At 37.2% G+C, this 144,179-nt stretch overlaps 4 protein-coding genes and 3 long non-coding RNA genes across 7 annotated transcripts; 3 read left to right on the plus strand and 4 right to left on the minus strand.

Annotated features, from left to right (window-relative positions):
- The first annotated feature begins 20,790 nt into the window (after positions 1 to 20,790).
- On the plus strand, positions 20,791 to 36,122 carry LOC105439472 (fibropellin-1-like). Its single transcript, XM_030985234.1, has 4 exons — positions 20,791 to 20,941; positions 31,492 to 31,632; positions 34,774 to 35,142; positions 35,934 to 36,122. Exons 1-4 carry the CDS (start codon positions 20,791 to 20,793, stop codon positions 36,053 to 36,055), a joined length of 783 nt encoding a protein of 260 aa, XP_030841094.1. The 3' UTR covers positions 36,056 to 36,122.
- Positions 36,123 to 47,579: 11,457 nt separating this feature from the next.
- Positions 47,580 to 51,534, plus strand: LOC115923650. Its single transcript, XR_004064031.1, has 2 exons — positions 47,580 to 47,720; positions 50,884 to 51,534. It is a non-coding gene; the product is annotated as an uncharacterized LOC115923650 (long non-coding RNA).
- A 903-nt stretch (positions 51,535 to 52,437) lies between these two features.
- On the plus strand, positions 52,438 to 65,215 carry LOC105439471 (adhesion G-protein coupled receptor G2-like). The gene is made up of 8 exons (XM_030984784.1): positions 52,438 to 52,782; positions 53,351 to 53,533; positions 54,579 to 55,079; positions 58,619 to 58,777; positions 60,622 to 60,737; positions 61,968 to 62,251; positions 63,030 to 63,096; positions 63,393 to 65,215. Exons 1-8 carry the CDS (start codon positions 52,624 to 52,626, stop codon positions 63,907 to 63,909), a joined length of 1,986 nt encoding a protein of 661 aa, XP_030840644.1. The 5' UTR covers positions 52,438 to 52,623; the 3' UTR covers positions 63,910 to 65,215.
- Positions 65,216 to 68,497: 3,282 nt separating this feature from the next.
- On the minus strand, positions 68,498 to 70,053 carry LOC115923651. The gene is made up of 3 exons (XR_004064032.1): positions 69,800 to 70,053; positions 69,077 to 69,159; positions 68,498 to 68,541 (listed from the first exon to the last, which is right to left on the minus strand). It is a non-coding gene; the product is annotated as an uncharacterized LOC115923651 (long non-coding RNA).
- Positions 70,054 to 76,077: 6,024 nt separating this feature from the next.
- Positions 76,078 to 82,385, minus strand: LOC105439470 (fibropellin-1). Its single transcript, XM_030985236.1, has 6 exons — positions 82,184 to 82,385; positions 80,574 to 80,687; positions 79,894 to 80,010; positions 78,252 to 78,365; positions 77,764 to 77,877; positions 76,078 to 76,244 (listed from the first exon to the last, which is right to left on the minus strand). The coding sequence occupies exons 1-6, from the start codon at positions 82,383 to 82,385 to the stop codon at positions 76,078 to 76,080; spliced, it is 828 nt and encodes a 275-aa protein (XP_030841096.1).
- Positions 82,386 to 107,876: 25,491 nt separating this feature from the next.
- Positions 107,877 to 110,476, minus strand: LOC105439469. Its single transcript, XR_971301.2, has 3 exons — positions 110,315 to 110,476; positions 108,472 to 108,550; positions 107,877 to 107,950 (listed from the first exon to the last, which is right to left on the minus strand). It is a non-coding gene; the product is annotated as an uncharacterized LOC105439469 (long non-coding RNA).
- A 2,775-nt stretch (positions 110,477 to 113,251) lies between these two features.
- Positions 113,252 to 129,360, minus strand: LOC752347 (fibropellin-1). The gene is made up of 10 exons (XM_030985237.1): positions 129,252 to 129,360; positions 128,483 to 128,620; positions 126,492 to 126,863; positions 125,612 to 125,725; positions 122,311 to 122,424; positions 121,129 to 121,242; positions 118,930 to 119,043; positions 117,653 to 117,766; positions 115,510 to 115,650; positions 113,252 to 113,949 (listed from the first exon to the last, which is right to left on the minus strand). The coding sequence occupies exons 1-10, from the start codon at positions 129,358 to 129,360 to the stop codon at positions 113,831 to 113,833; spliced, it is 1,449 nt and encodes a 482-aa protein (XP_030841097.1). The 3' UTR covers positions 113,252 to 113,830.
- Positions 129,361 to 144,179: the final 14,819 nt, after the last annotated feature.

A 144,179-nucleotide genomic window follows, 5' to 3' on the forward strand; every position in this document is an offset into this window, starting at 1 on the left:
CCAGTAGATCCAGGGAGAGGAAGACAGAGAGACATAGAGAGAGAGAGAGAGAGAGAGAGAGAGAGAGATATTTTGAATAGATAGACATATACAATACATGTGACCGAAATTGACACAGCTAACCAACGAAGCGCTACACCAGTTATATCAGTCAAGGCCATTCCCATTCATTCCCATTCATGGGCAAAAGTGGGTTTTTAGTCAACGAATTATTGTGGTTATCATCGGTCGGTGATTGGATGAATGCATGGGAGGGAATGGGAAGGACACTATAACCATGACAGATAGTCAAACCATTAGATCGTGGGAGTGCTCTTCTTAAGCTCCTCATTGATTTCATCCTCACACTCAGTCACAACAATAAAACTGCCCCTAAAATAAAAAAATACAATTTTACAATTGCATACAGGGATGGAAAAAGCAAGAAGCTTGTGATGGGGCGCCATAACGAAATACGCATACATAAAACGTTACATAATAATTACAGTTAATATAAAATATCGATAAAAAGAAAGAAAGAGAGAGAGAGAGAGAGAGATAGAGAGAGAAGGAAGAAGAACAAGAACGAGAACAGGAGGGAAAATAATATGAAGAAGAAGATGAAGAAGTTGTCTGAATATTCAGCCCATTACATGTACAATAAATATCATTGTATTATATATGGCTTTGTTTTCGTGTGATACGAGAATACATTGCTCTCGCAATGACAAAATTGGATTCGTCTCTGACTCGTTCAATATTGTCATAGCTCGAGCACTATATTCTTGTATCACACTCTAAGGCATCCAATATTATATTTATATTATTAATCATTTCTGGGTGCATACAGGTGTTCATTTGCTTTAGCGTTGTTAATTCCGGTTCGGTTAACATGAGAATGCTATAAACCCTGATAATAGCAATACTGGAATATTAGAATATACATAAGTACCTGTGGTATGTAAACTTGTAATATGATTGTCTTGTGTTTGATTCGCAAATAATTTGTTTCTAAACCGTTGCGAATGCTACTTTATTTACTTTGTTTCGGTTACTTTAGCTTTGGTTTGATTGTTGTTTGATAATTTAATTGACTCGATGAAACATACCAACAATATCTTTAAACAATTAAGGGTTTTGACTGTATATGAATTAGGTAGATTACAACTGGGAGAATTTATGTACAGGTCTGAAAAGGGACTATTAGCAAACTCTCTTCAAAACTGGTTTAGATGCAACAATGATGTACATTGTTATAACACCCGAAACTCCAAGAATTTGCATAGCATTTATTACAGAACTGCTACTGGCCAAAGAAGTGTTAAGTACCAGGGTTACCTTACATGGTCTGCTTTAGATGACAGTCTCAAACAATCCGCATCATTACGACAATTTTAATTTAAATATAAAAAATACCTCTGCAATTCTAAATAGTCATATCAATCTAAAAAAAATAATTATTATTATGTTTCAAATCGCAATTATGTTTTCATCGGGTCAATTTAATCTAATTATAAAACCAGACATTTGAAGGGAGAGTCCATCCTGAGGATGGGTTTACTCCGCCTTTACTAGGCCATACACATTCTCAGGGTGGACTTCCCCTTCATTGCAACCGGGGCTAGACTCGATAAGCTTCGCTTTTTCTAGCCCCATCTACATTACTCACCTTTTTATGTTTTAATGTTGATGTTTGTTAACTGATGTAGATTTTCATTGTTCTTTTATGCTTATGTATCTGTTTTTCATTTGCTCTATGTGTCAAATGTATAAAATGTATTTTCTTACCTTGTATATTCTTCTGGTTTTTAATGTGGAAAATAAATGAAAATTAAAACATTCCGTTCTGCCCCGTGACCATTGTGTGCTCATCTTATTTGTATTCGTTGTAGCATGTCCCGTGTTACCGGAAACATGCAAGACACAACTTCAGGGCAAGTTCCACATTCAGGCTATACCATTTCTTGCTAGTACCACATCCAATCGGGCAGCTACCCCGGACAACTACCCCGTGCATCTCCCCCTGGACACTCCACATGGATAACTACTACATCCAGGCTACTGCCCCGTACCTCTAAGCGTCTACCCTGGGCAGCTACTCCCGTACACCTAACCCGCACAGCTCCCCCTTGACAAACTAGCCCCATACACCTTAACTTTGGCAGCTACCCCCGGACAACTACTCCTAGATAATTACCCATGGACAACTACGCTTAAACAACTACCCCTGAACGACTATATCCCTGGACAACTACCCACCCTGAACAACTACCGCAGCACAACTACCCAGGACTACTACCCCTGGACGACTATCCCCGGACAAATCCAACGGGACGACAACATCATGGGACAACTATCTGCCACATCCAGGTTACACAACTTCAGACTACCCTTTATCCAGGCACCTAACCTAAACGATTAACCCCTATGGCTATCATCACCATGCCCATATAAACTCAATGCTGTCTATACATTTTGGATAGAATTCTCTCTATTATGGTCTATTATAGTCTTAAATCCTAGCCATTTTTTAAAATACATTTTCTCACAAAATGTGCATCTTACATCTGGGTTCAGAAACTTCAGATGATTCTATTGTTACCCATCCATTAGCTATATCACCGACATGTATAATGGATAGGGTTTTCAAGGAACGGTGATAAGTCATTGATATTCCTTTGAAATTAAGACTGGTATTACAAATGGAGGGTACAGATTGTAATTCGTTTTCTTTTTTTTCTTTTTTTTATTGTTATTCTCTTTTATATGTTAGTGGAAATGAAAAGAAATGCAAATGAAAATGAAAACAAGCCTAACATGGGTTGTTCACTTATTATTGAGCACCGCATGAGGCATGACGATTTCTTTAACTTTGTACAAAATACTGAGATTGTGGAACAATATAAACGATTAAGTCATGTAATTTCATGATTTCATGAGTTTGGGTTCAGTAACAGCCTTTTAAGTTAGGAGATGAAAGGGATTGATAATTAACAATTCATGTATATCTAGTCTATATACACGATGTAGTCGATGTTTTTGTTCTCTCTCTCTCTCTCGCTTTCTCTCTTTTCTCTCCCTCTCTTCCTCTCTCCCACTCTCTCTGAAACCCCTCATCATCTACCAGTGGCGTACGCAGGATTTTTTCAAGGGGGGGGGGGGGGGGGGGGTTTAAAATCGAGTCCAAAATTTCGCAACGACTCAGGGTACGCGCCTGTCATCTACTCCTTCTCCAATCTATACATGGTCAGCCCAATAGTAGGTCCATGGTCAGCCTCACTCAGCCCACGGTCAGTGTGTGACGTATGAGATTATGAAGCGAAAGGGCGGAGGTGTACGATATGCAGGTGCCCCAAATCCATAATAAATAGCGAAAATGAAATAAAGATTCTATAGAATATTTGTAATCAAATCATCTATGATATCAATATAAAAGCAAAATAATTATTGTGCTAACGTAATTCAGCCAGAAAAATACGTTATTCCGTTCCACCACCCTGTTCCCACACTCTCTGGCAGACAAATCAAGTAATGAAACAGCGCCCTCGTGAGGTGAATGGTTTCTCCTGTGCATCGATGCCCCAAAGATTGGATTTTAACAAGCCAGTATCCCAACTCGTTTGATCATGTCGCAGTGTTTGAATGTCTAAATAAAGACACTTTATCAATGTTGCTCCTTTCGGATAAGTGTATGCATTTCATTTTATTAACTACCCGTGTATGACTAGGATTTGTGTAGTATTTTCATTTCATTTGCCAGATGTAACCCGAAACAATAATGTCTTGAAAAATGAGATTATCCATGCCGAAAAGGGCGTCTTTCCACTTTACCTGAAGAAGCGTTCAGACACTCGTCTTTGACAATGCAATCCCCTGGCCATAAAGCAAATCTAATCTCTAGTATAATCCTTTTATATTCTCATTTTTAACAGCATACAGTACATTCCATTCTAGGTCTCTGGTAAACACTCATAACTCTAATAATATTTATATTCTACGAACGCAGCGAACGGTTCCGCTGCACTCCGTAGTATTACTCCTATTTCTATCACTTTGCAATAATGACTTTGTATTGCTACTAATTGTTAGTAATTTTAAATAAAACAAATCAAACCAACTGATGAGTCTTAGAGGAACCTCCCAGTAAAAAAAAATGACGATTGCTCGTAGGTCAATCCATACAAATTCCTATATCAAATGTTAAACCCAAGTCTATACCAAATCCCAATCCTAAACTTAATCTAAAATCCAATCGCATTCCTAATCCTCATAGGCGGCGAATCGCCTTCAAAAGTGTGTGTATGTGGGGGGGGGGGGGAGAGGTGGGTGGGGGGACGGGGGGACGGGCACCCACAAAGGTAAATCTCAAAGCGATAATATACAGTTTTTAGACACTGTTATACACCCCAACATTCACATTAGTGATTATATTATCAGGAATGATATTTTTTCTCTTCATGGTCCAAGCTACAATGTACTGCTTTAGCATCATACTTTGCAGGTGGGTGCGATGGTCTGAATATTCCTTTTTTAAAAGATCTTAAAATGTGTGAGGTCGCCGTTTGAAAAAAAAATGCATTACAGAGGAAAACAAAACACAATCCTAATGGGGCTTTGTGCACAATCTAATAATGAAATACTGCAAAGACATTTTAATAAGAGATATATTTATATCAACTATCAATGCGAGCGAGCGTAGCTTTGGGGGAAATTAAATAAAAAAATTGCTGTTAATCGCTTTAAATTAGGGGCACGTTTTATGGTGAAAAAAAAAACAAGCGCTTTATATCAAAAGGGAAAAGCACATTATTAGAAAAGAAAATGAGGATGTGTCAAAGTAAAAAGGGCAATTATGATAAGAGGTGGAATGGGGGCACTCACCGGAGATGAAAAAAAGCACCTATAAAGGGAAAGTGGCGTTAGTTGAATGAAAAAGAGGCGCCTATTAGATTTTAATAGAATGGGGCACCCCCACCCTACGGGCACTGCCTCTGCTAACCCATGTCCAGAAATAGAAGGATGTTATTTTATTTCGCGATCCGTCCCATTCCCTACCTGCGACAAGCCGAATATGGTGTGATCCACGAATCTGTACCACACTCAATCTTCGGCTTGCAAAAAGCTGGGGACATCGCGTTACGTAATCTGGCCGGCCGCTTCTTCATATAATACTCCTTACAATTGATTCAAGCCGCCGAAAATGGCATTATCAACGAACTCGTATGATACGCTCACCAGCCCAGCTAATTTTTTTTTCCAAACAGGTTTGCCAATGCTAATATTTCCGGTCATCTGATTGGCTGGTATGTTACTTTATTAGCAATGACGTAACCGTTAGGGTGAGTGATAGGGTTATAGAAATCATGCAGAATCACTTTTCATCAACTCATCGCCTCATTTGCCTTTTATAAATAGTGAGGCAAGGCTATACAAAATCAAAGTCTAATTGTTTGTGACCTCTTTCCAAGCTGCTAATGACGTAGAACGTATCAGCCATTGAGAAGAACGGAAATATAAGAAATTGCAAACCTGTTTGGGAATAAAAATTTCGCCGCCAGGCGTCCTAATTTAATGATCACGCCATCTTCGGCTGGCAGCAAGTAAGTAGGGGGAGGTCGCGTTGATGAGGTGGAGATAAATTTTTAAATAGGCCAGATTCTGGACTACGCGTCACGGTGATGGCGATTATTACAATTAAGTTGGCCAGATTCTAGACTACCCTACCTTAACTTTTTCACATTTGACGTATTGAGACACGGAGCTAAACAAAAGAAAAGGATCGTTGTCGAATATGCCCGTCATATGACCATATCTAGTAAGTTGTCATATAAGCAACAGTCCACGAGACCGACCATATCAGTCTCTCTAGGCTCTCTTATACAATTAGACCGACAGCCCCAACATTTCTTTTTAATGCCGGTTTCATGGCTTTTCTGACAAATTTTCGAGAGTTCACATGACTGACAACCCACAAAACCGATAGCTCAATGGCTCAGCAATATCGGTCTCGCTATCCAACCGTTTACTTATGCATTTCTTTTTTTCGGGTTGTCCGTCCGTCCGTCCGTACGTCTGTACGTACGTACGTACGTCCCGTTCTCGTGATCGCGTTATCTGAAGAACCAATTGATGGATTCCTGCCAAACTTTGGTCATGTATGTATCTTGCAGAGCCGATGAACTGATTAGATTTTGGGGTCACGATGTCAAGTGTCAAAGGTCACAGGGCTCATTATGTATGCAAAAACAGCTCGTGATCGCTTTATCTCAAGAACCGATTGATGGATTCCTGCCAAACTTAGGTCATGTATGTTACTTGCAGAGCCAATGAACTGATTGGATTTTGGGGTCACGAGGTCAAAGGTCACAGCGCACATTGTGTATGCAAAAACAGCTTGTGATCGCGTTATCTCAAGAACCGATTGATCGATACCTGCCAAACTTACTTGTATTTTACTTGCAGAGCTGAAGAACTGATTAGATCTTGGGGTCATGACATCAAGGTCAAAGGTCATGCGGCTCATTATGTATGCAAAAATAGCTTGTGATCGAACAGATTGATGGATTTCTGCCAAACTCAGATCATTTGTGTATCTTGCAGAGCCAATGAACTGAGTATATTCTTGGTTCATAAGGTCAAGGGTCATGGGCTCATTATGTATGCAAAAATAGCTTTTGAACGCATTCTCATTAGTACTGACAGATGAATTACTATTTAACTCAGGACATCTTGCAGAGCCAATGAACTGAGTAGATTTTAGGGTCATGAGGTCAAAGATCAAAGTGTCATATATATGTATATTAGAAATTGCTTGTAATCACGATATTCTGAGAACCTGTTAATGGATTACAATTGAACTTGAATTTGAAAAATTTCTTCTGTTTTGGTTTGTAAAATCATTTTCGACTGCGCGCAGTCGAAGTTCCATCTAGTTTGTATATAGGTCTCGTGGACCTATTGGAACATTCTACTTTTTTTGTATTTTCATAGGCTTTTATAGGTCTATTGCTATGTTGTTTCGTTCTAGGGGACAGTCATAGGGTGTCGCGCTGCTGAGCTAACCCTCGTCGTTTCACAACGCCACCAACGATAAATGTCGTTTAGCCTTTTGGCATCAATTAAACATGTCAAGTTTCACGCTCTAATTATCAGGGTCGCACACAATACAACAATAGTGTGTTCGAATTCCACCTTTCAAGCGCAAGCACTTTAACCCAAAAGTCCGTTAAGGTATTTCTTTTATTATTGAATATTGAAATGATTTTTAAAACACACAACATTTATGTTAAGTTTCGCTTTTTAAATAGACCAAAACAAAAGCAGCGTCCATGTCACCATTCTCCTTTTTAAATTTTGTTAAATTTCATTTGTCAAACTATAGTAGGTTTTACATGAGTTCAATTATATGCTCTAATTATCAGGGTCACACACAATATAACAATAATTGGTTTAAATTACACCTTACAAGCGCAAGTACTTAAACCCACTGAAGAGTCCGCGAAGGTAATTCCTTTATTATTGTATATTGAAATGATTTTCAAAACACACATTATTTATGTTGAATCCGCTTCTTAATGATACTATGTCCCATTTGCAGGCCCCAAAAAATGAAAAGGTCAAACTCCAACGGCATTTGAAAGACAATACTAATCGAGAACTTCCCTAAAAAAGATGGGGCTTAGTTGAAAATGTCTTCAAGTGGGAAAATAACGAATATAAGTTGTCAAATCGACTTAGGGCTATAGAGCCTAAAAGTAATAATCTTGATTTTCAGACAATTGTACCGAGTGGTCATACGTTTTATGCTGCGCAAAGATTCAATCGGTTTAATCTTGGCCATCACAAGAAGTGGGTTATTAATGTAGACAAATGCTCATGTACCCTTTACAACTCTTTTCATGTATGTTATTACCAAAGAAGAAAAAAGCCAGTCAGTCAATCAATAGTGTCTGACAGTGAAGTCTAGCAAGTAAACGGGTTTCCTTGCATAATTTGAATATGAGGACACTGCTAACTTTTAAATTTCACAGATAGGACATACATGACATATTCATAATTCCTGCAAATTTCTCCAGAATTTGAGGTTGGCTGCAAAAGGGTCATAGTACCTTTAAGATGCTTCTATCTATCTCATAATTCTCTTCATATTTTCACGTCTACTCATTTTGTCTCTTCCTCTCTTTCTCTCAAAATATTGAATGCTCTCCTTGTCAGCCTTCCAGACTATTATATATCGCTCTCATCCTAAATTATCCCCAATTTTCATATCCTTTTCATCCTTTCTTGTATCACCATTTCTCACGTGATGACATCAGGGCGTATTCTCTATTTAGTCGCCATCAAAATGATTCACCTGTCATCCCTTTAAGTGCATACCGCATGAGATAATTATTTACTAGAAGCTAATAATAGCTGTATTTATTTTTAAAGTCAGATGTTGGTTACAAGATGTAACAGGTACCACATTTTGTGACAATAGAAGTTCCGCATATCGATCGCGACAAACTTGAACCATATTTTCGTAACTGGGAAGAATATAGATACCGCAATAGAGGAAGCGTATCGAGAAGAAAAATCAAATGTGAATTGTCAAGCATGACAGATGACCTGGGGGAAGGATACTCTCACCCTCCCCCCTCCTCATGATTATTGGGAGATTTCCTTGGTACATAGTATGGCCTTAAGTTGGGAACACTTAATTCCAGATACATTTAGAGTAAAATCTATCTCCTCTTCTGCCTTTTTTTTCCAAATCTGGTATCCATAAAAAAATATTTACCCCGTGAAAATGCAAAGAATTCAAGCCATGTTGATTTTTTTTCACAAGCATTCCCTCCTGCAGCGAAAAGGGAACTTCTCTAATATGAAGTAAAACTTTGAAAGGCTCGAGCTTTCTCCTAATACAACAAACCTTATCCAGTACTTCTCTCGACAACGTAACAAACTAAATAACAACAAATTAAATTGCATTCTTTATTAGCTCACAGTTTAATTTGAGTCTTGAATTATTTGGAACGATAACCATTTGATTCGATTTTAATTGCACTAAAAAATCTATGTAGTAACATCAAATCTATTTACTAATAGGTCCTAATAATTTCCCAGCAAGGGTAGTTTTGACAATCTATATTCTGAATTTCACTACGGCCTGTAGTAAATACAGTCGAATACAATACTCATGTACTGGCAAAGCACAAATTCAGATTTTAAGCTGATCAGTATCCATCTTGTCACGACTATATTGAGCTTTTTTTTTTTTTTTTACAAATTCTGGAATTTCAACCCCAATAAAAATAAATGAGAACCCAATTACCACAAACATTGGTGTTCACAGGTAGACGAAATCAGGACATGCGCCCACGAGTCAGAGTATTTTGGGCGACCCATCACGGTGTTTCAGGTCCATTGACTCCAACTTGAAAAAAGGGTCTAAGCTGGGCGGATTCACACCATTTTTACGTTTGGCTGCCGAGCAAAGAGGACGGTGTTACCGTATTTCCTTCTGGTACCGAGGAAGGCTCATTCAAGAGATATATTTATTCATTTTTGAAGAACCTAAACAAAGTGACCTTTCCCTTGTCTCAGACGAAAGTTGATTAAGAACACCTCTCATGATGATGTCGTCCTGGAAAATTGTCGTCATTCTCTTGACGACACTTGCATCATCTGGCTTTTGTCAAGGCAAGTATTACCACAATGTTTCCTGTAACTTATCACTCAATGTAGGGAAAACTAATTTCATGCTCTTTAGTAATACAGTTTCCCAATTACCTGGCGATATCCTTTTCAATAATACACAATTAGTTTGTGTTGATAGCACGAAATTTCTTGGGCTATCCATAGATAATAAATTACCATGGAAAAAAATATTGATCATAGGCCTATGTGTAAACTTTTTTGTCGAAACATAGGGGTGATCAACAAAAAAAAATTATGCTTGCCTTCCCGTATTTTATTGACTCTACCCTCACTCTTCCCTATCTAAACTATGGTACTCTTGCGTGGGGAAACGCACGAAAAATCCACACTAACATAATTTTCTTGTTAAAAAATCGCGCAGTGAGAATAATAAATAATGAAAGATTCTTTTCCCATACGGAACATTTATTTGTTGAAAATAAAATCCTTAACGTACACGATTTGTTTTCATTCCACCTAGGAATATTCATGTTTGAACTAACATCCAAATAGGTACCAAGCGCTCTTACAAATGATTTACAACTAATTAACACTAACACTAATTAACTAACTAACACATACACCCATGCCATACTCTACTATACGTCGAAACCAATATCATCTTCCTTTAACCCAAACAGTCTTCTCACAAAGAAACTATGGTATATAGCTGTACCAATGTACTGGAATACGCTTGATGCCCCTTAAAACAACACTCAAGTATCTTTTGTTTCAAGAAATACCTTTAGCTCACTCTTTTGAAGTCACATTCAGCTCCAGTTATGCAACCTTAAGTCGTCAGCCCTGCGCAAAATAAATTAAATATGCAAAAACAAACTTTATTACGCAAATGTATCACGAAGCACGGATTTGCTTTCTTACTCTATTTGGTCTTCTTTGTTTCCTCTCTAAGGAATTACAAAAAGACTATTACGTGGCACTACTCCTGCTTTCTCAACTTATTTAAAATGTTTTCATCACATGCATTTTTACTTTTCTTTTATTATCATCTGTTTTTGTTTTTCTATCGCTCATAATGATATACGCTTGTATAAAATTACATTAACCATTTTCAGCGTGTTTGCTGGTTGTGCGTGTTTGTTCCTGGAGAGCCTTCGGACGCGCGGGTTCGGTCGCTTATGCCGGTCTTTGGGTTTCTTTTGTCGGGGCTTGTTCGGTGTACACTAGTTTTTGTTGCTGGTTGCTAGGTCGGACAAACATTTGATTTGATTTGATTTGATTTTTTTCTGCATTCATGTAAATAAATAATATAAGTACATAAATATATTTCTGACAATGAATCATAAAATAGCAAATATATATATATTAACTATTAATTTCAAAAACGAAATGAAAAACTGTCATAAATACTGAATAACCTCAAACAATAGAAATTATTTACGGAAGAAGGACTGTCATTGTCAGCAGATTGCTTGATAATACGACAGTCCCAGACAAAACTCTTGAAATAGATTAACACATATATTAGGCAGACCGGATAGGTAATTGAAAATACAAATGTTACTGGTGGTGATATTGACAACGCAGATGAGGATGATGATGAAGATGATGATGAAGAAGATGATGATGATGATGATGATGATGATGATGACGATGATAATGATAATGATTCGAATGAAAGAAGAGATGACATTATGATACAAAGTGAAAAGTTGACACTAAAATTTCACCTTGAATATTCTGATAATGACATCGTTTTAACTTTGTCCTTAAATGAATAGAGGGAGCAACATAATAGATTCTGGGAGAGAGTTACATAGGTCTGGACCATGGTGTCTTATGGATCTGTGGGGAATAAGTAATTTCGGGTTTACTAGATGAACATTTGAGGAATTACGGTCGAGTAGGAGTGAATGGTTTTATTTATAGTGTAAAAGTTTGAAATGAAAGAGGGAGCATATTATTTAAATCCTTAAACATGATCAGTCAGGCGCGTACGGAAGGGGGGGGGGGATTTGCGGGTTGAACCCCCTTTGGTATTTTTTATGCGTGTATTTTTGAGGAAAAAAAACCTTTTTTTAAATAATAATAAAAAAAAATTATACCAATGGCTGACCTAGAAAAGTTGACCTTACCCCCTCCCCCCCAACGGAGCAAAATGCCAGATTTTCAAATTTCGAGACCAAAAAAACTATTAAAAAAAAGTGTCCTCTTACCACCCCCCCCCCCTTCTTCAGTCTTCAGACTTTATAACTGTATCATCTATTGATAAATTATCATTAGGCAATTTTGTAAATGTTCATTGACATAAAATGCGACACCCCTACTTGTATTTCTTCGCGATCTAGTCTGATCAATGTGTAAGTTTGTAAGTTACAAACATTAGGCGAAGTGTTATGAAGCCACATTTAAGTGACACCAATAATAGAAAGAAGAACATTATTTAGATTAAGCAGCAATTTTTTCTACAGAGAATCAAAATTTTGCTCAAACTCCTAGCATTACGTGAAATAAACTAAATTCATGTTATGTTTTTTGAAAACTAGAATTCAAACTCAAATTCATCAGTTGAGTAATAATTACTATCGGAGGATACCTTGTTTGTATTGAAAATGGATAACAGGTCTTAACCATTATCAATGAATATTGATTATTATTAACAATTTATTTTGATTAAAGGTATAGTAAATGGTGTGCATTTAAAGTTTATGTGTCGTACTATATAGTATTATGGTGGTAGTGATCATGAGATGAAAAGACAATGGAATGAAAAGATAATGATAAGTTAACATGAAATGCATAAAATAAGAATGAATGATGATGAGATCCTAAAGTGTTTACTAAACGATTTACTTTCAAAACGATAATTTCACCAATTTTTGAGCATCTAAATCATGTAGTACATTTAAAATTACGCAACCTTTGATGAAACACTTTGTTCCGACACCACTACACTACATGACAACGTATTTGATGTCCTAATAATAAGTTATATTGTAAGTAATATTATATTCATTTTCTCATGAATTAATATACTCGCAACTCTACTCCACATTTAAACTCTAATGATCCAAATATGAAGCAGAATTGAAAGAGAATTTCCTCATGAGATAGAGCAGCGCCGGGACACAGGTTTTTACATATTTACATAGAGAATAATTATGAACTACAGATGCAATAAACAGGGACGTCATATTTGTACGCCTAGCATTTACTAGATCCATTTTATTGCATATCTTCATGGTGGACGGTGAATCTAACCTCATATACTTTTGTGCAACACTGGTTTTGAGTAGCCATACTCTGTGTCAGCCATTACCTGCTTGTCTCCGTTATACATTATGTGGTGGTTCACTTATTACCTTCATTGTGAGAAGGATCATGTTTTGTTGGTCCTATTATAACTGAGAAATACAATGGATATCCAAAGGAATCCCTCTTTGTGTTTCCATTGTATGGGTCTTCTCATTGGCTTTGACTTTTGCCTGTAGATGTACTGGGATACAACCAGTATCTGTGATATACAACATGGCCACCAATATACATAATCACATAGTGTATAAATAGAGATCTTCTTTTTAATCTGGATCCACAGAAGAAAGACTTACAACCCTTACTGGAAACACCGATTGATTTCATCTGTAATTCTTGCTTACGACACAGCAAGAGACAGAGAGTACATATAGGAAAACGAGGAGGAAGGAGGAAACAAAGACAGATTAAAGTCATTGTGACAGAACGTAAACAATTGTGTCGTTGCACCCCAGGACGGTAGGACCAGATGTCTGAAATCTGTTAAAACATTGTTAAAACCTTCAAATTCTTTTCTTTCCACCTCCTGTGAAACAGTACTAGGAAAAGTAATATACTGAGGATACATTTTGAATTCAGACAGAATAAATAACATAAAAACAATATCAATTTTACATAATTATATAGATATACGAATAGTAAATGTCTGTGTGATGGACCTTGACTCGCTGAATGGGAAATGTATCATCAATAGCACGGTTGAGCGTATCTTGCTAATAGGGACGTTTAGATTTGCGTGGACTGAAACGTGTGACTTCCATTTAAGGCAGTGCATTAAAAGGACGTAGATCGTAGCATAGACCTATTGTCTTCGTGCGAATCTAAAAGTCCCTATTAGGGACTTTTAGATTTGCGTGTACTGATATATGTGACGTCCATTCAAGGCAGTGCATTAAAAGGACGTTGACCGTAGCAATCCACATTGTCTTCGTGCGAATCTAAAAGTCCCTAATCACGATCCGCTCCGCGGTCGTGACGAAACAACAAAGCACGAACAAAGAGTCATCGATTGTTGTTTTCAAGCGCGTCATTCACAGTAATAGGTCAACAACAACAAAAATGAAGAAAAAGATTGTTGGAGACGCCCGGACTCGAACCAGGGATCTCGAGGTCGGAAGTCAAGTGCGATTATACCAAAACATTTCCAATAGCGATTATACGTAAACGGAAAATGGAATTTTCAAATCCCATTTTGCAAGTGAAATATGACCATGATCCCGGCATCTGATCAAAAAATAAAGAGTATATTTGTGATAGCTTATTGTCTCAGCTACAACATACTCGAAGCTCAGCGAAAACAAAGCTAAAACAAAGGAGATATTGCTCGCGTAACAGATGGGAATGTAGAATCCACTTTTGAGCAAAAGTCATGTCCCGTAGAGTCTGAAGAGTTACAATGAATTTTTTATAGGCCTGATTTTTCCCGGTTTTTTTTTTCCCCACGTATGTGGATAAAGATAACACAGGTCCGGGCGTGCTTTGACGTCAACTTTGACGGACGCTCATTGCGTTATTAATGGTCAGGAATAGGTGAACAAGGTGTCAAAATGCTTGGAAAAATGTGTTAAATATGATGACAGAGAAAATTTGACGATTCTATTTTGCAAAATGCCAGTACGCGTGAAACTCACGCGCATGCGCGTGTGCGCGTTTTTTTTTTTTTTGTTGTTGCGAAATGCTTGTAATGGCCTGAAACGTATGCAAAATGAATTGGAGTCGATTTAGAGCATTTTAAAATTTTGTCGCGCGTACACGCGCGTTTATTGACCTGAATTTGAACGGACGGATCTTGACCTTGATAATGATAAATATATTTACCAACCTTACTCAATCCAAACGTACGAGCGGAACAATTTGTAATGATGTAACAGATTTTATTTCCCCTTTTTTATATTATGAAAGACATAGGAAAACACTTCAATCTTATACTCAGACATTTTCGAATGAAAATATTTCAGCATTATTAGGTGAATTGTATAGAATAAATTGGACTTTTTTAAACAGCCTTCAGGATATAGAACAGATGTATGATACATTTATATCGGTGATAACCATTGCATACAACAAATGTTTACCTTTGGTACCAAATAAGTCGCAACGATTGAAAATCAGAAAGCCTTGGATAAATAAAAGTATGATACGGTGTATTCAAAAGAAAAATAAACTTGATGCACAATTTATTCACAAAAGTTCTGTTGTAAATGAAAATAAATTCAAATCTTATAGGAATAAAGTTAATAATCTATTAAGAAAGGCAAAGAAACATTATTTTTATTTAAAATTTGGAAATTCAAAAAATGATATCAAAGGGTTATAGAAAATATCAATACCCTTTTAAATAAATCAAAACCCTAATTACCCACTTATTTTATGAAGGATGGTAAAATGGTTGAAAATATTGCAGATGAATTTAATTCGTATTTTATTTCCTCATGTTCTGAGTTTGGTGCAAAAATTCACCTACCTCAAGTTAATACTATTTCTCATACAGATTACCTACATGTCCCAACTTCTTCTTCATTATTTTTGAAGCCTTTATCACAAAATGAATTGATCTTGACAGGCTGGGGTGGGGCCTGCCAAGAATACTCCCCACGTATCCTCGGCGTGTCGTAAAAGGCCACTAAAAGGGGACCATTCAGCATCAGGGTGCTGGTGGTGGTACTGGGTGGCAACAGTAGGACCAATAAAAACTTGTATATCTCCTAAGACGTTAAATTGGGAAGGCGAGTTTAGGCCGCCTTTAAATAAACCTAGCTTGCTCTGCATTGGGCAGCAGCGATGCAGTAGAAGTGTTTCGGCGGAAGATCCTTTTAGGACAACGGTAAACCTATGATAATGACTGGCGTGCTGGATAATCCCAGATACGGCTAACTACTGCGGTGAAGAAGGCAACGGAAAACCACTTCACTGTTATTCCAAGAACAATCATGATGAACCACAATTCTAAAGCAAAAGACAAAGGCGTGAAGAGGGCTCGTCTACCTCAAGGGACAAGCACCTCGCCCGGTAGGGTGTCCCATGGGCGACAAATGGGCCCCGACCGTCAGTCAGCTACTGTTCGCAATGGGAATACCATCAGAGTTGGAACATGGAATGTGAGAACACTGTATCAGAGCGGCAAGCTGGAAAATGTTAAACAAGAGATGATAAGGCTAAATGTCAACATATTGGGACTAAATGAAACAAGATGGCTGAATAACGGCGAGTTTGTGATAGATGAGTACAGATCAATTTATCCAGGAGGCGAAAAGCATGAAAGAGTTGCGGGGTTACTGCTGGATCCAGATATCTCAAAGAGTGTGTTGGGACACTGGTGTGTAAGTGATAGGGTGCTCCCAGTGAAAATACAGAGACACCCTTTTAACATCTCAATCAGAGTGCTTTATGCATCGACGGCAGACAAAGTTATTGACAAATTTTACGATTCCTTAGATAAAGCTAAATCTCAGTGCAAATCAAATGAAATTGTCATTGTCCTGGGAGGCCTGAGCGCTAAAGTCGGTCAAGGTACAGAGGACAAAGCAGTAGGTACGCATGGAAATGGTGAAAGGAATACACGAGGGGACAGATGGGTTCAGTGGTGTGAGGGGGAGAACATGGTCATCACTAATACTTGGTTCAAAGAACACCCTAGACGAGTATACACTTGGAAGAGTCCTGGCGACATCGTCAGAAACCAGATGGACTACATTGCCATAAATAGTAGATTTAAAAGAGCAGTGAAACAATCAAAAACATATCCAGGGGCTGACTGCGGCAGTGATCATGCGCGCTGATATGTACACTTCAGTGCAAATTAAAGAAACTCAAGAGACCAAAAATTGTGAAAATATTTGATTTTAAACAGTTGAGTAAACCGGACATACGTCAAGAATTTACTGTACAAATAAAGAATAGGTTTGAGTTGCTCATAGATGAAGGTGAAGAAAACACGTGGTAGACGATGAGAAATATTCTGGTACAAACAGCGGAAGAGTATGTGCCGATAAAAGAGAGAAAAAGAAGGAACAAATGGATGACAGAGGAAATTCTTTTAATGATGAAAGACTGGAAAAAGACAATTCAAGAAATATAGGGACCGAGACAAACAAATTAGGCAAACGTGTAATGAGACAAAAGAGAGCTGGCTACACGAACAATGTGCAGAAATTGAAAATCTATTCGATAAGAAAAGTAATGTTTACCAAAGAATAAATGGAATTTCAGGTAAAAAGTCTGGTTGTTCAAACCCTGGCTGTATCAAAGGAAAAGGTGGGACAATCTTGTTTGAAATGAAGGACAAAATGAGTAGATGGACGCAATACATTAGGGACTTTTAGATTTGCACGTTGACAGCTTTGACTGCAACGTGTGACGTCATTTTAAGGCACTGCGCATGCGTCACGTGGTCTCAGTCGGCGATCGAGAATGCGTCAACCTTGATTTTCCTAAATCTAGTACGGTACTAGTATATGCCGCGTGCGCATAAAACATACTGTTCCTCAGGTAGACAAAGGAACATCCCTACCCTGCTATTATGTAAAAATGTGTAGAACAGGTGTCACATGCATATTCACCTGTTCTACACATTTTTACATAATAGCAGTGAAGGGATGTTCTACCACAGCAATTGTTGAGGTAGAATGAGGAACTGTATATTTTGTCCTCTTTCTTTGTCTGTCATGTTCATAGTTTTATACTTCCTGCATGCATGTATATCGTATAAAAGATTTCTAATTGTAGTCAACATGGGCAGTTGAATACGTTGATCAGTCGGCGTTCGTCTTGTTCTCGTCCACTCAATCTAAAAGTCCCTATTGGCGAACTTTTTGAAGATAGTAGGCAAGCCGAGTTTTGAAGATGAAGTCAAAGGGGAGAAAAGTCTTAAATCTGAAGTCCGTTTGGGAAATGTCAAAGATGAAGAAGAACAAAGCAGCTGGACCAGATGGTGTGGTCACTGAAATGTTTGAAGCATTAGAGGAATATGGTGTTGATAGATTAACGGAATTTATCTACAAAATATATAATGACGGAACATTTCCAGATGAATTACTCTCCCAAAGAAACCGGGAGACGTGGATTGTAAGCAATATAGAACAATCAGCCTTATCTGCCATATCACTAAGATTATTTTGAGGATTTTGCTTTTGAGAGCAAGAAGTAGAATAACCCCATGGTTGTCGATCCCGGGGGGATGGGGGAGGGGGGGATATATCCCCCCCAATATTTCAGGTGGGGGGATGGCCTGTACAATCATCCCCCCAATAATTCACCATCACAAAAAAAAAAAAAATTGAAGAGAAAAATTAATGATGAGAGCCCGATGAGAGTAGTTAATGGTTATTACTCGCAAGATGAGCATCCATATACACATTTTGCTATCTCATTGTCATAATACATACATATATCAATAGAAAACGAAGTAAATGAGACATCCGTATATGAAACAAGAATAAATTGAATTCTCGTTCATACAATTTATTCAATTTATTCAATCAACAGCATCATAAAAATGCAGTGCGCCAAATGCAAAGCCGAAGCGTTAAAAAGCAACGAGCTAAATGTTAAGCGCGAAGCGCAAAAAAGAAGTAGAGAGTGGAAGAAAGAGATAATGAGGGACAGAGATGATACAGGCGCGTAGCCAGGGGGCGGAGGAGGTCGCCCCCCCCCAAAAAAAAAACCGCCGACCCCCAAAAGAGAGAGAGAGAGAGAGAGAGAGAGAGAGAGAAAGAAGAAAGGAAGAGGACGTAGGAAGAAAAAGGATCAAGAGTCGAGAACAGTACAACGAATCGTCTTCTTACTTTAATAACTTAATGAAAAGCTTCCGCACTTCGCGCGGGAGGGGGGGGGGGAGTGAATTCAGACAAGGATAAAGACGCGAGAATGGTACAACGAATCGTCTTCTTTCTCTAATATTTTAATGAAAAGTCAAAGGAAGGGGGGGGGGAGGGGCTTGATTCAGACAAGGATTAAGAGTCGAGAATCGTCTTTTTTCTCTAATAATTTAATTAAACGTCAAAGCTTCCGCGCTTCGCGGGGGGAATGAATTCAGACAAGGATTAAGGTCGAGAATGGTACAACGAATCGTCTTTTTTCTTTAATAATTTAATTAAATATCAGAGCTTCCGCGCTTCGCGGGGGGAGATGAATTCAGACAAGGATTAAGAGTCGAGAATGGTACAACGAATCGTCTTCTTTCATTAATAATTTAATGAAACGTCAAAGCTTCCGCGCTTCGCGGGGGGGGGGATGAATTCAGACAAGGATTAAGAGTCGAGAATGGTACAACGAATCGTCTTCTTTCATTAATAATTTAATGAAACGTCAAAGCTTCCGCGCTTCGCGGGGGGGGGGGGAATGAATTCAGACAAGGATTAAGAGTCGAGAATGGTACAACGAATCGTCTTCTTTCATTAATAATTTAATGAAACGTCAAAGCTTCCGCGCTTCGCGGGGGGGGGGAATGAATTCAGACAAGGATTAAGAGTCGAGAATGGTACAACGAATCGTCTTCTTTCATTAATAATTTAATGAAAAGCTTCCGCGCTTCGCGCGGGAGGGGAAGGGGGGGGGGAAAAACTGAATGCAGACAAGGATTAAGACGCGAGAATGGTACAACGAATCGTCTTCTTTCTTTAATAATTTAATGAACTGAATGCAGACAAGGATTAAGACGCGAGAATGGTACAACGAATCGTCTTCTTTCTCTAATAATTTAATGAAACGTCAAAGGTGAGGGGGCTTGATTCAGACAAGGATTAAGAGTCGAGAATCGTCTTTTTTCTCTAATAATTTAATTAAACGTCAAAGCTTCCGCGCTTCGCGGGGGGAATGAATTCAGACAAGGATTAAGAGTCGAGAATGGTACAACGAAGCGTCTTTTTTCATTAATAATTTAATGAAAAGCTTCCGCGCTTCACGCGGGAGGGGAGGGGGGGGGGGGCAAACTGAATGCAGACAAGGATTAAGACGCGAGAATGGTACAATGAATCGTCTTCTTTCTTTAACAATTTAATGAACTGAATGCAGACAAGGATTAAGACGCTTCGCGCGAGAAGGGGGAAACTCCCCTCCCTGCACCCACCCACCCCCCCCCCCCTAGTGAGCGCGCTTCGTGCGCTCTGTAAGTGATTCGCACTTGAGAGGATATTTATCCAGATAGCAAGCCCATGTGGGACCCACATGGGTCCCATATTCTCTGAAATGTTATCTTTATTGAGGGTGACTTGAAAAAGTTAATAACTTGGAAGGGAGAGGTGCAACCTTCCACACGCTTCTACCTCTTAGTTGCTTTGATCCATTGCCGAAAATATTTTGGCACCTATCATCCCCCCCCCCCCCAACCACGGATACAAATCGACACCCCTGAATAACCCCCATGGTCGGAAGGGAACAATTTGGTTTTTTTTAAAGGAGGCGGGCACAAGAAATGCAATATTTGTGGTTAGAAATATAACGGAGAGAGCAGTCGAAATGCAAAAGGATATGTACATGTGTTTTATTGATTATTCAAAGGCTTTTGATAAAGTAAACCATTTAGAACTTTTTGAAGAGCTGAAAAAGCTTGATATATATAGGAAATATCTAAGACTGCTACAAAGTCTATATTGGAATCAGTTTGCATGCATCAGGGTAGAAGGAGAGTGTAGTGAATATATTAACATCAGACGGGGAGTCAGACATGGTTGTGTTATGTCGCCGGACCTGTTCAATATGTATAGTGAAATCATTCTAAGAGAATTGGAGGATGAAAATGGGATACAAGTGGGTGGCCATTCAATCACAAATATTAGATATGCTGATGACACTGTTTTATTTTCTGAATCAGAGAAAGATCTCCAGAGACTCCTGAATGTAGTTGTAAAAGAAAGTTAGAGAATGGGACTAGAGATCAACTATACCATGACCAAGTGCATGGTGGTATCCAAGAAGAGCAGTCCAAAATGTAACTTGAAACTGAATGAACAGATTATTATACAAGTCTCCTCATTTAACTACCTCAGCAGCATGATCACCGAGGATGCCAGATGTGAGACAGAGCTCAAGAGAAGGATAGCTCTCGCTAAATCTGCATTTTCAAAGTTAGGCAAAATTCTGACAAATCTAACAATGAGTATGAGGACCAGAATATTTAAAGAGTATTGAATAGTTACATCTACCCATGTATGGTAGTGAAACATGGACTTTAGCCTCTGATACTAAAAAGCGTTTGGAAAGTTGCGAAATGTGGTTTTTAAGAAGAATGATGGAAATCCCCTTGACTGACAAAGTAAGTAATGAGGAAATTCTTACACGAGCTGGGGTGCAAAGGAAATTGATACGTGAGATGTTGATTAGGCAGTTGAAGTTCATGGGTCACATTACACGTAAAGAAGGCCTAGAGAATCTTGCTTTGACAAGGAAAATTGTGGGCAGAAGGAGTAGGGGAAGAAAGAGGATACTTTGGATGGACAGTCTGCAGAAATTGCGATCCCCCTATTATTAATACCCTCTTACAAAAGAAGGCCCTACGTATTTGTACAGGTAGTGATTATTATGCCCATTCTGCTCCTGTATTTCCTAGTTTAAAAACCCTAAACATGTTTTTGATTTGTTCAAATATCATACTGCACTAATTGGTTTTCATTTTTTTTCAAAATATACTTCCAAAAGAATATCATCCATATTTTCGATCAATAACCAAATTCATTTTCACAATACTCGGCTTTTTAACACGTTTCATTTATGGAAAGTAAAAAGTTCATTCTCTAAAAAAATATGTAAGAAATACTTTGCCAAACATATGGAACACTCTACTTCAAGTCATTCGCCTATTTAAAAACAGTCCAATGTTTGAAAAACAAATGAAACTGACCTTTTTTTCTGAGTACCGTTAAATTTACGTTCTAAACCTTTTTGCCCCCCTCCAATTTTAAATTATTTCATACATGTTTTTTTTTTTTTTTTTTTTTTTATATTGTGTTTACTGCTGTATTTTGTGATGTCTTTAACTAATATATGCTCAGTAATATAAATAATATAAATTCGGGGAACTTTTTATACAAGGCCACCATGGGCTTTTCCTTTCTTCTCCCATTCCATTTGAAACTATTGTATTAACTGAACATTCTTTGTATGTATATATACTTGTATGTTTATTTGCATTTGCTGTGTTTTTTTATGAAAAAGACATGAATAAACGAACTTGAACTTGAACTTGAACAAATGCTGGATGACAACAGACATCAAAACAATGTTTTGCCAGAGACAAATAGCATCCAACCGTGGCAAGGAAGCCAGTGTTTACAAACATTACCTAAACAAGATCCCGAATTCTACCAGTAGTGCAAAGAAAAATGTCCGTCTGGCTATTTTTGTTCAAAACACTATTTTAGGCAGTGTTGTAAAGATTGTCTGATGTTCAGTCATGCATGCAGAGATTCAAATGGAAATGGGACCTATTTTACTGGCAGGATAACTCTATCAAGACATATCATTAAAACCCATGATTAAATATTCATACTTCAAACAATACAACTGTTAAAAAGTGGGACATTTTTTCTGACTCTGTACTACTGAGCCAACAACATGAATCTAAGGTAACCCGACACATGCTCCGGCGACGATTATTCCGGTGACGAATGCTCCGAAAAAAGCGACAATTGCTCCGTGACATTTGCTCCGCCGACAATTGCTCCACCGACATCTGCTCCGACGACATTTGCTCCGCCGAAATTTGCTCCGCCGACAATTACTCCGCCGACAATTGCTCCGCTGACATTTGCTCCGCCGACAATTGCTCCGGCAACAATCGCTCCGCCGACATTTGCTCCGCCGATAGTATTTCTTTCATTTTGTGTGATTTGTTTTGTTGATGTTATTCAGGGCCGTAGCCAGCATTTTGGGAAGCGTTTTAATTCCCCGATCCGAAGACACTGATTGACAAAAAAAAGGTGATAAACCTTTGCGAAAGAGGCAATTCTTTTTTGTTTGTTTAGGAGGGGGAGGGGGGCAGGTGCAGAAGCTTTTAAGTTACAGAATAACTTTTCTGAACCTTGAGTCGACCTTCTTTCAACAAATAGTGATTTTTTTTCCTAGGCACAACATTATGTAAGGTAATATTTATTTCCTTTTGGTAAGCGATGGTATATAGCGAGAGAGAGAGAGAGCTAAAAATGAACATGTTTATACCATAAACTGGCGAGCGAGCGTTTTAAACCAAAGAATTATCAAAACAGAGAGTTTCCTTGCTGCAGGACGGGTCGGGCACATTGATAGTGAAGGCGATGTCAATTTCATTTTTAGCGAGCGGGCGGATTTAAGCTTATTCATATTGAATAGCATCTACCGGCCTTCCTACCTTCTTCGTCTGACGTTTAGGAGCTGCACATTCGTCAGATGAATATGTTTAAAATTATAATCGCGAGTTAGCGTAAAAAGACAGTGAGCGATTTTTTTGCACTTCTCTTTTTATAATAATTATAGGGATATTTTTTTCTCATAAAAGTAACTGTGTCTGCTAGTTCCGTGAAAGGGAGGGCACAATCGCACAAACACATTTAAGGGGACGTTTTTTTGTATTTAATTTGTTTAATTGGCGAACAAGGAAGGTAAAAGGAAAAGTAATAGTATAGGTTATAATCTTGAATAGAATCTGTCTACATTACGCCCTTTTTTAATCAAACGGGCAAGTATTATTTCAGGATTATTGTTCATTCCTTGTTGGCGAGCGAGCTTAGCGACTAGTCGAAATTCTTTGGCTTGCCATTTCATATTGAAAAGCATTTGCGTGCCTAGCATCGCTTTTTAATCACTGACAGTGGTGGATCCAGTTAATATTTACCTTTTTTGGAGATGGGCGCCCTCCCCTTGCACCCAAGGGGGTGCGATTTTTCAAAAATTGCTGATTATTCCCCCCCCCCCCCGCACTGAGCGAGTTATCGGCCGGCTGTTTCGCCGCTAAATATTTTCTCAAGAATTCGGCCCCCTCTATAGCGTAGCGAGCAAGCAAATGTTCTTCCTTTTCATATAATAACTGAAAGAAAATTTGCCTGCCTACCACCCCTTTTTTAATCGATGATGATTTCACGAATGTGTGAGCTTTTATTTCATACTCCATTTTATTTCTCATTTTCCCTGACGTGTCGCGACGTATAAATGACACATAGACAGGAAATCAATTAATTGTAATAATGTGCTGCCTTTTAGTGCAATATTCTATATTGATCAAAATAATGGTTTTAAGAATTTGGATTGAGTTTTATCATTTGGGTTTTAAAAATTGCTTGGATATTTGAAAACCTTTTATAACGTGTGTTTATCTGTGTATACAAATAATAAGTCACTGCATATACATGTAAAACAGCGGTGCTTCCATGCTCTGTTAGATAATTTGGTATTATAACTCAATTTTGACATAGAAGTCTATTTTGAAGATAAAATAAATAACGCATGAAAAGATGCAATATCTTTAAGACTAAGTAAACTGATTGTTGTAATATTTTGCTGCCTATTAGTGCAATATTCTTTGGGTGAATTATTGAAAGACTCGATTGAATATTCGGAAAGGTTTTGATTAGTTTTTGATAAGTTCTGATTACCTTTGACAGGAATGGATGAAATAGAAAATGGCTACTGGATCACTTGATAAAAAAGAACGGACGCCGCTTTGTATTGGATAACTGTTTTTATTCAATCTGCAATCAAAGAGAAAAGGCAGATAGAAAATCAGATGTTTAGTATTTAGAAGAATACTTATTCGTAGAGTTACACACAAGATATTTCATTGAATGGTTCACTGTATTTCTTGCCAAAAATCCAACCAAAAAGTAAGTTCATGATGTTCAGAGCACAAGCCTGTGCACATACATGTATCGCCTTAATCCAATAACTTGTCACATACACCTGTCAAAGTGACTTTCACAACTGACTTGAATAATTATGCGCAGAAGCAAATTTGACTTATTTTGCATTCAATCTACCTTGGTAAATAACTGTTGCTGTTTTTCAACTCAGCCAAAATGAGAATTTATCAAACTTGTAAATCTCCTTTCTTTTGATACAACTAAAGAAATGACCGAAATATTCTTTAGGAATTCGATACAATTTATGCACACTGATTAACTGCTTTCTTTTTTGTACAAATAGCATGGCATTCTTTAATTTGCCAAGACTAAACCTTTTAATTGATACAATTGCATAAATTGCCTTTTATACGTACATGTTTACGTTCTCAAAATAAACCGATTTCTGTGTTCATAAGAGCAACCAAAATTCAATATGCATGCAGTACAGTTTTAAAAACCAAATATCAGGTCCTCAAGACACTTCATTTTGTGAATGACCCTAATAGCAGTGACCTGCTTTTAGCAAACCAGATTTCATGGATGGTGAAATTAATTCTTACTCTTAAAACCAATCTTGGTTTCCTTGATTTTTAAGTAAATAAGCTATAATCAAATATCTCAATCCAATGGGTGGCGTTAAACTTAACGTAAAGGGACAAATTTGTGGACTTTCCGTCCAATCGGAATACTCCTACTCTGATTTTCTCTGGAGCGTTATGTGTCTACAAAAAAAAATATGTTACTGTGTCTTCAAGTTTAAAACAACATTTAAAGAAAAGATCTTAACAAATGATTAAAGAAATGTGGTTTCAATGAAACAGCTACTCTCTACCACCTCATCCTCCCCTTCTTCTTATCTCTCTCTTACTCTCTTGCATTCTCCTCTTCAATAATTCTTTCTCTGATTAGGATCTCTATGAGTAATCAATCTATTTCCTTACTCACCACTCTTCTGAGCACAAGTCGATTCCTCTCAGTCTGATTATAACCATCCCTCACTACCACATCACTAACACTCCTCTTTCACTCTCTCTTTCCCTCTCTCTCAGTGTCGGTACTAGAAGTTTGTCATGTTTCTGGATAATGTGACATATTACAGGTTACATCTAAAAGTATTCAACAAATGCCCTAATTCAACCAGTCCATCTTTTATTCTTGAGTTTACTAAAGATACAATTAAACATTAAATTTACAAGAGGAATGAATAATTTAGTTGTTAACTGTCCATGACTGCATAATTATTATGGTATCCTTAAACTTTAAAGGTAATATGGTCAAGCGATTGCATTGTGAAAGAAACGTTGTGGAATCGATCAGAAAAGGTTGATCATCTAGCATCTACAAGGTTCTGGAATCATCAAAATGATAAGAAATTTGGTCCATTCTTCGTAAAGTTAAAAGCACTATACACAGAAAGATGTATATGGGACTACCCTATATCTCTCACAAACCATGAGAGAAACAAATTTACCAAATATATGAATTCGTAGGCGGTTTCCCGGTAATTTTTTTTATCATCATGTATTAGTCAAAACATATTCTTTCACATGATTGGTAATGAGAGCTTCCATTTTATTTTTTGAAATTGGGGCGTTTCCATTACTGGTATTTACCTTTAAAGTTTGTATATGTGCTGTATATGTAGTAATACCCTTTCCTCATTTAAATGCAAAGTGAAGTACAGCTTGCTAGTTCACTAGCTAAATATAATCATTACATTACTGTAATTGTTTGCGATGTTACCCCTTTGCCCCTTCCACCGCGTGACTGTATGTGTGATTTCTCATTGTGCGTTTTGTGCCTGTGCATTTGTAGTGGTATATTTTAAATAATTTTTTGTAACATATTTTCTCATGTTAACTGATATGTACTCTAAAGGAGCTGCACCGGCTTGCAAAGAACAGTCACGTATCACGTATCACGTTCACGTATTGCGCCCTGTCGTGAAACAGGTCATCCAAATCTACAAAGTGTTGAGTTACGTGACCCAACAATTTGTTGATTTGATATATGCAATCTACGAAAGGTCACGTAAACTGACTCTGGAATTTAAAAAATAATGCAAATTGTCATTGAGAAGAGACTAATAGCAAAAAAGCTGCTTCAGTTCAGAATCTGTTGTGTAAATCTCTGGTTTATTTTGCGTATATGTATGCTCGACTTATTCATTAAATGGATGAAACAAATACTACTAACATTACTTCTTGTACTAAAATAAAATGTAAAACAAATGTAATCATAATAATAATGACAATTAATTTTTATATAGCGCTTAATACAAATGTCTCTAAGCGCTTTACAAATATGCAATAAAATATAGAATAAATATCTTGTACGGTGCATTGACCGACGTGGCGTTCGAGGCTAGCAGGCGGATCCAGGGGGGGGGGGGGGGGGGGGGGGGACGAGCGGGCCTTGCCCCCCCTCCCCGCAAAAAAAGAAAGAAAGCATATATAGCAGACGACAATCGGCGGATTAGATGACACTTGGTAGTGAATTTGTATGTGAAATTGCTTTGCTAAATATAAAATACAAGAACATTTTCTATATCCTTAAACTATCATTGATACATGTATCTGATAATTAAACAGTTATTAAAATAAACATACCAAAGTACATAATACACTGACATACATGACTTAAAGTAGGGTAGTTTGATGTGGTGCAACTGCACCCCTCTGTAAATAATCGAATAGTCCATGGCGATCATGAATATTCATGTTTTTGCTTACCTCGGCAAAATGTTTGCTTATCTTCAATGGAAAAATTACGGTGGGGGGGGGGGGGGGGGTTGGATGAAATGGACATATTGAACCGATCAGAACTGATCTATTATAATTCATGCTTCTTATCCTTCGTGTGCTTGACCTAAAACTTTACATTCGCTTGGCAAACTGAGTTGACTTGTTTCCCATGTGTTATAAAGGCAATGGCGAGCTTGCAACTTATTTTGATCAAATTACGGTGGGTGAACTTTCAAAAGTCAATGAAACATGAGGGTTCCAATGAAAGAGGTTGTGATAACTTACGTCGGGGTGAACGTACTTTTCGTTTAAAAAAAAAAAAAAAAGAATTTTTAACGATTTTTTTTTTGTTGAAAATTCCAAAGGCTTACATGTTGGTTGGTTCTTCGTTTAGATGGCGCTCTTCAATCTCAAAGATTATTTGCGCCAGTCAATTTCGTGTATAGCTTTGGCGTGGGCTTCGGAAATCAAGCCCACGAGCGACTTTCCTTGGTGAAATGAAATTAATAGTGTTATGGTTTAAAAAAAAAAAAAAAAAAAAAAAAAAAAAAAAAAAAAAAAGCTGCAATATTAAAATTGCATAAAATGCACATAAAAGGCGAGATGGGAGTTAGTTGCAATTGTTCATGGAAAAACCGCAAATACTTCATTTTATATATTATTACAGGATCGACATAAGTTAAGGGGATCCCTGATAGCTTTAAAAGCTATCTAAAACGATTAGTATCGTATATGTAACCCAATAATTCACGAGTAAAAATTGGGTTAGACATCAATAATTGTTTCAGATTGGGGTTGTTCAATTTAATCCTTTCTTTTAAGAGACGTCTATCTTTGTCGTATTTTGTACAATAGAAAATAAAATGTTTAATTGTTTCATCTTCTTGACAAACTTCACAAAGACCAGTATCGTGTTGGTTAATTTGAAAAAGGTAATAATTTAAACTACAGTTACCTACTCTTAGTTGTTGTATCAAGCATTCTTCTCTGCGAGATAGGCCTTGTCTATGTATGGGCTTTGAAACGTCGCTATGCAAAGCATATAAAAATCTACCGTGTTCTGCATTGTCCCATTCTGCTTGCCATAATTTGTTATAATGGATCAAACGAGAGGCTGCCAATTCACTTCTTGTATTTGGTATAACTATGTCTATACACCTTTTCATGGCTCCTTTTTTGGCAGCCCGATCTACGATCTCATTGCCCCTAATATCGCAATGTGACGGAATCCATTCAAAAGCAACACAAACATCCTTAAACTGCAAAATATTAATTATGGATAAAATTTCATTTACAATAGCACATCTAATAAAGTATGAATCGATCATTTGTAAAGCTGACAAAGCGTCGCTAAAAATTACCACCGAAGAGGATTCAATAAATGTATTAATCCACTCTAGTGCCATTAGTATGGCCACTAGTTCTGCTCTCATAATACAGACATGGGATAATCTAAAAAAATTCACCACATTATAATGAGACACATAAAATGCGGCTCCTGTCTTCCCATCCTCGAGTTTAGAACCATCTGTATATATATGTAAAAACCCATTCCATGAATTTCCAATGCTATCTAGAACAATCGATTTTATTTCAAATGGAGGCATTTCCTTTTTTTGCACTTTGCCATGGTGTTCGAAAGACACTTGTGGTCGTGCTAACCGCCATTCTGGGATTTTCGGCAATAAGTTGGTTTGCCCTTCCACCACTACTTCATCTCTAAAGGATCGCAGTTTAAAAGGTCCTTCTCCTATCTTCCATTCTAAGTTATTTAAATCATAGTCATCACCCAATACTTCTTTTGTTGGGTGGTTTAAAGTACTAGACAGTAAATAAACTCGAAAGTTATCATTTAACAACCTTCTACGATATCTCAGAGGCAGCTCCCCGGTCAAAACTTGTAAAGCCTCCAAGGACACATTGTGTATTGTGCCTGTAATAATTTTTAAGGCTCTGTATTGGATAGAGTCAAGTTTTTTTGTTAAAGATATACAAGCAGAATCATACATTTCACTCCCATAGTCCAAAATGGATAGGATAAGTCCTTTATAAATCATCATCAAAATCTCATACTTACTTCCCCAGGGGGTGCCGGAGACACAACTTAGCAAGTTTATTCTTTTCTTACATTTATCAATGATAGAATCTATATGGACAGACCAAGTTAAATTGGAGTCAAACCTCACACCAAGGAACTTATACTGCTCGCATATAGGCAGATTATGTCCTTTTATTTGTAGAAGAATATCTTTCTTTTGTTTGTTGGTAAAGACTAATACTGCAGATTTGGTAGGGGAAACGTTTAACTTCCACGTCCAACACCATATCTCAAGCTCATGCAGGGCCTCTTGTAATTTCCTGCGGGCCAGCTCTAAATCCTTATTTGAACACCAGATTGCAATGTCATCAGCATAGCAAGATAATTTAACATCACTTACATTTATCTTGAGATCATTTAACATTAAAGTAAATAATAAAGGACTTAATGAACTTCCTTGCGGGATTCCATTTTCTAACGTGTAGTGGCGAGACATATAGTTATTTATCCTCACATTAGAAATCCTACTCAATAGAAATGCTTTAATAAAAAGTAACATTTTTCCACCAATGCCTAAGATAGATAATTTTCTTAGTAGACCTGTTTTCCATAGCGAATCATATGCTTTTTCTAAATCAAGAAAGACCGCTACGGTATATTTTTTACTTTTCAAGGATATATGTATGTCCGTCTCCAATCTCACTAAGTGATCTTTGACATTCCTATATTTGCGGAAGCCAGATTGAATAAGATTTAATAGTTTGTTTTTTTCTAGAAACCACGTCAGGCGATTTTTTATCATTTTTCCATAATTTTAGAGAATGTTGATATCAACGAAATCGGCCTATAAGAGGTCACTTGAGTCGGATCTTTTCCGGATTTCAAGATTGGTATTTGAATAACCTCATACCACTGATGTGGAAAAAGTGAGATTTTCCAAATGTCATTATACAAGTTTAATAAATACACGAGTGCCTTGTTCGGCAAATTCTTAATCATAATTAAATAAATATCATCCTTACCGGATGAGGAGTTTTTCATCTCCTTTAAAACATTCCCCATTTCACTCATGTTAAAGTCATCATTGATACAATCATCATCATTTGTTGAAGAATTATTGTACAAGATATTTTCGTTTTCATTTTTAGTTACGGAAAGTGATTCATCAACCGATTTAAAATAGGTTGCCATTGCATTTGCTTTTTCCTCAGATTCTTTCAAGATATTTCCGTCTACAAATAGATTGTGAAAGATGTGCTTGTTCATTGTACTGTCCCGCATTCTTTTAACCTGTTCCCAGACTTTCCCAATGTCTGTAAATCTATTCATTCTACGGCAGTACTCTAACCAATAATCATATTGAGCTCTCCTGATTACCTTCTGAGCGACAGCTTTCTTCTTTAAGTATTTCTTAACATCATTTAGATCATAATACCTTCTTAACCTGTTTTTAAGACGATTTCTCTCTTGCACCGCCTTCTTGCAGGCATTGTTCCACCAGGGATTTACTTTTCTTCTCTTGGCAATCTGCACACGCGGAATGCACTTGTTCAACGTTTCCTTGATCACCTTAACAATCACATTGTATCTGCCTTGAATGTTTAGTTCTGCACCAAGATTTTCATATCCTTCTTTTCTCAATGCCTCTTCAATTTCTTCTCTATACTCTTCCCAATTAACCTTTCTAAAAGACCATCTCTGTCCCATATTCTCACCCCCTGGTCTATTGTACACATGTTTAAAATTGGGGATCCGTTGGTTTTCCCACTATTTTGCACCCCCTGATTGTTTCGGACCTATTCTATTGTGGCATATTCATCCTGTTTTCAAAGTTCACATTTGTATTTTTGCTCATATGATTGGTCAATTCCATGTTTGTTATTTATTTAATCCAGTTTAACATATCCATATTTCTTCAAAACTATTTACAAAACATACATATATTTAAAGACCCTTTATTTTGCATTCACAGACTGTTCCTCGGATCCTTGTCTAGAGAATGCTCCTTGTGTCAATGCTACTTTGGGATACTACTGTCAATGTCCAGTTGTTCCTGTTTCAACATCAGCTGAAACTGTTTACTCTGGACAGAACTGTGATGAATCCTATATTGGTAAGAAAAGACTCAGAAATACGTAAGGCGGGTCATTAGGTTTCTTGCGATATCTGTAGCCAGCACACTTCCTTGATATTTACAACTTACGGTCAAACCTAAGAGTAGTAATGTGTTGCTAAACATCGATTGATTATATTACTTGAAACAGGGTGGCCCACGTGAAGATTGTCATCTCCCACCCCGAGCATGATAAGACTGCACACAATCAAGAGGAAGTGTAGATACAAAGGTTAAGAAACTTAAGAACTTATTAACTGCCAAATACTTGATCTATTTTTAACACATTGCATTTTTGAAGTAGTCCGATGATGATGAAAGCTTTTAACAGAGATAGCGTGCGTCACCATCTACTTGTATATATTTAAAAAAAAATTGTATTACCCCCCCCCCCCCACAGTAGGGCGTTTTATTAAATAATAAAGCAGTATACATTTTTCTTCATAACAACAGCTATTGAGTGATGACAACATTGACTGGATACAACATTGAACACGTAATAATAAGACACATAAAAGATTGTAAGAGGACCTAAGGTTAGATGCCAATAATGTGCATCACAATGCGAGCCAGCACCCACCGACCACACTCCAAACACCCAACAAGCCAGAACAATATATCTGGTCCAGATGTTCTGGCTCGGGAACTCCACTGCTCCCGCCCGCCGAGCGCAATAGTGCAGCCAATGAATGCCGACCGCCATCGCATAACATACCATTGATTAAACACATTATCAGCATTAATCAAAAAGACCGTTGAAACCTGACCAACATCTTTCAAATGAATCTTGCTTCATATTTTCACAAAATAGAGTTTTTTCAAAGCCAAAATAAATCTTTACCTCGTTTAAAACTTTTTGTGGTAAAAGGCGAATTCCAGCCAATTTGTTTTTATAAATTACCCATTTAAACCAAATAATAAGTGAATCTAAAGCTTTATTAAATTTATTGGGTGTGATTCCAAAAAGAACAATTTCAACACAAGTTTACATCTTTCGTACAATTTCTTTTCGAAATATTCCCATACCTTCTTCACTATGTGACATTTGAAAAATAGGTTTTCAATGGTTTATTCATGCAATAAACAGAATGTACATGTGCTGCTTGATTTAACCTGTATTTTACACAAATAAGAGTTTGTGGGAGTAATGCAATTAATCAAGCAATATTGGAACCATCTGAGTGTAACGTCTTGTATTGTTTGGTATGGAATAGAATTAAAACAACGCAATTTCTTTAAAGAGATTTGTTGTCGAATTTTCTCTTTCCATCTTTCTTTCCTTTTTACATTAGCTGATACCCTTCCTTTTACCATTGAAACGTAAATATGTTTACATCCTTTTCTTTGCTTCATCAAAATACTAAGAATATATGGTCTAAGTGGGTTCGTCAACTTCATAAACGCATTGATAGGTTGTGAAAAAATTTCCAACTTTTCATCAATCTCTCTTTTTATAATGAAATATGTTAGGTAGTCAATAAAAATATTGTAAGTTTCAATAATTTGTTGTCTGCTTAAAACCTGACCATCTGCTCCAATTAAATCATTTACAAATCTTAGACCCTTCTGGTTCCATTGTCTAAAATTAACAATGCCTTTATTGTGGCAAAGGAATTCAGAGCAAAACTCTTCATTGCTGGAGCATCTATTTGCTCTTCCAAAAACACACCACGAAGAAACTACATCCTTCCAAAAAGGATTCGTTATCAAATCAATATACTTTTCTAAATAACTGTAACAGTAAAGTAAACAATTACAATCTGAGAATGGAACAGAGCTCAGAAGAGTTAAAACACATATTTTCAATAAATCCATTACATATTCTTCGTATCCTAGTTATGTTTAGCGAAGTAAAGAAACATTCCGTATTAACCATCTGTACACCTCTATCCATATATGAGTTACACATCTGACCTATTTTGATACGATCAGGGTTACCTCTCCACAAAAAAAGGAATAAGGGTTTGTCAAGCTCTTTAATGAACAATGGTGACGCGTTTGGCAAAGATAGAATTAGATAGTTAAATTGTGAAAGAAAAAGTGTCTCAACAAGAGTTACTTTACCTAATGGGGTTATGTTCCTATTTGACCAAACTTGGATTAGTTGTTTCACTTTATTCAAAAGTGGCATATAATTTAAAGATTGTATATTACTCTCACACTATGTTCTACATTAGTATGCAAACAAAGGCGATTGGTACAGTGTACATGTACGATCAGGGTTATGTGTGTAAAGCGCCATGAGCGTCAGAATCTGACGGATACCGGCGCTATATAAATAACCATATTATTTGTATTTACTTGTATGTACACGATTACACTCATTATCACATTATATGTATACAGTGTGTATCAAAAAAGTTATACCCAACTTTAGCAGATTCCCATTTAAATGTGATATCCTGTGTGACCTTGAATTATATAATACATATATATGTATATACATATATACAGTGCGTATACAAAGAAGTATACCCACCTTTGGCAGATTCCCAATCCAAAATTAATTGATATTCTCTCTAATGATACCTTATTCACAACTCTGCTGCGTTGTCGGTGTTCCTTACTAGGTGTCGACGTTCGGAGAACGTTTGGATATTAATCGGCGACTGATCGCATATCATTTGTTGATCAGCTTTAACGTTCTTTTCTCAGCCAAACACCGCCCGGAAATATTCGTCATGCAATGAAGATCACCTTGCGATCAGTCACCGGTCAATCTAAGATATGTTGTCTACTCTTGGAAAAGCTAAGAAAAACCTTTCACGACCAGTATGGTCGTCAAAAATATTCGATGCAGTAGCGTAAACTTCCAGCCGATCAAAATGGTCCGGAAACCGCTGGCAACCTTTAATAGAACACAAAAACTGTGGTTGCCGGGAACGGCGACCGGTTTGGTGTATTGTGACTTAGCCTTAAAAAGATTGATTAGCAATCGATATTAAACAAATCTTTAAGCAATTGATATCATTTATGATTCATTTATTTGGTATGTTTTGTCGGCTGATGTCGTCAATGTTTGCAAGTTTTTTTTCGTCGATTGTCGTCACTCTGTTGTGACATAGGGTTACATCGGAATAGAAAAGTTCAATCTATAAAATAATATCCCTTTTTAAAATATTTCGTTTAAATTCTTTGCAGGGAGCGCTGGATGCAATATGAATTACTACGACAGTGAAGGGAATATCACGAGTCCCGGTTACCCTAATGATTACCCGAATCGTCAGGATTGCTACTCTCATCTGAAAATCGAAGATGCAACGCAAATCACGCTCATCCTAGAGGAATTCATTTTAGAACAACCGCAGGACACCCTTCTTTTTGGAAAAGGTCCCAAAATCTATGAAATCGATCCCATGCAACCGGACATTTATGAACTTAGTGGAGACCTCACAAGCTTACCTCTGAGCGAAAGGATATATGTATTTAACGACACAAACCAAATCTTCTTCTACTTCTACTCGGACAAAAACGTAGTCTATCCGGGTTATCGCATTTCCTATACGGCTGGTAAGAAAAACTTCTCGTTATTTTTTTTCCGCATTAATTTTTGTAAACGATTTGTATTTATAGTTTTTATCCTTATCGGTTAAATGAGACTGGTCCTTTGATCCATACAGGGCCCATGAATTTATTTCCCAACTTTAATATAATTAATAATGTTAATTTATTTTGATAATTGGCGTCTCAGGTAAATTCACGTTATGTTAAACAATACGAATTGCTCTGTCTTTTTTATCTTAAATGTACAGAAATGTTACTTAGTATTTTTTACAAATTTATATCAATAACTGTACAGGAACAACATTCAGAATTATATCTGCCTAATAATATTCTTTGTGGTTGATGTAAGATGAAGTATTGTTTACTTTCATTGCCTAAAAAACTGAAGGATGATAGCGGTTTTGTCAGGGTAATTAATTCCATCTTACAGCCAGTATGGTTGTAAATGCAAATAGGTAGGCAACTAGGAAATCTGCAGTCCCTTCAGAGGTATCCGCAGTTCTCCTAATGGACCATCACACATCCTTTAGGTGTTGACAATCATTACATCGTCCACTTGTAAAGTATTTTTTTTTTACAGACGAAATGTATCTTTCCTGAATATTTAACACAACACGATTAAATCGATGAAATAAAATTAACAGATGGATAAATATATAAATGAATTAATTAATAAGTTAATGTATAACAGAAAAATATTAAATATGTAGCTGTCCAGTTTGTCAAAGCATACAACTTCTAATGATTTGATAATACACATTAAAAAATCTTATTCTTCCTCCATATTTTCACTCAAGATATTGATTCCTGTGTGTCGGGACCGTGTCTTAATAGCGCAACGTGTGTGGATGAATCCTATAACTACTCATGTATGTGTGCGCCTGGGTATACCGGTCGAAACTGTCGAGACGGTAAGTAGATTAAAACAGTTATTCGCATCTGCCTGAGAAATGTATACCTAAAATTATATTTATGATGGCTACATGATACTATACAAGGTATGGAGGATCAAATATGGCAAGTTCGAGGTCTTTTTCTTTTTCCTGTCACAGTGGCGTGAAAACTATCTTGCATGTTTATTCGGCACAATTTTATTGAATTTGGAGTAGTTTTGATCTAATTTGGATACACTTTATCCAATACTGAGTGAATTTTACCCAACAAATATGCACGTTCCTTTCGACCAATATTAGGTAATACAACTGTTTTTAGATCGGAAAGCAAAATGAATGATCTAAATACCGCTATTTGTCCTGTTGTAAGTAGGCTTGTACTGTCAGATGACACGTCCATGACGTCCAAGGTCACGTTCAAAGTTTATATCAGCGAAGGGGGAAATATAACAAGTGCCGCTATAGGATAATAATAATAATAATAATAATAATAATAATAATAATAATAATAATAATAATAATAACAATAATAATAATAATAATAATAACACTATTAATAATAATAATAACAATAATAATGATAATAATATTAATAATCATAATAATAATGATAATAGTCATGATAACGATGGTAGTAGTAGTAATAATGATAATAATAATCATAGAAATAGTACTAATAGTAATAATAACATTATTATTATGCATACTAATAAACCGTTCTTGTATAGCGCATATAACATTAAGATACAATGGTCCTATGCACTTCCTCATCATTTTGGAAATGATTACCCTTGCTTCAGCTCTGGCAGTCGTATGAAGCGCACTATGCCTTTCAAGGAATAAATTCTGCCAGGCGCCCTTTTAACACCTGGTGGAGATTGATAAATGTATGGATTGAAAAAAGACGTGAGAGCCGAGCTGGGATTCGAACCCTCAACCCTCGGATTGAGAGTCAAGTGAATGAACCACCAATGAACTAAAACACCCCCACGAGTAGATAGGAAGACTATCCCTTGTCAAGTGACCTCTTATAGACCAGTTGTGTTGCATGATCCTCTGTATGCGGGGAAAACGCTTACCCTTTTCAAGTGATGTATAATTTGGATAAAGTAAAACATTAATCACGCATGTTTTATTCCTAGATTTCAATGAATGTGGCTAAAGACATAACTAAAAGCAAACCTATATCAGATTGCTTGCGATTAGTTACTGCTTTTTATGTCTTTCGCAGTTAGAATCGTGAACATACATTTTCGGTAGTTTGTTCAGTCTCATCAGCGCCTTTGATTTAGGCAACTAGATATCGGCGCTTTATAAATTTCTGGATTGGATTGGGATTTGCATAGATCTAGTTAATGGAAATTTCGTCCAATGCCCTATGTGGTTCAGCGGTGATTTCCGTGAAATTAGTAAGTACACCATATTCGTTGCTCAGTGGGACTCTCAAGTAGTCCCACAGGGATTGTTTGACATAAGCCCCAGTGACAATTGCTCTACATTTAATTTCGTCCACTCGTCAATCACCCAAGTTCAAATTTGGACCCAACCATAACTTATCTTAACTAAAACCCTAATTTCAAATCTCTCTAAGGGATTATTCGCTTTTAGCTAAGTAATGCTGTTTATTCATTTATCTTGTGATTGAACATAGTAATAACATACGATGTTACCTTTTATGTTAAGCATGTTAATGTATTGTCATAACAGATGAAAATTTAGACAAGTCATCAGTTAATGTCTGGCATTGCTGGCAGCGTTGTCGTGAAGTTAGTGTTAAAAGACATCTTCCGAAGCACTAATGAGAGGTTTTAATTTCGCCCAATTTACGACAATTCATGTAAATTTACACAACTCTTCCTAACATAAAGATGACATCTTTTACAAAATACGGCCATTGTCAAGCTTTTATAAATTTAAAGGAAATACACTTAATAGACTTATAACATTTTGGTCTCAAGTGCCAAGTAAATGTCGACCCTTTAACTGTGGAACTAGAAAATCTGGACTTATTCAGGGAAAGGCACTAATTCTTTTGGTAGCATTTTTAGATCAGTCTCTTGATAAAGGACATTTGGACTTAAGACACGAACACAAATTATTAACATCAATAAGCACCCCGTGGAGTAATAATTTATTATCATTATTAATATTTTTTGATAAAAACCCACTCAAATATACAGAATGACATACATTATTATTGGGAAGCGTACGTATCGTGGTTCCAAAACAGTGCGTGATTATAAGTAAAAGAACGCGTACGAACGTAAAATAGTCAATCAATATTTGTGTGTATTAGTTTGTCATTTTCTTCTGTAAATTCAACCTTCAACCCTTTTCTCTTTGCATATATCACTAGCTCTGCATCCCAATTTGTTTGTCATCTATCATGGTATCTTTATATCTGCCCCTCCCCCTCCCCATACACTCATTCCCGCTCTTACCATGGTGTTAGTTTTGTTTTGGCAAACAGATGACGGTGGCTGTACGCCTATTAAACTGTGTATGAATGGATATATATATATATATATATATATGTTTTTTTTTAATTATTATTATTATTATTATTTTTTATTTTTATTTATTTATTCATTTATTTTTATTTTTTTGGGGGGTGGGGGTTCAGTTGATACTGTATTGGAACAGAAATTAGTTGGAGTGATGGGCAACGTAATTCACATCTTTAGCAGTGATCTCAGTCATTTGCCTCTTACCAACTTGTTTTAAAATGTTAATTTAAATGATGATTCCTGATAGCAACTTTCTGGCTTTTGCCGAAGGAAAATTGATTGGATCATGTGGGTAGAAGTGACAACGTAACAAACAATTTACTTTATTAGTTCAAGTTTCACATTTAAGCGCCATCCTAATCATATTTTTGATATTTTGATTTACTGTTGAACAATGTCGGCATAAATGGGTTATTTGATATTCAGGTTGCGTTAGAAAGGAAATAAAAAAGACAAGGACATAATCTTTATTTTATTGGACTATATAACATTATTTTGTATATACCGGGATGAAATAAATATTATGATAATAATACTGAAAAGTTGACATTATAAGAAATTACGGTTGTTATTTACAGCAAATTAATTTTGAAACTAAATTTGGAGCATTATATTTAAATATTTTAACATAAACAGTAAACGATGTAGTGAACCTTTACGCAGACTGTTAGGGATTTAATATTATGTACTTTTGTGCGAAATATATGTTTTTATGACGACTAATTGCCAAGTGCATCATGATACATTGGTTATTCGTCCGTAAGTAAAGTTAGAGTAATTATATGAAGAAAATAAAAGATTTTCCTTTTTAAAGATAGCAACGAGTGTGCTTCCAATCCCGTGTCAAGATGAAGAAATATTCCTATATGTAGCTTAATTACTTAACAGCTTAAAACTCTGATAAAGCTATGAATACACTCTGTAAAATAAAGAATAAAGATATGTACGTTCCTGAATTTTGTAAACACTCCCACCCTCCCTTCTCTCTCTATTGATATATTCTTTTTTATACTTCAGAGCTCACGTTCTGGATTGATGTATAGATATATAGACGAAATTGTATATTGTAGCTGATCATATGTTTAATTTCTTTGCTCCAATTTTTCAATTTTTTCTTTGCCTTTTTTAAAAGATATCAACGTGTGTAGTAGTTCTGACCCGTGTCTAAATAATGCCTTTTGCATCACCGGGGTTAAATATTTTGTAACAACAAAGAATAAAGAAAATGGCGTGGAGAACGTACTTCATACAGTGCGTGTAAAAAAGCATACCAAAATTTGGTAGAATATGATTTAATAAAGTCAAAACCAATGTGACCTTCAAATCTTTTTCATAATAAAGAATAACTGGATTATAATGATACCCTATTCATTATTTTGTCCTGCCACGGTAGACTAAGCACCAGGGTTTTAAAAAAGAGTCGTTAATATTTTTATGAGCCAAGTTTGCGTTGATGCACCGAATGTGGGTCAGGCAATATGCATGTGAAACTTTGGTTTTAAATGTTCTTAAAAATTAAATTCTGCTTCTTACCTCAATGCCTCATCACTTGAAGTGATATAATGTTTCTAAGCTTTAACAAGAAATTGTTGTAATCTACAAGATGACCTTAAATTGTTTTAAAGAGTCCACTAATTTCTTTTCTCATGATCTGCTCTTCGTCCAGAGTAGCATTTCACATGCATAAGGTATGTAAAGTGCATAAGGTAGCTATTTTGCTCGACCAGCACAAGACATCTCTGAGGTTTACTAATCCCAAAGACTTAGTAAATGCAAGAAAGAAGACATGGTGATAACTACCAAAGATATTGAGAGCAGACTATTATGATAAAAGATTGCATCCCAAATGAACTGTGTCCATTTTGAATGATTTAATGACAAGGCTTACCTTAAACAGCGGATGTCAGAGAACCTAGATTGTGTCATCACGACGCCGAGAATATCAAGAATTTTGCTTATAAATTAACCTGTTCTTGAGTCTGAGTTGACACTCTCACTCTTTTTTTTATTCAAATGCACAAAAGCATTACTAATATGAATTTATCAATCGTTTTCAGACTGAAATACAAATGCGCAAGGGCTTTTGACCTACATTTATTTTTTTCAGCCCGGACTTGGTACAAGAGGATTTTGACAACAGTTCTTTTCAAAGATTGCTGGTCAGTCATCGGTGGAAGAACAATAATGAATAAGGACTCATTATGCATAACATTAGTAGCTCTTTAGAATAAAATTTAATTAAATGTCACACCGATTATGAATTTTAAATACGGTTCTACCAAAGTTGTGTATAATTTTTTAACGCAACGGTTTAACGCTGCTTTCACCCCTATTTAATATAACCTAATCGATTATATTAATTAGATTGTATTGTTGATAATTTCATTATAATTATTCATGTATTGAACATTAATGCATTTAATTCACTAGGTGACAGATAAGATTAATTAATTTTAACCCATTCATTCAACGAAATGAACTATCAGGAATATGTGAGAGCAATTTCATATAAATAACTTAAAAACTTCATGTTGAATTGAAAGATTTATAAAATAAGTCACATTTGCATTAAAACTGTGAATATGTAGGATTTTGCTGTTTGAAGTAGTAAATTTATACCCTTATTGTGCATACCGGAATTAAAAATTTCACTGAGGTATTCCTTTATGTATTACCTTCAACTGGGCAAGAAAAAAATTGGGAAAAAAATCACCCAAACTTAGTTTTGGCGCACTTTGGTTCCTCCCTGGCCCACTGTGCGACGCTAGAAGATTTTTGCAGCGACTGCCGAATAACGTCAGGCTTATTCTAGCCTCGTCATCCGACTCTGTCCCAATCGAACAGTTGGCGGAGTTGGCGGGTAGGATATTGGAGATTTCTTTTCGATTTTCTGTTTCTGCTGTAGATTTCACGCCTCAGATTTCAAGGGGGGGGGGGTTAACATCTTTAAATCGGGCCGAAAATTTCGCAGCGACTCAGCCAGCCGCTAAATAAGCGGGGGGGGGGGGGGCACTCTTTTTTTGTGGTCTCGAAATTTGAAACTTTGACATTTGGCTCCGTTGGGGGGGGGGGGTAAGGTCACCTTTTTTTAGGTCAGCCATTGATATAATTATTATTATTTTTTTTTAATAAAAAAAAAATAATTACCAGAGGGGGGGGGGGGAGGGTGGGTGTTATTATTCACACATACAAAATACCAAGGGGGGTTAACACCCCAACCACCCCCCCCCCCCCTGCGTACGCGCCTGACTAGTACCGAGGGTGCTGTTTCTTCATCACCTCCACATGTCGCTGCGGAAGTTCAACAGCTTTTCAGGCAAGTGACACAGCTCACAGCACAGGTGCAGGCTTTGACTTCTTCTCTGCAAGAAGATCGTCCTAAGTCATCTAATCTAAGTAATCATCATAAGTCAGCATCGAGGTGCATCTCATCCAACTCGACGTCCGTCTTGCTCTAAGAGTCCACGGAGACAACAACGCCACCAAGGAGGTGAGTTTTGGTATCACTGGACTTATGATGACAGAGCTCGCGAGTGTTTGAGCCCGTGCTCATCCAGTCGCCGACATTCGACATCGCATTCGTACCCCAAGGGAAACGATCTAGCCAAGGAATAGCGGCGACAAGTTTCCTTGGCAACAAACTTCATAGTCGTCTTTTCTACATTCTCGATAATAACTTTGGCAAGCGTTTCCTGGTCGATACAGGAGCCGAAGTGAGTATTTCCCCCCATTCAATGTTGGAGAAATCTCAATTTTCATCAGTCGAAGCGTTCGAAGACCCAACTTCTATCCGTCAATCATTCGCCGATTAACACTTTCGGTGAGCGATCTTTTGCTTTGGATTTTGGACTGCGACGAGTGTTTCGCTGGATATTCATTGTCACAGATTTGAAGTCGCCTGTATAAGAAGCAGATTTTCTTATTAACTTTGGTTTATTCGTGGACGTGAAACAGCTAGGTTCATCGACACTAAAACCAATCTTATTGTGTGTGGATTCGGCGCCTACACGGGCAATATCAGTCCCACATATGTGGAAGGGGTTTCTGATGACCGTTTTCACGTTCTCCTTATCAGCTACCAGGACATTACTCGCCCGGTATACAAGCACGACGATGTGAAGGATGAAACTACCCATCACCCGGGCCCATCACATCCAGACAAGAGGTACCCCTGTTGCAGCTCGCCCTCGGCGTCTAGCTCCTGATCGTCTTGCAGTAGCTAAGGATGAGTTCGACCACATGTTAGACCTAGGCATTATTCGTCAATGAGACAGTAATCGGGCATCTCCGCTACATATGGTCCCAAATAAGACCCCAGGGGACTGGCGTCCTTGTGGTGATTACCGCGCCCTCAACTCTCGGACGAATCCTGACTGTTACCCTATACCTCACCTACAGGACTTGTCACCCTGCCTCAGTGGTAAGACGATTTTCTCTTAAGATTGATTAAATTCGTGCCTATCACCAGATCCCGGTAGAGCCGCGTGATATTCCAAAGACTGCGATAACCACTCCATTCAGAATTTTCGAGTTGGTCCGCATGCGACTTCGAAACGATGCTCAGTCCTTCCAAAGGCTGATGGATGAAGTAGTTCGTGGTCTTCCTTTCGTCTTTGTGTACCTCGATAACCTGCTCGTTGCAAGTACTACATATGACGAACATGAGGCACACCTCTGCCTACTTTTTGATCGACTTCGTGAAAATGGCATCGTCATCAACACTTCCAAGTGTCAGTTTGGTGTATCGGCATTGACCTTCTTAGGCCATCACGTAGATCTGCGCGGTATCCACCTCCTCATCGACAAGGTAGAACACATCCGGAAGTCCCCTGCTCCTACCCAAATCAGGACATCGAGAGAATTGCTTGGTCTCATCAAATTTTACAGACGTTTTATTCCTCACCGTGCTGATGTGCTCCAGCCTTTGACGGATCGACTGACTGGCAGGAAGAAGGAGTCTATCACGCTCAATGGCCCGAATTCACAAAGGAAATTGATCGACAAATCTTGGTTTTCGTACGTCATATGACGCGTTTTTACGCGTTTCTTACAAACCTGGTTTGTAAGGAACAAAAGGGGGTTTGGCGAAACAAAAGGAGGTTTGTCGACAAACCTCCTTTGTGAATTCGGGCCAATGAGGCTGAGCCCTTAGCTATTAAATCGAGCTTAACAGGACTTGGCTGACACTTCTATCCTTGTCCACTCTCAATCTGGAGTTCCTCTCTGTTTCCTCGTCGATTCATCAGACTATGGTATGGTGGATTGCTTCAACAGTTAGTGGACAACACTTGACAGCCACTCGCTTTCTTTTCCAAGCGATTTCAGCTGGCAGAGACTCGGTACAGCACATTTTCACTGACCACAAGCCTCTCATCTACGCCTTGCAGGCGGCCCGAGCAGACACTCACCCTGAGAGATTAGACACCTAGATCTCCTCTCGCAGTTTTCCTCAGATATACGTCATATCAGGGGTAAGCATAACACTGCAGCTGACGCCCTCTCTCGTCTACCTATCAGTGCCGTCGACTCAACTTCCATCGTCGATTTTGCTGCTTTAGCTCGATCGCAGAAGGATGGCGAGGAGTTAGCCGACTTCTCAGATACTTTGCTCAAGCTTGATTCGATACCAATTCCAGGCACACCCACTACTTTGCTTTGTGACATTTTCACAGAAAGTGCCAGGCCTCTAGTGCCAGTTTCGCATAGGAGAACGATTTCAATTCACTCCACGGATTATCACATCCTGGTGCTAGAGCAACACAAAAGGTGATACCAGAGCGTTTTGTTCGGCTGGGAATCAAGCGTAATATCAAGAACTGGACGCGTACCTGTTTTGAGTGTTAGAAGTGTAAAGTTCATCGACACACCAGAGTCCCTATGGGCTCGTTCACATCCCGAGATGCTCGATTCTCAGATGTGCATATAGACCTCGTGGGTCCACTTTCTCCTTTTGAAGGTAATAGCTATCTTTTGACTTGTGTAGATGGCTTTGCCAGATGGCCAGTAGCTATTCCGATCCTGGACATTACTGCCAAGACGGTAGCACGGACTTTTGTGGCCAGATGGGTGGCGAATTTTGGCACACCAGCAACCATCACTACAGACAGGGGAAGACAGTTCGAGTCTGCACTTTTCCTTGCCCTCACCAATCTACTAGGCACAACTCGTATTCGGACGACTTCATATCATCATGCCTCAAATTGGATAGTTGAACGTCCACACCGCCAGCTCAAAGCTTCGATCACGACTTTCAACACTGTACGCTGGACTGAAGTGTTGCCCCTTGTACTTTTGGGGATACGCACAGCTGTCAAGTCCGCCATTGGATGCTCTTCAGACGAATTGGTGTTTGCGACAAGCATTATATTGCCTGCTCAATTCGTAGAACCAATGAGGCCAGACACAGACATTGATCCATCGAATTATGTACATATACTGGAAGAGCTGATGAGTAAGCTACGCCCCACCCTTCCTCGCAGACAACAACATGCTGGTACCCAGATTCATCCTGACCTTCATTCTGCTAGCCATGTCTTTATACGCCAAGATGTGGTCAGGAAGCCCCTCGAACCGCCCTACAGAGGCCCCTTTCCAGTTCTCTACCGTACTGACAAGTTTTTCTCCATTGACATTAATGGTAAACGTGAAAACGTCAATGTGGAACGTTTAAAGCCTGCACTCTTACAGGATTGCGCAACTCCGGAGATTGCACCTCCACACGACAATGCCCCGTCATCATCGACCACGGTTCAACCCTCCACGCAAAGTTCCCCCGTCATCGTTGAACCCCGATCGACTGCCCAGCTCTGCATCTACCCGTTTTTATTTATACCCTTAGTGTGCATACTGGAATTATTACTGAAATATTTTACTGAGGTATTCTTCAATGTCTTATCTTTCAACTGGGCAAGAAGAAAACAAAATCAAAAAACAAAATTTAAAAAAATAGTTTGGGTGCACTTTTGTTCCTACCTGACCCACTGTGCGACGGTCCGCGAGACTGACGGTTTCCGTATATTCCGTTAAGTATTCTCTTGTTTTGCTAGTCTCAAGGAATGTCGGTCTAGTGGACTATAAAGTGGAAGTTTGATCGGGAATTCACTGTAAATCAAAACAAACGCGATTTTAGAAAGTCACATTTGGTTATAAAACAATTAGTATATGTCTGTTTCGAGTTTGTGTACATATTCCTCGGATAATCTATTCCTATTTTTGAAAAGCCTCATGTTCATTATAGCAAGTAGTGGGCAAATAAATTACTTAACAAATAATAACACATACCTTGACATATATTTGTAATCTTCTCATTAGTTATTCGAGCTCAGTGTGGAAATTACCGCTGCATTCACGGTGATTGTGTTGAGAACTTCATCTATCTGTGTAATTTTATTTCATTTTCGATGCTATTAAAGATAAAGGTGAGTTCTGGTAATAAAAAAATGAATTCTCACATAATGTCATTTGCAAAACAATTGGGTGAGTAATGAGCATAGAACGATTAGGAAATTAAGGTTAGTAGCCCCGACACCATTTGTCTAGTCCCATATACATCTTAATGTTTACAGTGCTTGTTACTTTACCAAGACTGGGCCAAGTTTATTATTATTTTGATGACTCCAGAACTTTGCAGTACACACCAAGACTTACATGCTACATGATCAACTTTTTCTGATCCATTCCACACCTTTTCTTTCACAATGCAATCGGATGACCAGAACTCACCTTTATCTTTAATGTCTAACAGTTGGAAATTGCATATTTTATATTCCGTGCAAACCGTGTCTCTGTTGTCACAAAATATTATCCAATTTTTTGTTTAAAGAAAAAGACCGTAATATATCGTGCATATGCTATAAATAATACATTCTACAGACTTTTTTTTAGTATCATAGGTAATTCTTATCGTAGTATAACAGAAAGAAAAATAATAATAATGATTATAATAATAAAAATAATAATACAAATAATGGGTTTATGAAGCTCTTAATACATCAACAATTGAAGTTAAAGTATTTCGATACTGTTGGTATACTTTTTTCCTGTGTGCAGAAGGGTTCTTCAAATACTTTTTGTATAGCTCTATCTTTTTCTTACATGATTTCAATATTGCTATTGTAATCCATGGTTTAGATTCCCCTTTTCGGCAACGCTTTTCTTTCAAAGGAAAACAAGAATTATGTATGATATTAAATTCACTGAGAAATACTTCATAAGCTCTGTCACATGACTCTTCATGCATCACATATTCCCAAGAATGTTCAGTCAGGGCGACCCTAAATGTTTAAAAGTTTGAGCGAGACATGTCTCTTGTATAATTTTTATTACATTGATCGCGCTTAAGCCATTCACTATGTTTTGACCGATTGAATACAAAAATTGGAAGGTAGTCTGAAATGTCTGCCATTAAAATACCGCTTTTTAACTCTAGACTTGTGTCATTGACAAAAGTATTAGGGACTTTTAGATTGAGTGGACGAGAACACAACGAACGCCGACTGATCATGCGTGTTGACGTACTCAGCTGCCCATGTTGACTACAATTAGAAATCTTTTAGATTGCTTTCGACGATATACATGCATGTAGGAAGTAACACTATGAACATGACAGACAAAGAAAGAGGACAAAATATACAGTTCCTCATTCTATCCTCAACAATAGGCCATTTTCGTAATGTAACCAAATTTAATGCATAGGTCTTTGTGAAGTGCACAATACAAATTATTTCATTCACCTGATAGGAATAATAGTACTTCAATAGTCAGAATGCAACTGCATATATTAAGTGGTGCTAGGTAGGTCAAGCCATAATGATCGAGAATGCGTCAACCTTGATTTTCCTAAATCTAGTACGGTACTATATGCCGCGTGCGCATAAAATATACAGTTCCTCAGGTAGACAAAGGAACATCCCTTCCCTGTTCTACACATTTTACATAATAGCAGTGAAGGGATGTTCTACCACAGCAATATGCCATTTTCGTAATGTACCCAAATTATCAACCTGTTCATGAGATTCACAATCTCCACTCCCAAAAAGTAACCGCATTTCTCTGTTACATTAATTAGAACGCACATGTTCGAACGTCACGATGGACACTAAATTCGGACAGGCCAGACTTCCGATGACTAAAGTTGGAATCATTATCGACTCGGAGGAATTGTGCCCAGAGGAAGATTCTGAAGGTAGGGTAATAATGTGTAGTGGCATATTTTCAATATTTCCGGGAGTGGGGTAGGGCGACTATTTTAATGGACTATTAATTTATGATTTCTTCGAAAATGTGTGAATACCAAAAAGTATTTCAAAACCTTTTAATTTGACAATTATAGGTAGTTTATTCAAGAATTTACTGACCATTAAAAAAACAACATCCGGAAGACATAATTGCGTACCCTCTTATCTGTCTCTTTTTCGTGCGGAGTAGTAATATGCACTATAATGTCACAGAAGTCTAATCTTAAAACAAATACGAGGAAAATGTTTATTAAACGGATCAAACATGAAAGTATAAATTGATAAATCATGCAGATTATGCACTGTTAGGATTCGCAAGCTTTTAAATATATACGTGAGTTCTCCTCTCACTAAATTTTATAGCACAAACTGCCATTTTCAGTAAATACGATATGCCTCTGATAGCCTAGCCTTATAGGGGCTTCCCCGGCCCACAACTATATTCCGTAAGTAATATGTGGTTGTTTAACACAATTTTGCAATCTAGATAACACTTGAACTTTTATTCTAGTACACTGATTTACAATCTAATATCCCAGACAGATGGGGTGATGGGCAACGAAGTACGAGTTGTACCAGTAAATTAAACATTTTCCCTGTGAATTTCATTACAGGATCATGACACACACGCTCTCTGACATAAGCATGTATCATCAATTCCTACTCCCAATACCATGCATTTCGTTTCCTTTGATTGATCTCATGTATATATGCTTTTTAGTAATACATTAAAAATACTTCCTAATCATGTCAATGTTAACAATACCGAACTAGAACAAGTCGACTGCCCTAAATTTCTGGGACCTTATATTGATAGTGATTTATCTTGGAAATCCCACATTACTAATTTGAGTAAGGTCCTCTCAAGAAATACTGGTATACTTTAATAGACTTAAACACTTTTTTCCCAGTAAAATTGTATTATCAGTTTATTCTGCTATAATGACTCCATACCTCACCTATGGAATTCTCGCATGGGGTAACGCTAGTGGAAATCTAATAAATATGCTTTTTCGCATTCAAAAACGCGCTATTAGAAATATTAATCATGTAGGATACTTTTTTCACACCAACAACCTGTTCAATGAAAACAGAATCGTAAAATTATCAGACTTATTCTATTGCAATGTTGGTATATTCATGTACAATTTATCTACTAATAACCTACCTGAAATATATGTACAAATGTTCCGGAAAAATAGATCCCTACATGATTATCCCACACGTCAGAGCGACGCATACCACCTTCCACGTACCCGAACTGTTTTTGCCCCAAAAACGATTATGTTTACAGGACCCAGTTACTGGAATGCCCTCCAGTTAGAGTTAATTGAAAGTCCTTCCTTATATACTTTTAAACGTAAACTGAAGGAACTGCTTTTCAAAGCATATCTTGATGTCAATATATGACCTTTGCGTGCAAGCACGTTGTGTCTTGTTGTCGTGCTTTCGGAAATACGTATTTAAAAAAAAACAACAACAATAAAACATCTTTACTTCTATATCCGAGAGTGCGACGGCTGACTCAGTGTGCTTGCTTGCTTCGTTATTCTATTTAAATGTATGCAATATACAAATGTATTCATTTTACTATTATCTGTAATGTTCGTTTACCAGCTGAGCACCCATTGCATGATAATTTAAGTACGTGTACTTTTATCTACACTGTAAGAAAGGAAGGGACAATATAAACAGCACCACCACAAGTTTATTATTATTTCCTTTTTACTTTTGAATCATTTAGACTGGTCACTATTTACATTTATATCCGTCCTCCATTTATCACCACAATTACTTTACTGGGGCCTACAGCCTTACAAGCTTGCTTTCATGTAGGTCCCATCATATTTCTCTTAGTTAAATCACAAATTCATATTGACCACTTATCTTTGTTATTATTATGTGTTATTGAAGAAAAAAAATTGTACTTCATTTAAAATATATGTATGTTTATGAGAAATATGAAAATAAATGAAAATAAATGAAATGTATTTAATCAGTTAAAGAGAAGGTTGAGTTCTGGGAAGAGGTAAAAAAATAATTTGTGAGCGTTATCATTCTTATTATGCAAGTGTGGAAGAACATCAGATAAGACACGTTCCCTGAAAAGCATGGCTCTTCAATTGCCTTCATATTCTAAATATGTCATGTAGCATCGTACAAAATCCGGGTAGGATTTTTACCCCATGTGTTCGTGTATTCCCATATACATCTTTCTGTGTGTAGTGTTTGTAACTTTACCAAGACTTGGCCAAATTTCTTATCCTTTTGATGATTCTAGAACCTTGCAATACACACAAATTATTATATGCTAGATGATCACCCTTTTCTGGTCGATTCCATACACTTTCTTTCACAATGCAATCGCATGACCAGAACTCAACTTCATCTTTTAGTCCTTCGGATAAATAATGAGGCATTGATATTGACTTTAATCGATTTTAGGCTGTGTTGGGTTACAGAGAAATACAACTAACCAATATCAGTTCAGAGGTGTAAATGAATCAGCTTTCTCTCCTCAAATTGGCATCCACCATTCAAATGAACGTAGAATAAACCAGTGTGTATAAAACAAATTACTTTAAAAGAAAAAGAAATCAGAAAGAAATTGAAAACACAACTTGTACAAATAGTAATTATAAATTTGTATTCGAATTACCAATTTGGAAACGTCAATGATCTTTTTCGATTATATCACTTTCATGTATGAACGACGCAATGTAATGCACGGAAATGGACTCAAAAGGGGGTTCAAGAATCAATCGATAGTACCTAACCGGAGAAACAGTTTATTTCTAAAAATGGATTATTGGTCAATTTTAATGTTGAAAGGCGAGGGATTTCATAATATCAACTTTTGTATGCAAATGGTGGCATTCAAACTTATTTTTTCAGTGTTTATTTGCCGATACAGTTCATTCACAACGCACCATTTGCTTGTCTGATTTCGTTTACTAACTTATTATGTTAACAATTTTTCACAAGGAAAAATACGAATTTCATGCTTTATCAGCATGATCAGTAGCAGAGATAGCAAAACGTATTCAAATGATGCTTAATCACTTTCTTTTTTTTCGTTCTTTTTTATATATAATGTTTTCTTTTTTCTAGGCCCTGCGGCATCAATTATTAGAGCTGTTTGCCATGTTTCTAGTAACGGCACAACTTATTGGAACGCCAGTATTAGATGTCAAGATGATATCACTCGACAATTAATGGAAATATTGATGGCAAGTTACACCATGATTACTTTAGATGCTTTTACAGATATGAAGAGGTAGACCGCGGCGGTTTGTATTAACGTGTGAATGAATGGCAACTACGCGCAACAGAGGTTCTATGGCTTTCTCAGTTCTTCACGTCTTCTGGTCACACGAACTCTCAGAATGGTCTGGTTTAATGATTGTGTAGGAAAAAAAATATCGTCCTTGTCTAGTTTAACCGACACTTTTGACTTTTTTTTAACCTGTTTGAAATACGAGATAAATAATCACAAGAGAGTTCGGAAGAAGCCCAGCGATCGACGTTTAGTCATTGTCTGATCGTATTGGCATATTTTTCACAGAAATGTACATGTAAACATATAAGCCTTAACTCTAGAACAATATTTAAAAACGTTGTGATTATTTTCATTCAGTTTACCCGACCTTTCGTGAATAAAGGGGCATGTTTTCACAAAATATTGTTTAACCCCAAAAACCGACTCGACGGGAAGATCCGATTGAACAAAATGAGCCTACGCCTATTTAACTTTACGTCATCATTAACAGAAAGAAACGCCGCTGGTTACCGCCTCATATTTAAATGGGGCTTATTAAATACAGTTTAAGAGGGCAGAATAATAATTATGATACAAAAGTGATGATGTATTAATCGTCTTCCATCCGCTATTATGTTGTCAATGTCATGAATGTAAAATGAATAGTACGATTGTTATACGAAACTATTAATTCCGTTATAAAATATTCATTTCAATTAAAGCTTCTTGGGTGAAATCTAATTATTTTCTATTTCATGTTTTGTCTCTTAATAGCTCTCTACTTCTTAGTCGCATTTCGTTAATTACTCAGTGGTTCATATACCAAACCTCTGCTTTAATAATAAATAGTTTTCCCCCTATTCTTTAATTACAGAACTTTGATATATCTGATCTCAAAATGTTTTATTGTCGGATGGAGAACCTTCTCAACTACTCTCGTCCTGGGTCAATGTTAACTACCATTTTGCAGTGTTTTATTCATCTTTGTTGCATCCCGTCAAAAAAAGATTTGTTCGTACGAACATGCTTATACAATAAATCGTAGGTGTGGTGAAAGATTCCAATCTCCTCTAACACTCAGCACTCCTGTACTTTTGTGTCTTATCCACTGTTTTCTTTTAAATGAAATACTTGTGTATCATAATATGGCATGGTTTGATATATTCATATAGGCAGGGGAAAATGCTACGTGCAACCTTGTCCAACTTTCTCTTACCGTTCAAAATGTAATTTGTGCATTCTTACGTAAAAACTTCTCACAGGGTTGTAGGGAACTTCGATTACGTCACCAACCATGCCCCCCCCCCCCATGAGGTAAATTAAGTATTCTATCCGTCAATTCTATCTTAAATGTGCATTTATATAATATAAGAAAAACTGATAGCATCCATGCTCATTCGTCAGCCCTACCCATCCATCAGTCTAGAATGACAAAATATAGTCCAGACCCCGCCCCTTCCTTCCTTCTTAAAATCTCCTTGCCACTGCAAGTAAATTTCGAGGTCTGCAAAAGAAGATGCCCACGCTCATCTAACGTTTTTATGCTATCAAAGAGTTGATGTGTTTTGTAGTTAACATTACTAACCCCTGATATGTGTGTCTCTTTATACTTGAAGAATGGGATATATGATGCTAATGTTGCTGAAGAAGTTTTCACAACAACCCAGAACTATGAGGACATTACCGTTATTGACATTGGCTTACTGTATGAGATCCTGCAGCTCTTAGCTGACCAGAACTCTGATACAAATGTGAGTTAATGAGTTAATGGTTTACCTTCCCTTCACGTACCTTATCTTATCGAACCAAATCATTTTACGTGTATAGAAAGAAAGCAAAAGTGTGCATGTTCAAACACATCGGTATTGCTAAGTGTGGGAGAGGAAGACCTCAATATCATTATCGACAATTATGCGCTGCAAGATGAATGATAAATCTGATTGTATACTTTATAATAGTATTAGAAGATAGAGTCGCAGTGGTTCAGGGGTTAAAACGTCTTCTGGAGAACCGGGGTTCGAAACAAAGACGATAAACTAGTGTCTATTGATTGGTCAGGAATTATCAAATCATCATAACCAAGTCCCTGGTTGCGTACTTACAAGCATTCGCATCCTTCATAGCAGTCAGGTAAAAAACAATCTATCAAACCTAACTTATAGTAAAGGGTCTGAAATAAGAAGCTCAACGTATTCTCTGAACCCTGCACATTCGTGTCTCCAATTACGTCTTGTGATGTTTTGACGTGTCTCGTTTGTAATGAACGCAGAAAGTCTCATCTCTTTTGTTGTGTAATGATATCTACCTTGTCTTTCATAGGTAACCGGTCTTATAGTTGGAATAGTAAACAACGTGATGTTTGTCGACGTGGATGTGCTAGCCTCTGCCCAAGAGAATGGCAATTATGCTGCCCTTATCGTCCAGGTCTTGGAATCTCAGTTGAATACCGTCGACATTAACAACGGCACGCTTGACAGAGCTTATCCTAATATAGCAGTTCAGGTAAACTAGACCTTTTAACTGTCACAAATCTGTACATCGTTTAAGCCCACATTGACTTATAAGACTGTATATAGCAGTTCAGGTAAATTAGACCTTAAAGGGATCCGGTAACTTTGTCTCATCAGATTCTGAAGCAAAATCCTTGATTAAGCTCATGCTGTAATGATAATTATAAACCTTTAGGTCAGTCAGGAATCCCATGAATTTTACAAGCCGATCGCCTGTCGGATTATCAAGATAACGGTTTTCATAATACTACAGTCTATTGGGGAAAATGAGTATGGTAAAACCGGTCACTAACATATTTCTGTTTTCCTTTTTTGAGGCACTTCTTGATCATTTTGAATCGCGATTATTTTTATTCTTATTTTATTTTATTTTTTATTTATTTATTTTTTATTTATTTATATATTATTTTTTTAATTTTATTTATTTATTTATTTATTTATTTATTTATTTTTTTTTTTTGGGGGGGGGGGGGGGTGATTGGGTAACTTCACCTCAGATTTTGAAACAAAATCCTAGATTTAGCTAATGCTGCAATGATAGTTTTAAACATTTAGGTCAGTCAGGAACCCCATGATTTTTACAAGCCGATCGCCTGTCTGATTATCAAGATATTTATAATTAGAAATCGAAATCAAATTTTACTTTTTCCTATCGGTTTTCATAACACTACAGTCTATTGGGGAAAACGAGTATGGTAGAACCGGTCACTCATAGATGTTTACTTTTTTGATGCACTTCTTGATCATTTTGAAGCGCAATTTTTTGGGGTCTTCAATTTTATACCATATCACAGACACTGATAACACGTATAGGCCATGCATCTCAGATTCAACTTTGTTAAACGATGCCATTAAACAAAGGCAAAAAAAAAAAACACCTCCAAAACGTATCATATTTTAAAACGCGTGAACGTGTGTGTAAATTATGATTTTGTGAAAATTTGGTGTATTGTTCTAAAAGTGTGCTCAATGTTTATAGCAATAATATCGAATATTTCGATAATTGCATACTTATAACTGCATACACATACCTGTAGGTGATTGACGTCCCTTCAGAAACTGCTGGAGACGGCATAGTGGTCACCATATTAAGTATGGACACCGGTTCCTTGAGCAACAGTGACATCATGGTAGAAACACACCAAGACACACCTACTGATTCTGTCCCAAGAGACACCTTTGCCAGGGTTGTTGTACCCATCGAGGTAGCCCAAGTTTTCACTACTCTAGAGGTCACGGAAGTCCCATCAAGTTCTAACAACACTACCAATGGAGACAATCTCGGCACAACTACCGCATCAGGAGTGTCAAGTGGTCCTTGGGAAACGACGGGTAAAAGCTCTATCGGGTCTCTCAGGGTTGCTTTCGTTGTGTACGCCAATGATGCCATGTTTCCTTCACCGAGCCTTGCTCTACTCAACCGGGAGACACAGGAGTTCAACCGTGAGATTAATACTCCAGTGGTGTCCTTAACAATCGGCGGACAGAAGATAGAGAATCTCATGGAGCGTGTCAATATCACTTTCTATAGATTCAAGGTAAGCATGGTATGAGGTGCACTGGAGAGTAGACAAATGCTCCGGTGATAAATGCTCTGATGTCAATATCCCATTATTAACAAAATACGTAACTTCGGTCTTGGACCAAAGACTGTACCTATAACTCTAGCCCTAACACTAAACATTATACAGATATTGACTGCCTAGAGGGGCAATATAGCATTTTAAATCCTCGAGGGGAGCTATATTTTTGCGCGCTGAGGAAAAATATAACACCTCAAGGGAAATGAAATTTTATATTGTTCCCGAAGGAAAAAGTCAATATTATATTATGACGACCTATATCAGATACAAAACAAGATAAATAGAAGAAAAAAAGGTAATAAAAATTTAGGGAATTGTTGCCGACTCACCATTCTTAGTTTCATTCTAGGCCTAATTCATTGTAAAATGCTTTCTTGATTCCAGTGGCAGTGTCGGACGTTAAGGAATCCGCAAATTTATCGTGAAATTATTACCATTATTATTGTGCTGTAGATGCTAAGATAGGCCTAATTGAAGAATGCCTTCTTGATTCCAGTGGCAGTGTCAGATATTAAGAAATCCGCAAATTTGTGGTGAATTCCAACCGTACAGTATTTCTAAACAGAAACAAGCTCTAAACTAAAGAAAAATAAACGGCAAATTCCAACTCCGCAGTAAAAGTTTGGATTGAAACACGAAAATACTGAAAAATCCAGTTATTTCTTGTCTCTGTCTATTGTCTAGATAATTTAGTCAAAATCAGATTAATTGTAAAGGTTGACATTATAATTATAACAATTGTACTGCCGCTTCTTTTCCAAGGCTAGCTTGTTAGATAAAACATCTATTTGTGGTGATGACTAAGAGTGTGAGTTTTGTGACGATGCAGTCTCTTCTGTGTGTTGTACCGACACTAGAGCTGCAGTACCACGGTAGTAGTACTAGTACTTGGTCCTGGTCCTGGTCCTGGACTAGTAATAGCGGGATGAATGCTAGCAGAAGTGGATGGTGCTGTAGATAGGCCAGCTATTTCATCACTCATTGATGAAAGACATCTGCTCATGCGGTTTTTTTTTTGCTTCATTGATATAGGAATAGTGCTTGATGCTACTTTCGGACTTGTGTCCGGATACGGACATTATGTGTATGGCTTCGAATCCACTAGCGTCTAGGACATGAATAGATGTGGTTTGTGTAGACTTTTGATGTCTGTTCTTCAAGATATATTTTCTTTATTTTCTCACCAAAAGTGTTCTTGCCTGCGGGAGAATTGCAGTACCACACTTGCTCTTTGCTTTCCACGCTCGTCTTTGGACGCTGAAAAAAGTCACTGCATACTGAATTATGATGAGAAACATACCTAAGAAATGATTCAACAGGACAGTCCGGCTTATGATTTTCATACATCCTTACTTGTTAACTGCGCAAGTTGTCTCTCCCACAATTGAACAAATGCATCATAATGTCGATGAATTCTTTGTTCTGAAGCCCGTGGGAAGTATTTACATCCTTTGCTGTTATAAACAAAAATCCTCCTTTGTAATGGGATCTTTGTGATCAACAGACCCTTTTCTTTCCTTCTTTAGTTTTACAAGAACGGCGTGAAACATGTCATCAGCTTCTTTGTACTGTGGGTCATTTACAATGTCAAGACCGAAAGCACTCACTTTTCTGAAATGTCTCGGCAATCCATATCGCAGTGTTATAATGGACCGCTTACTGTACAATTCTCCATTCGATCTACGAACCTCAGCATAAATTGATCGAAGAAAGTTACTCAGTTCAGTTGCTGCAATTGTTTCCGAAAGTGTAAATCCTGTAAGTTCACTGTAAGCTTTCAGCACATTCTCAGCAACATTGATGACTTTCTAAGTAGAACGGGAATCTTTTTCATCAATCAGTTTGTCCAATTCTTCCTCAACGAACGAAGCAAATCAGCTCGTTGAAGCTGCCATATTGACGAATACAAATTTATTGCAATTTCATATTTCGCGCTGCGGCGGCGCACATTGGGCCAGGGAGGAACCAAAGTGCGCCAAAACTCATTTTGGGGATTCATTTTTTTATAAATCCCGAGGAAATGTTTGGACTTTCCGCTTAAATTTTAGTACCACCATTTTCTCTGATGTCTAAGCTTTAAGTTGATTCCAGATTTGGCTGCCTGATTCTGCCCGTCATTTTGTTAGAGCCGTTTTTCTTGCAACAGTGCCCCGAAAAATGTGTTTATTTTTGGTTCGCGGCGTCAAAACAAGTGTCACGCGCCCCCACGCGCCATGATTTATTACCGCGAATCCTTCATGATTCAGCCGCGGACCCCCAAAACACCTTTTTTCGGGGCAATGTGACAAGGGAAATCGGCTCTAACATTTCCTCTGGATTTATAAAAAAAATGAAATAAAAAAAAAAATTAGTCCATTTTCACTGAATTACCTTTTAATATATCATGAAGATTGTGCTTCTATCAATTTCAACCCATTCATGCAACGAAATTAACTATGAAAATATGAGAGCAACTCATATCAATAACTTAAAAACTTCATGTTAAATCGAAAGATTCATAAAATAAGTTACTTTTGCAAAAAAACTGTGAATATCTATGTAGGATTTTGCTGTTTGAAGGAGTAAATTTATACTCTTATTGTGCATACCGGAATTAAATATTTTACTGAGGTATTCCTCAATGTCTTACCTTTCAACTGGGCAAGAAAAAAATAAATCACCAAAAATGAGTTTTAGCGCACTTTGGTTTCTCCCTGGCCCACTGTGCGGCGGTGTACTGTAGTGCATTGAACTTGTAGTGTGAGCTTGAGGTATTACGTAAATTACGTCATGTTAGAAAATATAACAACCTAAGAATCACTTGGAAACAAGGCTAGGGTAGGAGGCAGTTTCCATAAATAAAAAAAAACACAGAAAATGCAATACATTTTCACTAATTTATTGCATTTTACCCCGGTCCCCAACATAAACAAATCCTCTGGGTGGCCATGCATTATGGCTCAAGGCTTGGGCACACAGAGGTTTTTTTTTTTATGCCCCCTACCCTAGCCCCCGCTGCGTTCAGTCATGGTTCAGTGACAAAGCAATGGCCTCGTAACTTTGAGGCCCCATGATCAAAACCGTGTCGATGTGCTATATATTAGTGCCCTTTTTGGGGGCATTAATCCTCATTACTGTCATGTATGACTTAACGGCGTAGGTCCCCTAGTTGATAAGCATAGAAGCATACACATACTTTAGCAGTCACGCAAAACACACATTGTCAAATTATTATTCAATAAAATCTGAGAATGTATACTATTATCTAGATCTATTATTTTTAAATTATTTTTTAAATAATTCCGTAAATTGGGGTAAAACAAAAATATTCCAACTTCATGAGCGACAGTGTATGATAAAACCTAGATGCCTAACATAAGATAGGCCTATATATTGATTATACTTATGTGCTATACATGTCGTAAACAGGCATTTGCTAAGTTCTGTTGCCAGTGGTTGTGAGCCGCATGTCTCTAACAAGTTACATATTTGTTCAAATAATTTACTGATTTCAGCCCGACTCACGTTATCCTACTTGTAACTTCTGGGAGTTTAATCTTGTTAAATGGTCTATGGAGGGATGTCAACTGTTACTTGATAACGCCGTCAGAAGCTTCAGTGATGAATACTACACATGCGCCTGCGACCACCTGACAAACTTTGCCGTTTTAGTGGTTTGTGATTCCTTCCACATGTTTAACATTTTTTGCATACAAACTACCTATCTCTAACAAAATACAATTTCCTCTTGTATGCTGTTTATGATAACCCTAATTATTCCAAGAATAATCAAAATGTAAAATTGTAACTTCTATTCTAGTTTCATAAAATATCTTCATATTGCTGGTATCATATAACATGCAACAACTAGATGATACTAAACAGCATTCATTTTGAAATAAGAAACATTCCCTTTTCTGTCAAGGATAATATTACATATGCAAAACTATATATGATTTACAATTAAAGACTTCAGGTCAAAAAAGCCATTCAATAATCGTCATCCAATAATAATAATAATCCGGTTTTTTATATAGCGCTCAATACACCGATCCAACGATGTACCTTAGCGCTTTACAGATATATTATTATCCCGGTCATCGGATTCAGGCTTACCCGCACACAATGTGTGCACATTTTCCACTCCCTGGGGAGCATTCCAGCCAGTCGCCATTTTACAGGCGCACAATTGCTCGTTCAACCACATGAACGTTCGCATCCTACCGGGTACCCATTTAACACCTGGGTGGAGAGTAGCAAGTGCAGGTAAATATCTTGCCAAAGGATATTAGTGCCGTGTCGGGATTCGAACCCTCGACCTTCGCATCTACAGTCAAGCGCCTTAAACCACTCGACCACGACACTCCCACATCTCTTTTCCTCTCTTTATCAAGATAAATTCTCGTTTTCCAAGCTAATCTTATTTCTCCATTAATTAATGTCTCTGATAATTTGCTTAATTAAATTACTGCAAAAAAGAAATAACTAGAATTCAATTACAGTTTAACTGGTGTGTGAACGCTTGGAAGACAGGAGCAGCCCGTGTGCAGTACAGATAAGTCTGGTGCAAGCTAGAAACACAAGAAACTGCCATTCCCAGTTTCAAAAGGTGCAGCCCAAGAATGCTGCCGTCACCCACTCTGTTGGCCTAGCTGAAGCCATCAAACCACTAGCAGGCTAGCTGCTGTGGCTGCTCTATTAAAGACATTAGGGCTCAGAGGTCTTCCTTCTCAAGATCCTAAGCTTCAAGTGACCAATATAAAATCTTACTAGGGTTCATTCTATACCAAAGCTACTAAAATATTGCCTTCACCTGCTTAACAAAACTTTGCAAGAAAACTATCTGAATCACCCTAATATTAATAGAGATTAGAATTCGAAACTTGCAGGAAGCGTAAAAGATTGTGCTAGACAAAAGGAAAGAAGCACATGCATATGAACATGCTAATAATCTATTAACTGCACTACATTATATTTCGACAATTGCAAAGACATGACTATGACATACTATTTGGGTCAATGTTTGTAAAGAAAGGCTGAGATAGAAATGACTAGTACCAGGCTACATGTCCTATTTCTTAAAATGTTGGATAATTCACTTTATCGGTCATTTATCTTGACCGTTTTGCAAATGAAACAGACTTGAAATTCGATTTCACAATTTTTAAACCAAAACAATGAACAAAGATGTGTTCATTTTGAAAAGCTATACTGTAAATCGTACAAAGTGCAGAGCAATACACGGTTAACTTACTTTCAATGAGGTCCTGGACTGGGAATAGGGAGATAATGTAAATAAAGTGTAATTTAGTAAGAAGGTATTGTCTTCATCCCAATGTTTACAATTAGGATTGATAAAATTGAATGGCGTGACGCGCTTCAAACCCAATAGCAGATTTCACCTGTTACTTTTAAGCCTGTTATCAATGATCGAAGTTCAGAATGTGTATACAGATTTATTAATTCTTTACTGTAGTAAATCTTATTTCATTACTCCTGTACACGTTTTACGCTGAAGGACATATATGCAGAGGACAAACCTCCGAAACCTGCACTCCGTTTATTGAGTATCATTGGGTGTGCTATATCATGTGTGTGTCTGGTCATCGCTATCGCGTCCTATCTTAGTGTCAAGTAAGTCAAAATGTTTGTGGCTGTTCTTTTCTACCAGCCCTTCCCAATCCCCCAAAACAATTATTTGAAAGGTATAATCAATCTAAATCAATTAATTTATACAGAAAAAAATCCTAAATAATCATGATAATGTACAAAAGCGATTGAAAATAAAAGAGTTGTTAGTGAATCTTCGAACGGAATGAGTGATGTATATCAGTACAGCGATTTCAAGTCAATGGTATTTTCGGCACCCATTTTAAAGTTTATATGCCGGCTTATATGCCTCAGGAATAATGATTATTCTGATTACGTAATACGTCATTTGAATGTTCACATATTTCAATAGATGATGTTTAAGGCAATTAAAGGAAAATCAAACAGTTCCGATTTGTACGAAAGCCGACAAATAAGAGAAACAGAATGGTGACAGCTTGAAGAAACATGACCTATCATAAGGGAGTTATGAATATCACAAAATATATGTGAATCTCAGATTGGCAATTTGGTAAGTGGAATTTGTCGTGTACACAAACATGATTAATTTCTGCTTTGCTCCTAAATGACTTCTCCCTCGGGGCACTTCTCAAAACATAATATGGATAGCATATTATAGGTCCTCTAAAAAGAAGGACCCTCCTGATTCATGCATTTTGAACAAAGTGACAATTTACAAATTTTCTGTGTTTAAACAAATGGAGAATTTGTCCGGTACTACGTCACAGTGACATTATCGATTTTAAGCAAATATGGAGCACCTAACATCCTTTGCAATTTTTTTTAAAAAGGATAATTATTATTATTATTGTTACTTAATAAATTGTATTATTATCATTATTATTTTTTTGTGGAGGGAGGGGGGTAGGGGTCCTTTTTTATGCAAACTTTCACCAGTCTGCTTCTGTTGTGTCTCTCAAAAGCTTTGGAATAGCTTACCACGGGACATAAGAAAAGCCCCGTCTGTGGCCGTTTTCAAAGTTTTATTGGAGACACACCTGTTCTAAGAATCCTTTTGAATAAGTTTTGGTTGTGTGTTACTTTAGGATTTCTTTTACTACAGTGTGAGGCAGTATATTGCATTAGCTGCACTTTAAATCGATCGTATTATTAAAATTATGTCGTATACAGTTTACATGGCAAGGAACTGCCCTTTGTAGTACAATCAGATCAAAGAATTTTCGTTTATTTCTAGGAAGAAAAAAGAAAACTAGCCAGACAAAACGTACTTACGATAATATCTTTCATCAACAGGAAGATACGAAGATCTCAGACTCACAAGATTTTCATCTGTCTTTGCACCACCCTGCTCTGTTTGTACACCGTCTCCCTCGCCATAATCGCTCTCGACACGGAGTTCAAGCATGCCGAGGTCGAGTTGATACCGTGTACCGTCCTGGCGGCACTCGTCCACTACTTCGTGCTCTCTTCGCTTACGTGGATGGGCATTGAGGGGTTTAACACTTATCTGGTCATCGTAAAAGTGTTTAATACTTACATCCCGAAGTTTATGATCAAAGCTTCGATTGTAGGATGGGGTAAGAACTATTGATTTTTCTTGATAATACAACAAAATAATACACATCTAGTGCGTATTATTAAAGAAAACAATTACAAGAGACGTGACCTGTATTGGTGTCTAGATGACGCTAAGGATCACCACAGACTTTTCAAGAACAGACAGCGGTTGTTTTTACACTTGATTCCTTTAATCACTGTTGTACTATTTGTCTTGTTAAAGGAGGATAGCCACGCCATCCCAACTCACCGCACCCTTAGAATGGCATCGGCTGCTGGTATTACTCTTAGAGGTGTTTTCCCATTTACCTACCGAGGCTAATCAAATTTTGCCTTTGTTCTAGACTGTCGCGCGTTAATGTTGTGCATTGGCCTGAACCTTTGCTCTCTCCATATATATCATATGTCTTTACCTGATCGTCGGGTGACGGTGTACTAATCGAGTGTTGAGTTGTGGATTAGTATCAGACGTAGATGACTCTAAACTCTACACTCTAAACCCTACCCTCACCCTCCCCACCCCCTGAATAATCAGGACCACATTGTTTGAAGCGAAAAACGCCTTGGGCAACCTTCAGTTTTTGTTTATTATTTGTTTGTTTATTTGTTTATTTGTTTGATTATTTATTCATTTTCTATTTCTTTGTTTTATTATTCTCGTATTTTTTTTATTTAAAAAAAAATTACTTGTATAATTTCGTATTATTTACTCCAAAGTGTATAAAGCAATGGAGCTAGTATAACAGGAACATTGTCTTATTTTCAAAATATATATAATTATTTTCTTTTGAAACTCAGGTATCCCGGCTGTGATTGTTGCTGCAACTGGGGGAATCACTATGAACTATTATGCTGAAGAAGATTAGTAAGTTGAGCCATATTTGTACATGAGGAATCTTGCGAAAAAATGGTAATTGATGAAAAGTTATAACTGCATTCACTTCGCGTGTATCTATGTATCGAAGTTCAAACAGAATACTCCTATTATTTTGTGTCGGCAGAATGGCTCTAATACAGCTCTGGAATAGAGGAAACAACAACATTGCTTGTGCTTGACAATCATGACTAGGGTACTGATTAATTATACTAATGCGAGGTCAACCTTGTTTTCTGGAGTCTTCTCCAAGCAATGCTCACTTTTCTCTTTATCTCCATCCACAGTTGTTACATCCGGAAATGGCCCCTCATTGGTGGTCTCTTGGCCCCAATGGCTATCATCCTCATCATCAATATCACTGTGTTCATCCTGGCAATGTGTCGTCTGAAAAGTTCTGCACGATTGGCAGGACGTGTGAAGAAGCACTGCAAGACCGATCGTCAAGAGACCCTAGAACGGATCCAGAATGGCATCGCCATGTTGCTCCTGCTTGGCTTCACCTGGACTACTGGATACCTGGCCCTGATCAATTTGGACTACACTGAACTCCTCTTCATCATCTTTAACTCCTTGCAAGGCTTCTTCATCTTCGTCCTCTATTGTCTTCGAAAGGAGACCATCAGGAAGCAGTGGCGCCGTTGTATTTGCTGTGCACTGTTGCGGGAAGGTGGCGGCGCTGAGTCCCACGGAAATTCTGGACGAACACCAGGATCTACCAGTGGGACTGGAGGCTCCCAACCTATGTTTGAATCTTCGTCTCCCATATCTCATACCAATCCATCTTTTGAAAACTCAAATTAGATAAAAAAAAATCCATCAGGCTGTGAAGATTCATGTGCGAGCGATGTATCTCTTGTCACTAATAGCCAGAAAATGATAGTAGACATGATAGACTTTGATTTAAATAAGGTAATTTCTAAACCCCAATGCATTGCCTATCGAAATTATGTTCAGATTACGTAATATGGCTTATTCGTGTTCCTACATTTCAATGTGTAACGCCCAAGTTTATTAAAATTGCCTGAAGTTAATTTGTTTAAAGTCCTAGCGATCTTGCTGTACATAAATGAAACCCTCTGGAATTTTATTAAAACGCTTTGTAATTTGTTATTTGCTCTCGATGGTAGGGACTATCTGACTTGTTGGAATTATGTTGTATGAATGAGCATTATAGGTTGATACACAATAATGCATTGTGTGAGTGCGGAAGTGTTTGTTTGAATGATTAATTGACACATTTTTATATAAACATAATCATATGCAATAACACGAAAGGGTTGTAGAGGGGTAGTATGTTTGTTTGTTTAGTTTGCTTCATTGTTAAACATTTCACATAGCAAGGTTGTCTCATGCATAAGATTTAACAAGAAAATACACAAAACAGTGTTAAACATTTCACATAGAGAATCGATGATGTGAAATTATGAGGAACCTACTTAGTAGCACAGCTTGTAAATTATAGGTTCCCGAAATAAATACAAAATATCGATTTCTGATTTCGATAGCAAAAAATAACGAAGTAATAACAGTTTGAGTCACGGACACATTCGCATTATGAATAACATGTAGACAAGTTTTGCAGCCACGATTGAAGTAGGCTACTTGTTGCTGCAATATGAATATTGTTTAGATGAGAATGGCCGATGGACATTCCGATTCCATTTTAATGCCCAAAATACTGTTTTGATTGTATTTTCTAAAATATTCCTGATAATTGTTTTCAATTATTGTAAATTCTAAATTTTAAAGTATATTAAAAGAGCTTTTCTGTCCTGAAATACGTTACAGAAAAACCCCAATATTATTCGTTTAATATTTTTTTTTTTACGTATTTATCATTATCATTATTGATAATATTGATATTATTATTATCATTATTACCACTATTATTGTCTTTATTAATCTGTTTTACTTAATGCTTTATAATTACATCGGATATGTCAGCTTTTTAGGCTAAGACAAGATTAAGATATCCCCTAGCTATGTCGAGTGATTTGTTGAGTATAGACGTTCCCGTACCAGCCAAAATCTACATGGACATTGCTGTAAATAAAATAAATACTGTAAGTTTGTACTTGTACCATTGATTTTCATATTATATACAGAATCTGCGATATTTCCATTATATATATATATATATATATATATATATATATATATTGTAGTGCATAATCATTAGACTATGGATTAGACATACTAGTACTAGTAAAATAAGATAAAGATGAAGGTAATTTGTATAAAACAATAAAACCCATCGCGACGATGGTGGATACGTGTTCATGAAAGTTATATAATCATTATTCAAGTTTGCACTGGCAGTACTTTTTATGATAATAGGTGGAAGTGTTATTTTCAAGAGGACAAACAAAATAGGTGTTCTAGAAGCACCTAAATGTAAATACAATGTACGTGACCGCTCTGGATCTTTCATGGGCTATCCTGTCAAATATCTCTTTATATGCCCTTTCTCATGTCTTTTGTACTACTGTATTTTGATATGTTTAGCTTGGCAAAAAAAAAAAAAAAAAATCAACTCATATCAACCTCTACTACTTTGGTAATGATTATTCCAACATGCACACAGTGGGACATACGTAAGTCTCCATGTATCAAAGATCTGTGAATATTTGGGGGTCATCTTGTTCTAGTGCTATCCCCGAAAAAGTTTACCATAATATACCATTTTCGTAATGTAACCAAATCTCACTATGAACATGACGGACAAAGAGAGAGGACAAAATATACAGTTTCTCAGGTAGATAAAAGGAACATTCCTTCACTGCTATTACGTAAACATGTGTAGAACAGGTGTCACATATTATTCACCTATTCTACACATTTTGTATATAATAGCAGTGAAAGGATGTTCCTTCGTCTACCTGAGGAACTGTATATTTTGCCCTCTTTCTTTGTCCGCCAAGTTCATAGTGTATTATGCATACATCTATGTGATGTGCCTCGATACGAATTATTTCATTAATCTGTTAATCTGCGTGTGGGAGGGGGATGAGAGAAGTTTGTTAGAAGAATGTGTCTGAAAGTGTGTAAGAGCAAAGGGACTGCTTGCTCATCCTTTGACCCACTTTTGTGCAGTCACCTCAGAAAATTTAACTTAATCTCAATCTCCTTTGCCCATTTTCTCTGTTTTTTTCCATTTATCTATAATTGCCTTAGTCATGTTGGCAGGGGCGGCGATCCGGTGGGGGGGGGGGGGGGGGGGGTGCGGGGGGGGCACGTTACCCTCTATTTTTTTAGGCGGAAAGTTTGAAAAAGTTATTATTTTTTTTAATCGTTTAGCAAATACTGACTAAAGACTGCAATACACTTTTAGGCTCTGGAGGTCCAAAGAGTGCAGCGTTTAGACTAATACAAATTCAAAAATCTTCTCGCTCGGTAGTCTAGTTCGGGACTCTTTTTTAATTTTGTTTTAATTCGCCGACAATAAGCGTTAATGATGGTGTCGTGGTCGAGTGGATAGGGTCATCCCCCCCCCCCCCCAGTAAAAACCCCGTCTGAAATAGCCCAGTTAAATAGGGTTAAGAATATTACTTTGCAGTCGGGTGCGATGGTCTAACATTCTAAATATTCATTTGTTAAAAGATTCTAAAATTTGTGAGGTCGCCGTGTGAAAATAACATCTTAAACAGAAAAAAACAGAGCACAATCCTGAACGGGTCTCGTGCACAATCTAATCATGTAAGACTGCAAAGACATTTTAATAAGAGATATATTTATATCAACTATCAATGCGAGCGAGCGTAGCTTTGGGAAATTAAAAAAAAAATTGCTCTTAATCGCTTTAAATGGGGGGGGGGGGGGCACGTTTTATGGTGAAAAAGAAAAGGAGCGCTTATCAAAAGAGAAAAGCACATTATTAGAAAAGAAAAGGAGGATGTGTCAAGGTAAAAAGGGCAATTGTAATATCAGGTAAAGGGGACACTTATAAGAATGTGGAACGGGTACCTTTTTCAAAGAAAAAGGGGCACCCCCAAGCGCCGCCTCTGCTAGCCCATCCGGAATTTAAGACGGTGTTATTTTATTTCGCAATCGCGACCCCTCTCCATCTCTCACTCCATCTCTCTTTATGTGTATATGTGTGTGTGTGTGTGTGTCTCTCTCTCTCTCTCTTTCTCCCCTCTCTCTCTCTCCCTCTCTCTTTCTCTCTCCCTCTCTTTCTCTCTCCCTTTCTCTCTCTTTCTCTCTCTCTCCATATCTGTATGTGTGTGTGCGCGTGTGTGTGTGTCTCTCTCTCTTTCCCTCTCTCCCAATCTCTTTCTCTCTCGCTCCCCCTATCTCTCTTTCTCTCTCACCACGGTTGAGCTTAACATGAACGATTCATGTAATTTATCAACATTCAGTGTGTATGTCTTCCGGAATTCAAACTCTGTTGGGATTCGTTGACTAAAAAAACGTTATTATACAACGTCCCTCGTATTCATGGAAATGTGTATGCGGAGCTAATCGAACAATTTTGAGCGTAAAGACTTAACTAAATAAGAGAAATGGGAATTTTTTTAATGAAATTTAGTGCACTGGAAAGGGCTGCGCAAACATCCTTCTAATTCAGTTTGTCTAAAACAGTGACAAATGAGCGAGAATTCAATTTCCAATGTTACACTATATGCTTGAATGCCTCGCTTGTTTAGACCATAAGTACCTAAATCTCTTCCTTGTTCCATTCTCGTTTTCAGTATGATTCCCAACTGAGCACGATTGAAAATTGGCGAATTGTTCGAGATTTAAGGCACAATGGCATCCCGGCCAACTACCTGTTTTCTTCCAGCGGGACTCTAAATTCCGACTCTGAATGTAAACATTGTCTCGTCTGATGGTATTCTCTTCCTAATCGCAATGATGCAACACACTAAAAATAATACCTCTATTTTAGACGCCATTAATCTTCTACCTTGGCATGCAACACTTGTGCTCTTTGAAATGTTTGAGTTTATTTATTTGAGGAATCAGCGAGAAGAGTCACAAAGCTTAATTTGCTGCAGAGTGCAGACGACAAATGAGACACCATATTATATTGGCAGGAATCCGACTCGAAGATTCCGTGATTATAAACATTGTGACCAACGTGCATGTCCGCGACCCATGGTCTGGCTAATAAACAAGAAATGCACATTAACGACATTTTACAAATATGGTGTCTTTAGACAATTTTTTAGACAAAGCTATCTAAAGTGTTAATATATCTTTTTCGAAATTCATCTCTGCGACACAAATAAAGCTCCATAACTAAATATTGAACACCATTTTCGCAAGAGGATAATATTATGTCGCAGTCTGGTAAAAAAAAAATGAAAAGGGGGGGGGGGGGATATTTCAGAACAGGCACTACCACAAAAACACGTTGACTCAAGATGTAGAGTTGAGAAGTTTTTTATTGGCTGTAGATATATACAAACAAGAACCTCCGCAAGTGCAGATCTAGAAAAGAACGAAAAGAAAGAACGATCATAACTACATGTTCACATTCAATTTGTTCACATCAATGATACACAATCATAATCTAACACACCGGTCTGGTTTTAAATACCAATATAATAATTTCAACTTTACCATCATGCAATTTGTCTAATAATGAAGAATGTCAACCTGTTATGATTATAATAAACTGTGTGTCTAAGACTAATCAGTCTCAAAAATATCAATCAACCGTTTCCCCCATCATCAACTCTTTAATATACCATTTCATATGTTACTCCACTAATCTCATTTAGAATCCAAGTAACTAAGATAAAATGTAGATGTTACATAAACTAACATAGACAACTCTTAACTCTTGACAAGAGACACTATGTAATCAATGTTTTCCTCTAACATGTGCATCCTGATTTAACCAACCTTAATAAAGTAATAATAAGTGCTTTCAAGTGCATATATGAAACAAAATAATTTATTATCTCAAGAATAACACAAAATATATACTGGTTCACATGTATATTCGGCTACCCTGACTCACCCAACCAAACTCTAACAGCAGTTACACTCACTGAAAACTCCTTGTTGCTCGGTGCTATACGAAACATTCCTGGATGCAGTCATCTACGAGGAATATACAACACGACACTAATGAATATCCAATACCGTGTACAAGATTGTATTTATACACCTATCTTTGGAGTTTTCTGTAAAATCCTATAATCAATGAGTATAGGGGAAAGGATTAATAAATCCAATCCATCACTTTTTAATCTAACCATCACAATACTGGTTCCACACAAAACACTGATTTTGTAATAATCATAGTGATTACAAAAAAAAGCTTCTTTCACTGTATACGTGCCCCTTTGCTCGACTACCAAAACATATGAGAGGCATATCGAGATGGAACGTGGGAGTCACAAACGAAATGTGCGAGCTGAAAACCCGCATACTTGGTCCGTAGGACAAACGTGTGCCCAGGGCATAATATGTGTTCCCATTGGCCTGTATCCGAGGGTGACTTTTAATTTCAACCTATCTGTGGGCCCTGTCGTATTAATATGAGTTGTGATTGATATCAATCGAAAAATAAGTTTCGATTAGTTGTTAATTTGGCAGTGCCCTAGTCTTAATAAACTCCATGACAACTTTTTTAATCATCTCCTTGTAGACGCTTTACAATGGAAATTTGGAAATAAACTCAAACCCAGTGCTAAGAATACCTTGACTTGAGATAAAGATTTGTAACATTTAAACTAACCTGCCATGCTAGTAAACAACTCGACATCCATTATGTAGTTTCCCAAAAGCATACCAGTAGATGTCTGCACGATGGTCAATTTATCGTTGCATTCATTGTACCAGTCTCCCTGTAAATCACAACAATGACTTGAAAAAGAAAGAAATATGTTAAAGCATTAGATCATGCATTTAAAGAAGCAGGCACAACACCACCAACAGCTCTCTCTCTCTCTCTCTCTCTCTCTCTCTCTCTCTTTCTCTCTTTCTCTATTCGCCAACATTCGTCAGAAAAGTTGGCGAATCTAAATTCGCAACGTTCGCAACGCGGCATTCGCCGCTCAGTGAGATAACCTGCTTAAAACCAGTAAAACTGCGTTTCTCTTTCTTGGTCGGGAATAATTGCAAGAGGGGAAATCTCTCCCACCCCCTTGCCCTTCTTCAATACGCTAGTGCTAGATATACGCCTGGTGACAGGTACATCTTTGCAGCTTCACGAACGCTTGATAATAATAATAATAATAATAATAATAATAATACCAAAATACTTTATAGTTTGTGATGAGCCAGAAACTCTAAAGTGTGCGGCGGTCATTTATAACCAGAGAGATTCAGGATTATCAGAGAAGCGAGGAGGGGTCACATTCAAATCTTGAATACTGCTACCCATCTCTTAGCTCTCTCAGTGGGGAGGAGAAAAAGATACAAAGAATGTCATTTATTCTCAATAGGGGCGTTTTCGGCCCCCTGGATCTGCCTTTGTATGGGGGGGGGGGGGGACTGGCGAAACTTGTTTTTGAATACTGGGATGACATTCAGCGCCTTACCTGTACCTAACTCATAAGCATGTCATACTTACATGTGCTTGAGTGCTTGTGAATAATGATTCAGCCGGATTGCGACCTCCTTAAATTGCTGAAGCGCGGTATAGTAAGAGGGGATCTTTGCTGATCCGTGATGGCTTATTGGTCCGCAGTATATCACCTAAATAAGGGGAACCTGTAGAAGGCAATGTCAAATCACTGCAGTATCTTTCCAAAGAATAACAATGGCTAGACATCTAAAAAGTAAACATAATGGGAAAAGAATTTTTCTTCTCATCAGAAGGATTATTCTGTGCTCGATAGTGACTGTCATGTGGGACAGGTGACACCAGACCGTCATCCAGCCACTGTACGCAACAGTAGTCTAATGCAAACTATCCGCATGGTTGATGTTCATGCTTAAGTTGATCACGGTAGAGCTGACGGCATAGTATGGACCTGGATCTAGAAATGAAAGAGGAGAGAGATGGATAGAGTGGTGTACAAGTCAACATCAAGTTATTACAAATACTTTTTTTTCCCCACCAGACGACTGTGGACTTGGAAAAGTCTAGGCGACAGGTCCAGAAACCGGAGTGACTATATCACCATGAACAGGAAATGTCAGAACTCTATACATCGAGGTAGTTGGTTTCCAGGAGCTGACTGCTACAGCGACTATGTGCTCATCATATGTCACATGCGGGTCAGGCTTAGAACGTTGAAGAAGATGGAGGCAAGCCAGAGATTAGAACTGAACCTTGTTAGAGAGGAAAAATAACCAAAGGAAAATTACAAAGTGGCAGTAAAAAATAGGTTCAGCATGTAAACAGGTGGAGGGGGGGGGGGATGAGTCTCAATGGCCAATGCTTTCAGAAGCTGTCTCCAAGGTAGCTTTTTTTTTTAGCTACACAGGACATGCCACGAAGCTCATACTGAGAGTTCTCCTACTGAAAGTAAGATCAAAGATTCGAACAGAGATATGAGAAGTGCAGTGTGAATTTATAGACAGTTTTGGAACTAGGAATGCTATGTTTGCCCTGTATGTGTTAACTGAAAGAGCATTGGAGGTGCAGAAAGATGCATATTAGTGCTTAAATAGCATAGCCCAAGGCCTATGATAGAGTAAGACATGACAACCTAATGGCTGTTTTCTGTGGGTCAGAAATTAAGTGGGAGGATCTGCGGCTGATAAGGAACCTGTACTGGGATCAGAAAGCTGCAATCGGGGTAGAAAGGGGTGACCAGCTAATGCATGTACAGAGATCAAGAGAGGAGTTCGGCAAGGCTGCGTAATGGTAACTGTCTTTTTCAGGTTGAATGACAGCTAGACCCAGTTATTCAATTTCATGTAAGAAATTTCACGCATTTACATTTCGCTGTATAGCGAGGTGACAATGCGTAAAATATATGACATGTTGGGTATTATAGTTGACGGCCAGAACGTTAACAACCTAAGATTATCATGCCAATTATGCTGTCCTATAGTTGCAGGAAGCAGGTATAAGTTAAACGCACTACTGAATAAGGTAGCCATCGAAAGTGAAAACCTAGGCTAGCTGTCATTCATCCTGAAGAGGACAGAATGTTTGGTAGTTTCCAAGAAGAAAGATGAAACCAATTGTAATTTCCACATGCATCTGAACGGGAGGAAGCTTGCCCTACTTCAACCAAACAATCGACACTGTGTGTGAGAGAGAGAGAGAGAGAGAGAGGGGGGGGGGGGTAGAGAGGGGGAGAAACAGACAGATAGACAGGAAAAGAAGGGAAATAAGAAGAAGAAGGAGGGGAAAATGGTGCAACAGAAGAAGAGGAAGGGGTGGCGGAGTAGGAAAATATGGAGGAAAATGAGGAAGAGAAGAATACTCCAAACTCCAAATTCAAAAGCAGAAACAAAATTTCAAAGCTACAACTTCCGACAATGTTTTACAGAGACTTGCGTCTCATCCCTACCCCCGCCCCCCTTTGGTGACACCCTGATTTTTACCTCTTTAACATGTTTTATATCTTACCCAAGTCACAAAGATCTCCTTCAAAGCCCGGTGCGCATACACAGATGAAGTCAGCTCCATAATGGACGCAGGTAGATCCGTTTTCGCAAGGGTCACTCATACAGGCGTCCACGACTAACATGGGATCGGATTTTAACAATAATAAAATCAATATAATATACATATTTTGTTTTGATTATCTCAACAAAGAACCAAGGAATAAATCCCTAGTCCATTGTTGCCACAGACAGTGGTGTTGACGCATTTGCAAATGGTCATAAACCAAATTAAATCATATGGTGTATAGACTTAAATGAGGTACTTTCACAACAGCTGATTTTTTTATCAACCGTTCATCAAAATCATAAAATATGGACATTCAAATAACCGACCCCCCCCAAAAAAAAATACCTTTTATGTCATTCCGTAAAGGCCATCTTTCCAATCTCACGCGTATGTTAAACTTTCACTATGCAAATCCAAGCTTATAATTACCTTAACAAATGTGCAATATAATGTTATTTTTAACAATGAGGCAATATCAATCAGTCATTTTAAATTCTGTATATATTTCACTACCTATCAAATTTGAAATAATGCTTGAACACATTATATTAAATTCCATTTTTCCTGAACTCACGTTGTTATTTTATACTTGCATTGTATTTTACCTGCACTGTAAGAGCATGTACAATTCAGTCTATGATTGCCATTTATGTCTTTAATAAACCATGATTGAATAAGATAGGTACGACATCATCATCATTCTTTTCAAATGCAATGTCACAAATTATTCATGAAGCATGTTCATCAAGTTGAGAGTGATTTTCTTCTTGTTCTAAAATGCATTCGGTACAGTGGCATTCTCCATTTTTTAAGTATCTGTGGATCTTTTGGGTCGTTTGTTCGTTCGTTTACGAACCCAGCAAACAACTCTACAAGCATTTTTTAGAATTGTAAATAAATCTTACATATTTCGCAGGTCAGTCCTGAGTATCCGAATCGGCACTGGCATGTGAACATGGCCAGTCCATCTGTGCATGTACCGCCATTTTGGCACGGTAGGCTAGAGCACTCGTTGATTTCTATAAAAAAAAAAAAGGATCATACCCCTTTCAAACTGGCCTGATTTTCATCGGATGCATCCGGACGCATCCGATGAAATGGCCAGTATGAAAGGTACAGAGGAGAAAAAGCCGATAGAATAGCCGATGAAAAGAAGCGAAATAGGCGATCAAATTTTTAATCGCCGATTTTTCTTCTTCCTATCTATAAGGAAAATTCTATCGGTATGTTCATCGGTGTGACTCCGATAGAAGCTCTATGAAAAGAGAGAGAACACAAAAATAAAGGAATAAATATTGTCATAAAGTTCCCATCGTCTACCAATCGAAATTGATCAACGTGTCCAATTTCAGAACCCCGGTCTACATATACACTTTAGCTGCACACGTATGCAGAATCGGCCTTGGCCTTGGAAATGTGCAGAGGAATCGAAATTTAAAAGTAACCACTGAAATCCGGGTACTTGAAGTGTTACGTATGGTCCGTCCTCCTGTACGGCTGCGAGTGCTGGACGTGAAATAAAACCTTGGACAGCAAAATTCAAGCAGCAGAAATGTGGTTCTTAAGAAGAATGCTTAGGATACCTTAGACCGACAGGATATAAAATGCAGAAGTGCTAAATAAGGCATGTGTCGATAGATCCCTTCTAAACGTCATAAGAAAGAGACAACTTCACATTGTCGGGAATATTATGAAAAAGGGGCACAGAAAATTGACAGAAATATTGAGCGAAAGAGAAGCAGAGGGAGACATCGTATGAAGCAACATCATATTACGAAGAACCAGATATAGAAGTAGATGGAAAGCCTTGATCGCCAATGTCCGGAGAAGACAAGACGCCTAGCAGGAAAGCAAACAATTGTCTGCCCTTTTGCATGGCAATGCACTTCGATTTGTCCAAAATGAATGCCAAATAAACAGATTATATGAATTATCACATGTCATAGGTCAGGAAAATCAGCAAGTAAAATGTCGCGTTTCAATCTATAAACGTTCAAATTGTAGTATCATTGGCAATCTAAAAGCTATGGATTGGATACTTTGATATAGTGTCCGAAATCTCTCTGAACGGGGGGGGGGGGGGGGAACTTGCCCTACTGCATCAAAAAGAAAATCGATACTGTGAGAGAGAGAGAGAGAGAGAGAGAGAGAAAGCGAGAGAGAGAGAGAGAGAGAGAAAGAAAAACAGAGAAAGAAGGGAAATAAGAAGAAGAAGAAGAAGGAGGAGGAGAAAGTGGTGCAGAGAAGAAGAAGTGGAAGGGGTTGCGGAGCAGGAAGATATGGAGGAAAATAAAGAAGAAGAAGAATACTCCAAACTCCAAATTCAAAAGCAGGAAAAAAAACTTCAAAGCTACAATTTTCGACAGTGTTTTACAGAAACTTGCGTCTCATCCCTACCCCGCCCCCCTTCGATGACACCCTGATTCTACCTAAGTATTTAACATGTTTTTATATCTTACCCAAGTCACAAAGATCCCCTTCAAAGCCCGGTGCGCATTCACAGATGAAGTCAACTCCGGAATTGACGCAGGTAGATCCGTCTGCGCAAGGGGCACTCATACAGGCGTCAATAACTAAAATGGGATTGAATTTTGATAATAATAAAATCAATATTATATACATATTTTGTTTTGATTATCACAACAAAGAACCAAGGAATGAACCCCTAGTCCATTGTTGCCACAGACAGTGGTGTTGACGCATGTACAAATGGTCATGAAGTGTCATCTCGTTGCACCTCGACAGGCTGTCCATTCCAAACGTTATCTGAGAAATTTTATTTTGGTAAAACAATAATATTGTTTACAATTTAATAAGAAATTTACAAATTAAATCATATGGTGTTTAAACTAAAATTAGGTACTTTCACAACAGTTGATTTTCCGATCAACCATTCATCAAAATCATAAAAAATGGACATCAAAATAACCGACCCCCCAAAAAAAAAACACACAAAAAAAACACAACCTTTTATTTCATTCCGTAAAGTTCGATATCTTATCAAGTTGATAAATGGTTGATAGGAAGCTCTAATGTTGTAGAAGTACCTAATAATTATAAGTTATAATATATTATATGATTATTGAAGCGGATGTAACTTCAGAAGGAAGAATAACACTTGTAATCATACTTACAAACGAATTGTATGATAAACTGACGAAGAACTTATTATCAATGTACAGAAACAATTAGTTGCTTATACCTCTATGCTTATTACCCAATGATCGCAGTTCATTGTAAAATCAAAAAGATAAACATCCAATCCAATGTGGGGATTAGCAGATCAGTTGTAAACAGTTGCCTAATATCAAAACGCAGATGAGACTGAAAAAATACTTTTGAATATGCCGTTCGTGATTCACCTTGGAAAGACTGTGGTAGTGGCTCCTTGTAAGGATTGTGAAATGCTAAGACACATTATGTAAATGTTTGGATAAATGTCACTTGCTGTGGATACCATGTATTGTTGAACACAGAGGAATATTGTACTTACGTGTCTCGCAGTTTGTACCTTTCGTACCAACGGGACACATGCATGTGTAGCTATTTACCTCATCTACGCACGTACCGCCATTTTGACACGGGTCACTCTCGCACTCATCGATATCTGAAAAGACAAATAATATTATGTAATTGTTAATTGTAAATTGTTTCATCTTTCCAAAACCAAGATTTAATTCTTCTAAAGACGACAGTTTGCGCAAATGATTACACTTATATCTTTCTTCATTGCGATGAAGATGGAAGATTTACATTTGAGAGACTGCTCTTAGATAATTGTATTACTGTTCGGAAAGGCGGCTTAATGTTGGAGAGCGACAGAATAATATGCAGTGGTGGAAATAAGTTGCTGAAAACTCGTTCCCTAGTAGTCGTGTTTTGGGTCGCTGGGCATGTCTGCAAAGTTCCATGACAAGAAAACAACCCCAATAAAAAGATGAATAAATGAATGAATAATAAATAGAGAACTAAATAAATAAATATAGTGATCCCAAGTTAGTTTTTACGCCCTGTCTAGCTTGACTGTTCCCTGGTGCTTCTTGTAACTATAAAATGACCTACTAGTTTCACACGTAAGATTGGTCCACCCAGGAGCACACTGGCAGCTGAATTCGTTAATTCCGTCAACACACGTTCCACCATTAGAACAAGGAGTACTAGCACATTCGTCAATGTCTGTAGAGAAAGCGAAATGTAGATTTATTTATCCAACCATTTAATTTCGTGGCAAAGAGAGAGAGAACAAAATCAAAAGAAGGTAGAAATACAATCGGGGCATCCCAGTGATAGCCATAACCAAGAAGGACATTCGTTCAGGAAGGTTGGATAGGAGTGCAAAACCAGTGATGTAATCGTACCTTCCCTTAAGTTGTGAACACGACTCATACATCTCCTGATCATGGTATGGTTCACGAATCCATCTTTTGGTTGCTTACATGTCAAGTATAGTAGACATATAAAACGTACATTTTCATTATTATCTATGTGCTTTTGTCTCTTCAAATCTACTCGCGATAACGAAAAATAAAACCCGAGAGTAATGGAAGAGGGGGAATGCAAACTGAAAAGCAGATGTCCGTTCAGATATAGCCCTTTTCTACACCACCGTATTTGAGTGATTTTTGTATACAGACGTGTATCAATCGGATATGATAATATATTTCTCATTCAATCGTTGAAGAGGTTCATCTGTTTGGTGATGTAACTTACAAGTTATTTCTTCCTTTATAGTTCAGCTTTTGAAGCATTTCATAGTCATGGTAATAAAAAAAGCATTATGAAAAGGATGCCAATTAAATTCCTTATGAATCGAGATAGACAAAAGATAGCTAAAAATGTTGGTCTAAACACCTGTGCGTAGTCCCATATATCTTTTTTGTTCGTGCGGTGCATGCCATCAACAATAAGACGGAGTCAGTTTCTTATCCTTTTTATCATTTCGAAACTCCACATTACATACCAATTTTTATGTACTACATAAGCAACATTTCCCATAGCTTCCAGAACAGTTTCTATCAAAATGTGATTACATGGCCAGTACTCAGCTTTATATTTAAACTTCATATGAGAGCTTCATATCACAAGAATATATCGGTGAGATGATTCCTAGAGTTTTGGATACTCACTTTCATTACATAACGGACCGGTCCATCCATCCATACAGTCACACGTGTAGCTGTTGATTTCATCCATGCATTCTCCGCCGTTCTGACAGTGTGTGCTTCCACACTCGTTGAAGTCTATTTGATAGTGAAAATATAAGAGAAGAGTGGGGTTGTTATAAGAGAAGCACGCGCTTATTATTTACATCAGCGTTCACCTATTGGCTTGAGAGACAAAAACTATAAGCCAAGATTCAGGTATTATATGTAAAGCTATTTAGCCAATTACATAATGTAACAGCTCAAATGTTCGACAATCCTGTGAGTCATTCGACTGATCCCCATAGATTAAACTGAATGTTGACAGACCCACACACACACACACATATATAACACATAGATATATACATATATATTGTCCAGCAGTAAGTAACTAGAAATTATCATATTCCTAGTATCTTTACATGCAGTATATCAAAGAAAACACACATGCATACACCAAACATACTTACTTATTTGACAGTTTTCTCCGACGAATCCAGGCTCGCAAGTACAACTGTAATCATTGATCCCATCCATACATGCTCCGCCATTCAAACACGGGCCATTAACACAGTCATCAATATCTAGGTGAAGAGAGTAGGAAAGTCACATTAGGTAAGGTAACTTATTTTTTGGTCGGATACGGTCTTCCATAAATCCATCCCAAATGACTGAAAACACATTATAAATCTTCACTATTCTACAATTTTTGTTTAAATCCATATAAATTAAGCTCTACATATAATATCGGAGCCTGTATTGTCCATGAATCATTTAAATTCAAGTATTTTATTCATTTCAAGTTGAAATAATATGCATTTTTACAAATAGATACGTATACAATACATCATAATTTAACATTCGATATGATATACATTTTTAAATAAATGCCTTAGACTTAAAAAGAACAAAAACTCCTCCACAAATATAATTTTTCACAAGAATGGATAAATATTAAGGCAAATGAGATCAAATAAATTAAAAATATCAGAACAATCATTCGTACAGCAAACCAATTTTTAAAAAGAAGGTTTATCGTGATCTTTCCTCAAACTATGTTGGCAAAATAACAAAATAACAAATTTACGCGGCGTGTAAAGTGTTCGTTCCAGAAAACCGTCAGAAAATTACATGTTGCTTTGTTTTTTGCTTAATTCTTTGGGTTTGTTCGTTTTCTTTGTTTGTTTGTTTTGGTAGGATCTATTTTTTCTGTAAATGATGTGAATGTATTATATTCATCACTTACCTAGGAAAATGTATTTTTGGTTTCATATTACTCAAAGCTTTGTTGGAGGCTATTTGTTTTCAATAACTTACAATAGATAAGTAGAAAATTTAGCTTATTCTTAAGACGACTTATTTCTGTATACACCATGTGATTTCATACGTCTAAATGTATAACATTGTTAATACGTTGATGTATAATAAACATCAAATCAGATCAAATGTTATATGAACAGTAGCGAGCCAATACAGGTCATCTAATACAAGGAATGCTGGTATAACCAGCTGTCCCCTATACTGATATTTTTGCGCAATAATCTTACGCTGAATCCCATAATGATCTATTAAAAGGGTTTGGATGGAGTGATGTTGACGTACACCACAGGATTAAAAGAAATATTCTACAGAAGTCTAAGTATATTGGTTGATTCACTTGAATCTCAATCTAAGGGTTGAGGGTTCGAATTCAAGCCCGATACTAACATCGTTCGGCGAGGCATTAATCCACATTCGCCACTCTTCACTCAGGTGTAAGTGGGTACCTGACAATTGATGGTAATAATAGTCTTGTACGGCCCCAGCTAGAACAGCTTTTATGCTGATAAGGCTGCCATGGACAAACAAATTTTGATAATTTTATCATTATTATTGTTGTTATGATTAATATTGTGATCATTATTATTATTATTGCTATTATTATTATAAGTATTATTATTATTGCTATTAATATTATTATTTTATTATGAGTATTATTATTATTGTTATCATTTTTATTATTATCATATTATGATGATCATCATTAATATTATTATCAATATCATTATTAATATTACTTTAAGCAATCTTTGTATTAATATGGTTTTTAAGTAAAACAAAGTTGGTACATACTGTTTTCGCAGTGGGTTCCGTCGAAACCGGTGCCTGTGCATAAGCAGAAATAACTGTTGACCCCGTCCACGCAAACACCACCATTTTGACACGGTGCACTCATACACTCGTTGATGTCTGGAACAGATCAAGAGAAGAAGGACATGAAATCGGTCTCTTGGTTCATGATTAGATATATGCAGAATTTGCTTCTTCTTTGTCATTCGAAAGCCTTGCACATAAACACAACTCCTTTTCTCCTTGGAAATCTATGCAGATCCGGCTATATTGGTACATATTTACTTTATTCTGCAAAAAAGTAAATACTGCACAAATATTTCTCATTTTCTCTGTGATTTTCAGGAAGATGGTACTAAATACTTTATTCTGACTTTGAGGATTCCGTTATATCAGACCTCAATGAAAAAGTGTGAATTAAGAATGTAAGAAAAAAAAAACACAGTTTTCATAGTTTCATGAAGATACTCAAAGCTATCCCTTTTCATATTTTGAATATATGGGCATTTGAAGAGCCACCCTTGTCAGTAAGAGGACATTTGCTCTATGACATCTTTCCATACTAACATACAAAGAATGAAAACAAAAATCACAAATCACTTTTCACTTTTCACTGAACTCAACTATCTATTTGAACTGAAATTCGGAGTAAATCCTCAAATATCAAAGGAGGAAACACTTACTTGTTTGACATTCGTCGCCCGTGTATCCTGCTTCACATGTACATGTGTACATGTTAGTTTCATCTGTACGTGTACCTCCGTTCTCACAAGGGTTGGAAAGACACTCGTTAATATCTGGATAGTGAAAAGAAGTGAAACAAAATGTAAAAATTAGTAATGCTGAACATTCCACCCTAAACGTTTTCCAGCATGAGGATTGGTATCTAATTGATTACGCTTGAATATACACAATTGTATAATATGTGTCAAACTAATGATCACTTTTGACAAGAATATGCACAATATTCCTCACACCGGGAAAACGAGAATTTTGCATTTTTTTGTTTTGTTTATTTGTTGTTGTAGCATTTTTTTGGTACCTATCTATCAATATGTTTATTTGAGAAGGGGCGGTCGCACAATCGTTGATGTCTAACATGAACATATTCTAGCCAACAAACAAAACTAAGAAACATAATTATAAACAAACTGTGCATCTAATAATGTTTCAGTTGAGGCAAGATTGGCCTGATTTTATGTTGCATGAAATGGACTTGTGTGTCCCAACTACAACTATACCTATTTTTCAGGTATCCGATTGGATGAATGATGCTTAAAGGGATCGTTTAACAATGTGAAATCTGAGATGCACGGCCCTACATGTTATTAGTGTCTGTGATATGGTGTTATATTAAAATCCTTAAAAAAAAAAAAAATGCGCTTCAAAATGATCAAGAAGTGCCTTAAAAAAGTAAAAACCTTTGAGTGACTGGTTCTACCATACTCGTTTTCCCAAATAGACTGTAGTGTTATGAAAACCGTTTGGCAAATGCAAAATTTGATTTCGATTTTTAATCATAAATATCTTGATAATTAGACAGGCGATCGGCTTGTTAAAGTCATGGGGTTACTGACTGACCTAAATGTTTATATTTATCATTGCAGCATCCTTTAAAGGATCTAAGACAAATTTACCGGAACCCTTTAAATCAGCATACAAATAAATAAAGTATATACTAGTTTAATAGTTCGTTGTTACTACGCCCAGGTTCTCGTTGTATGTAGGGTTCCGTTCAATATTTTACAAGAACGGTTCACGGGTTTTCAGCATTTCTTCAGAGCAACTTGTTATCACGATTGGATTCCCCTTAATGTACCCAAGTAGGCCAACCATAGGAGTGGAGTTAGGGAAAAGTTCCCATTTTGTTATTTTGTTCAACAACAACAAAAACACTATAAAAGTTGTCAAAGATCACCATATACTTCAGCAAGAACGCATATAAACCAGTAATGTCATAAGGCCCAGAACGCATTTATGTTTTTTTTTTTTTTTAAAACACGTTACAGATTTATGAGGAGAAAATCTAGCTGAAAGGCCGTTACTTAGGACGATGTAAATGAATGAAATCGGTTTTGTTGCAGAATTAATGATTTTATTTGATGCCCTCACATCCGTGTGGTATGGGCGGCCTGTCAAAAGTTCATTTTAAATCTAACATAATAATAGTTTCGCGAAGTTCAGTTCTTAAATTTCGGAGGGGGGGGGGTACCCTAAAAATCACATCCTTTCATATATCACTGGATATTTACACCCTAAAAAGGAATAAAGTAATTTTAATGCATGTACGTACTTGTCTGACAATTGGGATCGTCCCATCCTGGTGCACAGGTACACCAGTATCCTGCTATACCATCAGTACACGTACCCCCATTCCGACACGGAGCATCCATACATTCATCGTCATCTGTTTGCCAAAACAAAACCAACACCATGTTAAGAGCAGGAATGAGGATGTTTGGAGGGGGTGAGTCAGATATAGATAAGGATACCATAGTAAATGAAAAACAAATTGGGATGCAGAGATAGTGCTATCTACAAAGAGAAAGTGGTTGAAAAAATAATTTAAAGAAGAAAATGACAAACTGATACACACAAATATTGATAGACTATTTTATTTTCATACGCGTTCTTTTACTAATATTCACGCATTGTTTTGGCTCCATGATACGCTTCCCAATGTTAGTGTAAGTAATTCTGTGATAATTTTTGGTAAGTCATTGAAAGCAACCGGATTTTCTTCTTTTTTCGGGGGAGGGGGTGTATCAAAAAATATTAAGAAAGATAATGATGAATTATTCTCCTTCGAGGTGCTTATTGATGTTACTATACAGTTTTTGTTGGTGTCTTAAATCCAAACGACGATACACTCATAACTCTCTCGAGATGCTGAGTAAAATTTAATGTTTTCCTTTGATACATACTAGGCTGTTGAAATGAAAGCACTTCAAAGCAGTAAGTTCCAGCCAAAGTACATGTACACCACCTATATCCTTTATCAAGAGAGTGATCTAAAATACTACCCAAATGAGTGACTTTACCTGTATTTTGAAGTCCAAATTTTCTAGTGGGACTTTTAAAGGGTCTACATTTACCCGGCGCTCGAGACCAACATGTTGTAAGTGGGTCTATTTCTTTTAAATGTATAAAAGCCTGACAATGGCTATTGGAGCAGTTGTAAAAATCAGGGTCCGTATTTTCAAAACGATGTCATTTTTTATGGTAGGAAAACTTGTGGGAATTGACAAAAATTGTCGTAAATTGCGCATAATTAACACCTATCTTTAATGCATGGGAAGATATTTCTTTCAACACTAACTTCACGCAAACACAGCCAGCTTTGCCAGACATTAACCAATGACTTGTCCAAATTGTCATCTGTTATGACAATAAATAACATGTTTAACAAAGAGGGGTAACAGAGCAATTTTCACTAGGGCGTATGTCGTATAATCCATTTGGGACTACTCGAGGGTCCTCCTGGGCAACAAATATGGCCTACTTACTAATTTCACAGTAATCACCACTGAATCCTGGAATGCATTCGCAGAAATATCCATTAACAAGATCCATGCAATTCCCACCATTGACGCACGGCATGGAGCCACATTCATTGATATCTGGGAATAAAACATGCGTGATTTATGTTTATGGAGGGCATATTTATCCAAAGTAGGGAACACTTGAATATGGTTAACGTTTTCTCAGCATACAAAGGATCATGCAACAAAACTTGTTCATAAGAGGTCACCTGACAAGGCATACTCTACTTATCTACTTGTGGAGGTGCCGTGGTTCATTTGTGGTTCATTTCACATGACTCTCGATCAAGGGTTGAGGGTTCGAATCACAGCTCGGCTCTCACGTCTATTTTCAATACATTAATCTACATTTACCAACCTCCGTTAGGTGTTAAAAGAGCACCTGGCAGGATTTAATTCTTGAAATGCATTGTGCGCTTATTACGGCTGCCAGAGCCAGAACTGAGAGTATTCATTTCCAAACTTCTGTGGAAGGGCATAGGTCCGTTCTATCATAATATGATATGTGCTATACAAGAACGGTTTATTTTAAGTAATGATAATATTATTTGAATTACTACTACTACTACTACTACTACTACTACTACTACTACTACTACTACTACTATTACTACTACTCTTATCATTACAATTATTATTATCCTAGTGGGAATTGTTATATTTACAGTTCGACTAAGTATCACCCAATTTTGGTTGAAAAGGGAACGTGCATGTTAGATGGGTAAAATGTCACTTAGTGTTGGATAAGTTGTACTCGACTTGGGTAAAATCTATTCCAAATTGGTTAAAATTTTACCGAATAAACATGCCAGATGGTTTTAACGCCAAGGCCATGCAGACCATGCGTCCTCCACGTTACCAGGCTCGTGTGGTTACTCGAAAAGAAGCAGACCTCGACCTTGCTATGTTTGATCCTACAACCTTGTAAACACATTGTATATTATCCATGTAGCCATCATAACACACAAATTAGATATAAATTACAAATGCAAATGATGAGGATAACTGTTTATTATACTGACCGTTTTCACAGTTTCTACCCTCATACCCAGGCGCACAAATACATGAGTAGTCATAGTATTCATCCATACACGTTGCGTCATTTAGACACGGTCCAGACGAACACGAATCAACATCTTGAGTGAAGGTATGAAGTAAGAATAACATTTATTAATGTGAATTCTTAATGCATTATAAAATGTATGCTTATACAAACAGGAGAGCTACAATTTAATATGTACCTATTATTTCATTAATTTATTATATTATCAATTCATTTATCTCTCTTTCTAGTAATCTTATTTCGTCGTTCTAATCGTGTTGTGTTACATAATAAAGTAGATTTTGTTTGTAAAAAATACTTTACGAGTGGACGGTGTAATAATTGTCAACACCTAAACGATGCGTGATAGTCCATTAGGAGAACTGCGATTCCCTCGGAAGGGACTGCATATCTCCTGGTTGCTTACCTATTTATTTACAACCATACTGGCTGTAAGATGAAATTAATTACCCTGACCAAACCGCTGTCATCCTTCAATTTTTTAGGCAATGAAAGTAAACGATACTTCATCTTACATCGACCACACTGAAGAGTATTATAAGGCAGATACTGAATATTGTCCCTGTACACTTATTGACATAAATTTGAAATAATACTGAGCATCATTTCTGTACATTAAAGATTTTTAAAAAGACACAGGAATTCGTATCGTTTAACATAACGTGAAATTATCACAATAAATTTACATTACTAATATTAATATTAAGAATACATTCATGGGCCCTGCATGGATCAAAGAACCATTCTCATTTCACCGATAAGGATAAAAACTATAAATACAAATCGTTTACAAAAATTAATGCAGATACAAAAATTATCGAGAAGTTTTTTCTTACCAGCCGTATAAGAAATGCGATAACCCGGAAAGACTACGTTTTTGTCCGAGTAGAAGTAGAAGAAGATTTGGTTTGTGTCATTGAATACATATGTCCTTTCGCTCAGAGGTAAGCTTGCGCGCTCTCCACCAAGTTCATAAATGTCCGGTTGCATGGGATCTACTTCATAGATTGCGGGACCTTTTCCAAAAATGAGGATGTCCTTGACCTGTGGTTCTAAATTGAATTCCTCTAGGATGAGCGTGATTTGCGTTGCATCTGCGATTTTCAGATGAGAGTAGCAATCTTGACGAACTTGGTAAACATTTGGGTAACCGGGACTCGTGATATTCCCTTCACTGTCGTAGTAATTCATATTGCATCCAGCGCTCCCTGCGAAGAATTTAAACGAAATATTAAAAAAAGGGATATAATATATACAGGCAACTGGCAACTGATGACGTACGCTATCTCTGTGTCAAGCTTTCGTCCTCATCAGACTTCTTCAGAAAGTTCTTAAAGACCCTATCCGATAAAAATACAACTTAATTTAAATGGACAACTGAATGAATGTAGAATACAAATACATGTATAAAGGAATACAAATCCCTTTCATTAATGCACACAAGCAAATTAAAAACCTCATTTTTTGCACTCCTTCCCAATAACGGATCAACAGGGGTCAATTTCCTGAAGTTACAGAGACGACATAAAATGTGGACCCGATCGGTTCACCTTATACATAAAGCTGAGGCGATGAGCCGTGCTTAATTAATGCAAAGTCACTGTGAATATGCTCCACATTAAGATGATGTCATCAAATCGACAGCAGGATTTTAGGTCTTTCAAATATTTAGATTTAGATTTTTCAGAAAGCTGGGACATTTTAAATACTCCTCTAACATGGCATATAATTGATATTATTTTTATCAATGGCTAATATGCTTTCCGTTGATACATAATTCATCCATTTCATAGTTCAATTCGGATATGGTCGTTAAGTTAATTCAAGAACCTTTCTCTCTGCACTTCTACTTGTGGAGATTGTGTGCAATCCTGTCATGCTCGGGATGGGAGATGACAATCTTCATGTAGGCCACCCTGTTTCAAATAATTAAATCGATATTTAGCAAAAAGTTACTACTCTTAGGTTTAAGGCTACAGATATCGCAAGAAAACTACTGACCCTTACTAGGTATTTCTGAGTATTTTCTTACCAATATATGATTCATCACAGTTCTGTCCAGAGTAAACAGTTTCAGCTGATGTTGAAACAGGAACAACTGGACATTGACAGTAGTATCCCAAAGTAGCATTGACACAAGGAGCATTCTCTAGACAAGGATCCGAGGAACAGTCTGTGAATGCAAAGTAAAAGGTCATTAAATATTATATATATATATATATATATATATACATGTATATTTAAAATCTTTTTGAAAAAATATCAATGTTTAATTGGATCAATTAAATTACAGTCATAACATGGAATTGACGAATGCTTATGAGCCAAAATACAACTGTGATCATGAAAACAATCAAGTGACAGAAAGTACGAAATAAATAAACTACGAATATGAATAGGCAACTATTAAACAGGTCCGAAACTAACATTGGTGGGAAATAGTGGGAATAAAACTCAACGGACCCCCAGACGACACCATCACGAACAAATCGACCGGTCAAGACTGGGCCAAATTTCTTATCGTTTTGATGATTCCAGAACCTTGCAGTACACACTAATACTTATATGTTAGAAGATCAACCTTTTCTGATCGATTCCACAACGTTTTTTTCACAATGCAATCGCATGATCAGAAGTCAACTTTAAACTTTAAACTACAGAATGTTCGGGGCTAGGCGCACTGCACTTAGTAATTGATAGAAGCAGGTTCTCTGTAAAATGACTACAATCATACATCCGCCTTAAATAGGTGCAACTGTTAATCAATAGTAAAGAAATAAGAAAGGAAATATGATTAGGTGTGAGAATGAAATGTTACGTTTGAAACCTTACGGGTGTGACAACTGTCATCCTCTACCAACCATTTGAAACTGTGTATAGAGTTCGAAGTTGAAACGTGGTCCAAGTTTGAATAACTCATAATTCATTGTTCGTCTCATTGTAAACCATGCGTGATGCAAACAGGAGTAGACATGCGGTGTGAAATACTTAGTAGAATGCAAAAAGAGACTAGCCCAAATTAAAGAAAACCCCTGATCAACGATGTAAAATATAATTTTAATTATGCAAACAAAAGACTGGATATCGCAAACACTAAAAACAAACAACTGTATTTGGTGCGTTTGTGCTCTTGGCCGCACCGGACAAGATATCATATCATTCTGGGCCGTATGTGCCTATAGTGACCAAAACTGAATGTTTTGTTTTACCTTCGAAAGGTTTCTTGACTAATTCTGGTAGATGATTTTGGAGGTCGACCAAACTGGATAATTTCAGAAATACTAAAAAGATATGTCTCATAATTTGTAAGTACTTAGACATGTATTAGAGATCCACTCAAATTCGATGCTCTTTAATGGATGATATGAGTGTTTCCTTTCTGATACAATGTGCTCTTCTGCTTTGGAATACATGGTATCGAGGTCTAGTGGATACGTCACTGGACTGTGGGTTCGCAGTTCAAGTCCCGCCGCGACTCTAATGTCCTTCTGCAAGACATAAATCGACATTTTCCACTCTCCACCCAGGTGAGAGAAAAAAAATCTTAGTCCATAGTGGATCTCTAATACAATTCTAAATACTAACGACTTCCGAGACATATTCATTGAATTCTTTAGCGCCTTGTTATGGTAGCTCAGCTGCAGTCTAAGTAATAATATGATACTTTGTATTAAGCACAGTAGAGTGTATTTATTTAGAAGCTGTGTTATATACATAAGCCTATTATTATTATTATTACTTATACTCGAGTCAAGAGTACTCGTTTCTCAGAATTCTGTTTCTCAATAGACCTGTAGTCAGTAGCCGTTATGTATGTTTTACAATTTTCTAGAGGCGGGATGTTTGATGTAATAAAGTGTCACCAGAACCGCAATTCCATACAAATGCTTACCCCTGCCCCCTTGCCGATATCACCATCGTTACCATCACTTTTTCTTTCTTCCTGTCTTTAATTTCTTATTTTTCTTCTTCTTCTTCTCCTTCTTTTACTTCATGTTCTTCTCATCTTTCCCCTTCCCCACATTTTTTCTTCTCTCTTTCATCACCTACCATCAGCATCACCCCATCAACACTACCACTACCATCACCATCATCACATTCATTATTACGTCATGCCATAGAGGAAAACATCGAATTGCGTGTGAAGCTATTACGGTATGACTTCTGGATATTCAATACTGGTAATACTTGCCTAGACAAAAGCAGGATAATGCAAGTGTCGCCAAGAGCATGACGACAATTTTCCAGGACGACATCATCATGAAAGGTGTTCTTGATCAAATTTCGTCTGAGAAAAGAGACAGGTCACTTTCTTCAGGTTCTTCAAAATAAGATATATCTGTTGAACGAGCCTTCCTCGGTGCCAGAAGAGAATACGGTAACGCCTTCCTCTTTGCTCGGCAGCCCAACGTGAGAATGGTGTGAATCAGCCCAGCTTAGACCCACTTTTCAAGTTTGGACCCGAAACATCGAGGGGTGTCGCCCCGAAATACTCTGACTCGTGGGCGCATGTCCTGATTTCGTTTACCTTTGTACACCAATGTTCATGGTAAGTGGGTTATCACTATGCGATTTTCAGTTACAATTACTCCTTTTTTCTTGAAATTCCAGAATGAAAAAAAAAGCTCAATATAGTCGTGACAAGATGGATACTGATCAGCTTGTAATCTGAATTTGTGCTTTGCCAATACATGAGTATTGTATTCGACTGTATTTACTATAGGCCGTGGTGAAATGCAGCATATCGTAAAAACTACCCTTGCTGGGAATTACTGGGACCTATTAGTAAATAGATTTGATGGTATATTTATTAGTAATTCATAGATTTATTAGAACAAATCGAATCGAATCAACTCGTTATTGTTGGAAATAATTCAGGACTCAAATTAAACTGTGAGCTAATAAAGAATCCTATTTTGATTTGTTTTTATTTAGTTTGTTACGTTGTCAAAAGAAGTAGTGGATAAGATTTTAAAAAATAAATCTTTGGGATATACCCCCTAGCCATTCAAAGTTTTACTTCATATTAGATAAGTTCCCTTTTCACTGTAGGAGGAAATGCTTGTGAAAACAAATCAACAGGGCTTACATTTTTTGGGATTACACCGGGTGAATGTGAGATATTAATTCATATCTAATCTGACAAATCAACAGGGCTTTCATTCTCTGGGATTACACTGAGTGAATGTGAGATATTAATTCATATCTAATCTGACAAATCAACAGGGCTTTCATTCTCTGGGATTACACTGAGTGAATGTGAGATATTAATTCATATCTAATCTGACAAATCAACAGGGCTTTCATTCTCTGGGATTACACTGAGTGAATGTGAGATATTAATTCATATCTAATCTGACAAATCAACAGGGCTTTCATTCTCTGGGATTACACTGGGTGAATGTGAGATATTAATTCATATCTAATCTGACAAATCAACAGGGCTTTCATTCTCTGGGATTACACTGAGTGAATGTGAGATATTAATTCATATCTAATCTGACAAATCAACAGAGCTTACATTCGTTGGGACTACACTGGGTGAATGTGAGATATTAATTCATATCTAATCTGACAAATCAACAGAGCTTACATTCGTTGGGATTACACTGGGTGAATGTGAGATATTAATTCATATCTAATCTGACAAATCAACAGGGCTTACATTCTTTGGGATTACACTGGGTGAATGTGAGATATTAATTCATATCTAATCTGACAAATCAACAGAGCTTACATTCTTTGGGATTACACTGGGTGAATGTGAGATATTAATTCATATCTAATCTGACAAATCAACAGGGCTTACATTCTTTGGGATTATACTGGGTGAATGTGAGATATTAATTCATATCTAATCTGACAAATCAACAGGGCGTACATTCTTTGCGATTATACTGGGTGAATGTGAGATATTAATTCATATCTAATCTGACAAATCAACAGAGCTTACATTCTTTGCGATTACACCGGGTGAATGTGAGATATTAATTCATATCTAATCTGACAAATCAACAGGGCTTACATTCTTTAGGATTACACCGGGTGAATGTGAGATATTAATTCATATCTAATCTAACAAATCAACAGGGCTTACATTCTTTGGGATTACACTGGGTGAATGTTAGATATTAATTCATATCTAATCTGACAAATCAACAGGGCTTACATTCTTTAGGATTACACCGGGTGAATGTGAGATATTAATTCATATCTAATCTGACAAATCAACAGAGCTTACATTCTTTGCGATTACACTGAGTGAATGTGTGATATTAATTCATATCTAATCTGACAAATCAACAGGGCTTACATTCTTTGGAATTACACTGGGTGAATGTGTGATATTAATTCATATCTAATCTGACAAATCAACAGGGCTTACATTCTTTGCGATTACACTGGGTGAATATGAGATATTAATTCATATCTAATCTGACAAATCAACAGGGCTTACATTCTTTGGAATTACACTGGGTGAATGTGTGATATTAATTCATATCTAATCTGACAAATCAACAGGGCTTACATTCTTTGGAATTACACTGGGTGAATGTGAGATATTAATTCATATCTAATCTGACAAATCAACAGGGCTTACATTCTTTGGGATTACACTGGGTGAATGTGAGATATTAATTCATATCTAATCTGACAAATCAACAGGGCTTACATTCTTTGGGATTACACTGGGTGAATGTGTGATATTAATTCATATCTAATCTGACAAATCAACAGAGCTTACATTCTTTGGTATTACACTGGGTGAATGTGTGATATTAATTCATATCTAATCTGACAAATCAACAGAGCTTACATTCTTTGGGATTACACTGGGTGAATGTGTGATATTAATTCATATCTAATCTGACAAATCAACAGAGCTTACATTCTTTGGGATTACACTGGGTGAATGTGTGATATTAATTCATATCTAATCTGACAAATCAACAGAGCTTACATTCTTTGGTATTACACTGGGCGAATGTGAGATATTAATTCATATCTAATCTAACAAATCAACAGAGCTTACATTCTTTGGTATTACACTGGGTGAATGTGAGATATTAATTCATATCTAATCTGACAAATCAACAGAGCTTACATTCTTTGGTATTACACTGGGTGAATGTGAGATATTAATTCATATCTAATCTGACAAATCAACAGAGCATACATTCTTTGCGATTACACTGGGTGAATGTGAGATATTAATTCATATCTAATCTGACAAATCAACAGAGCTTACATTCGTTGGGACTACACTGGGTGAATGTGAGATATTAATTCATATCTAATCTGACAAATCAACAGGGCTTACATTCTTTGGGATTACACTGGGTGAATGTGAGATATTAATTCATATCTAATCTGACAAATCAACAGAGCTTACATTCGTTGGGACTACACTGGGTGAATGTGAGATATTAATTCATATCTAATCTGACAAATCAACAGGGCTTACATTCGTTGGGACTACACTGGGTGAATGTGAGATATTAATTCATATCTAATCTGACAAATCAACAGGGCTTACATTCTTTGGTATTACACTGAGTGAATGTGAGATATTAATTCATGTCTAATCTGACAAATCAACAGAGCTTACATTCTTTGGTATTACACTGGGTGAATGTGAGATATTAATTCATATCTAATCTGACAAATCAACAGAGCTTACATTCTTTGGTATTACACTGGGTGAATGTGTGATATTAATTCATATCTAATCTGACAAATCAACAGAGCTTACATTCTTTGGGATTACACTGGGTGAATATGAGATATTAATTCATATCTAATCTGACAAATCAACAGAGCTTACATTCTTTGGTATTACACTGGGTGAATGTGAGATATTAATTCATATCTAATCTGACAAATCAACAGAGCTTACATTCTTTGGTATTACACTGGGTGAATGTGTGATATTAATTCATATCTAATCTGACAAATCAACAGAGCTTACATTCTTTGGGATTACACCGGGTGAATGTGAGATATTAATTCATATCTAATCTAACAAATCAACAGGGCTTACATTCTTTGCGATTACACTGGGTGAATATGAGATATTAATTCATATCTAATCTGACAAATCAACAGGGCTTACATTCTTTGGAATTACACTGGGTGAATGTGTGATATTAATTCATATCTAATCTGACAAATCAACAGGGCTTACATTCTTTGGAATTACACTGGGTGAATGTGAGATATTAATTCATATCTAATCTGACAAATCAACAGGGCTTACATTCTTTGGGATTACACTGGGTGAATGTGAGATATTAATTCATATCTAATCTGACAAATCAACAGGGCTTACATTCTTTGGGATTACACTGGGTGAATGTGTGATATTAATTCATATCTAATCTGACAAATCAACAGAGCTTACATTCTTTGGTATTACACTGGGTGAATGTGTGATATTAATTCATATCTAATCTGACAAATCAACAGAGCTTACATTCTTTGGGATTACACTGGGTGAATGTGTGATATTAATTCATATCTAATCTGACAAATCAACAGGGCTTACATTCTTTGGGATTACACTGGGTGAATGTGTGATATTAATTCATATCTAATCTGACAAATCAACAGAGCTTACATTCTTTGGTATTACACTGGGTGAATGTGAGATATTAATTCATATCTAATCTGACAAATCAACAGAGCTTACATTCTTTGGTATTACACTGGGCGAATGTGAGATATTAATTCATATCTAATCTAACAAATCAACAGAGCTTACATTCTTTGGTATTACACTGGGCGAATGTGAGATATTAATTCATATCTAATCTGACAAATCAACAGAGCTTACATTCTTTGGTATTACACTGGGTGAATGTGAGATATTAATTCATGTCTAATCTGACAAATCAACAGAGCTTACATTCTTTGGTATTACACTGGGTGAATGTGAGATATTAATTCATATCTAATCTGACAAATCAACAGAGCTTACATTCTTTGGGATTACACTGAGTGAATGTGTGATATTAATTCATATCTAATCTGACAAATCAACAGAGCTTACATTCTTTGCGATTACACTGAGTGAATGTGAGATATTAATTCATATCTAATCTGACAAATCAACAGGGCTTACATTCTTTGGGATTACACCGGGTGAATGTGAGATATTAATTCATATCTAATCTGACAAATCAACAGAGCTTACATTCTTTGGGATTACACTGAGTGAATGTGAGATATTAATTCATATCTAATCTGACAAATCAACAGAGCTTACATTCTTTGGGATTACACTGAGTGAATGTGTGATATTAATTCATATCTAATCTGACAAATCAACAGAGCTTACATTCTTTGGTATTACACTGGGTGAATGTGAGATATTAATTCATATCTAATCTGACAAATCAACAGAGCTTACATTCTTTGGGATTACACTGGGTGAATGTGAGATATTAATTCATGTCTAATCTGACAAATCAACAGGGCTTACATTCTTTGGGATTACACTGGGTAAATGTGAGATATTAATTCATGTCTAATCTGACAAATCAACAGGGCTTACATTCTTTGGGATTACACTGAGTGAATGTGTGATATTAATTCATATCTAATCTGACAAATCAACAGGGCTTACATTCTTTGGGATTACACTGGGTGAATGTGAGATATTAATTCATGTCTAATATGACAAATCAACAGAGCTTACATTCTTTGGGATTACACTGGGTGAATGTGAGATATTAATTCATGTCTAATCTGACAAATCAACAGGGCTTACATTCTTTGGGATTACACTGAGTGAATGTGAGATATTAATTCATATCTTATCTGACAAATCAACAGAGCTTACATTCGTTGGGACTACACTGGGTGAATGTGAGATATTAATTCATATCTAATCTGACAAATCAACAGGGCTTACATTCTTTGCGATTACACTAAGTGAATGTGAGATATTAATTCATATCTAATCTGACAAATCAACAGGGCTTACATTCTTTGGTATTACACTGGGTGAATGTGAGATATTAATTCATGTCTAATCTGACAAATCAACAGAGCTTACATTCTTTGGTATTACACTGGGTGAATGTGAGATAGTAATTCATATCTAATATGACAAATCAACAGGGCTTACATTCTTTGGGATTACACTGGGTGAATGTGAGATATTAATTCATGTCTAATCTGACAAATCAACAGGGCTTTCATTCTCTGGGATTACACTGAGTGAATGTGAGATATTAATTCATATCTAATCTGACAAATCAACAGGGCTTACATTCTTTGGGATTACACTGGGTGAATGTGAGATATTAATTCATGTCTAATCTGACAAATCAACAGAGCTTACATTCTTTGGTATTACACTGGGTGAATGTGAGATATTAATTCATATCTAATCTGACAAATCAACAGGGCTTACATTCTTTGGGATTACACTGGGTGAATGTGAGATATTAATTCATGTCTAATCTGACAAATCAACAGAGCTTACATTCTTTGGGATTACACCGGGTGAATGTGAGATATTAATTCATATCTAATCTCACAAATCAACAGGGCTTTCATTCTCTGGGATTACACTAAGTGAATGTGAGATATTAATTCATATCTAATCTGACAAATCAACAGGGCTTACATTCTTTGGGATTACACTGGGTGAATGTGAGATATTAATTCATGTCTAATCTGACAAATCAACAGGGCTTTCATTCTCTGGGATTACACTGAGTGAATGTGAGATATTAATTCATATCTAATCTGACAAATCAACAGAGCTTACATTTTTTGGGATTACACTGGGTGAATGTGTGATATTAATTCATTTCTAATCTGACAAATCAACAGGGCTTACATTCTTTGGGATTACACTGGGTGAATGTGAGATATTAATTCATATCTAATCTGACAAATCAACAGGGCTTACATTCTTTGGGATTACACTGAGTGAATGTGAGATATTAATTCATATCTAATCTGACAAATCAACAGGGCTTACATTCTTTGGGATTACACTGAGTGAATGTGAGATATTAATTCATATCTAATCTGACAAATCAACAGGGCTTACATTCTTTGGGATTACACTGGGTGAATGTGAGATATTAATTCATATCTAATCTGACAAATCAACAGGGCTTACATTCTTTGGGATTACACTGAGTGAATGTGAGATATTAATTCATATCTAATCTGACAAATCAACAGGGCTTACATTCTTTGGGATTACACTGGGTGAATGTGAGATATTAATTCATATCTAATCTGACAAATCAACAGAGCTTACATTCTTTGGGATTACACTGGGTGAATGTGAGATATTAATTCATATCTAATCTGACAAATCAACAGAGCTTACATTCTTTGGGATTACACTGGGTGAATGTGAGATATTAATTCATATCTAATCTGACAAATCAACAGAGCTTACATTCGTTGGGACTACACTGGGTGAATGTGAGATATTAATTCATATCTAATCTGACAAATCAATAGGGCTTACATTCTTTGCGATTACACTGAGTGAATGTGAGATATTAATTCATATCTAATCTGACAAATCAACAGAGCTTACATTCTTTGGGATTACACTGGGTGAATGTGAGATATTAATTCATATCTAATCTGACAAATCAACAGAGCTTACATTCGTTGGGACTACACTGGGTGAATGTGAGATATTAATTCATATCTAATCTGACAAATCAACAGGGCATACATTCTTTGGGATTACACTGGGTGAATGTGAGATATTAATTCATATCTAATCTGACAAATCAACAGAGCTTACATTCGTTGGGACTACACTGGGTGAATGTGAGATATTAATTCATATCTAATCTGACAAATCAACAGGGCATACATTCTTTGGGATTACACTGGGTGAATGTGAGATATTAATTCATATCTAATCTGACAAATCAACAGAGCTTACATTCTTTGGGATTACACTGAGTGAATGTGAGATATTAATTCATGTCTAATCTGACAAATCAACAGAGCTTACATTCGTTGGGACTACACTGGGTGAATGTGAGATATTAATTCATATCTAATCTGACAAATCAACAGAGCTTACATTCTTTGGGATTACACTGAGTGAATGTGTGATATTAATTCATATCTAATCTGACAAATCAACAGGGCTTACATTCTTTGGGATTACACTGGGTGAATGTTAGATATTAATTCATATCTAATCTGACAAATCAACAGAGCTTACATTCTTTGGGATTACACTGGTTGAATGTGAGATATTAATTCATATCTAATCTGACAAATCAACAGAGCTTACATTCTTTGGTATTACACTGGGCGAATGTGAGATATTAATTCATATCTAATCTGACAAATCAACAGAGCTTACATTCTTTGGTATTACACTGGGTGAATGTGAGATATTAATTCATATCTAATCTGACAAATCAACAGAGCTGACATTCTTTGGGATTACACCGGGTGAATGTGAGATATTAATTCATATCTAATCTGACAAATCAACAGAGCTTACATTCGTTGGGACTACACTGGGTGAATGTGAGATATTAATTCATATCTAATCTGACAAATCAACAGGGCATACATTCTTTGGGATTACACTGGGTGAATGTGAGATATTAATTCATATCTAATCTGACAAATCAACAGAGCTTACATTCGTTGGGACTACACTGGGTGAATGTGAGATATTAATTCATATCTAATCTGACAAATCAACAGGGCATACATTCTTTGGGATTACACTGGGTGAATGTGAGATATTAATTCATATCTAATCTGACAAATCAACAGAGCTTACATTCTTTGGGATTACACTGAGTGAATGTGAGATATTAATTCATGTCTAATCTGACAAATCAACAGAGCTTACATTCGTTGGGACTACACTGGGTGAATGTGAGATATTAATTCATATCTAATCTGACAAATCAACAGAGCTTACATTCTTTGGCATTACACTGAGTGAATGTGTGATATTAATTCATATCTAATCTGACAAATCAACAGGGCTTACATTCTTTGGGATTACACTGGGTGAATGTTAGATATTAATTCATATCTAATCTGACAAATCAACAGAGCTTACATTCTTTGGGATTACACTGGGTAAATGTGAGATATTAATTCATATCTAATCTGACAAATCAACAGAGCTTACATTCTTTGGTATTACACTGGGCGAATGTGAGATATTAATTCATATCTAATCTGACAAATCAACAGAGCTTACATTCTTTGGTATTACACTGGGTGAATGTGAGATATTAATTCATATCTAATCTGACAAATCAACAGAGCTTACATTCTTTGGGATTACACCGGGTGAATGTGAGATATTAATTCATATCTAATCTGACAAATCAACAGAGCTTACATTCTTTGGGATTACACTGAGTGAATGTGAGATATTAATTCATATCTAATCTGACAAATCAACAGAGCTTACATTCTTTGCGATTACACTGGGTGAATGTGAGATATTAATTCATATCTAATCTGACAAATCAACAGAGCTTACATTCTTTGCGATTACACTAAGTGAATGTGAGATATTAATTCATATCTAATCTGACAAATCAACAGGGCTTACATTCTTTGGGATTACACCGGGTGAATGTGAGATATTAATTCATATCTAATCTGACAAATCAACAGGGCTTACATTCGTTGGGACTACACTGGGTGAATGTGAGATATTAATTCATATCTAATCTGACAAATCAACAGGGCTTACATTCGTTGGGACTACACTGGGTGAATGTGAGATATTAATTCATATCTAATCTGACAAATCAACAGAGCTTACATTCCTCGCGATCACACTGGGTAAATATTTGTTTAAGGATACCGTATTTGAAAAGAGGCAGGAGAGGAGATACATCTAAATGTATACATCCAGATACATCTAAATGTATCTGGAATTAAGTGTTCCTAACTTAAGTCCATACTATGCACCCGGCGATAAAATCTCTCAATATTCTTTAAGGGGGGCTGAGAGTATCCCTCCCCAACTAATCTGACTTGCTTGACAATTCTATTTTTATCCAAAATGATCTATGTATATTAAATCAACGATTAATGGCAAAAATAAACTAAGCATGAGTATTGTTTGGCGTGTATGGCTGGCTTTATTATGTCCAATCACGCATGAAGACACGATTTTACCTCCAACGCTAAACAGTAACACAAAAGGGGGCATATTTGCACCTATTCAACGAAAACAAGACCCCCGTGAATTACAATAATGACAATAAGTGGCACTGCGAATGTTTGTATCATCGAAATTTATATTTGATGTTTCTCGATACGCTTTCCTTTATTGCGGTATCTATATTCTGCTGAGTAACGAAATATGGTTCGTCGTGATCGGTAAGCGGAACTTCTATTGACACAAAATGTAGTACCTGTTACATCTTGTAACCAACATCTGACTTTACAAATTATTGGCTTCTAATAAATAATAATTTTATGTGGTATGCACTTAAAGGGATGACAGGTGAATCATTTTGATGGCGACTAAATAGAGAATACGCCCTGATGTCATCACGTGAGAAATGGTGATGCAAGAAAGGATGAAAAGGGGATGAAAATGGAGATACATGTAGTTTAGGAGGGGAGGGGGGGGGTATATACGAGGAAACAGAGAGAAATATACATGTATATAAATATTTATATATATCTTTTTCTGGAAGGGTGAAAAGAAGATCAATCAATGTTTTGAAAGCAACAGAGGACGAGACAAAATGAGTGAATATGACAAAAATAAAGAGAATTATGAGATAGATAAAAGCATTCTTAAAGAGGGAAAAATGGGAGAGTAGAGATTTTTTACTTTCATGGCGAACGACTGAATGCGAAGGAGAAAAATTGGGGAGTGGGCAGAGAGAAAGGGAAGGGAAGGAGAAAGAGAAAATAGAAGAGAGATAGAGAGACAAGAGGAGACATGAGAAGAAAAAGAGACAAAGACAGATATAGAGAGGGAAAGCAGGAAAGGTGGGTGGAGGGGTGGGGGAGACATCATTTTTTGGAATGAATGCATTGCCATCGGGCCAAACATTGACAAATACGTCTGCAATGTCAACATTGAGCACTTAATCACGTGATGGATTTGAAAGAAATTTCTATCAAAAAGGCGCATAGAATTGTTTTGAAAATGACAATGCATCAAGCCTCATTTATCTCTCCATTTACAGGCAGGCAAGTTATTGCGGTATACAAATCCCCTTTCAAAACTCTCTTTCACAATTTTCTATTCTATTTTTCGCCCTTACCCCTTTTCCACAAAAGTTACTCTCATCGACACAGATCTACGACAAATTGCTCATAGCCATGAAATAGCATTGGTCTTTGTAGCTTTATTTATCTACTTTTGGTATTGATAAGTGTGTGTACCCCATACATAGTGTCATTTTGCCACATTGTCACTAGTAAAGCTCGAACAAGCTGACGTATAGCCTGAGGCCTGTTCCACGAGACGGTAACATGTCTAAGTTCGTGGACATCCTCTAGTTTCAATATGATATACATCTACATGTTTGGGCCCTCGAAAATTTGAAAAATCGCACCCCCTCCCTCTTGAGCGCCAGGGGAGGGGGCCCATCTAAAAAAAGGTAAAAATTTACGGGGATGGGGGGGGGGCCTGGATTCGCCACTGTATTACAGTAAAGCAATTACTCATCATTTCTTTGGTTTTAGCTGCGTGTGTTGATATTTCATCGTCATTATTATGTTTTCAGAGTTGTTTAAGAAAGCATTTTCGCTAATCGAGCCTATGGACCACGTTGACAGCAATTGCACAACAGCATGCACCACGCATTATTCAAACATTGAAAATAAGTTAGCAAATAACGGTGAAAGTTTGTTTGTGAACAGCGCCTAAAACATGATTATTGAATGTTTCTTCGCGTTTCCAAAGTAGGTGTGGAATACTTTTAGGGAAAGAAACACTGCATGGTGACCATTCTACACCTGGGTTCAGAGTATCTGATGTAGATAAAATGCCTGGACACACGAACCGGTCAGGTAGTTGATCCCCCTGAGTTTTAATCGAAGTGTTTGCCGATGAATCCTTGCCATGGTGTCCTCACATTGACAATATCCCTCTTCTAACGATTCCATTCTGGGGGAAGGGGAGGGCCTAAATGTCATGATTAAGGACTACTCATGACCGCTTTTAACAATAAGATTGCTCATGGGTTATCAAGCAAAAGGCGGAGCTGGTCCACGCCTCTATCCCTGTCGACACACCCATAACCTCAACAAACGTAGTGTTGTGGCTTTGGGTGTCTCACATTAGGTCCTGCACCAGTGGCGTAGCCATGATTTTATCAAGGGGGCACTAGTAGGTCATCACCTTAAGTGCGGGTGGACCTGGACATTTGCATTAAATTGTTATATTTATTGCACAACGTCAGACTACCCTATCCAGGCACCTAACCTGGACGACTAACCCCTATGGCTATCATCATCATGCCCAGATAAACAAAATGCTGTCTAGACAGTTTGGATAGAATTTTCTCTATTATGGTCTTAAAATCTAGCAACTCAAAACATTTCAATATTCATGAATAAAAGAAATACCTTCACGGACTCTTGGGTTCAAATGCTTGCGCTTGAATGGTGTATTTTGAACACACTATTGTTAAGAGCGTGAGACTTGACATGTTTAATTGATGCCAAAAGGCTAAAAGACATTTTTGATTCGGTTTATTGAAATAAAAGAACATGCAGCTGGGAAGCTGAAATTATTCAATTTACAAAGTCAATATACAACACAATAAACGATCAAAATATGAATGACTAAAACGTACGACTATATAAATCATGCATAATGAAACAAAATAAAAATCAAATTTTACATCAAAATCTAAATATATTACAAACATTAAATCAAAATCTAAATATATTACAAACATTAAATCAAAATCTAAATATATTACAAATATTACATTAACATTTAAATATATTACAAATATTAAAAACATTAAAAACCTTCTGTGTCATCAAAAAGGGAGAGAGAGAGAGAGAGAGAGAAAGACAGAACTAGAAAGAGGAATAGAAGGAAGAGGAAAAAAAAAGAAAAGATGATTAGGGAATATACGAAAGATTGTAGGAGAGGGGTAGAGAAGGATAGAGTAAAACAAGAAAAATAGAAAGAGAGAAGAATCGTAAAGTCTTGAGGAATGTTTTTATCAAAACCGGAAAAAAGGAAAAGCGAGCCTCTGCCAAGTGCACCTCTAGTTGAAATATGATTTAAAAAGTAAAAAGTAAAAATAAAAGATTAAAACAAAAAAACTGTTTGAAAATATAATATATCAACGTCTTTTTAAAAATTCGTTAAAGTCAAAAGAGTAAAGTTATACCAATCCCACAACACATCCAAGTTCAATGCAAATAATTTTGTAACTCAAAAGGATTATATGTAGATTAATAAAAAAAAAAGAAAAAAAGAAAGAAAGAGAAGTCATATTCACTGTTAAAGGATTTCCCGGCCAAATTCGCGTGTTTGTCATCCGAATTCATTTACTTTGCATTTAAGTTAGCGCAGATCGGCTTTGCCATGCCAATTATCATTCAATTTTCCAGTTTTTGTATTTAATTTAGGATTTTGTTCGAAGGGTTTCATAGATCTGTCATTCAATTTAGAAACTGCTCAACTAGCATTCAAATTAATATTCACTTGTCAAAACGTAATTTGTATCATTCAAATTAACACCTGTCATTCGTATTCGTAATATATTGTATTCAAGTTAGGAATGTTAGGGGGAAGAATTGCAACAAACTTTTACCGTTTTTAAATAATGCAGTTAAAATGCATGATTTGCCATTGGGGTCTAAGCTGTTATTCCATTTATTTATTTTCAGGACAATACAGATGGGTGTAGTCAGACATAAAGTAAAAAAGGGGCGAAATCAAGGGATATGGCATTTCTGCACGGACATGTTCATATACCCGGGAAAGATGGGGGTACCCTCAATCGCCCCTTTTTACTATAGACTCGAAATTTTACAAAAGTAATTCACATCGTCTCTTATACCCAGCACACCCCTTTGTTTCTCTTAAAGAGTTTCATAGTTTACTTGCCCGCCAGCAGATCGATTGCTAAGGACATGGATAAACAATGGATCATATTCAAATTCTTGACTCTAGTCCCTACCCCAGTCACAATATTGTACCCTTCTTCCATAATGAAATTATGATGAAATAATGATAAATTTATGATGAAACATAAGACAAACAACTTCCTTACATGAACATTTACAAATATATTGAGACCATCAGGTCCGTAGATGCAAGTCGTTTTTTTCTTCTTAACAATCAAACTTAAATGCTGATGAATATCAGATAAATCTAATAAGTATAAGTGTATAAATGCAAGAAAATGAAATACGATGAAATACACATGAAAAAACAATCTTGAAAGAAAAAGAATGAGCTATAAAAAGTGTGTAATAAACGAGAAATGTATATATATTGACCATCAATTTAAGTGCATAAAGTGCTAATTTGAATGCTACAAGTGAATTAGAATGTTAGAAGTACACCGTCTATTACCGTTTCCGGTAAATCCTCTCTTCTCTATCTCTTCATCACCACTCCTCGCAGTCTCCTCATCTCTCTCTCTCTCTCTCTCTTTCTCTCTTTCCCCCTACCCCCCCCCCAAAGCCCTATATATATTTTCATGTACATTTTCTTAAACCATGATTTTAATTCAATACTCCCATTTCCCCTTCACCCTTTCATTTATTTTCTTCCTTTCTTCATTTCTTTTGTACAACTAATGATGTTTTGCCTCGGTTTTATCACAAAGCGTTGCCTGAGGATCTTCGTAATTCGACTACGTTAAAGAGATATACATGAATGAACGCTGGAATCCCAGTGATATGATACCGTGATTTAAGTTCTTTTTTGGTCAAGAAAAGAAAATATCGCCGTCCACGTTAGAACCACAAGAAAATTAAATGGATAAATAATGGTGGGAAACCAGCTTGTAGGGTGAAATATATCATATATTAGTTGGATCAGGGGTTTCAAACGTTTAGATTTCATATCAGACATGCCATTGAGATGATACTATCCTTCTCTCTCTCTCTCTCTCTCTCTCTCTCTCTTTCTCTGTGTATCTCTCTTTGTCTGTCTCTGTCTCTCTGTCTGTCCGTCTGTCTGTCTGTCTGTCTTGCTCTCTCTCTTTCTTTCTCTCCCTTTCTTCCTCTCTCCCTCTAGGTTTGTCTGTCTCTCTCTGTGTCTCTCTCTATCTCTGTCTTTCTTCATCTATCTCTTTCTCTCTCTTTCTCGCTTTCTCTCCCTCTCTTCCCCTCTCCCACTCTCTCTGAAATCTCCTCTTCATCTACTCCTTCTCCACTCTATACTTGGTTAGTCTCACTCAGCCCACGGTCAGTGTGTGACGTATGAGATTGTCTCGCACAATCAATGGTGCAGCGAAAGGACGGAGGTGTACGAGATGCATCTCCGCAAATCCATAATAAATGGCGAAAATGAAATAAAGAGAAAGAGAAAGATCGAGAGAGAGATGGAGAAGGAGAGAGGGGTCGCGATTGCGAAATAAGATAACACTGTTTTAAATTCCGGACATGGGTTAGCAGAGGCGGCGCTTGGGAGAGTGCCCCTTTTTACTTAAGGTGAATGCCCCTTTTTTTAAAAAATAGGTACCCGTTCCACATTCTTATAAGTGTCCCCTTTACCTGATATGACAGTTGTCCCTATTCAAATCTGGGAGGTACCCTTTTACCTTGACAAGTGCCCCTTTTTCTTTAGTAAGAAATTCCCTTCTAACAAGTGCCCCTTTTCACCTCTGACAAATGCCCCTTTTATTTTGAAACATGCCCCTCATACAGATCCCTATTAATATTTACTAGGTGCCCCTTTTTCATTCAACTAACGCCACTTTTCCTTTATAAGTGTTATTTCAACTGATAATTTCGACCGTCTGCGGTCGCTAGCGGATTCGTCAGCGACAATTGAAGGCAACACACGTGCAATTCGCAGCTTAACGTAGCTTGAGGTACCCCCCCCCCCTATTCGTCATAGTGTGTACCGGCCTTTAAGCAGTAGCTTGGACGATGCAAAGGGAAAACAATGATTATTGAAATCATCCCTGATAATGTATATCAATACCTATGTCTAAAAACTGTATATTTTCGCTTTGATATTTCCCTTTGTTGGGTTTTATACTAGGTTAAGGATTTGGATTTGGTATAGTGTCAAGTAAATAAGTTTACTATAGGAATATGTCTGGATTGACCTTAGAGCAACTGACCTTAGAGCATATGTTGTATGATCTACATGTTTTTATAGGGAGGCTCCGTTGATCTTCATCGGTTTGTTTATTTCTTGTATTTAATATTACTAACAATTAGTAACAATAACAACTAAAAAGCCATTATAGTAGCGTCGTAAAAAGTTAGATTATTACTTCTGATTGCAGAGGAACCATTCCCCTCGTTCGTAGAGTATAAATATTATTAGAGTTATGAGTGTTTACCAGAGACACTAAAATGAAATGTACTGTATGCTCATAAGTTTATACATATAAGGATTATGTTAAAGGTAAAGACCAGTATTGGTAACGCCCCAATTTCAAAAAATGAAATGGAAGCTCTCATTACCAATCATGTGAAAGAATATGTTTTGACTAATACATGATGATAAAAAATTTGCCGGGAAACCGCCTACTAATTCATATATTTGGTAAATTTATCTCTCTCATGGTCGTGTGAGAGAGATAGGGTAGTCCCATATACATCTTTCTGTGTATAGTGCTTGTAACTTTACGAAGAATGGGCCAAATTTCTTATCATTTTGATGATTCCAGAACCTTGCAGATGCTAGATGCTAGATGATCAACCTTTTCTTATCGATTCCACAACGTTTCTTTCACAATGCAATCGCATGACCATTACTGGTCTTTACCTTTAAAGATTAAATTTGAATTCAGGCCAGGGGATTGCATTGTCAAAGACGAGTGTCTGAAAGCTTCTTCTGGTAAAGTGGGAGACGCCCTCTTCGGCATGGATAATCTCATTTTTCAAGACATTATTGTTTCGGGTTTCATCATTGGCTTTGTTTCAAAGCCAATGGTATGAGGTCAGCCTGTCAGCGCATGCGCACTGATGTAACCGTAAACTGGTGTATTGAAATGGAAGTACTACACAAATCCCAGTCATACACGGGAAGTTAATAAAATTAAATTCATACACTTATCCGATTAGAGTAATTTTAGGGCAAACACATTTAAGCCCATACATTGATAAACTGTTAATGCTACGCATCGATTTCTATAGTTCACTGTTATTATTAGGATAATTTGACGGACAATTATTGTCAGTCAAATGTTTAAACGAATTGTTTCGTTCTTCGAACTGTTCTTATTTCGATGTTCAAAAACTGCGACATGATCAAACGAGTAGGGATACTGGCTTGTTAAATTCCAGTCACATTGGGGCACAGGAGAGACCATTCACCTCACGAGGGCGCTGTTTCATTATTTGATTTGTCTGCAAGAGAGTTTGGTAACAGGGTGGTTGGAGGGAATGAGGTATTTTCTGGCTGAATTACGTTTTTAATTTTGTATTGATATCATTGATGATTTTCTTGCCAATATCATACTATAAACTTATTTTCGAATATTTCTGGTTATTGTTATGAGATATTTTATATATCAACATGATTTTAATCATATTCTTCATTAGTTCAACCTTCAATATTTCATATATTTAATGTCTCACCTCACTTTTACTGGACAATGAATTTTTAAACCTAATCCATATATTGACTTTAAACCTATATGATTAGGTGGTGGGGGGGGGGGGGTTTGAGGCCGTCGTAATGTCTTGTTTATATATTTCCTTTGTTCTCTCTTTTTACTAATAATAATGATAGTGAGTTACATTTTATAGCGCTCATGTCTGTCAGACTTGACACTCCTGGCGCTCCACAAGTATAACTTTTACTTTAGCATGGCTGTCATAGCTCTAGCTCTAGCGTTTCAAGAATTCAATTCTTGTCAGGTACCCGTTTACATCACCTGGGTCAAAATATGTAGAGTAATGTATTGCCAAAGGACATTAGTACTGCGGTGGGACACGAACCGCAGACCTTGGGATCCACAGTCCGGTGACGTATCCACTCGTCCACGACACCTCTACTAACTTTTCGCTCTCTCTCTCCCCCCCCCCTCTCTCTCTCTCTTTCCCTTTCTCTTTCTCTCTCTTTCTCTCTATCTCTCGCTCCATCTGTGTGTGTGTGTGTGTGTGTGTGTGTGTGCGTGTGTGTGTGTGTGTGTGTGGGTGTGTGTGTCTCTCTCCCTCTCCTCCCTCTCTCTCTTTCTCTCTCTCCCTTCTATCTGTCTCTCTCTCCCACTCTCTCCCACTCTCTTTCTCTCTCGCTCCCACTCTCTCTTTTCTCTTTCTCTCTCACCCACGGTTGAGCTTAACATGAAGGATTTAGGTAAGTTAACAACATTCAGTGTGTATGTCTTCCTAAATTAAAAATATACGTATTCATGGAAATGTGTATGAATGCGGAGCTAATCGAAATGTTTTGAGCGTAAAGACTTAACTAAATAAGAGAAATGGACATTTTGTAATGACATTTAGTGCACTGGAAAGGGCTGCGCAAACATCCTTCAAATTCAGTTTGTCTCAATCAGTGACAAATGAGCGAGAATTCAATTTCCAATGTTACACTATAAGCTTGACTGTCTCGCCTGTTCAGACCATAAGTAGCTTAATCTCTTCCTTTTCCATTCTCGTTTTCAGTATGATTCCCAACTGAGCACGAGTGAAAATTGGCGAATTGCATCCCGGCCAGCTCCCTGTTTTCTTCCAGCGGGACTCTAAATTCCGACTTTGAATGTAAACCTTTTCTTGTCTGAAGGTATTATCTTCCTAATCGCAATGCTGCAAGACACTAAAAATGATACCTCTATTTAAGACGCCATCAATCTTTTACCTTAGCATGCATTTACATGTGCTCTTTGAAATGTTTGAGTTTAAGTCTTTTAGGAATCAGCGAAAAGAGTCACAAAACTTAAGTTGCTGCAGAGTGCAGACGACAAATGAGACACCATATTGGCGGGAATCCGACTCGAAAATTCCGTGATTATACACTTTGTGACCAACGCACATGTCCGCGACCCATGGTCTGGCTAATAAACAAGAAATGCACATCAACGACATTATATAAATTTGGTGTCTTTAGACAATTTGTTAGACATAGCTATTTGAAGTGTTAATATATCTTTGTCGAAATTTAACTCTGCGACACAAATGAAGCTCCATAACTAAATATTGAACATCATTTGCACAAGAGGGCGGAGGGGTATGTCAGGATAGGCACTACCACAAAAACACGATGACTCAAGATGTAGAGTTGAAAAGTTTTTATTGGCTGTAGATATGTACAATGTACAAACAAACAAGAGCCTCTGTAAGTGCAGATCTAGAAAAGAACGAAAAGAAAGAACAATCATGATTACATGTTCACATCAATGATACACAATCATAATCTAACACACGTGTCTGGTTTTAAATACCAATAGAATAAATTCAACTTTACCATCATCCGATTCGTCTAATAATGAAGAATGTCGAACTTGTATGATTATAATAAACTGTGTGTCCAAGACTAATCAGTCTCAACAAATATCAATCAACCGTTTCCCCCATCATCAACTCTTTAATATGCCATATCATATGTTACTCCACTAATCTCATTTAGAATCCAAGTAACTAAAATAAAATGTAGATGTTACTTCAACTAACAAAGACAACTCTTAACTCTTGACAAGAGACACTATGTAATCGATGTTTTCCTCTAACATGTGCATCCTGATTTAAGCAACCTTAATAAAGGAATAATAAGTGCTTTGAAGTGCATATACGAAACAAAATAATGAATTATCTCAAGAATAACACAAAATATATACTGGTTCACATGTATATTCGGCTACCCTGACTCACCCAACCAAACTCTAACAGCAGTTACACTGAAAACTCCTTGTTGCTCGGTGCTATACGAAACATTCCTGGATGCAGTCATCTACGAGGAATATACAACACGACACTAATGAATATCCAATACCGTGTACAAGATTGTATTTATACACCAATCTTTGGAGCTTTCTGTAAAATCCTTTAACGAACCAAAATCAATGAGTACAGGCGAAATGATTAATTAATCCAACCTAGCACTTTGTAATCTGACCATCACAATAATGGTTCCACACAAAACATTGCTTTTGTAATAATTATTATGATTTAAAAAAAAAAAATCTTTCATTCTATGTGCCCCTTTGCTCGACTACCAAAACATATGAGGGGCATGCCAAACGAAAATCATACAAATCTTCAGGTTTAAGAACTAACGTCTGTGAAAAGTTATGCCAAGTACCAAAGTATGAATCCGATGACCGGGGTAATAATATATCTGTAATGCGCTTAGGCACATCGTTGGATCGGTGTATTGAGCGCTATATAAAAAAAACGGATTATTATTATTATTATTATTATAATATAACGTCACACTTGACAACTAGCCTAGTTGTCAAGGTTGCTGGTTTCAAACATCTTGTGCTTAACAATGGCGTGATAATCACACCAGTGCCAAGCATTGAATTTGCCCGCCCCTCAGCCGCATGTCAATCTACCTTATACCTTCTGTGGTACATCTGGTTCATCTCGCAATTTTATTGGTGCAGTCCTGACACTGTGCGCGTCATGGCAATGTACCCGCACAATTCGTCCCTATGGCTTCAGGTACCTATAACTGTGATCGCTGTTCGTCGTCCGTCTTGCGTTAGCTTTTTATATTTTGTTTTAATTCTCCTATAAAACACATGGACGCAGTAACTTGTCAAGTATCATCAGGGGGGGGGGGGTCTACATTTGCCCCTCTAGAGCCTAAACTGCCCTTTTGGGTTACTTTAACATTAGCTTATATTTACAAAAAAAAAATCATAAAACAATTTTTAAAAAACTAGCAAAAAAAAAAAGGGGGAATGGTTATCTATCACACCAATATTTCAAGTTATAAAAACAGGTTTTTTAAAGAATGTTGGCCATCTAGCAATTGTTACCATGAATATTACACATAATAACATTTACGTTCAGATGATATAGACATGTTTTTTGTGTAGGACAATTTAGCATGCACTTGTGGGTCAAACTGCTTCACCGTTTGTAAGCAATCGAGATGGAACTTGGTTGACATACATACGGTAGCCTATACAGGTGTATAGTGCTAGTATCCTTGGCTTCATTGTTGTATATTCCTCTCATAAAGCGGTAATGTGTGGGCTATAAACGCATTTAGTGAAAAGTACATTTTATGTACGAAAATAAATTAAAAATAAATACTTTATGGATATGTAAAGTAGAATGTAAGTGGACAACAAGGGTCTGGTATTGGGACCGTGGGGATAGCAAACCGCACGTTTCGTCCCTTAGACAGAACGTGGGAGTCACGGGCGAAATGTGCGAGCTGAAAACCCGCATACTTGGTCCGTAGGACAAACGTGTGCCCAGGACAAAATATGTGTTCACATTGGCCTGTATCCGAGGGTGACTTTTAATTTCAACCTATCTGTGGGCCCTGTCGTAGTAATATGAGTTGTGATTGATATCAATCGAAAAATAAGTTTCGATTAGTTGTTAATTTGGCAGTGCCCTAGTCTTAATTAACTCCATGACAACTTTTTTAATCATCTCCTTGTAGACGCTTTACAATGGAAATTTGGAAATAAACTCAAACCCAGTGCTAAGAATACCTTGACTTGAGATAAAGATTTGTAACATTTAAACTAACCTGCCATGCTAGTAAACAACTCGACATCCATTATGTAGTTTCCCAAAAGCATACCAGTAGATGTCTGCACGATGGTCAATTTATCGTTGCATTCATTGTACCAGTCTCCCTGTAAATCACAACAATGACTTGAAAAAGAAAGAAATATGTTAAAGCATTAGATCATGCATTTAAGATCATGCAAAGAAGCAGGCACAACACCACCAACAGCTCTCTCTCTCTCTCTCTCTCTCTTTCTCTCTTTCTCTATTCGCCAACATTCGTCAGAAAAGTTGGCGAATCTAAATTCGCAACGTTCGCAATGCGGCATTCGCCGCTCAGTGAGATAACCTGCTTAAAACCAATAAAACTGCGTTTCTCTTTCTTGGTCGGGAATATTTGTAAGAGGGGAAATCTCTCCCACCCCCTTGCCCTTCTTCAATACGCTAGTGCTAGAATATACGCCTTGTGACAGGTACATCTTTGCAGCTCCACGAACGCTTGATAATAATAATAATAATAATACCAAAATACTTTATAGTTTGTGATGAGCCAGAAACTCTAAAGTGTGCGGCGGTCATTTATAACCAGAGAGATTCAGGATTATCAGAGAAGCGAGGAGGGGTCACATTCATATCTTGAATACTGCTACCCATCTCTTAGCTCTCTCAGTGGGGAGGAGAAAAAGATACAAAGAATGTCATTTATTCTCAATAGGGGCGTTTTCGGCCCCCTGGATCTGCCTTTGTATGGGGGGGGGGGAGGGGACTGGCGAAACTTGTTTTTGAATACTGGGATGACATTCAGCGCCTTACCTGTACCTAACTCATAGGCATGTCATACTTACATGTGCTTGAGTGGTTGTGAATAATGATTCAGCCGGATTGCGACCTCCTTAAATTGCTGAAGCGCGGTATAGTAAGAGGGGATCTTTGCTGATCCGTGATGGCTTATTGGTCCGCAGTATATCACCTAAATAAGGGGAACCTGTAGAAGGCAATGTCAAATCACTGCAGTATCTTTCCAAAGAATAACAATGGCTAGACATCTAAAAAGTAAACATAATGGGAAAAGTATTTTTCTTCTCATCAGAAGGATTATTCTGTGCTCGATAGTGACTATCATGTGGGACAGGTGACACCAGACCGTCATCCAGCCACTGTACGCAACAGTAGTCTAATGCAAACTATCCTCATGGTTGATGTTCATGCTTAAGTTGATCACGGTAGAGCTGACGGCATAGTATGGACCTGGAACTAGAAATGAAAGAGGAGAGAGATGGATAGAGTGGTGTACAAGTCAACAACAAGTTATTACAAATACATTTTTTCCACCATCCGAGACGACTGTGGACTTCGAAAAGTCTAGGCGACAGGTCCAGAAACCGGAGTGACTATATCACCACGAACAGGAAATGTCAGAACTCTATACATCGAGCTAATTGGTATCCAGGAGCTGACTGCTACAGCGACTATGTGCTCATCATATGTCACATGCGGGTCAGGCTTAGAACGTTGAAGAAGATGGAGGCAAGCCAGAGATTGGAACTGAACCTTGTAAGAGAGGACAAATAACTGAAGGAAAAGTACTAATTGGCAGGAAAATTAGGTTCAGCATGTTATAGGTGGCGGGGGTGGGGTGGGGGGGGGGGGGGGAATGAGTCTCAATGGCCATTTTCTGAAGCCGTCTCCAAGGTATAATCTGTTTGATGAGCCATGCCACGAAGCTCATACTGAGAGTTCTCCTAATGAAAGTAAGATCAAAGATTCGACAAGATATATCAGAAGTGCAGTATGAATTTATAGACAGTATGGGAACTAGGAATGCTATGTCTGCCCTGCATGTGTTAATTGAAAGAGCTATGGAGGTGCGGAAAGGTGTATATTAGTGCTTAAATAGAATAGACCAAGGCCTTTGATAGAGTAAGACATGAAGACCTAATGGCTATTTTCTGTAGGTCAGACATTGAGTGGGAGGATCTGCGGCTGATAAGGAACATGTTCTGGGATCAGAAAGCTGCAATCAGGGGTGACCAGGGGTGACCAGCGAATGTACAGAGATCAAGAGAGGAGTCCGGCAAGGATGCGTAATGGTTACTGTCTTTTTCAGGTTGAATGACAGCTAGACCCAGTTATTCAATTCCATGTAAGATATTTCACACATTTTCATTTCGCTGTATAGCGAGGTGACAATGCGTAAAATATATGACATGTTGGGTATTATAGTTGACGGCAAGAACGTAAACAACCTGTTATGCCAATGATGCTGACCTAGTTGTGAACAACCTAAGTTGGAGGAAGCAGGTATAAGTTGCACGCACTACTGAATAAGATAGCCATCGAAAGTGAAAACCTGGGCCTGTCATTCAACCTGAAAAGGACAGAATGTTTGGTAGTTTCCAAGAAGAAAGATTAAACCAGTTGTAATTTTCACATGCATGGAGAAGAGGTAAAACAAGTATACAAATTATTCTACTTTATAGTTTTGATAACCTCAGATGGTAGAAGGGATGCAGAAGTAATGAAACGAATCGCACTTGCAAAGGTGTCATTTTCAACAATGGGAAATGTGATAAGGAATCGAAATATAAAAGTGACCACTAAAATCCGGATAATGAAGTGCGATGCATGGTATGGTTCATGTACGGTCGCGAGAGCTTACATGAAAGAAATCCACGGTAAACAGAATTCAAGCAGCAAAGGTATGTCTGCAAATTCCATGACAAGCAAGCAACCCCAATAAAATATAAATAAATGAATGAATAAATATATAGAAAAATAATAAATAAATAGAGTTATCCCAAGTTGGTCTATATGCCCTGTCTAGATCGAATGTTCCCTGTTGCTTCTTGAGATTGAGATTGAGATTGAAAAGGTTTTATTGATTGCACTTCGCAGCCAGATGGCTGAATTATGAACAATTTACATTGGCAATGAATTATAATACATACAAATGTGGTTGACATTGTCACAAAGTATAATATACAGTATATAACAAAATTCATAATAAAGTTCATAACTAATATGACTAAGGCAATAATAGGCAAATTAATTCACGTTTAAAATATATTTTGTGAGGTGACACAAGAGTAGGTTAAAGGATGAGCAAGCAGGCCCTTTGCTCTTACACGCTCTCATTTCTATACACGCTCCTATACTCACTCCTGTACCTTGGACACTCTCATAAACACTCACATCTACACTCTTATACACACTCCCATTCACACTCCCATACACTAGCTAACGGTCTGCTCGCTCATCCTTGGACTTCTCTTGTGTCAAGGAGTGTCGGGTATTTAAAAAAAACAAAAAAAACAACAAGACAAGTAAGCTCCTTCCCGACTTTCGTACATTGGGGAGAAATAAGCAAATGAATTAAAAACTTGAACACCATTTGATCAGAATTGCCATGTCATGATTGCTACAAAACCTTATCACTATTCAATGTACATTTTAAAAAGATGTTACAAGTAATTATGAAAGCATAGAATTTAAAATTTAAAATGCGGAATGTAAAATGTAAAAATGTTAAAATGACCTACACACCTTCACACATAATGTCAGTCCATCCAGGAGCACACTGGCAGCTGTATTCGTTGATTCCGTCAGTACACGTTCCACCATTAAAACAAGGATCACTAGCACATTCGTCAATATCTGTAGAGAAAGCAAAATGTAGATTTAATTATTCAACCATTTAATTTCATGGCAAAAAGAGAGAAAAAACAACTTAAAGAGTCAAAGAAGGTAGGAAATACGATCGGGGCATCCCAGTGATAGCCATAGCCAAGGGGACATTCGTTCAGGAAGGTTGGATAGGAATTGAAGGTCCGCGAGTGCAATAACCGCGAGTGATGTATTCGTACCTTTCTTGAGTCGTAAACACGATCCATACATCTCCAGATCATGGTATGGTTTTACGAATCCATTTTTTGGTTGCTAACATGTCAAGTAGTACCCCCATTCAGTGTTATTTAGGGTACTCATATGCACAGGCGCGTAGCCAGGGGGAGGGGGGGGGGGGCACGTGCCCCCCTAAAATTTCCAGGATCGGTTGAAATTTTGTAGACCCCTTTTTTGACCTCGATCGATTACATGTATGTGCCCCCCCTAAATATCAAACTATGGCTACGTGCCTGCATATATATGTTCCCAGCACACCCCCCCCCCCCTTCAGCATAAGTCCGGTGTGTAAAGTCAATACGGGTAGATTTTTTTTCTTTGTTACGAGCCTTTTCAGCACCCCCCTTTTTTCAGCATAAGTCCGGTGTGTAAAGTCAATACGGGCAGATCTTGTTTTTTGTTACGAGCCGGAGATTTGGGGAACATGAATGTGGTCCCTCCGTTCCCGGAGGGGGGGGGGGGGGGGGGGGGAGTAGAACATGTAAAACGTAAATTTACACTAATATCTATGTGCTTTTGGCTCTTCAAATCTATTCGCGATAACGAAAAATAAAACCCGAGAGTAATGGAAGAGGGGGAATGCAAACTAAAAAGCAGGTGTCCCTTCAGATATAGCCCTTTTCTACACCACCGTATTTGAGTGATGTTTTATACAGACGTGTATCTATCGGATATGATAATATCTTTCTCATTCAATCGCCGAAGAGGTTCATCTGTTTGGTGATGTAACTTAAAAGTTAGTTCTTCCTTTATAGTTCAGCTTTTGAAGCATTTCATAGTCATGGTAATAAGAAAAGCATTATAAAAAGGATTCCAATTCAATTCCTAATGAATCGAGATAGAGAATAGTAAATGTATAATATTTATCACTTTCCCTAGAAAAAAGTTTTTTTGATTTCATTATTGTTGCTTTAAGCAATAATAAATAATAACAGTTCGTCCTTATTTAGCGCATTTCAGGACCGCATGCCCTCTCAATGCGCTTTACAGATATATATTATTACCCCGGTCATATGGATTAATGCTTACCCGCACACAAGGTATGCACATTCTCCACTCCCTGGGGAGCATTCCAGCCAGTCGCCATTGTACAAGCGCCATTGCTAAACAAACCACATTAGCTTTCGCATCCTACCGGTACCCATTTAACACCCGGTTGGAGAGTGGCAAATGTAGATCAATGTCTTGCCAAAGGACATTAGTGCCGCGGTGGGACTTGAACCGCGGACCTTGTGATCCACAGTCCACTGACATATACACTCAACCACGATCCTTTTACTGATTTGGTTTTTAAAGAAAAACAAAGTTTCATACTGTTTTGGCAGTGGGTTCCGTCGAAACCGGTGCCTGGGAAACCGAAGACTGTCATGCCTGTGCAGACACAGAAGTATAGGTTGATCCCGTCCACGCAAAGACCACCATTTTGACACGGTCTACTCATACACTCGTTGATGTCTGGAACAGATCAAGAGAAGAAGGACATGAAATCGGTCTCTTGGTTCATGAGTAGATATATGCAGAATATGCTTCTTCTTTGTCATTCGAAAGCCTTGCACGTATACACAACTTCTCTACTCCTTGAAAATCTATGGAGATCCGGCTATATTGGTGATATATTTACTTTATTCTGCAAAAAAGTAAATACTGCACAAATATCTTTCCTTTTCACTGTGATTTTCAGAAAGATGGTACTAGATACTTTTTCTGACTTTGAGGATTTCGTTATATCAGACCAAAATGAAAAAGGATAAATTAAGAATGTAAGTACAAAAAATACAGTTTTCATAGTTTCATGAAGATACTCAAAGCTATCCCTTTTCATAATTTGAATATATGGGCATTTGAATAGCCACCCCTGCCAGTCAGAGGACATTTGCTCTATGGCATCTTTCCATACACTGTTAAAACAAGTATTAAAAAACTGCGGGTTAAAAAATTGTTGATTAAAAAACGCTCAACGTTGGTTAAAAATGTAGTGTTGATTAAGATTTACTTTTAATCTTGCGTTGGTTAAAAACAGTGTTGATTAAAATTATTCCTTTTAACCTATGTTGGTTAATTCTAAGTCGTTGGCAAAAATTGTAACCCAGCATGGATTAAAAACAAAATTCCGACAGTAATGAAAGCCCCCTTCCGGTTAAAGTTTAATCAATGTTGATTAAAGTACTGGTCACGTGACCCAACGGAACGATATCGAAGCGCGTAGCCAGCGATCGCTCGACATATAAATTAAGTACATGCAAAGTACATGCAGTTTACGCGTGCGACAAAATTAACAATGGAGGTTGTCGCGAGGACCTGAGAAATGGGGGTTTGGACATTCTTATCTCCGTGTTTTCAGGTAAGAAATTATTTTAATATTATCATCATCAATTCTAAGATTGTAAGGAAGAAGTGAAATAAGGTTCTTGCTCAAATCAAAAACGATTTGTGTCCCCTAGGCTGTACGTAGCTCAGCCAATAAGCCGGGCCAATAAGTAACATTTTGATTGCACCGTGCACCTGGCTAACGTAAGCGCACACACACACACTCATCAGTCTGCAAGAATCTTCAACCGTGAAGGAGGCAGACCCAATTAAAGAAGGAGAAGTGTAGGTCTATTACGGATCACCTACCCAAATTGCATGCATGAATAATAATCTTATTTTTTTAAATCTAGTTGTATCTAATTGTTTAAAACAATTAAATATAAAATGAGATGTCATCATAAAGTGAAACGTCTTCATGCATGCAATTTGGGTAGGTCATCCGTTACACTTACTGGCTGAACTACAACCTACGGCCCTGTACGGGCCGGGACACAAAGCATTTTTAATTTGAGCAAGAACCTTATTTCATTTCTTCCTTCCAATCTTAGCATTGATGATAATCATATTAAACCATTTCTTACCTGCAATCACGAGGATAAGACCTCCAAACCCCCGTAAGTTTAACCAACAGTGGTTATAACTGTAACCAACAATCCACTAAAGTTTAACCAACATCGTGTGAATCAAAAAATAATTAACCTACAATGGTTACAATTTTAACCAACGGCCCATGTAAGTTTAACCAACAACATGTGAATCAGCCCCGAACAAAGCATAAATAACCAACAAAAGATTACAATTTTAATCAACAAATGTTTAAAGTTTAATCAACACCATTTTAACCAACATTGAGCAAATTTTTTTAACCAATAATTGATTAAAATTTTTAATCAACCACAGGTTAAATTTTAATCAACAGGCTGTTGGTTAAAGTTTAACCAACGATTGTGTGATTCACCTGGTAATCCGTGGTTGATTAAATTTTAACCAACTTGATTAAAAATTGTAATACTTGTTCTAACAGTGTACTAACATACAAATAATGAAAAAACCTCACAAATCACTTTTCACATTTCCCTGAATTCAACTATCTATTTGAAGTGAAAGTCGGAGTAAATCCTCAAATATCAAAGAAGGAAACACTTACTCATTTCACAATTGTCGCCCTCATATCCTGCTGCACAGGTACATGTGTACATTGCACTCTGATCGGTACACGTACCTTCGTTCTCACAAGGGTTGGAAAGACACTCGTTAATATCTGGATAGTGAAAAGAAGTGAAACAAAATGTAAAAATTAGTAATGCTGAACATTCCACCCTAAACGTTTTCCAGCATGAGGGTTGGTATCTAATTGGTTATACTTGAAGATACACAATTGTATAATATTTATTAAACTAATGATCACTTTTGGAAAGTATTGGCACAATATTCCTCACACGGGGAAAACGAGAGTTTGCAAGTTGTTTGTTTTGTTTATTTATTGTTGTAGCATTTATTTATTCATTTATGTATGTATCTATCAATATGCTTATTTGAGAAGGAGCGGTCGTACAATCGTCGATATCTAAGATGACAATATCCTAGCCAACAAACAAAATTGAGAAACATAATTATAAACAAACGGGTTTATCGTAAATAAAATCTGTAAAGGCCTGAAAATGTTGTTAGATATTCTCTTGAACAAAAATTATGTCCTTGTCTTTTTTAGATTTACTTTCTAAAACAACCTGAATATTACATAACTAATTTAGGACAATATTGTTCAACAGTCAATCAAAATATCCAAAATATGATTTTATGACTTAAGATTTCCTTTCTAAAACAACCTGAATATCAAAGAACTAATTTAGGACAATATTGTTCAACAGTCAATCAAAATATCCAAAATATGATTGGGATGGTGCCTAAATATGAATTTTGAACTAATACAGTAAAGTGTTTGTTACGCTGTCACTTCTGACCACATGGTCCTAGAGTTTTGTCCTTCGGTAAAATGCAGAAAGTTTCTTTTATCAGGATTCATTACTAAAATTTACTTTAAAAAAATACTTACATGGGGCAAGTAACTGAAATCAAGGATAAAGTTCTGAAGTACGTTTCACCTTACTCCTTCTATTTTTTTCTATTCTCATACATTATCAACTTAAATCAAATAAATATGACGCAAAATTGGCTTTGGCTTTATTATAGGAAATATGAGAACGCTTTCTGAAATATCCATAACTTAAAGTTTAAGATTTGATGAATATCTTTCTACCTTACCACAGAATCCAAAATTAATGTTCGTTATTTGTCCTGGTTAATCTTATCAGTTATCTTACCCCCTTGATTCCTTGAATTCTTTAGTAGCAAGTAGTCTATCATATTGAAACAAATCTTTCAAAACGATATGTATGACATTTTGTTGTTTCCAGTTCTCACCTCTTTCACAGTGAACGTCAGTGTATCCTACTGCACAGAAACATGTGTACATGTTAGTTTCATCTGCACATGTTCCTTCGTTCTGGCAGGGCTGAGAATCACATTCGTCAATATCTGGTCAGTGAATTAAAAAAAAAAAAAATTAATCCTTATATTATGCAGTTTTAGAAGTAAGAGATAGAACGTCGTCTACGTGCATGGCATGACAAGTTATGTTTTCTTTGACAAGTATATGGCCCACAGAGCAGTATGAAATCCAATTATGATAACTTTTGTTGTGCATCTAATAATGTTTCAGTTGAGGCAAGATTGGCTTGATTTAATGTTGAATGAAAGGGACTTGTTTGTCTCAACTATACCTATTTTTTTCAAGTATCCGATGGATGAATGATGCTTAATCAGCATACAAATAAATAAAGTATATACTTATTTAATCGTTCGTTGTTACTATGCCCAGGTTCTCGTTGTTTATAGGGTTTCGTTCAATATTTCACGAGAACGGTTCACGGGTTTTTCAGCATTTCTTCAGAGCAACTTGCTATCACGATTGGATTCCCCCTTACTGTACCCAAATAGGCACACCATCAGAGTGCAGTATGGTAAAGGTTCGAATTTTGTTAATTTTTTTAACAACAACCAAAAACACCATAAAAACTGGTCAAAGATCACAAGGACTGGAAAGACACTCGTTAATATCTGGATAGTGAAAAGCAGTGGTTAAACAAAATGTAAAAATTAGTAATGCTGACCATTTTACCCTAAACGTTTTCCAGCATGAGGGTTGGTATCTAATTGGTTACGCTTCAATATGCACAATTGTATAATATGTGTCAAACTATGATCACTTTTGACAAGAATATGCACAATATTCCTCACACCGGGAAAACGAAAATTTTGCATTTTTTTGTTTTGTTTATTTGTTGTTGTAGCATTTTTTGTTTGTATCTATCAATATGTTTATTTGAGAAGGGGCGGTCGCACAATCGTCGATGTCTAACATGAACATATTCTAGCCAACAAACAAAACTAAGAAACATAATTATAAACAAACTGTGTATCTAATAATGTTTGAGTTGAGGCAAGATTGGCCTGATTTTATGTTGCATGAAATGGACTTGTGTGTCCCAACTACAACAATACCTATTTTTCAGGTATCCGATTGGATGAATGATGCTTAAAGGGATCGTTTAACAATGTTAAATCTGAGATGCACGGCCCTACATGTTATCGGTGTCTGTGATATGGTGTTATATTAAAATCCTTAAACAAAATTAAAAAAATTGCGCTTCAAAATGATCAAGAAGTGCCTCAAAAAAGTAAAAACCTTTGAGTGACCGGTTCTACCATACTCGTTTTCCCCAAATAGACTGTAGTGTTATGAAAACCGTTTGGCAAATGCAAAATTTGATTTCGATTTTCAATCATAAATATCTTGATAATTAGACGGGCGATCGGCTAGTTAAAGTCATGGGGTTACTGACTAACCTACAGGTTTATAATTATCATTGCAGCATCCTTTAAAGGATCTAAGACAAATTTACCGGAACCCTTTAAATCAGCATACAAATAAATAAAGTATATACTAGTTTAATAGTTCGTTGTTACTACGCCCAGGTTCACGTTGTATGTAGGGTTTTATTCAATATTTCACAAGAACGGTTCACGGGTTTCCAGCATTTCTTCAGAGCAACTTGTTATCACGATTGGATTCCCCTTAATGTACCCAAATAGGCCAACCATCAGAGTGGAGTTAGGGAAAAGTTCCCATTTTGTTATTTTTTCAACAACAACAAAAAACACTATAAAAGTTGTCAAAGATCACCATATACTTCAGCAAGAACGCGTATAAACCAGTAATGTCATAAGGCCTAGAACGCATTTATGTTTAATTTTTTTTTAAAAGACACGTTACAGCTTTATGAGGAGAAAATCTTGCTGAAAGACCGTTACTTAGGACGATGTAAATGAATGAAATCGGTTTTGTTGCAGAATTAATGATTTTATTTGATGCCCTCACATCCGTGTGGTATGGGCGGCCTGTCAAAAGTTCATTTTAAATCTAACATAATAATAGTTTCGCGAAGTTCAGTTCTTAAATTTCGGAGGGGGGGGGGTGCCATAAAAATCATCTCCTTTCATATATCACTGGATATTTACACCCTACAAAAGGAGTAGAGTAATTTTAATGCATGTACGTACTTGTCTGACAATTGGGATCGTCCCATCCTGGTGCACAGATACACGTGTATCCTCCTATACCATCCAAACACGTACCATCATTCTCACAAGTATCACTCGAACAGTCATCGTCATCTGTTTGCCAAAACAAAACCAACACCATGTTACGAGCAGAAATGAGTATGTGGGGAGGGGGAGGGGGAGGGGGGGGGGGTCAGATATAGATAACGAGACTATGGTAGATGACAAACAAATTGGGATACAGAGCTAGTAATATATACAAAGAGAAAATGGTTATACGATTAATTTACAGAAGAAAAATGACAAACTGATACACAAATATATCAATAGACTATTTCATTTTCGTACGCGTTCTTGTATTAATATTCACGCATTGTTTTGGCACCATGATACGCTTCCCAATGTTTGTGTAAGTAATTATGTGATAAATTCGGAAAAGTCATTGAAAGCAACCGGATTTTCTTCTTTTCTTCGGGGGGGGGGGGTTATCAACAAATATTAAGAATGATAATACTGAATTATTCTTCCTCGGGGTGCTTATTGATGTTACTATACAGTTTGTGTTGGTGTCTTAAATCCAAACGTCGATACACTCATAACTCTCTCTCGAGATGCTCAGTAAAATGTTTTCCTTAGATACATACTAGGCTGTGGAAATGAAAGCACTTCAAAGCAGTGGGTTCCAGCCAAAGTACATGTAAACCACCTATATCCTTTATCAAGATACTGATCTAAAATACTACCCAAATGAGTGACTTTACCTGTATTTTGAAGTCCAAATTTTCTAGTTGGACTTTTAAAGGGTCTACATTTACCCGGCGCTCGAGACCAACATGTTTTAAGTAATTCCACTTCCTTTAAATGTATAAAAGCATGGCAATGGCTATTGGAGCAGTCATGCAAATCAGGGGCCATATTTTAAAAACTATGTCATCTTTTATGGTAGGAAAATTGTGTAAATTTTCGTAAATTACGCAGAATAATTGTATTTGTAGTGAATGGGAAGATATTTCTTGTAGCACTAACTTCACGCGAACGCAGTCAGCGTTGTCATCTGTTATGACAATAAATAACATGCTTTACAAAGAGGGGTAACAGAGCAATTGTCACTAGGGCGTATGTCGTACAATCCATTTGTTACTACTCGAGGGTCCTCCTGAGCAACGAATAAGGTGTACTTACTAATTTGACAGTATGCACCACTGAATCCTAGAAGGCAATCGCAGTAATGTCCATTAACAAGATCCATGCAATTCCCACCATTGACGCACGGCATGGAGCCACATTCATCGATATCTGGGAATAAAACATGCGTGATTTATGTTTATGGTGGGCATATTTGTCCAAATTATAGAACACTTGAAAATGGTTAACGTTTCCCCTGCATACAAAGGATCATGCAACAAAACTTGTTTATGAGAGGTCACCTGACAAGGCATACTCTACCTATTTACTGATGGAGGTGACGTGGTTCATTTGCGGTTCATTTCACATGACTCTCAATCAAGGGTTGAGGGTTCGAATCACAGCTCGGCTCTCACGTCTATTTCCAATACACTAATCTACATTTAACAATCTCCATTAGGTGTTAAAAGGGCACCTGGCAGGATTTAATTCTTGAAATGCACTGTGCGCTTATTACGGCTACCAGAGCCAGAACTGAGGGTATTCATTTCCAAACTTCTGTGGAAGGGCAAAGGTCCGTTCTATCATAATATGATATGTGCTATTTTTATTAATGATATTATTATTTTTACTACTACTACTACTACTACTACTACTACTACTACTACTGCTATTATCATTATAATTATTATTATCCAAGGGGAACTTGCTATATTTTCCCCCTTTGCTGGCATAAACGTTATGGGATTGTAGCGGAGATAAAGTGAAACTTTGAACGTGACCTTGGACATCATTGACGTGTCATCTGGCAGTACAAGCCTACCTACAGCAGCCTTATAGCGGTATTTAGATCATCCACTTTGCTTTTCGTTCTAAAACAGTTCGATTAAGTATCACCCAATTCTTGGTGAAAAGGGACTGTGCATGTTAGATGGGTAAAATGTCACTCAGTGTTGGATAAATTGTACTCGACTTTGGTAAAAGCTACTCCAAATTGGTTAAGATTTTACCGAATAAACATGACAGATGGTTTTAATGCCAAGGCTATGCAGACCCAGCGTCCTCCACGTGACCAGGCTCGTGTGGTGACTCGGAAATAAGAACACTTCGACCCTGTTATGTTTGATCCTACAAATGTACATGTAGCACTGGCGTACCTATGGGGGGGGGCAGGGGGGGGCAGAGTGCCCCCCTGACGGGCTCCACGGGAAAAAAAGAAAAAGGGGAAAGAAAAGAAAAGAAAAGAAAGGAAAGAAAAAGGAAAAAGGAAAAGGGAAGAAAAAACGGAAAGAAAGAGAAAAAAGGAAAAAAAAGGAAAAGGAAAGAAAAAAGGAAGAAGAAGAGAAAAGGAAGAAAAAGGGAAAAGAAAAGGAAAGGAAAAAAAAGGGGGGGAAAAAAAGAAAAAAGACCATGGCCGTACGCACGGGGGGGGGGGGGCAGTTGACCCCAGATATTTTGAAAACGTACAGTTTTTTTCCTGAAAATGTAGTGTAGGCCTATACCAAATCCTTCAATTCTACTTTTGAAAATGCAAAAGTACCTAGCTCATGACTAGTTCGGTCGCTCGAACTCCCTTCACTCCTTTTGCTTTTGAGATTCTTCGAAAACTTTTAACGCATCTTTCCCCCTCCCCCACCAGAAAAATATTCCGCATACGGCCCTGAAAAATTAAGACAAATGAAAATAGGAAAATAGAAGTGATATAACAAATTCGAAACTCTTCGCTGGCGCGAACTGCTTGCTAGCCTATTTTGTATTAAAGGTTTTCACTTGCTCGTCCCCCTGAAAAAAGAAAAGGATTAGCATTGCCTAGAATACAATTGTGCCTGCCCCGACCTGCAACCATGGCAACAATAACACACAATGTATGTACCAAATGTTACTAAAAGAGACTAATTCATTTTTATCGCTCGCTACACTCGCTCGCGAATAAAATGAATAGACATTGCTTTGGAAACAATTGTGCCAACCCTTGACCTGCAACAATATAATAAAAAAATGGGAGAGTTTTTTCGCCCTCTCGCCAAAAAGGAATTGAATCGCGTTGAACGCGATTGCGTCCATCCTGACCTGCACCAATAAAAACAAGTTTATTTGTTAATTTCTATTAAAAGAGATTTTGTTTTGCTTGCTCGCTATGCTCGCTCGCCAAAATGGAATTGACACCGCTAACGTGCCCGCCCCAACCTGCAACAACCAGTTAATAATTATGTACCAAACGTTATTCAAAGAAGTTTTGGTGTGCTCGTGCTCGCCAAAACGGAATTAACATAACCTTAGACATGATTGTGTAAGCCCTGCCCTGTAACAAAAAAATCTGAAATTTATGAACCAACTATCATTACAAAAATTTTGCTCGCTCGCTACGCTCGCTCGCCAAAATAGAAATAACACCGCTTTTAATAATCACGTCCCTTACATGGAACAATGAACCCAAGTTTATGTACCATATTTTCCGTATAAAAGAGAAGTGATTTTTTTTTTCGCTCGCTCGCTACGCTCGCTCGCCAAAATAGAAATAACACCGCTTTTAATAATCACGTCCCTGACATGGAACAATGAACCCAAGTTTTATGTACCATATTTTCCCTATAAAAGAGAAGTGATTTTTTTCGCTCGCTAGCTCGTGGAATTATGTGCCCACCATTAACCTGCTACAATATCATTAAAAAGAGAAATGTAGGGGGTTGCCTGCCCGCCAAAATGGGATTGACATTGCCTTAAACACGATTGTGCCCGCCCCCGACCTGCAACAATGAAACAAATTTTATATAACAATTCATTGAGAGAAAGATGTATTTTCGCTCGCTAGCTAAAATGGGTATAAAATTAGCCTAAACACAATATTGTTCCCGCGCCCTGCATGGGACAATTGAACCAAGTTTACTCTCTTAATTTCTAGGACTTATTTTTAATCCAAGGAGACTTGGGACAGTGACAATTGTCACTGTCCCAAGTCCCCCTTGGATTTAGAATAAATTCTTTGGACTTTAAAATAAGTCCTAGAAATTAAGAGAGTTAAGTGGCAATTATTAAAAAAGAAGTGATTTTTTTCTTGCTCAATACGCTTGTTTGCAAAAAAATTAAATTAACGTCACTAACAAGTGAATGTTCCCACCCCCAACTTGCAACAATACCAGTTTATATACCAAACGTTACTTAAAGATTTTTTTTTTTGCTCGCTCGCTCGCCAGAAGTGAAAATTAGGATCGACTTTTTTGTTTGTTTCGGTCGCTTGCCCCCCCCCCCCCCCTGACGGAGTACCCCAGGTACGCCACTGACATGTAGCGATCATAAAAACAATTTTAGATATAAATTTAAAATGCAGATGATGAGGATAACTGTTTATTATACTGACCGTCTTCACAGTTTCTACCCTCATACCCAGGCGCACAAATACATGAGTAGTCATAGTATTCATCCATACACGTTGCGTCATTAAAACATGGTCCAGACATACAGGAATCAACATCTTGAGTGAAGATATGAAGTAAGAATAACATTTATTAATGTGAATTCTCAATGCATTATAAAATGTATGCTTAGACAAACAGGACAGCTACAATTTAATATTTACCTATTATTTCATTAATGTATTAAATTATCAATTCATTTATCTCTGTTTTAAGTAATTTTATTTCGTCGATTTAATCGTGTTGTGTTACATGATAAAGATAAATTTTGTTTGTAAAAAATACTTTACGAGTGGACGGTGTTATAATTGTCAACACCTAAACGATGAATGATAGTCCATTAGGAGAACTGCGGTTCCCTCGGAAGGGACTGCATATCTCCTGGTTGCCTACCTATTTGCATTTACAACCATACTGGCTGTAAAATGAAATTAGTTACCCTGACCTAACCACTATCATCCTTCAGTTTTGTAGGCAATGAAAAAAAAACACAATTAATCTTATATCAACCACAAAGAATATTATAAGGCAGATACTTCTGAATATTGTCCCTGTACATTTATTGACATAAATTCGAAATAATACTGAGCAGCATTTCTGTACATTAAAGAATTTTAAAAAGACGAAGGAATTCGAATCGTTTAACATAACGTGAAATTATCACAATAAAAATAAATTACTAATATTAATATTGGGAATACATTCACGGGCCCTGCATGGATCAAAGAACCATTCCCATTTCACCGATAAGGATAAAAACTATATATAAATACAAATCGTTTACAAAAATTAATGCGGGAAAACAAATTATCGAGTTTTTCTTACCAGCCGTATAAGAAATGCGATAACCCGGATAGACTACGTTTTTGTCCGAGTAGAAGTAGAAGAAGATTTGGTTTGTGTCGTTGAATACATATGTCCTTTCGCCCAGAGGTAAGCTTGTGCGGTCTCCATCAAGTTCATAAATGTCCGGTTGCATGGGATCTACTTCATAGATTGCGGGACCTTTTCCAAAAATGAGGGCGTCCCTGAGCGGTGGTTCTAAATTGAATTCCTCTAGGATGAGCGTGATTTGTGTTGCATCTGCGATTTTCAGATGAGAGTAGCAATCCTGACGATTTGGGTAACCATTTGGGTAACCGGGACTCGTGATATTCCCTTCACTGTCGTAGTAAATGATATTGCATCCAGCGTTCCCTGCGAAGAATTTAAACGAAATATTTTAAAAAGGGATATTATTTTATAGATTGAACTTTTCTATTCCGATGCAACCCTAAATCACTAACAGAGTGACGACAACCGATGAAAAAGTTGCATACATTGACATCTACCCCCAGACAACTACCCCCTAGGACAACTACCCCCGGAAAACTATCCCCCAGACAACTACCCCCTAGGGCAAACGATGGTTATCATATGGGGGTAGTCGAAAATCGTTTTTTCTTAGCTTTTCCAAGAGTAGGCAACATATCTCAAATTGATCGGTGACTGATCACCAAGTGATCTTCATTGCTTGACGACTATTTCCGGGCTGTGTTTGGCTGAGAAAAGAACGGAAGCTGATCGACGAATGATATACGATCAGTCACCGATAAACGTTCTCAGAACGCCAACAACTAGTAAGAAATGCCGAGAAGGCAGGAGAGTTATGAATAAGATGTCTAAATATCAATTACTCTTGGATTGGGGATCTGCCAAGGTCGGGTATACTTTTTTTCTCGATACGTGTACATGTACCAATTGCATTTGTTTGCATATTAATGTAGATCATTGTGTTAGAGGTGTTGTGGACTAGTGGATAAGTCACCCGACTGCAGATCACACGGTACGGGAGTCAAGTCCCGCCGTGGCACTAGTGTCATTTGGTTAATCTACATTTGCCACTCCCCACCCATGTGTAAATGGGTACCTGATATGCTTGAGCGCTAGTTATTTTGGCAGCTCGGCTACGACCAGGGTAAGAATGTAAAGCGCCATGAGCGTCAGAACCTGACGGATACAGGTGTCGCTAATTTCATTAAGAGTAATAAACAGGCAATTGATGACGTACGCTATCTCTGTGTCAAGCTTTCGTCCTCATCAGACTTCTTCAGAAAGTTCTTAAAGACCCTATCCGATGAAAATACAACTTAATTTAAATGGAAAACTGAATGAATGTAGAATACAAATACATGTATAAAGGAATACAAAGTATTATCCCTTTCATTAATGCACACAAGCAAATTAAAAACCTCATTTTCTGCATCCCCTCCAAATAACGGATCAACTGGGGTCAATTTGCCGAAGTTACAGAGACGACATAACATGTAGACCTGATCGGTTCACCTATACATATAGCTGAGGCGATGAGCCGTGCTGATTTAATGCAAAGTCATTGTGAATATGCGTATTCCACATTAAGATGGTGTCATCAAATCGGTAGCAATTTTTTAGGTCTTTGAAGTATTTCGAATTTGATTTTTCAGAAAGCTGACACATTTTAAATACACTCCTCTGACATATAATTGATAGTATTTTAATATATTGGCTTATATTAGCTTTCCGTTGATACATAATTCATCCATTTCATATTTCAATTCGGATATGGTTGTTAAGTTAATTCAAAACCTTTCTCTCTGCACTTCCACTTGTGATGATTGTGTGCAGTCATGTCATGCTCAGGGTGGGAGATGACAATCTTCACGTGAGCCACCCTGTGATTCAAATAATCTAATCAAATCGACGTTTAGCAAAAAGTTACTACTCTTAGGTTTACGGCTACAGATATCGCAACAAAACTACTGACCCTTACTAGGTATATTTGAACCATTTCTTACCACGATATGATTCATCACAGTTCTGTCCAGAGTAAACAATTTCTTCAGCTGACGTAGGAACAACTGGACATTGACAGTAGTATCCCAAAGTAGCATTGACACAAGGAGCATTCTCTAGACAAGGATCCGAGGAACAGTCTGTGAATTCAAAATAAAGGGTCATCAAATAAATATAAATATATACATGTATATTTAAAATATATTTGAAAAAAAATATCAATGTTTTATTGGATCAATTAAATTACAGTCATAACATGGAATTGACAAATGCCTACGAGCCAAAATACAACTGTGGTCATTAAAAACAATTAGGTGACAGAGAGTACGAAATAAACTACGAGGAGGAATAGGCAACAATTAAATAGTTGCGAGACTAACAGGGATGGGAAAAAGCGGGAATGAAACTCAACGGACCCCCAGACTACACCATCAAGAACAAATCGACCGGTCAAGACTGGGCCAATTTTTTTTATCGTTTTCATTATTCCAGAACCTTGCAATACACACCAATACTTATATGTTAGAAGTTTAACCTTTTCTGATCGATTCCACAACGTTTTTTTCACAATGCAATCGCATGACCCGAAGTCAACTTTATCTTTAAACTACAGAATGTTCGGGGGCTTGGGGGGCACGGCACTTAGTAATTTATAAAAGCAGGTACTCTGTAATATGACTACGAGCATGCACCAGCCCGCCTTATACAGGTATGGGCAACTGTTAATCAATAGTAAATAAAATATGATAAGGTGTGAGAATGCAATTTTACTTTTGAGACCTTGCGGGTTTGACAACTGGCATCCTCTACCAACCATTTGAAACTGTGCAAAGAGTTCGAAGTTGAAACGTGGCCCAAGTTTGAATAACTCATAATTCATTGTTCGTCTCATTGTAAACCATGCATGATGCAAACAGGAGTAGACATGCGGTGTGAAATACTTAGTAGAATGCAAAAAAGAGACCAGCCCAAATTAAAGACAACCCCTGATCAACGATGGAAAATATAATTTCATTATGCAAACAGAAGACTGGATATCGCAAACACTACAAACAAATAACAATTTTTTGTTTTGTAGCATTTATTGTATTCATTCAGTACAAAATACATTTTTGTTAAACATACTGCTTCATTAATTTACATAACATATCAAGAATATATAGAAAATTGTACATCCCTCAAATGGCCGCACCGGACAAGATATCATATCATTCTGGGCCGTATATGCCTATAGTGACCAAAACTGAATGTTTTGTTTTACCTTCAAAAGGTTTCTTGACTAATTCTGGTAGATGATTTGGATGTTGACCAAACTGGATAATTTCAGAAATACTAAAAAGATATGTCTCAGAATCTGTAAGTACTTATAGATATGTATTAGAGATCCACTTGAAAATGCTATGCTCTTTAATGGATGATATGAGTGTTTCCTTTTTGATACAATGTACTCTTCTTCTTTGGAATACATGGTATCGAGGTCTCGTGGATACGTCACTGGACTGTGGGTTCGCAGTTCAAGTCCCGCCGCGACTCCAATGTCCTTCTGCAAGACATAAGTCGACATTTTCCACTCTCCACCCAGGTGAGAGAAAACAAAATCTTAGTCCAGAGTGGATCTCTAATACAATTCTAAATACTAACGACTTCCGAGACGTATTCATTGAATTCTTTAGCGCCTTGTTATGGTAGCTCAGCTGCAGTCTGAGTAATAATATGATAATTTGTATTTAGCGCAGTAGAGTGTATTTATTTAGAAGCTGCGTTATATAAATAAACCTATTATTATTATTATTACTTATACTCGAGTCAAGAGTACTCGTTTCTCAGAATTCCGTTTCTCAATAGACCTGTAGTCAGTAGCCGTTTTGTATTTTCTTACAATTTTCTAGAGGCTGGATGTATAATGTAATTATGTAAGTGTCACCAGAACCGCAATTCCATACAAATGCTTACCCCTGCCCCTTCCCGATATCACCATCGTTACCATCACTTTTCTTTCTTCCTCTCTTTAATTTCTTATTTTTCTTCTTCTTCTTCTCCTTCTTTTACTTCATGTTCTTCTCATCTTTCCCCTTCCCCACATTTTTTCTTCTCTCTTTCATCACCTACCATCAGCATCACCCCATCAACACTACCACCACTATCATCATCATCACAGTCGCCATTACGTCATGCCATAGAGGAAAACATCGAATTGCGTGTGAAGCTATTACGGTATGACTTCTGGATATTCAATACTGGTAATACTTGCCTAGACAAAAGCAGGATGATGCAAGTGTCGCCAAGAGCATGACGACAATTTTCCAGGACGACATCATCATGAAAGGTGTTCTTGATCAAATTTCGTCTGAGAAAAGAGACAGGTCACTTTCTTCAGGTTCTTCAAACTAAGATATATTTGTTGAACGAGCCTTCCTCGGTGCCAGAAGAGAATACGGTAACGCCTTCCTCTTTGCTCGGCAGCCCAACGTGAGAATGGTGTGAATCAGCCCAGCTTAGACCCACTTTTCAAGTTTGGAGTCAATGGACCCGAAACATCGAGGGGTGTCGCCCCGAAATACTCTGACTCGTGGGCGCATGTTCTGATTTCGTTTACCTTTGTACACCAATGTTCATGGTAAGTGGGTTATCACTATGCGATTTTCAGTTACAATTACTCCTTTTTTGTTGAAATTCCAGAATGAAAAAAAAAGCTCAATAATTATAGTCGTGACAAGATGGATACTGATCAGCTTGTAATCTGAATTTGTGCTTTGCCAATACATGAGTATTGTATTCGACTGTATTTACTATAGGCCGTGGTGAAATGCAGCATATCGTAAAAACTACCCTTGCTGGGAATTACTGGGAACTATTAGTAAATAGATTTAATGGTATATTTATTAGTAATTCATAGATTTATTAGAACAAATCGAATCGAATCAACTCGTTATTGTTGGAAATAATTCAGGACTCAAATTAAACTGTGAGCTAATAAAGAATCCTATTTTGATTTGTTTTTATTTAGTTTGTTACGTTGTCAAAAGAAGTAGTGAATAAGATTTTTAAAAATAACTCTTTGGGATATACCCCCTAGCCTTTCAAAGTTTTACTTCATATTAGATAAGTTCCCTTTTCACTGTAGGAGGAAATGCTTGTGAAAACAGGGCTTACATTCTTTGGGATTACACTGGGTGCATGTGAGATATTAATTCATATCTAATCTGACAAATCAACAGAGCTTACATTCTTTGGGATTACACTGGGTGAAAGTGAGATATTAATTCATATCTAATCTGACAAAACAACAGGGCTCACATTCTTTGGGATTACACTGGGTGCATGTGAGATATTAATTCATATCTAATCTGACAAATCAACAGAGCTTACATTCTTTGGGATTACACCGGGTGAATGTGAGATATTAATTCATATTTAATCTGACAAATCAACAGAGCTTACATTTTTTGCGACTACACTGGGTAAATATTTGTTTAAGGATACCATATTTGAAAAGAGGCAGGAGAGGAAATACATTTTACTCTAAATGTATCTGGAATTAAGTGGCCCTAACTTTAGTCCATACTATGCACCGAGAAAATCTCTCAATATTCTTTAAGGGAGGCTGAGAGTATCCCTCCCCCAGCTAATCTGACTTGCTTGCCAATTCTATTTTTATTCAACATGATCTATGTATATTGAATCAATGATTAATGGCAAAAATAAACTAAGCATGAGCAACGCGTTTTGTTTAGCGAGTGTGGCTGGCTATCCATTCATTATTTCCAATCACGCATGAAGACACGATATTACCTCCAACGCTAAACAGAAACACACAAGGGGGCATATTTGCACCTATTCAGCGCAAACAAGACCCCCGTGAATTACAATTGCGATATGCTTCCTCTATTGCGGTATCTATATTCTACCGAGTAACGAAAATATGGTTCATGTTTTTCGTGATCGATATGCGGAACTTCTATTGACACAAAATGTAGTACCTGTTACATCTTGTAACCAACATCTGACTTTAAAAATAAATACAGCTATTATTGGCTTCTAATAAATAATTATCTCATGCGGTATGCACTAAAAGGGATGACAGGTGAATCATTTTGATGGCGACTAAATAGAGAATACGAACTGATGTCATCACGTGAGAAATGGTGATGCAAGAAATGAAAAAAAAGGGTAGTAAAATGGACATAGTTTAGGAGGGGGTATATACGAGGAAACAGGGAGAATATACATATATATATATATATAATGTAAAAATAAATGGTTCTGCGTCGGTGCATAAAATGAATAGGACACAAGGTAGATAAATAAATAAAAACACCGGAGAAGTGAATATTCCACTGACGTTTCGGGCATAGCCCTTTATCGAAGGGTAGGGCTATGCCCGAAACGTCAGTGGAATATTCACTTCTCCGGTGTTTTTATTTATTTATCTACCTTGTGTCCTATATATATATATATATATATATATATATATATATATATACATGTATATATATATTACATGTATATATATATATATATATATATATATATATATATATATATATATATATGTCTGGAAGGGTGAATAGGAGAGTAATCAATGTTTTGAAAGCAACAGAGGATGAGAAAAAATGAGTAAATATGAAAAAATTAAGACAATTGTTAGATAGATAAAAAGCATTCTTAAAGAGGGACAAATGGGAAAGTAGAGATCTTTACTTTCATGGCGAACGACTGAGTGCGAAGGAGAAGAATTGGGGGAGGGGCAGAGAGAAAAAGGAAGAGAAAGAGGAAGAGAAAATGGAAGAGAGATAGAGAGACAAGGAGAGACAGGGGAAGAAAAAGAGACAAATACAGAGATAGAGAAGGAAAAAAAAAAGGGGGGGGGGGTGAGAAGGGGGGAATGAATGCATTGCCATGGGGTCAAACTTTGACAAATACGTTTGCAATGTCAACATTGAGCGCTTCCTTACATGATGGATTTGAAAGAGATTTCTATCAAAGAGGTGAATAGAATTGTTGTGAAAATGACAATGTATTAAGCCTCATTTATCTTTCCATTTACAGGCAGGCAGGTTATTGCCTTCTCCTGAGGATGTACGGTACACAAAGCACCTTTCAAAATTCTCTTTCACAATTTTCTATTCTATTTTTCTCCCTTACCCCTTTTCGAACAAGGTGACGTATAGCCTGAAGCCTTTTCCACCAGACGGTAACATGTCTGTGTTGATTTATCATTGTCATTATTATGTTTTCAGAGACTTTCAGAGTTTTTATGTTTACGAAAGCATTTTCGCTAATCGAGCCTATAGACCCCGTTGACAAAAGCATGCACCACGCATTATTCAAACATTGAAAATAAATTAGCAAATAACGGTGAAAGTTCGTTAGTGTTCAGCGCTTAAAGCATGATCATGATAATAATAGTCGGCTTTTATATAGCGCTTACTACATCTCGGATGTCTCTAAGCGCTTTACAGATATTCTACTACTCCGGTCATTGGATTTAGTGCGTGCGCGCACACACTGTGTGCACAATCTCCACTCCATGGGGAGCATTCCAGCCAGGTCGTGACTTGACGCTCAAAAACTGTTTGACCAACAATGAAGGTCGCATCCTACCGGGTACCTATTTTAACACCTGGGTGGAGAGTAGCAAGTGTAGGTTAATATCTTGCCGTGTCGGGATTCGAATTTCTCTTCGCGTTTCCAAAGTATGTGTGGAACACTATCAGAGGAAGGAACACTGCATGGTGGCCATTCTACGCCTGGGTTCAGAGTAGCTGCTGTAGGTAAAATGCCTAGACACACGAATCGGGCAGGGAGTCGATCCCCCTGAACTTCTAATCGACATGTTTGCCGATGAATCTTTAAGCTATGGTGTCCTCACTTTAAATATCCCTATTCTAACGATTCCATTATGGGGGAAGGGGGAGGGCCTTAATGTCATGATTAAAGACTACTCATGACCGCTTTTAACAATAAGATTGATGATGGGTTATCAAGAGAAGGGCGAAGGGCGGAGCTGGTCCACGCCTCTACCCCCTGTCGACACACCCAGAACCTCAACAAACGTAGTGGTGTGGCAATGGGTGTCTCACATTGGGCCCTACACCAGTGGCGTAGCCATGATTTTATCAAGGGGGCACTAGGAGGTCACCATCTTCTTTTGAGTGAACCTTCATATTTCATAATGTCCCATTGTCCCAAGGCCCCCTTGGCTACACTAGTGACTGACACATCCCAGTAGATCCAGGGAGAGGAAGACAGAGAGACATAGAGAGAGAGAGAGAGAGAGAGAGATATTTTGAATAGATAGACATATAAAATACATGTGACCGAAATTGACACAGCTAACCAACGAAGCGCTACACCAGTTATATCAGTCAAGGCCATTCCCATTCATTCCCATTCATGGGCAAAAGTGGGTTTTTAGTCAACGAATTATTGTGGTTATCATCGGTCGGTGATTGGATGAATGCATGGGAGGGAATGGGAGGGACACTATAACCATGACAGATAGTCAAACCATTAGATCGTGGGAGTGCTCTTCTTAAGCTCCTCATTGATTTCATCCTCAGACTCAGTCACAACAATAAAACCGCCCCTAAAATAAAAAATACAATTTTACAATTGCATACAGGGATGGAAAAAGCAAGAAGCCTGTGATGGGGGCGCCATGACGAAATACGCATACATAAAACATTACATAATAATTACAGTCAATATAAAATATCGATAAAAAAAGAAAGAGAGAGAGAGAGAGAGAAAGAGAGAGAGAGAAGAGGAAGAAGAACAAGAACGAGAACCAGAGGGAAAATAAGATGAAGAAGAAGATGAAGAAGTTGTCTGAATATTCAGCCCATTACATGTACAATAAATATCATTGTATTATATATGGCTTTGTTTTCGTGTGATACGAGAATACATTGCTCTCGCAATGAAAAAATTGGATTCGTCTCTGACTCGTTCAATATTGTCATAGCTCGAGCACTATATTCTTGTATCACACTCTAAGTCATCCAATATTATATTTATATTATTAATCATTTTTTGGTGAATACAGGTGTTCATTTACTTTAGCATTGTTTATTCCGGTTTGGTTAACATGAGAATGCTATAAACCCTGATAATGGCAATACTGGAATATTAGAATATACAAAAATACCTGTGGTATGTAAACTTGTAATATGATTGTCTTGTCTTTGATTCGCAAATAATTTGTTTCTAAACCATTGCGAATGCTACTTTATTTACTTTGATTCGGTTACTTTAGCTTTGGTTTGATTGTTGTCTGATAATTTAATTGACTCGATGAAACATCCCGTTCTGCCCCGTGACTATTGTGTGCTCATCTTATTTGTATTCGTTGTAGCATGTCCCGTGTTACCGAAACATGCAAGACACAACTTCAGGGCAAGTTCCACATTCAGACTATACCATGTCTTGCTAGTACCACATCCAATCGGGCAGCTACCCCCGACAACTACCCCGTGCATCTCCCCCTGGACACCACACATGGATAACTACTACATCCAGGCTACTGCCCCGTACCTCTAAGCGTCTACCCTGGGCAGCTACTCCCGTACACCTAACCCGCACAGCTCCCCCTGGACAAACTAGCCCCATACACCTTAACTTGGGCAGCTACCCCCGGACAACTACTCCTAGATAATTACCCATGGACAACTACGCCTAAACAACTACCCCCTGAACGACTATATCCCTGGACAACTACCCACCCTGAACAACTACCGCAGCACAACTACCCAGGACTACTACCCCTGGACGACTATCCCCGGACAAATCCAACGGGACGACAACATCATGGGATAACTATCTGCCACATCCAGGTTACACAACTTCAGACTACCCTTTAGCCAGGCACCTAACCTAAACGATTAACCCCTATGGCTATCATCACCATGCCCATTTAAACTCAATGCTGTCTGTACATTTTGGATAGAATTTTCTCTATTACGGTCTATTATAGTCTTAAATCCTAGCCATTTTTTAAATACATTTTCTCACATAAGGTGCTTCTTATATCTGGGTTCAGAAACTTCAAATGATTATATTGTTACCCATTCATTGGCAATACAACCGACATGTATAATGGATAAGGTTGTCAAGGAACGGTGATAAGTCATTGATATTCCTTTGAAATTAAGAATGGTATTACAAATGGAGGGAACAAATTGTAATTCGTTTTTTTTTTTTTTTTTTTTTTTTTTATATGTTCGTGGAAATGAAAAGAAATGAAAATGAAAATGAAAACAAGCCTAACATGGGTTGTTCACTTATTATTGAGCACCGCATGAGGCATGACGATTTCTTTAACTTTGTACAAAATACTAGGATTGTGGAACAATATAAACGATTAAGTCATGTAATTGAAACTAACACACGCTTTCATGATTTCATGAGTTTGGGTTCAGTAACAGTCTTTTAAGTTAGGAGATGAAAGGGATTGATAATTAACAATCCATGTATATCTAGTCTATATACACGATGTAGTCGATGTTTTTGTTCTCTCTCTCTCTCTCTCTCTCGCTTTCTCTCGTTTCTCTCCCTCTCTTTCTCTCTCCCACTCTCTCTGAAACCCCTCATCATCTACTCCTTCTCCAATCTATACATGGTCAGCCCAATAGTAAGTCCATGGTCAGCCTCACTCAGCCCACGGTCAGTGTGTGACGTAAGAGATTGTGAAGCGAAAGGGCGGAGGTGTACGATATGCATGTGCCCCAAATCCATAATAAATAGCGAAAATGAAATAAAGATTCTATAGAATATTTGTAATCAAATCATCTATGATATCAATATAAAAGCAAAATAATTATTGTGCTAACGTAATTCAGCCAGAAAAATACGTTATTCCCTTCCACCACCCTGTTCCCACACTCTCTGGCAGACAAATCAAGTAATGAAACAGCGCCCTCGTGAGGTGAATGGTTTCTCCTGTGCATCGATGCCCCAAAGATTGGATTTTAACAAGCCAGTATCCCAACTCGTTTGATCATGTCGCAGTGTTTGAATGTCTAAATAAAAACACTTCGTAGAATGAAAAAAAAATTGTTTAAACAATTGAATGACAATAATTGTCCGTCAAATTATCCTAATAATAACAATGATATACAAATCGATGCCTAGCATTGTGTTTTATTTGCATATACAACTAAATTCTGACCTGACACTTTATCAATGTTGCTCCTTTCGGATAAGTGTATGCATTTCATTTTATAACTACCCGTGTATGACTAGGATTTGTGTAGTATTTTCATTTCATTTGCCAGATGTAACCCGAAACAATAATGTCTTGAAAAATGAGATTATCCATGCCGAAAAGGGCGTCTTTCCACTTTACCTGAAGAAGCGTTCAGACACTCGTCTTTGACAATGCAATCCCCTGGCCAGAAAGCAAATCTAATCTCTAGTATAATCCTTTTATATTCTCATTTTTAACAGCATACAGTACATTCCATTCTAGGTCTCTGGTAAACACTCATAACTCTAATAATATTTATATTCTACGAACGAAGCGAACGGTTCCGCTGCACTCCGTAGTATTACTCCTATTTTTTATCACTTTGCAATAATGACTTTGTATTGCTACTAATTGTTAGTAATATCAAATAAAACAAATCAAACCAACTGAGGAGTCTTAGAGGAACCTCCCAGTAAAAAAATGACGATTGCTTGTAGGTCAATCCATACAAATTCCTATATCAAATGTTAAACCCAAGTCTATACCAAATCCCAATCCTAAACCTAATCTAAAATGCAATCGCAATCCTAATCCTCATAGGCGGCGAATCGCCTTCAAAAGTGTGTGTATGTGGGGGGGGGGAGGGGGGGGGGGGGTGGGGGAGGGGCACCCACAAAGGTAAATCTCAAAGCGATAATATACAGTTTTTAGACATTGTTATACACCCCAACCTTCACATTAGTGATTATATTATCAGGAATGATATTTTTTTCTTTTCATGGTTCAAGCTACAATGTACTGCTTTAGCATTTACTTTGCAGGTGGGTGCGATGGTCTGAATATTCCTTTTTTTAAAGATTTTAAAATGTGTGAGGTCGCCGTTTAAAAAAAAATGCAATACAGAGGAAAACAAAACACAATCCTGGTGGGGTTTTGTGCACAATCTAATAATGTAAATACTGCAAAGACATTTTAATAAGAGATATATTTATATCAACTATCAATGCGAGCGAGCGTAGCTTTGGGGGAAATTAAATTAAAAAAAACATGCTGTTAATCGCTTCAAATTAGGGGCACGTTTTATGGTGAAAAAGAAAACAGGCGCTTATCAAAAGGGAAAAGCACATTATTAGAAAAAAAAAGGAGGATGTGTCAAAGTAAAAAGAGCAATTATGATAAGAGGTTGGATTGGGGGCACTCACCAGAGATAAAAAAAAGAACTTATAAAGGGAAAGTGGCGTTAGTTGAATGAAAAAGAGGCGCCTATTAGATTTTAATAGGGATCTGTATCAGCGATAAAACGGGGCATTTGTCAGAGGTGAAAAGGGCACTTGTTAGAAGGGAATTTCTTACTAAAGAAAAAGGGGCACTTGTCAAGGCAAAAGGGGCACCTCCCAGATTGAATAGGACAATTGTAATATTAGGTAAAGGGGACATTGATAAGAATGTGGAACGGTCACCTAATTAAACGAAAAAGGAACACTAACCTGAAGTAAAATGGGGCACCCCCACCTTACGGGCGCCGCCTCTGCTAACCCATGTCCAGAAATAGGAGGATGTTATTTTATTTCACGATCCGTCCCATCCCCTACCTGCGACAAGCCGAATATGGTGTGATCCACGAATCTGTACCACACTCAATCTTCGGCTTGCAAAAAGCTGGGGACGAGAGGAATTGTTCCACTGCAATCAGTATTAGTACTCCTGCTTTTTACGACTTTGCAATGATGGCTTTTTATTTAATTGTTAGTAATATTAAATAAAACAATTCAAACCCACTGCTTAGTCTTAGAGGAACCTCCCGGTTAAAAAAAAAAATGACGATTGCTCGTAGGTCAAACCAGACAAATTCCTATATCAAATTTTTAAACCAAGTCTATACCAAATCCCAATCCTAAACCTAATCTCAAATCCAATCGAATTCCTAATCCTCATAGGCGGCGTAGCGTCTTCAAAAGTGAGTGTGTGTGTGGGGGGGGGGGGGGGGGGGGGGAGGGGCACCCACAAAGGTAAATCTCTGAGCGATAATATACAGTTTTTAGACATTATTATACACCCCAACCTTCACATTAGTGATTATATTATCAGGAATTATTTTAATAATAATTTTTTCTCTTCATGGTCCAAACTACAATGTACGGCTTTAGCATCATACTTTGCAGGTGGGTGCGATGGTCTGAATATTCCTTTTGTAAAAGATCTTAAAATGTGTGAGGTCGCCGTCTGAAAAAAAAAATGCAATACAGAGGAAAACGAAACACAATCTTGGTGGGGTTTTGTGCACAATCTAATAATGAAATACTGCAAAGACATTTTAATAAGAGATATATTTATATCAACTATCAATGCGAGCGAGCGTAGCTTTGGGGGAAATTAAATAAAAAAAATTGCTGTTAATCGCTTTAAATTAGGGGCACGTTTTATGGTGAAAAAGAAAACAGGCGCTTATCAAAAGGGAAAAGCACATTATTAGAAAAGAAAAGGAGGATGTGTAAAAGTAAAAACGGCAATTATGATAAGAGGTGGAATGGGGGCACTCACCAGAGATGAAAAAAAAAGCACTTCTAAAGGGAAAGTGGCGTTAGTTGAATGAAAAAGGGGCGCCTATTAGATTTTAATAGGGATCTGTATCAGTGATGAAACGGGGCATTTATGAAAAGGGAAAAGGGTATGTTTCAAAATAAAAGGGACATTTGTCAGAGGTGAAAAGGGGCACTTGTTAGAAGGGAATTTCTTACTAAAGAAAAAAGGGGCACTTGTCAAGGCAAAAGGGGCACCTCCCAGATTGAATAGGACAATTGTCATATTAGGTAAAGGGGACATTGATAAGAATGTGGAACGGTCACCTAATTAAACGAAAAAGGAACACTAACCTGAAGTAAAATGGGGCACCCCACCTTACGGGCGCCGCCTCTGCTAACCCATGTCCAGAAATAGGAGGATGTTATTCTATTTCGCGATCCGTCCCATCCCCTACCTGCGACAAGCCGAATATGGTGTGATCCACGAATTTGTACCACACTCAATCTTCGGCTTGCAAAAAGCTGGGGACATCGCGTTACGTAATCTGGCCGGCCGCTTCTTCATATTATACTCCTTACAATTGATTCAAGCCGCCGAAAATGGCATTATCAACGAACTCGTATGGTACGCTCACCAGCCCAGCTAAATTTGTTTTCCCAAACAGGTTTGCCAATGCTAATATTACCGGTCATCTGATTGGCTGATATGTTACTTTATTAGCAATGACGTAACCGTTAGGGTGAGTGATAGGGTTATACATGTAGAAATCATGCAGAATCACTTTTCATCAACTCATCGTTGGCTCAATCTCAGAGTTGTGGGTTCAAGTCTTAGTTTATTCATTGTGTTGCCTTTTATAAATAGTGAGGCAAGGCTATACAAAATCAAAGTCTAATTGTTTGTGACCTCTTTCCAAGCTGCTAATGACGTAGAACGTATCAGCCATTGAGAAGAACGGAAATATAAGAAATTGCAAACCTGTTTGGGAATAAAAATTTCGCCGCCGGGCGTCCTAATTTAAAGATCACACCATCTTCGGCTGGCAGCAAGTAAGTAGGGGGAGGTCGCGTTGATGAGGTGGAGATAAATTTTTTAATAGGCCAGATTCTGGACTACGCGTTACGGTGATGGCGATTATTACAATTAAGTTGGCCAGATTCTAAACTACCCTACCTTAACTTTTTTTTCACATTTGACGTATTGAGACACGGAGCTAAAAAAGAAATGGATCGTTGTCGAATATGCCCGTCATATGACCATATGTAGTAAGTTGTCATATATGTAACAGTCCATGAGACCGACCATATCAGTCTCTCTAGGCTCTCTTATACAATTAGACCGACAGCCCCAACATTTTTTTTAATGCCGGATTCATGGGTTTTCTGACATATTTTCGAGAGTTCACATGACTGACAACCCACAAAACCGATAGCTCAATGGCTCAACAATATCGGTCTCGCTATCCAACCGTTTACTTATGTATTTCTTTTTTCGGGTTGTCCGTCCGTCCGTATGTACGTCCCGTTCTCGTGATCGCGTTATCTGAAGAACCAATACATGGATTCCTGCCAAACTTTGGTCATGTATGTATCTTGCAGAGCCGATGAACTGAGTAGATTTTGGGGTCATGAGGTCAAATGTCAAAGGTCACAGGACTCATTATGTATGCAAAAACAGCTCGTGATCGCGTTATCTCAAGAACCAATTAAAGGATTCCTGCCAAACTTAGGTCATGTATGTTACTTGCAGAGCCAATGAACTAATTAGATTTTGGGGTCACGAAGTCAAAGGTCACAGCGCAAATTGTGTATGAAAAAACAGCTTGTGATCGCGTTATCTCAAGAACCGATTGATGGATACCTGCCAAACTTACTTGTATGTTACTTGCAGAGCAGATGAACTGATTAGATCTTGGGGTCATGACGTCAAGGTCAAAGGTCATGCGGCTCATTATGTATGCAAACATAGCTTGTGATCGAATTATCATTAGAACAGATTGATGGATTTCTGCCAAACTCAGATCATTTTTGTATCTTGCAGAGCCAATGAACTGAGTAGATTCTTGGTTCATAAGGTCAAAGGTCATGGGCTCATTATGTATGCAAAAATAGCTTGTGAACGCATTCTCATTAGAACTGACAGATGAGTTACTATTTAACTCCGGACATCTTGCAGAGCCAATGAACTGAGTAGATTTTAGGGTCATGAGGTCAAAGATCAAAGTGTCATATATATGTATATTAGAAATTGCTTGTAATCACGATATTATGAGAACCTGTTAATGGATTACAATTGAACTTGAATTTAAAAATTTTCTTCTGTTTTGGTTTGTAAAATTGCTATATGACGGACGCATCATTTTCGACTGCGCGCAGTCGAAGTTCCATCTAGTTTGTATATAGGTCTCGTGGACCAATTAGAACATTCTACTTTTTTTGTATTTTGATAGGCTTTTATAGGTCTATTGCTATGTTGTTTCGTTCTAGGGGACAGTCATAGGGTGTCGCGCTGCTGAGCTAACCCTCGTCGTTTCACAACGCCACCAACGATAAATGTCGTTTAGCCTTTTGGCATCAATTAAACATGTCAAGTTTCACGCTCTAATTATCAGGGTCGCACACAATACAACAATAGTGTGTTCGAATTCCACCTTTCAAGCGCAAGCACTTTAACCCAAAAGTCCGTTAAGGTATTTCTTTTATTATTGAATATTGAAATGATTTTTAAAACACACAACATTTATGTTAAGTTTCGCTTTTTAAATAGACCAAAACAAAAGCAGCGTCCATGTCACCATTCTCCTTTTTAATTTTTTTTAAATTTCATTTGTCAAACTATAGTAGGTTTTACATGAGTTCAATTATATGCTCTAATTATCAGGGTCACACACAATATAACAATAATTGGTTTAAATTACACCTTACAAGCGCAAGTACTTAAACCCACTGAAGAGTCCGCGAAGGTAATTCCTTTATTATTGTATATTGAAATGATTTTCAAAACACACATTATTTATGTTGAATCCGCTTCTTAATGATACTATGTCCCATTTGCAGGCCCCAAAAAATGAAAAGGTCAAACTCCAACGGCATTTGAAAGACAATACTAATCGAGAACTTCCCTAAAAAAGATGGGGCTTAGTTGAAAATGTCTTCAAGTGGGAAAATAACGAATATAAGTTGTCAAATCGACTTAGGGCTATAGAGCCTAAAAGTAATAATCTTGATTTTCAGACAATTGTACCGAGTGGTCATACGTTTTATGCTGCGCAAAGATTCAATCGGTTTAATCTTGGCCATCACAAGAAGTGGGTTATTAATGTAGACATATGCTCATGTACCCTTTACAACTCTTTTCATGTATGTTATTACCAAAGAAGAAAAAAGCCAGTCAGTCAATCAATAGTGTCTGACAGTGAAGTCTAGCAAGTAAACGGGTTTCCTTGCATAATTTGAATATGAGGACACTGCTAACGTTTAAATTTCACAGATAGGACATACACGACATATTCATAATTCCTGCAAATTTCTCCAGAATTTGAGGTTGGCTGCAAAAGGGTCATAGTACCTTTAAGATGCTTCTATCTATCTCATAATTCTCTTCATATTTTCACGTTTACTCATTTTGTCTCTTCCTCTCTTTCTCTCAAAATATTGAATGCTCTCCTTGTCAGCCTTCCAGACTATTATATATCGCTCTCATCCTAAATTATCCCCATTTTCATATCCTTTTCATCCTTTCTTGTATCACCATTTCTCACGTGATGACATCAGGGCGTATTCTCTATTTAGTCGCCATCAAAATGATTCACCTTTCATCCCTTTAAGTGCATACCGCATGAGATAATTATTTACTAGAAGCTAATAATAGCTGTATTTATTTTTAAAGTCAGATGTTGGTTACACAGACGCGGATCCAGGATTTTCCAATAGGGGGGGGGGGGGGGGGGGAAATTTGAAAATTGCGCCGACCGTTTTTTCAAGGTCATA

This window comes from Strongylocentrotus purpuratus, unplaced genomic scaffold (genome assembly GCF_000002235.5).
Source record: "Strongylocentrotus purpuratus isolate Spur 01 unplaced genomic scaffold, Spur_5.0 spur5_scaffold_14, whole genome shotgun sequence".
In the NCBI taxonomy this organism is placed as follows: domain Eukaryota; kingdom Metazoa; phylum Echinodermata; class Echinoidea; order Camarodonta; family Strongylocentrotidae; genus Strongylocentrotus; species Strongylocentrotus purpuratus.

Excerpts from the sequence above, each read along its gene's own strand:
- LOC105439472 (XM_030985234.1), top strand. The coding sequence starts at position 20,791 with ATGGGACTAGAGATCAACTATACCATGACCAAGTGCATGGTGGTATCC. Across the intron at positions 20,942-31,491 it reads GATCACCGAGGATGCCAGAT|ACTGTTCCTCGGATCCTTGT; the intron begins GTGAGACAGAGC and ends TTGCATTCACAG. Across the intron at positions 35,143-35,933 it reads TCGCATTTCCTATACGGCTG|ATATTGATTCCTGTGTGTCG; the intron begins GTAAGAAAAACT and ends TTTTCACTCAAG.
- LOC105439471 (XM_030984784.1), top strand. The coding sequence starts at position 52,624 with ATGTGTGTCTCTTTATACTTGAAGAATGGGATATATGATGCTAATGTT. Across the intron at positions 55,080-58,618 it reads TCACTTTCTATAGATTCAAG|CCCGACTCACGTTATCCTAC; the intron begins GTAAGCATGGTA and ends TACTGATTTCAG. Across the intron at positions 62,252-63,029 it reads AGCTTCGATTGTAGGATGGG|GTATCCCGGCTGTGATTGTT; the intron begins GTAAGAACTATT and ends TTTGAAACTCAG.
- LOC105439470 (XM_030985236.1), bottom strand. The coding sequence starts at position 82,385 with ATGGTATCCTTATCTATATCTGACTCACCCCCTCCAAACATCCTCATT. Across the intron at positions 80,688-82,183 it reads CGATCCCAATTGTCAGACAA|ATATTAACGAGTGTCTTTCC; the intron begins GTACGTACATGC and ends TTCACTATCCAG. Across the intron at positions 77,878-78,251 it reads CGGAGAAAACTGTCAAATAA|ACTTCAACGAGTGTGGAAGC; the intron begins GTAAGTATGTTT and ends ACTATCAAATAG.
- LOC752347 (XM_030985237.1), bottom strand. The coding sequence starts at position 129,360 with ATGAATTATGAGTTATTCAAACTTGGGCCACGTTTCAACTTCGAACTC. Across the intron at positions 121,243-122,310 it reads TGGTGCATACTGTCAAATTA|ATGACGATGACTGTTCGAGT; the intron begins GTAAGTACACCT and ends TTTGGCAAACAG. Across the intron at positions 115,651-117,652 it reads GGGCGACAATTGTGAAATGA|ACATCAACGAGTGTATGAGT; the intron begins GTAAGTGTTTCC and ends GATCTGTTCCAG.